The 123,704-nt window shown below is 37.5% G+C and overlaps 1 protein-coding gene and 1 long non-coding RNA gene across 2 annotated transcripts; one reads left to right on the top strand and one right to left on the bottom strand.

The window, feature by feature from the left end:
- Positions 1 to 42,703: 42,703 nt before the first annotated feature.
- On the bottom strand, positions 42,704 to 97,567 carry LOC752556 (lipoxygenase homology domain-containing protein 1). Its single transcript, XM_030993507.1, has 48 exons — positions 97,407 to 97,567; positions 95,744 to 95,890; positions 95,208 to 95,383; positions 94,235 to 94,360; positions 93,501 to 93,683; positions 93,163 to 93,337; positions 92,031 to 92,229; positions 89,877 to 90,064; positions 88,998 to 89,142; positions 88,132 to 88,234; positions 87,595 to 87,718; positions 86,632 to 86,882; positions 85,423 to 85,558; positions 83,269 to 83,516; positions 82,223 to 82,358; positions 81,017 to 81,171; positions 80,278 to 80,280; positions 75,556 to 75,713; positions 74,700 to 74,776; positions 73,710 to 73,903; positions 72,958 to 73,150; positions 72,217 to 72,380; positions 71,202 to 71,288; positions 70,375 to 70,663; positions 69,729 to 69,883; positions 69,000 to 69,133; positions 67,779 to 67,936; positions 66,685 to 66,898; positions 65,626 to 65,810; positions 64,580 to 64,758; positions 63,881 to 63,997; positions 63,312 to 63,474; positions 62,524 to 62,678; positions 60,127 to 60,333; positions 59,441 to 59,591; positions 58,794 to 58,898; positions 57,736 to 57,839; positions 56,156 to 56,339; positions 55,735 to 55,895; positions 51,050 to 51,136; positions 50,213 to 50,345; positions 49,274 to 49,501; positions 48,064 to 48,237; positions 47,415 to 47,553; positions 46,817 to 46,984; positions 46,168 to 46,274; positions 44,735 to 44,887; positions 42,704 to 44,476 (listed from the first exon to the last, which is right to left on the bottom strand). The coding sequence occupies exons 1-48, from the start codon at positions 97,528 to 97,530 to the stop codon at positions 44,253 to 44,255; spliced, it is 7,566 nt and encodes a 2,521-aa protein (XP_030849367.1). The 5' UTR covers positions 97,531 to 97,567; the 3' UTR covers positions 42,704 to 44,252.
- A 12,653-nt stretch (positions 97,568 to 110,220) lies between these two features.
- On the top strand, positions 110,221 to 112,911 carry LOC115927499. Its single transcript, XR_004065676.1, has 2 exons — positions 110,221 to 110,397; positions 112,396 to 112,911. It is a non-coding gene; the product is annotated as an uncharacterized LOC115927499 (long non-coding RNA).
- The last annotated feature ends 10,793 nt before the right edge of the window (positions 112,912 to 123,704 follow it).

Genomic DNA, 123,704 nt, shown 5'->3' on the forward strand with positions numbered 1-123,704 from the left:
CTAATCAAGAGCACTCGGGATGATTTTCCTGAAGTCTCTTGTCACTGCTATGCGGACAACACACAATAATTGTTATCCTTTATACCATCCACTAGTACCTAAGATGTTAGTGTTTCAATGTTGGAAAAATGTGTTAATTTTATTCATAGATGGATGCTTAATAATAATCTTCAGCTAAACGATAGTAAGAGTGAATATTTGGTTATAGGAACTCCACAACAGATCTCAACAATAAGCATTGACGGTGTAAGAGTTGGATCCTCCAATGTGATACCCTCTGTAACAGCAAAGAATTATTTAAAGGAGTATACTTTGAAACTAATTTGAACATGGAAACACATGTTAGAAATATATGCAAATCAACATACTATCTTCTGTACAATCTCAGACGTATCCGCAAATATTTTGATCAAGAAAGTATGAAATTGGTTGTACATGCTCTTATCACAAGTAAGCTTGATTATTGTAACGGGTTGCTGTTTGGAATGCCTGATTCTCTGATAGCTAAGTTACAAAGAGTTCAAAATGCATGCGCAAGACTTGTCTATCGTCGGTCGAAATTCACTTCAACCGCACCTCTTCTGAGAGAACTCCACTGGTTGCCAGTCCGTCAAAGAATCTCATTCAAAATATTGTTAATTGTCTATAAATCATTACATCACAGAATTACTTCAACTCAAAGTCCAGTCACACAGTCGTAGCCTGCGCAGTTCCACAGATAAATTATTGTTTCAGATTCCCCATGGCAAAACTAAAGTAACTCTTGGGGACCGTGCTTTTGCTATTGCTGCCCCAAACTATGGAATAGCTTGCCAATAGAAATACGAAACACTCCATCTCGCAATGTTTCAAATCCAATTTAAAAACGTATTTGTTCAACTGAGAGATCTTATTTTGTAGAATTTAGTAAAAAGGAGCTCTTAACCAGCGCAGCTGAATATATTTTGTATAAAAGCTGCGCTATATAAATTTATTATTATTATTATTATTGCATCTTTTATTTATTGGATGATTGCAGCTATGCAGTCGGAACGCATCCTTTGGTTTGCAGATACTTGAAAGGAGTGTTCCAACTCATGACACCCACGCCTAGATACAGCGGCATATGGGGTGTCAGCACCGTCTTAGACTATCTTCGCCGATTGACATTGGCTCATAAGATGCCTCTACGTGAATTACAATTAAACTCAGCATGTTGCTAGCATTAGTTTCAGCACAGAGAGTGCAAACACCTCACTACTTGAATATTGACAATGTGAACTTTAAGACTTATTCAGTGGAAATCTTTGTTGATAAACTGCTAAAGCAAAGCAGACCAGGGAATATTGGAATGACCCTTAATTTGAATGCGTATTCGCAAGACAAACGCATTTTTGTAGTGCACTACTTACGACAATACATCCGTAGAACCAAGAAGTTACCACGGATATTAGACAGAAATATCTTTTTGTCACCTATCGAAAGCCTCACAAGCGAGCAAGCACAGACACAATTGCTAGATGGATCAAAGCGGTCCTTAAAGCTTCTGGAATAGACACAACGAAGTTTAGAGCTCACTCTAACAGAGCAGCATCCACATCTTTGGCTAATAGACCAAAATATGTACCGATATCGGACATCCTTAAACAAGCCGGATGGGCAAATGGAAAGACATTTGACAAATTTTACAACAAGCCTGTTGAATCTACAGCTTCTTTTGCTACGGCTGTTGTATCACTGAAGGCAGGTACTTCACCTGCATAAACGTTCCATAATGGGTCAGGGAGCCACATCATTGTTACGGTGCCCACAGGCCACAGGTCAGTAACGACTTTTCAATGGTGCACACTGTTACTACAGCATCGTGACTACTGATCTTCAAAATCTCATATATTCTCGAACGAGAATTATGAAGTAAAATAGTAAGATTAAACGAGACTTACGTTCGAAGTTTGATAGTTATTTTATGAACAATTAGAGGGAAGAGTATATATGCCCACCTCTCCCTCCCTTTATCATAAAAGGTCAACTTAAGACAGCTCTCGTCAGCTTCTATTTTCTTCAGGACTATTTTCTAACAGTAGCCACGATTGCTTCAAAAACTGATCTGCGCATGCGCGGGCGGGTTTCCATATATACGCTTCCCTCCAATTATTCATAAAATAACGATCAAACTTTAAACGTAAGTTCTCGTTTAATCTTACTATTTGCAGTTATTCAATAACAATATTTACTCTGGTAATGCAGTATGAATCACTGTTTGTATACATGTAGGTCCAAACTGTCGTCCTTGAATATGTTAAATGTCAAACACCAGCTTCTTCACATCACCTAGCAGAAACTTTGTGTTCCATGCCAAACCTGACTGAACTGACATTAAGTGGAAAGGAGTTCCAGGAGGAGTTCTTTACTACACTGAATGCAAAGGCGTCAACCTTACATGTATGTATGCGTGTTTCTACTCTATATCCATGCCACGATGAATTCATGTACACGTGTAGCAGTGGAGATGAGTTTAAAGCCCAAGTCCACTCCAATTTTCCAAAACTAAAGCATGTTGTAAACAAATCAAAGGTTAAAACTGCCAAATATCACGGGCGTACTTCAATCAGGTGATTTTTAAGAACGAGTTTATGTTTCGGTTAATTCGAGCAAAACATTGAAATTGCCGCACGAATGTGATGTATGCTCCTCACAATGAAAGTGCCAGAAGTACCGTATTTGCCGGCGTTAACGCCGCAGTATTTTTGGAAGAGAAAATATCAAAAAGTCTGGGTGCGGCCAATGCGCCACAAGAGTAAAAAAAAAATCGCAAGTCAAAACTATGAAAACAGCACAAATTCGTACATATGGGACTACAATAAATGGTACTGGACATTTCTAGAATAACTGTCTAGAATAACACATGTCTTATCAACAATTTTGTGTTATATATTGTTGACATGAAGTTTTGTCAATCTCGTGAATAAACTGCATAACATATACCAACCAAAAGCTACGGTAGATCTAGATCTAAGTTCTAAATACATGGCCGGCCGCGTCTTTTTATCCGTAACCTAGCTATCATAGAATGCATATTAATATTTGAATATATGAATATTTGCGTTGGTACGGTGAGGTGGAGATCAAATTAAAAATTAAATCGGCCAGATTTTGGACTAAATTAACCAGTATGTCGCAATGATTATGGACAAGTTACGACCCGGTATTCATTCGTTTACGGTAAGCCTCCCGATTTTGTCGCAATGTCACTTATTTAAAGTAAACTTAGCTTTGCATTTGTAATATTTGTATGAAATCTCATATTTGATAAAATATCGCATCAGATTCTATGTGCGTGCGTATCATGAATATTGATGTCTAGCGAATGACGGTTAGGTCCCTATTGAGCTCCTTAAATGCATCGACAGGATAGCTAGGTTACGGAAAAATTAGACGCTGCCGGCCGGACAGAAAGCTGAAGTAAAACGGCATCTGCTTTGCTGCCTATGGTGTCCGCATAAAAAGCAAAACAATTTTTTTAAATATTTTTTTTTAATAATTATTATTTATAATTTTTTGTCTACGAAATGTCAAAATCGGGGATGCGGCCTATACGGCGCTGCGGCCTTGACGCTGGCAAATACGGGTATACATTCAGACCATAGGCTATTTCCGTAATGTAACCATATTTAATGCATACGTTTTTGTGAAGTGCCTGATAAGAATAATAGTATTTCAATACACAATAGAATCCGAACTGCAACATTAGTCGTTGCAAGGTAGGACAAACATTTTGGATCGCCCTACATAGCAACACTTGATATATGCAGTTTGCATTCTGACTGTTGAAATACTGTTATTCTTATGAGGTGAATGAAATAGCTTGTATCGAGGCACTTCACAAAGACGTATGTATTAAATTTGGTTAAATTACGAATCTGTGTTGTGAGGACCCTACGTCACAAAAAATGCATTGTGGGAGGAAACCGGCTCAATCGTTTACTAGTACTTGTTTTTTGCTCATTAAACAAAATTATTAAAAATAAATCTGAGCACCGTTTTTCAAAACCAAGTTATATTTGGGCTTTTTAGATTTTAGTCTACGGTATCTCATCATCTCAACTTTTTAGTGGAGTGGACTTGTACTTTAAGGAGTTATGATATTTTGGCAAAAGTCCATATAGCTTCAATGTATGTAATAATATAGTATTAATGACTGCTTTGAGAGAAATAGTTGTTTTTATACGCTCAAGGGAAGGTTACAATTGTGCTATTGCCCGAGGCGTGCCGAGGGCAATAGCCCAATTGTAACCTTCCCGAGAGCGTATAAAAACAACTATTTCTCGAATATTAAAGCAGTCATTAATACTTTTATATGCCGAAAAAAAAAGAGTCAACTTATGACACCATGCCCTTGGCCTTTCTCTAGTTTATCTGCACGGTTGTTTTTTATGAGTGTATCTTTGAGAGTAGACTAGATCTAGATTCTAGTCTAAGCAAGATATTTTTACAATTTTGGGGGTGGGCCGGCCCTGTGGGGAATATGGAGAAAAACCTGCGCTTTCATATGACACCTCACTTATTGAGTATCACCTTCAGGATCACGAGCAATATTAGTTTGAATCTCTGGTAATTAAAACATCGTCCAATTTAGCATGAGTGCGCAATGGCCAATGCATAGGGATGTGTGCAATCTCTACGGGAAGGATTTTAGCACTAGGCCTACTACTAGAATCTAGGCCTACTAGATCTATTTTGGAGAAAAAATTATGGAGAATTTCACGTACTCTTTTTGGTGTTCTTGCTGTCAGCAAGTCTTGCGTTTGATCATCATCAAGAAGTTGAAATCTTGAGAGAGTTTCTTCAGCCATTTTTGCCTTGTTTGGAATTCAGTACGATCGAGATTGCCGTATTAAGAATACCGACCAATTCTTCGCACACGTACGGTATCCTCGATCGCTCAAACCATTTGTTAACATGTGAACCTATGGGTATTTCACCAACACTGAACTATTTTCCCGGTAACTGGAATTTTACCAGGAATTTTACAGGAATAATTAAAACCATGACTGCAATTTCGACCAATCAAATGGCTGGATTTCTTAAGTGAGGTATAAAATTTCATTTAAAAATACATATTAGACTTAGCAGATAAAGGAACATTATTATAAAGAAGGTCTTTTCTGTGCAGTGCATAATACAGAATTCATATAGCTTGACTTGAAAATATGATGTTCTGCAAAAAAATTAACTTTTAAAGCACGGTGTTTTGGTTTTTAATGAAGACTAACTAGAGTGTGAGTGTGTAATTGGGTTTCTACAGACGTGTATCAATCGGATATGATTATTTACGTCTAGTGACGTCACCATCCGTTCTTGAAGGTGTTTAAGTAAGCTTTTATAGGGTGGCGGGGTGTTGTATTTTCTACTTTTACAGTACTATAATTCAGTATAAACAGATTACTGAAGTACTCTATTAAAACTAGTAGCTACAAATATTTTGATTGTCGCTTATATATTTTGATTGTCGCTTATATATTTTCAATTTCAGAGACATTCATAAGGTTGGAATTATGTCGTGGGTCTGATAGCAGTATCAAAGTATACTTCAGATTCAACATTCGCTAATCAAGGATGGAGATCGAGATGACAGTGTACTTATTTTAAGAACAGCTACATATACATTCTCGTATAGTGCATACTTCTATTTATTAATGTATTAGCATTTTAGGCAATGTCAAAAATGTGACTAAATATTCGACAAAGCGATAGTTCCTTCTTTGTGTATTTAATTGTCCACATACGAATACAGCTCTATTTATTAAAATCAATCATCGTTCGTTTGTGTCTCCTTAGATCAAGATTTAAGTACAGTTCCCGCATTAAATTAAATTAAATTAAGTTCTTCAATCGCCCGATGGCTGCAGTGGCCGTCTCATTTACACGGGCTATGTCTTCATCTGTGCAACTATATATCCATGCCAGTAATATTGGTCACACTTGGCATTGACATCTTGCGTAGTTGTGACAGCAGACCAATTGTGATGAGAGATCCAGTTGCCCGAACTGTTTAAAAAGAAAATGGTTTGAGTAGAATAGCACGGTGACCGCTGAGGCCAAAGGTGCAATCAGCTCAATGTTTACAATTTGTTATAATGTTGTCAAGAATGATGTTGTTTCATGTTTGCTTTTTAGACGAGTTGTTTCAAATTGTGGGCAGTAAGAAGGGGTGACATGTTAAGGCGATTCATTTTACCATTGATGAGTACCCCAGCCTTGTGATGACGAGATAAAATGTTATCTAGGGCCTCAGTGGGGTAGCTACCTTAGAAATATAGAACATATGAAAAGTTCAGAAGTTAGTAGAAAACATCTATTTAGCACTTTTTAAGATCACACAATTATGAACACAGTGCACCATTTCCACTCCTTTTGTATTCTGTTCTGTAAAGTGCAATTATGCCTGTGTTATGTGCTCTACAACAACATTTGTTTATTATTGTTATTATTAATGTTGTTTTGTAAGACATTAATCTACATTTATTACACTTGACCCAGTAAGTGGGTACCCTGCAGGATGTTCCTTGAATGCAGCACTATCGTTGCTTTTAAAAGCATTTTGGAAGCACAAAGAGATGTTGCATGTATATCATAATGTGAAATCTTCTATACAAGAATGGAATATTATCTTTATTATACCTATGAAATGTTATTATTATGAAACCTACATGTACTTTTATTATTCACCGTCTGTACAGCTCCAAGCTCTCTATCTTGAAGCTGTCTGCTTTCCTAATCTAACCGCAATAGAGAACCTAGCAGAGTCATGTTGTTACATGGCAAAACTGACTGACCTGGACTCAACCATAACAAAGCTTGAGCAGTCGAACCGGTTCTACTCTACATTGAAAGCAAAGGCATCATCTGTAAAGGTATAATATGCCAATCGAAATATAGTATCTTTGTCCAACAATATGTTAAAGGTCTAATAAGTTAATTCCGTTGTTGTAAAAAGCTTGTATAATGCCCGCGTCACACTGTCCCGAAATTGACATCAGATGGACACACGAATATGTAATTTTGAATTTCGCACGAAAATGGCTCCGAAGTTGGTCAACTGCCAATCAACAGCCAAAGGAATTATGATGCCTAAAGAAAGTCACACGATGGCATTCGAGCCACAGGGGAATGTAACACGAAGATGTGGATTTGTATTAAGTAGTTTACCCGCAGGCCACACGATGGCTACACGACGTCGTATTGAGAGCACGATGCGTTCGAGCTAGGTCACGAAGGCGTCACGTGACCTCCCGATGGTCGGTATAAAACCTTCGGCTGACGTTAGGCATTCAATGACTAATTGGAGATTAATGATGATCAGAGCAGGGGCGTCAGGGCAACTTCCAAAGTGGGGGACGGGACCAAAATAAAGGGCACTTTCTGGAAGAAAAAAAGAGCACCTACACAGGGAAATCTCAGAGCGAAAATATACAATTTATTAGAAATGTGTATATATCATACATTGTGATTACATTATCTGGGATGCTTTCAATATTTGTTTCTCTTTATACATTATACAAGTAATTGGTTTTTGCATCATACTTTGTAGTTGGGTGTGATGGCCTGAATATTCATTTGCGAGCGAGGAAAATGTGTAAGATTTGTGAAGTCGCAGTACAAAAAAATTCTTTTTATAAAGAGAACAAAACCCAATCCTGGTGGGATTATACTCGCATTCTCATAACGGAAGACTGAAAAGACCTTTGATAAGTAATATAATTATATCATCTATAAATGCGAGTTATTGTAGCGAGCGAGCTTTGGTGGAAATTGCCCTTATCCACTTTAAGTTAGGTGCAGTACGTTTAAAAGGTGAGGAAAGGGACTTATCGAAAGGGATAAGACACCTATTAGAAAAGAAAAGGAGCATGTTTCAAAGTACAAAGGGTAATCATCAGAGGTGAAAATGGGGCACTTCTTATACCTGAAAAAAGGTGCTCACTAGGGATGAAAAAGGGCACTTATGCGAATGGTAAATGGGCATTTGTTGACGGAAATGGGTGTACCCATCAGTTTTTTCGGGGACATTCATAAGAGTTAAAAATGGGCATTACTGAAAAGGCGATAGGTCTCTCATTGAAAGGAAAAGGGGCACATATCATTGTTAAAAGGGAAATTATCAGAGGTGGAAGGGGCACTTATCGCACCTGAAAAGAGGCACTGACCAGAACTGAAGAGGGGTACTTATAAGAATGAAAAGGGACACTTTTCGCAGGTGAAAAGGGGCTTTTGTGAGAAGGAGAAGGAGCTTGTTTTAATGGGGAAACTTATAACTAGAAAAGAGGGCACTTATAAGATTGGAAAAGGGCCACCTTTGAAAATAAAAGGTGTGCTTCTCGGAGTTAGAAATGGGTAGTTATTAAACGGAAACGAGGCACTTCCTACAAAGGAAAAGGGGCACTTGTCAAAGTAAAAGGGGCACCTCTCAAATTTGAATAGGGTAATTATTAGAGGTGAAGGGGGAACTTAGAAAAAAGTGGGACACTTCTCGCACCTGAAAAGGAGCACTTACTAGAGATTAAAAACGGCACTTATGAGAATTGAAAATAGTGGACATACATGTATATAGCAAAGGAAAATGGGGACTTATCGAAGGAAAAGGGGCATGTGTCAAAATAAAAAGGACACTTATTATAGGTGAAAAGTAATATGGTCACTTATCATAGGTGAAAAGTAATATAGATACTTTTCAAGGTAAAAATGGCCCCTTTTCAATGTAATTAGGGGTACTTCTTACTAATTTAAAGGGGCACTTTTTCTATGTAAGAAGGGACACTTTTGGGGTACTTGAAAAAGCGGTTGAAAAACACTTGAGCTACTTAGATTCGGCTGTCTTCGCCGACACCGTGGTCCCATCTCTACGTCATCGTACTATAATACAATTGCTACACGATGGCATCGCGAGGGCTTCTTGTAGTCGTGTTGCCTTCCGAAGACATTCGGGTAGCTTCTTGTTTCCTTCGTATTGTCTTCGTGAGGCGATAAATGCCCGATGGCACCGATGATCACACAAAGTATTTACAAAGATGACAAGATGCCCCCACGATGGCCTTACGAAGGGCAACATGGACACACGAATTCAACACAAAAATGAACCTTCGCAAGATTTCCCCATCGCTCACGAAGTTGCTGCCGGAGCCTGAAAAATCCACTGGCGGTTATACGATTGCTTAAAATGCCCTCACGAATGGTCCAATATGGCCCGGTGTCTTTACAATCAGAGGCAATTTTAAACATTTCCTTCATCGTGTGTCCATCTTATGTCAACTTCGGGACAGTGTGACGCGGGCATAAAGGAATATTAGACTTTGCCCTGCTTGAATAGGAAAAAAAAAGCATATTTCAACTCCTTCTATTGCCAATTTTCCCAAATACCTGGATGTTACTGTCATGCCCCCCCCCTATTTCAAATGCACTCTTCTGATAGCTTGATGACTTACCGGTATTCGCTTCAGGTCTATTTTGTGTCGCCGTACTGTGCCGTCTTGTCTCGGGCGGCGAGGCGCAGCCTAGTCTGACACCCAGTAGTCACCAAGCTAGCGGTCTATATATACGCATTGCAATAGGTGGATTGTGGCACCTTTCCCTTCGACTTCAGCCTTTTTGTTATAGTGTAGTAATTTGTTATTGTTAATTTTATCCCCTGGCAGTATGCCGGTGGCGAACTGTGGATTCGGCAGCGTTACGCCGCCGCGTCATATGTGCGCTCTCTTGTGTGCGCTCTATATAACTGCCATATTCCTGGACGGATTTCTTTCAAATTGTGTACGAAGGTGTATCTTGGTATAATCTACACACCTATAACCTTTGGTGATGCCGCCCCCAGTTTTTCGTCTTCTATAGGGTAAAAAGCCATATTTTTGCGGTTGATTTGTGTGGGCGCTCTACAAGCCACATTTCTCAAGGGCATCATTTCTTGCAGTTTTCTTTCAAATTGATTACAGAGATGTACACTGTCGCTCATAAAGTTGGAATATTTTTGTTTTACCCCAATTTATGGAATTATTTTTAAAATAATTTAAAAATGATAGATCTAGATAATAGTATACATTCTCAGATTTTATTGAATAATAATTGGACAATGTGTGTTTTGCGTGACTGTTAAAGCATGTGTATGCTACTATGCTTATCAACTAGGGGACCTACGCCCTTAAGTCATAAATGACAGTAATGAGGATTAATGCCCCACAAATTGGGCACTAATATATATAGCACATCGACACGGTTTTGATCCCGGGGCCTCACAGTTACGAGGCCATTGCTTTGTCACTGAACCATGACTGTACGCAGCGGGGGTTAGGGTAGGGGGCAGTTTCCATAAATTTAAAAAAAAAACAGAAAATGCAATAAATTTTCAATAATTTATTGCATTTTACCCCGGTCCCCAACATGAAAAAATCCTCTGGACGCCCATGCATTATGGCTCAAGGCATGGGCACACAGTACAGAGATGCATCATACTCTAATCTACACACATAGACCCGAATTTACAAAGGAGGTTTGTCGACAAAGCTAGGTTTATGTTCGTTATATGACGCGTTTCGATGTGTTACAGACCAAGGTTCAGACAAACCTTGGTCTGAAAACGCGTCAAAACGCATCATATGGCGCACATAAACCAAGGTTTGTCGACAAACCTCCTTTGTGGATTCCCGCCATATTGTTTTGGGGATGCTGCTCCTAGTCTTTACAATAGTCATCGTTTTGTTTCAGGGAGGGGAGAGGGGACCTTTGTCCCTTCTTCGAACATAAGGATGACACAAAATCGCTGCCACTGCCGGGGGATACATTCGCATTGCGCGGCAATACAGATTGCGATATTTCTAGTTGTCAGTTGGAAATTGGTGCGATACTAGTGAATCTGCCGAGTGCTGGTCGCACAGAAATATTTAAAAAACCTTTGGAGATATCCCTGAATGATATATGATACTTGGGTAAATTTCGCAACAAATCCTACACAGCGCGCAACCTGAAAAAGTTGGTTGGAAGGCATTTACGTGTACCACAGGCATGTCGCATGCATACACCGTGCGCCGCAAGTATGTAAGTCCCAGAAGTGGCTCGAAATTACTTCCAAAAGTTCGACGTCCCGGCATTTGGGGGTATTGGCGATAGCCAGATTTGTGATGTGTACTAAATAAATTTCAGAGATCATTATATATATAACATTGGATGGCTTTAGTGTGATCAGATACAAGGATACATGTATATTGCTCGAGCTATGACAATATTTGACGAGTCAAATATATTGCTCGAGCTGTGACAATATATTCTTGTATCACACAAAAACAAAGATATACTATATTATTATTATTATCTATATCAGGCTGACTAGCGAAATAACAAAATTTGACTTACCTTGGTAAATATTTTGTTTTGTAATATTCTTTATTGTATTCACTCAATAAATAATATTAATTCATACAAATTGTAATATATAACATATTGACACCAATTACAGAGTACAAAATACAGTAATCTCAATTATATTGAATGAATTAATATTGTTATAACCCCCCCTCTATATTTTGTTCTGCAGTACTATAGTATCCCTATTACATATTATAATTTATAACATATTGGAACAAAGTAAATATGGCTTTATTTTCATGTGATATCGATATGTGATATATCGATATGTGATATCGATATGATATCGTTATCGATAGTTGAAGTTCTTGGATGACTGAGCAATACCAAAACAATATTGATCATTCATCCGGGTACTATCCCTTTAAAGGGATAGTTGAGTTCTTGTTTCAGATCGCAAATGCCTTCAAAGTGCATGGTTATTACTCTTATTCTTATTTATGATATTTCTAGTGCCCTTTTAGGACCTAAACTTGCTAAGAAAGTAATTTTAGACCCCAAAATGTGTGAAATTTAGCCAATACGATATACCATTGAGCTCTACTTTGAAAAAAATACGGTGACGGTTAATTAATTAATTAATTAATAATAACAATACATGGGCCGGCTGGCTGTGCCTGTTATAACCAACACAAAGCCAATATCGGCATTGGCTGGAATAAAACGTATAAAGCGCTATTTTCTTTTTTTCAACGGCTGGTTCAAATTGTCTAATATTCGTGGTAGTACACAAATTTTAGAGATAGTTATATTTATGGGTTTTTCAGCCATCTCTGAACCGATTTTGATCAAACAAAGATAATTTTGTCATTTAAATTGTATGTTCTTTCAAATTTGACACTCAGTTTATCATTAACTCACAACAACAAAATATTTTGTGTAGCGCCCTATGCAACAGAACTCAACTATCACTTTAAGATATTAAATACACTAATTTATTGTACCACTTGGAAGCCTGATATAGATAATAATACCCAATATTATTCAACATAGCTGGTTTGTTTGTAGGGAGAGGGGAGCACTAGGGGGGATGTCAGCGTAAAGTTTTGTTGAAATATTGATCAGTTTAGCTGTTTTGTTTGTGTGCGTATGTTTATGTGTGCGGCGGGGGGGGGGGGGGGGCGGGGGAGGGTACATAAGCATAAAGTTTTGTTGAAATATTGACTAGTTCAACATAGCTGTTTTGCATGTCTGTTTTTTTGTGTGTGGAGGGGGGGGGAGGGGATGTCAGCATTAAGTTTTGCTGAAATAGTTCAACATATTTTGTAAGTGTTGTTGGTTTGTGTGTGTGCATGTGTGTGTGTGGTAGGGTGTGTGTGTGTGTGTTAGTGTGTGTAGGAAGGGGATGGGCTATAGGAGGTATTAAGCTACCAATAGGTCTTGTATGCAAGAGAGAGAGAGAGAGAGAGAGAGTACTGACCTAGCTATGCATGTATTATATATGGTACAGTGTGTCAGCCAGACTGGAATGGAGGAAAACGACACGAAGTGAATGACTATCAGTCTATATCACCAATCTTGCTCATATATCTATGATTTTTTTTTCAGGGTTCTTTTCCTCAAGTCAGAAAAGGAAATTTCAGGTTCAAAGATATACCTCAAACGAATTTTGATTCATTCCTGCAGTCGCTCACTGACTTGATAAGGTAAGTGAACTAAACATAATGAATTACAAATTAATTTTATTAACTCACTCCTAGATCCTGATCAAATGATTGATCAAACGCGGTCAGGTGTAAGACCACATTGAGTGAGTCAGAATTGCGAGTGTTGAAACCATGTCTATCACAGAGCATTTTAATTTTATTACATAGTCTTACTGGAGCATTGCCATGTATACATCGGAAAATAAGCATACTAATAAAATAATCTCTTCTAGTTTCCAAATTTTGCCATTTCAAATCTTTAAATAGTTTGCAGACGCTGATTTCGCGTGAACCATAATGTTTCGACACTATACGAGAAGCTCTTTTCTGTGTATGAGACGAATATAATCACGGTATATAAGTGAACAGTTTCTCCATACTGAACAGGCATAATCAATACATGGTTGAATGGTTACTTTATATAAAGTATTAAGCAGGGACGTGTTTAGCGTGTTACTTAATCTTCGTAATAAGAACAGTTTATATGCAAGGCTTTTACACACTTGTTCGACGGTTCTAGGACAATTTCCCCTTGGGCAATCACCCCCCGGAAATTTAACCCCGGAAAACTACCCCCGAAGGACAATTACCCCCCCCCCCCCCGGAAAATTACCCCCGGAGAATTCCCCCCGAGGAAAACTATCCCCGAGGACAACTAACCCCGAGGACAATTACCCCCTGGAAAATTACCCCCGAGGACAACTACCCGCCGAGGACAATGACCCCCCCCCCCCGAGGACAACTACCCTCCCACCCCCTCCCCCTCCCCCCTGTGGACAATCAGGATTCAATAGCAAAAGACGATCTGACACATTGACACATATTCGTTCAAATACTATAACACTTTGTATCACACATTACTAAAAAAAAAAAATCCCTTTAAAGCCCCACTGTACTACTTGTACCTACTTGCTCCCTCTATATAGAAAACTTCGGTGCCTGTTGGTCCCCCATGATCCTCCTTTTCTTATGTTAATTGAGAGAGCATTGAGAGAATCCCTTCTGGCCAAACTAGTGTAGACGGCCTTAATATATAATAAGTTATACAACGCCACTGCGGTTGCTGATTTCCACGAAGTATGTAAGTTTTAGGTAATTGTCCAGCGCTTCTCAAAATGCATAGAAATACATTTCTCTTGAGCAGCGTTATTTCACCTTTTTTAGTCATGTTACCTTCTTAAGAAATGAAAAGTTTCTCCCAATTCCCAAAGTCTTCACAGACTATCTATTTTGCATGACTCAGGCACTCGTCAAGTGATATGTACACACGTATGGGCACATTTAAGAATAATAAAAAAAAAAGAAGACATTTTCCAACTGGTAAAACTTTAGTTTTTAATCCTTTACAAGACTATCACAACAGCTTACATTGTTTAGAAATTCCTCAGACTCAAATTTTGTATATGCTCTGAAACGGGCCATTTTGTGACCAGAATTTTTTAATTTACAATTTACACACGTATATATCATGTAATGATCACTTAAAGAAATCTGACCAATTAAAGCCACTAATAATATGCGAATCTGGCATTGTAGTGAGAATCGAGTCACTACAAGTTGAAGAAGATGCAGTTACACATGTTGGTTTGTGGATAAGCTGATGCAAAGCAAAAAGACATTCTAAGGAGTGGATTGCTGTATCATTTTCACTGCTATAATCAACATTAAAATCACCAAGAATGATCAATTCCTTATTTTCCATTATGATACTCTCTATCATATTCGAAAAGGTGTCCAAGTATTCGGGACCCGAGTTAGGCGGGCGGTACAAGCAACAAGAGGAGGATATTTATTATCTCGCATTTCAATTCTATAAGAATCATTTCAATGTCATATTCAGTAATGGAATTTTCCCGATCAATCACATTTAATACGTTTTTCATATTAAGGCAACACTACCTCCCTTTTTGTTTATCCTATCTTTTCTTATAATATCATAGCCTTCCACTGAAACCATTTGATCTTTGACTTGATCGTGGAGCCAAGTTTCAGATATACATAAAATATCCAGATCAAGTGTTATGAGAATTAAATGTACTTCATCTATTTTAGGATAGAGACTACATGCATTAATATGAGCTAATTTCAGTCCAGTACAGCATTCAATTTGGGTTTTAATATCATGCAAAGATGATTGTAAATGTTCAGATCCTGAGCATAGATAAGGATGGGTGTACAGGGGAGGGAGGAAGCTCAATGACGGCAAAGTCTTCTTTGCCGTTTACTCAAAATTTTTGACGATTACTGCAAAATTTATCTTTATGTCCATATTGAAAACAGGAATTGCGCTTTAATTTAGTTTCATATCTACAACTTCTCTGTTTGTGATTTAGTTCACCGCAGTTGTAGCATCCGGTATAACTGCATTTTAAACCGGGGAAAAATGACCCAGCAGAAGTGGAGATAAATATGAAATCGTACGCTCAGCCGACGCTCAGATTGTCTCATAGACTTCCGGTTTTGAATACGACTTTTGTTCAATTCTACAACGAGGCATTACGTGTACGTTAACTCTCGCACAGCACGCACAAAGTCTCGTTAGAAAACTGTATGTCTAGGTGCACTGCGTGCGCTGGCATCAGAATCAAACTCAGAAAGGTTATGAGACAATTTCTGAGCTGAGTGCCGGAGCGATGTTTTTGTTATTGTTGTTGAGGCATGAGTCTAGTCTAGTTCCTAGACCTTCGCTGTGTTCTCCTCATTTTTCTAAAAGTAAACCAACCTGTGCAATAGGCGTGGAGTAGAGTTCTCTTTCTGTCTTAATTTCCTTATGTTATTGTTTTGTTTCTTCCTTCTATCACCTTCTGTCATGATATTGCTTGTTTTTATTATTCTATTATTTCCTATTCCTATCTTTCCTGCCGCTTTCCTTTGTTTCATCCTTCTATCACCTTCTCTTATGTTCTTTGTTTTTATCATTCTATCACTTTCTCTTTGTGCCTTTCCTTAAGTTATTCTTTGTTTCTTCCTTCCTTCTCGCGGAAGCTATGACGTTTCATTAGATTATTAGAGAAAGAAGACGATTCGTTGTACCATTCTCGCCTTTTTATCCTTGTTTGAATTTAGCTACCCCCCCCCCCTCCTGTGCAAGCTTTGACGTTTCATTAAATTATTAGAGAAAGAGGTCGATTGTTGTACCGTTCTCGACTCTTAATCCTTGTTTAAAATTTAGTTCCCCCCCCCCCACTCGCACGAAGCAGCCTAGAGGTTTCATTAATTTATTCGAGAATTTTAATTTAATTTTATTTGACGATTCGTTGTACTGTTTTCGACTCTTATTCTTTGTCTTAAATCAGTACACCCCCCCCCCCTCCTCCCTCTCAAAGCAAGGAAGCTTTGACGTTTCATCAATTATTACAGAAAGAAGACGATTTGTTGTACCGTTCTCGACTCTTAATAATTGTCTAAAATTCAGTAACCTCCCCCCCCCCCCCCTTCCTTGCGAGCGCGGAAGCATGGACGTTTCATTAAATCATTAGAAAAAGCAGACTATTTGTTGTACCGTTCTCGACTCTTAATTCATCCCCCCCCCCCCCCCTCCCTTCCGAAGCGTGGAAGCTTCGACGTTTCATTAAAGGAAATACAACGTTTTGGTATATGGGATCATGAATTTGGTTCAAATGAACATGTTGAAAGCATATATGCGATCCTAAAATATTTAGTGATCGTTGGCGCAGTTCAAATCGAGTCTAAAGTGGTGAAATTGTAATAATAGACTGTTTATGTTGTATAGCTCCCTCTCAAAGTCAATATATTAATTTAGCTATGAAACAATGTTTCTTGACTAAAATCAACTGATTGGCTGTTTTCGTTTATAATTATATATCACAATTAGATATTCTGAGATTTCCATGGTCGCAGCTACCATTGTATGGCCATAGGCGCTATTTGAAATTTAACAAAATTTAAGGGGGAGCACCGGTAAATTGTTATATTCAATTCATCTCAAAAGCAGAAGTATTTTCAGGTTTTAATTTTCTAGTGCTTACAAAACATCCCCAGGGGCATCCAAATATATAAAAATTGTAAAGAATCACTATCCAGCCAATTTTCAAAATTTCCCAAAACTTTATTTTACCTTTAAATCATTAGAGAAAGAAGACGATTCGTTGCAGCGTTCTAGACTCTTTTCCTTGTCTTAACCCTTACTGTACTGGGGGGGGGGGGCTGGGAGGCCCCCTCGACATTTTCGGAGATTGCGCCGCAACCGCTTTGAATTTTGAATTGACGTTTCAATACCTTTTCCCTCAAGTCTTACGCACATTTAGATACCATTTTCGTCGAAATCGGATATACCTGTAAGGTGTTACATAACAATTAGTATGCGCATGTCATCAAAAAAGTGCTATAATTGCATATATTCATGAACAAGCAGAAATGTGATATACAGGTTTAGATGTATGAATTATTAGAGAAAGAAGATGATTTGTTGTACAGGTTCTCGACTCTTAATCCTTGACTGAATTTTCAAAAATGTTTCTTTGTCTGCTCCTTTGTCCTCCCTATATCATTGAGGGGAAATGCGCAAATGGCGAAAATAAGCCATTTGTACTAAATGCTGTAGTTGTCGATATCGATGTTAATTTAGATTTCATGTCAAATCAGTGGCGTAATGAGCAAAAGCGTTGGGGGTGGCTAGCTGCATCACCACCACTCTTACATGTTACATGCAGGCCCCGCGGTAGTTTTTTCAAAGTTAGGGGGGGGGCTAAAGTTTTTACGATCAGGTAGAGCGAAGCGTAAATTGGGGTGGGATCTAGGGGCAAAGCCCCGTTGGGGTCAAGGAGCCCCCGGAAGCTCAGGGGGTTTAGGCATTTAATTACAGTCAGATGAGCATATTTTGATACCTTATTTGTGACACTGGTAGGATACTAATTGACATACTTTTGGTCCTAGGGGCGGAGCTCCCAAAAGCTCTGGGGTTTAGGGCATTGAATTACGTTCAGATAAGCATATTTTGATACCTCATTATTTTGTGACACTGGCAGGTCGATCACTATTCTTTATTTCTATTTCAAAGAAAATAGGGGAGCTGGAGCCCTGAAAAATCATGTAATTTCAGCAACACTTGGATATATCACTGGTGTCCAATTATAAATAAACCATGTTTGATTTGACAGGGGGTGGGCGGGCAGCTACGCGGGCGGGCATCAGTACGCCAATAAGGCTAATTATAGTTATTTAGCCGACTTCAAATGATAAAATACTTTATATAAATTAAATATTAAAAAAACGACTTTCAAATGTTTACCCCCCCCCCTACTCTTTCCCAGCCTACTGTATTGTTTCGTTCCTTTTTCTAAAAATGCATTTATTTACTTAATTAATTTCCTTCTTTCCGTTGGCTTAATTTGTGTAACAAAGCCGGTAACATCAGCAATCTTTAATTCTTTTCGCTTCTCTCTCTCCCACGATCTGTCTCTCTTCATATTTCTCAAGCGCTTAATTGTGATATTGGCATTCATTTTCTTCATTCATTTCTTTCTTTCCGTTGGCTTATTCTTTGTCACAACAGACGGTAACATCAGCTAAATTGAATTGTTTTCGCTTCTCTCTCTCCCGCGTTCCTCTCTATTTAAATTTCTCAAGCGCTTAATTGTGGTATTGGCATTCATTTTTTTTTATTCATTTCTTTCTCTCCGTTGGCTTACTTTTTTGTCATAAAAGCCGGTTACATCAGCGATATTTAATTGTTTACGCTTCTCTCTCTCCTGCGATCTGTATCTATTTATATTTCTCAAGCGCTTAATTGTGATATTGGCATTTATTTCCTTAATTCATTTCTTTCTTTCCATCGGCCGGAATGCAGCGTATTGTAAATATGCTATTTACACTTGTTGTTCGACATTGAGTTCCAACGTTGCCAGTTGCTGGTACCACATTTACTTTACAGGGCATGATGTTCATGAATGTGGAACCGATAATTGTCTGAATACCAGGCTAATTCAACTCTACAGGCTTTTTGAAATATTTTTTTTTAAATTCTTGTTTTTGTTTTATTCGGTCAAAAACTTCTCATACATAATACAAATTAAAATGAAACACATGTATTTCAAATATATGATTATCATAATACAAAATGATGGCAAATATAGAATGAGTAGAAACCGAAAATTATGGATAAAAAACAAAACAAAGACAAAAAGACAAAAACAACATAGACAGGTTACTATATCATCCTTATTCTAGCACATTCCATTTTTTGCGAAATCTATGCATGGATCTATCCTTATAACAAATATATTTTTCTGTAAGGTATGTTTGGTTTAATTTAATAAGAAATAAATTAAAAGAAGGGAGTATCTCAAGAGATCTACATAAATATAATGTTTTCTTTGCAATGATAATACAATGATTCAATAGAGCATATGCTGTTTGTCTTGTATTCCAAACAAGATCTTCTCGTCTGTCAATTGTAACCTTTCTTTATTAAATCTAGTATGCCAAAATCTTTCAAATTCGTTCAAGTAATCTAGTGTATATAACAATTCTACAAACAGGTGCTCAATCGTTTCTGGCTCTTGTTTACAAAAAGAACACATTTCATTGTCTATCACTTTCATTTTTTTTAAGGTTTGCATTTACCAGTAAGCATCGTGTGTTTATTTTATATTGAAATAATCTAGTTCTTGTATCAGGAATAATTCCAGAAGGTAATTCATATATAAATCAAAATGTTCTTCATTTATTTCATATTTTGATCTCCAGTAGGTTTCTGAAGTAGGCTTTTGATATTTGTTTTCTTTTAGTACGATATTGATCATCTTTGTTGTCAATTTTGATATATAAATTAGTCTGTTACGAAATACAGTGCGTCCCAAAAAAAAACGAAACCGAGAATTATCGATGTTTAATTATAACTTAATCACAATTATAATTGATAAATGACACATATTTGGAAAGCTTAGGTCCTCATCTTTCATTTGATGTAACTCATATAATGCATATGTTACGCATGAGTGATTAAAATGAATTTGAAGAGAGGAAACCAAAAAGTCATTTGGCGGACGGTATCTGAATTTCAAAGAGAAAATCACATTTCTAGAAGGTTGAGTTTCTGCCCTTTCACATGACACATCAATCAGGAAAAATGAGCAAGGAATGACAAAGTTTTGTTTGTTTAAAGTAGTGCTTGCATTTCCATAATTTTATCAAATGAATTCGTTTCCACTGGCTGCCTGCAGTAGCAACAAGCAGAATTGACAAAAGACTTAACTCCGTTTCGTTGACAATCAGCCATGCATGAAGTCTTTCGTCTAGATTATAGCTAAATTAATATCTTGACCTTGAGAGGGAGATATACAACATAAAGAGTTTATTATTTACAATTTCATCACTTTAGACTCGATTTCAACCGCGACAACGATCACTGAATATTGTAGGATCGTATATGCTTCCAATATGTTCATTTGAACCAAATTCATGACCCCATGCATACCAAAACTTTGTATTACCTTTAATAGCCTTGTATTGACAGAGGGATAAGTTCACCAGCTCATGGGTTTACTTAATGATGATGACTATATCAAAGAGCTGTAACCCTATTTTAACCAGGCTATTTCAGACCAGGTTTTTACCGGGGGGTCATTTTGACCCCCCCCCCCCCCCAAGATCTCGGGGACCGATTGCTCGATTCACGTGAAATTGTGCATGGAGGTAAGATTTAGCGACGCGTTCGTGTTTTCGTTTCAATGATCCAATGTTAAATATGCAAATCATGCGCATATTAATGACCGAAGTACGCTAATTTGTCTAAATTTGAAAGAAAAACAATACAAATTATATAGTATGTTGATAACGTGTCATCAACATATGCTGATGGAGTGTGCAGAAATTATTGCCTAAAATAACAGTTATCAGACTGAGTATTAAGTTGAAAACATTTCTATGAACTTGAGGACAATGTAGGAACGGTTTGATAACCATGTGTACACTGGGAAGTGAGAATTATTTATGACGAAAACTCGTCGTTTAAAATTGAAACCCCCATTTGACTTTCACCACTACTAGAGCTGAGATTGTGATAAGCCCTAAGTAAACACTAGCGCTGTAATCCACCCCACCGAGACCTTGATGAGGCGATAGAGAGAGAGAGAGAGATAAGCATGATAGAGGGTAGCCTATCCGATATGCGTCGGGCTTTGTTATGGCAAATATACTGATCGCGTTATGGAGACTGACATCGGCGCGGGCGTCAGCCCGAGCGCCTATCATCACTGGCTCATCACTGGCTCATCATTATTCATATTATCATAGTATCGTATTTGTGACGAGCGTATTCTCATGCATGATTCATAAGACTAGCCTTATTTGGTGATCGATCACTTTGATTCAACCAATCAAATATCACCTCCAGTTTCCTCATCGCTCATTGGCCTATTTCGGTCCGTGCTACATAATTATTCATGAAAGAGCTTTACAGGGGGTTCGTAGATTTTCTACGAATGAAACAATGGACATGAAAGAAAATAAAACTTTTCGCATGCACCAGTGATGATAGGCGCTCGGGCTGACGCCCGCGCCGATGTCTGTCTCCCTAACGCGATAAGTATACTTGTAGACCGCCGGGTGAGCCCCAAAATTCGTCAGTTTCGTGGATTCCATGACATTTGCTCCGGCGACAATTGCTCCGCTGTAAATCTCATACACTAATCGAATGGCTAACTTCAACCCTGGATTAAACACTATACCCTACCCTAAACCTAACCCTAAACCTAACATAAAACCCTATTGAAACCCTAACCCTAACCCTACATCTTAGACGAAATAAAGCCCGGAGCAATTGTCGCAGGAGCAAATGTCGTGTCACCGTTTCGTGACCTCGGCTCGGCATCTACTTTTTTAATAGTGGATATTATTAAAGAATATATTTTGATATTATAGTCACAACTCGTCAATCGAAAAAAATGCATATAAGCTCAAAAAATGGAAAAAAGGTGCCTTAAATCATTTTTTTTCACGGAGGTTGTCCAATCACTGTGCATGTATCAAGTAAAGGTTACAGCGCCTCAAGCTTTTTAGCCAATCACAGGCAGTGTTCTGCACGTACCACTGGCGCGCGCTATTTCGAGCTTCAGGTGTAGTAATCTGTCGTCAACAACTGAATGTTTCAGAGGAAAACACAGGTTTTTGCTGTATGCATACAATTTCGACTCACAGTAAGGTGATATCTTTCAGTGGGAAGAGTTACAGAAAATTCAAGGAGTGTGCAGATCTTTGGAAGGACGTCAGTTTTGGGTTTGAACTAGAAAACAAAATTGCTGCGATTGCGGTCAACTTCGACTTCGACTCGTTCGAGCTGCAGACAGAGCAGTACTCGCCCGGCGCCTAGGGCGGAGGATTGTACCAGGGAGGTGTTCGAACTGCAACAAGTTCAACAAAAAAGAGGTAGGCCTAGATCTATGTCATTCCATTCCGAAGAAATGATTGTATTAACTATTTCAGCATGTTCAGAATAACTCTGATCCTATTCTTCTTCTTCTTCTTCTTCGAGATAATCTGCCTCCTTCAAATAATACTGAAAATAGTGAAGTGAAGAATCTTGCACTTATTACACCGGGGTTCCCCCTACTCTTACTCTTATACGAATAGTGCAATGGGTTCTTAACGTGCCTCCATTTAACGTCCTATCGGAGGGACAGAGTGTTTTCCATTTGACATAACCTGCGTCTAACAAGGGAAGGGGTACGTTAACCATGTTAACAGTAACACACACCGCAGGCCTCGGTCATCCGCCTGGGTGGGAGTCGAACCCGGGATCTTTGTCTAGATGTCATATGTCTATTTCCCGGCCCTAAACGTTACAACTAGAATCAAGAAAAAAGAGAGTCTAGATTAGAATATCTACCGGGTAATTTCTACTTTAAAAAAAAATGCTATGCTCTCGAAATTGAGGCCTAGCTGAGCTTGATCAAAGTGGTTGATCAAGTCAAATTGGATACTGGTCAGGCTTGATTCTATACTACATTAGTACAGATCAGGTCTTCATAATTAATGTGGGTATTTATTGTCCACATATCGATTACGGTATCGTCTGAGAACAGCGTACTGGTGGTTTTTTTTCGGGGGGGGGGGGGGGCCACTGTCCCCCTAAATTTCCACAATCAAAGTGGTTTTTTTTTTTTTATTGTAAAGCCCGACGCATACGCTCCAAATCAGATGGCTTACATCGAAAGGGTGCGGTGCGGTGCGGCGCGGTGTGATGAGTTCAACGCACCCGTTCGATAAAAGGCCCCCCGCTTTTCTCGAAAGGGTGCGTTGAGAACGGAGGACCGTCTTAGCACACCCTTTCGAGAAAATAGGGGGGTCTTTTCTCGAAAGGGTGCGTCGACTAGTCTTTCACATCAGTCGTTTAAAATGTTTATAAATTGAAACTACTTTTTGCGTAGTCTTGCAGATCAGGCATTTATAAGAATTAAATCAGTAAATAAAAAGAAACACAATGAAATAATTAACTTAGATATTTAAAAAAATGTCAAATATAGGTGTTTAGCTAGTCTTGCATAACTGTCGTTAAGTTACAAATACAAATTAATTGCCATTTTACTTAATCAGACACACGTTTATGTATTCGTTAAGTCTTGCTGAAAAAATGTAGGGGTGCACATGCTTTTTAATGTGTGTTTTTTTAACATTTTGCCAAAACGAATTGAAATTATCTTTAATTGTCTATACCATCTGAAAAATGTATTCACCGGCATATATGCCATCTATAATGGTTGTTATCACATCCACACAAATTTAAATTTAAAGAAACTCACTTTCTTTCACATAACATGCCCTTCTTTAGTTCAAAATAAATGTGTCACCTTCATAATCAGTTATTATCCAATTAAGACAGCGACAAGATATACCCAATCAACATTCACTCACACAACTTTCACCCGGTTCAACTTTTCAACAAACTTCGTTATTGATGCTAATAAAAAAGACAAAACAAAATAAATAGTTTGATATAAAAGTCAACATATTTATTACTTTTCAATAAACATTACACTAGCAAACAATAATAGTAGTAACAATGAAGGTATTATGGTGAATTCAACAGAGATGGTTCCTTGCATGGGTCTGTGGCACTCTGTGCTGATCCTATAAAAGCTCCACACCCCGCCCCCACCCCCCTCTGTCTCTCAGGCGCGGATCCAAGGGGGTCGAGCAGGCCTTGCCCCCCCCCCCCCGCAAAAAAGAGAGAGAGAGAAAAGGAAAAGAAGGGAAAGGGAAAAAGGAGAGAAAGGGAAAGAAAGAAGAAAAGAAAAGGGGGAAGAAGGAGACCAGGGGCGAAAGGGTCGTGCGTCGCAGGCTGTTGCCTCCCCGCCCCCCGCCCCCCGCCCCCCCCCCCATAAAAAAAAATAAGAGAGAAGGAAGGAAAGGGAAAGAAAAGAGGCTCTGCTCTTTTCATTTTTTTCTTTTCCTTTCCTTCCTTCATTCTTATTTTTTTATGGCGGGGGGGGGGGGAGGCAACAGCCTGCAGCGCAAGGCCCTTTCTCCCCCGGTCTCCTTCTTCCCCTTTTCTTTTCTTCTTTCTTTCTCTTTCTCTCCTTTTTCCCTTTCCCTTCTTTTCCTTCTCTCTCTCTCTCTCTTTTGGCGGGGGGGGGGGGGCAAGGCCCGCTCGACCCCCCTGGATCCGCGCCTGAGAGACAGAGAGGGGGGGTGGAGCTTTTACAGGATCAGCACACTGAGTGTCACAGACCCATGCAAGGAATCATCTCTGTTGAATTCACCATAATACCTTCATCGTTACTACTATTATTGTTTGCTAGTGTAATGTTTATTGAAAAGTAATAAATATGTTGACTTTTATATCAAACTTTATTATTATATTTTGTCTTTTTAATTAGCATCAATAACTTTTAAGTTTTAGAAAAGTTGAACCGGGTGAAAGTTGTGGGAGTGAATGTTGATTGGGTATGTCTTGTTGCTGTCTTAATTGGATAATAACTGATTATGAAGGTGACACATTAATCTGAACTAAAGAAGGGCATATTATGTGAAAGAATGTTACTTTCCTTAAATCTAAATTTGTGTGGATGTGATAACAACCATTATAGATGGCATATATGCCGGTGAATACATTTTTCCAGACTGGTATAGACAATAAAAGATAATTTCAATTCGTTTTGGCAAAATATTAACAAAAAACACATGAAAAAGCATGTGCTCCCCTACATTTTTTCACCAAGATTCAACGAATACATAAACGTGTGTCTGATTAAGTAAAATATCAATTAATTTTTATGTGTAATTTAACGACAGTTAAAGACTAGTTAACATTTAAAAACTGAATTCCATACAAAAAAAGAAATGGATATTATTTTTTATTTCAATAAATAAACGACTGATATGCAAGACTAGCTAAACACCTATATTTGACATTTTTTTAAATATCTAAGTTAATTATTTCATTGTGTTTCTTTTTATTTACTGATTTAATTCTTATAAATGCCTGATCTGCAAGACTAGTCGACGCACCCTTTCGAGAAAAGACCCCCCTCTTTTTTCTCGAAAGGGTGTGCTAAGACGCTCCTCCGTTCTCAACGCACCCTTTCGAGAAAAGCGGGGCCTTTTATCGAATGGGTGCGTTGAACTCACCACACCGCGCCGCACCGCACCGCACCCTTTAGATGTAAGCAAAATCAGATACCATCAACATTCTTTAAGAACGGCAAAAAAGCAGCCTGGCCAGTATTGACAAGCTGAAGCAGGAGTCCAACGAAGCCGAGCAGTACTCCCGATGTACCTGTGTTCGTGTCTACGGCGTACCTGAGAACCCAGGAGAGGACACCGACAAGCTGGTTCTTGATCTGGCTCGCGAGAAGATGGACCTCAACTTGGAGCAACATGAGATAGACAGATCTCATCATGTTGGCGCGCCTGCAGCTGCAGGGGCACATAACACAACTGGGAGGAGCGCTGCAAAACCGAGGCCCATCATAGTGAAGTGCACCTCATACCGCACTAGAGAGAGGTTCTTGAAGAACCGCAGATAGCTGAAAGGTACCCACATAGGCATAGAAGAAGATCTGACTGTAAGAAATAGGACCATCCTGTACAAAGCGAAGAAAGAAGTAAAGAAAAATGACAAGATAGATGCAGCTTGGTCGACTGACGGCAGGATCATCCTGTTGCTGAAAGCAACGAACGGGAGATCAGTCAGGAAAAGAATTTGGTCTGTGAGTGATCTCTCAAAAATTTGAACTTCAAAGTACATTTTACTACTTTATAGAGACAATAATCATCAGTTCCCACGTGTATACAGCCATCGTGAACTATTTTTTGTATTCTTAGTATTTTGATGATAGTATTATTCGATATTGTATTGTATATTTCTTGTTTCTTGTTCTTTGATGTCTTCTGAATGTAGTTGTATTTTGTGTAACAGGCAACATAATTTAACATGCAGAAATTGTTTTTTTTATGTAAACTGGATGATAAATCTGATTCAGGACTTGACAATGATACTGGTGACCTTATTGAAAATCAATATTACACTCCTTTAGAATTTTGTAATATCTTAAAAAGTTATGAACAAAGTACACTCTCTCTTGCACAATTTAATTGTCGCAGCTTGAAACAAAATGTTGATACATTTACAAACTGTCTTGATGTTTTTTTTATGAACCTTTATCATTAATTGGAGTTTGTGAAACATGGTTGAAACAAGGTGAAGAACAAGAAATATGTATTCCTAATTATAAGTTTGTTGGAAATTGTCGACCGAATAAAAGAGGGGGTGGTGTAGGTTTATATGTTAGTGATAGCTTAAGAATTATTAGAAGATTGGATTTAGATATATTTAGTGAGGATATTGAAAGTGTATTTATTGAGGTACGTAATAAAGTGAAAATTTTTATTGTTGCTGTAGTATACCGGCCTCCAAGCCATAACCTATCATTTTTTATGTCACAAATACAAGAATCTTTGATTAAAATAGTGCAGGAAAAAAAAGAATGTAAAGTTAAGGGCGATGTTAATTTTGATTTCATGAAAAAAGATGAAAATACGAAAGTAATGGATTTTTTTGATAGTTTTGTTGCTTTGTCTTTTACCATATATTTATAAACCAACAAGAATTACAAATGCTACTGCATCAACATTAGATAATATTTTTTGTAATAATCCCGGAAAAGTTTTAAAATCTGGCATAGTGATAACAGATATCAGTGATCATTTAACACCGTTTATTGTCTTGAAGTCAAACAACTTTGATTATGAACCTGATATTGAAGTGCGAAAAATTGATTTTAGTGAAGAAAATATAAAGCACTTTTGTAGTGAGTTGAAGACAGTTAAATGGGAACGACTTAATTATATTCGTGATGCGAATGATAGATTCAATTATTTCTTTAAATTATATAAGGATACTTACGATGAATGTTTCCTTGTTAAATTAGTTAAAACTTAAAATAAAGTTGATAAGCCTTGGGTAACAAAAGAGGTAATCAAGCTGAGTAAACGTAAGCATATATTATATCGTAAATACCTTAGAAACTCGACCACTTTACGTGAAATGGCATATAAAGAGTGCAGGAATGTCTTAAATAATTTAATACGGTAAAATAAACGTGCATACTATGACTCTAAGTCTGGTAATGTTCGTAATAATGTGAAAGCAACATGGAAACTTACAAATGCAATTTTAAATAAGAAAACATTAAAGCATGGGATCCCCCCCCCCCCCCCCCCCCCCAACTCAGAGGTCGGAATGACCGCATGCGTGTTGCCAAAATGTCCGGTAAAGGGGTACTTTTCGTGCGACAAAGTCCGGCCCGAGAATTGTAAAAAAAAAGGGGTGTATTTGACTTTTCACCCGGAGATTTCTTTAAAAAGGGGGTGTTTTTTCTTTTTTTCTCTCATCTCTTTGGACTCCTGAGAAATTATTCCGAATTTAGGGGGGTACATAGAGCATTTTTCCTGATTTAGGGGGGTCTCCAAGGCAGGAAAAGCCCGTGAAAAGCCCGCGAAAGGGGGGTTCGAAAATGTTGGCAGTCCTCAGATAGGGGGTGCTTTCAAAAAGAGGGAACAAGCATATGCGTACCCTAAATAACACTGAGTGGGGGGGGGGTGCCGGGATGGGATCAATGATATTGAAGTTGATGGTGAAAAGATTATTGATAAGCAAAGAATTGTAAATATATTTAATTCTTATTTTTGTACAATCGGGCAAAAACTACAGCAAAGTATTGATAATTTGATTACTTGCAATATTGAATCAACAAATTATGACGAGTACTTGAAGGGTAACTTTTTGAATTCATTGTTTTACGGCCTGTTACGCAGATATTATAAATAATTATAGGCCGATATCCGTGTTATCTGTTTTTAGCAAAATATTTGAAAAGATTTAATGTGATCAATTGACTCGTTTTATTAGTAAAAATAATATTTTGTATGAAAATCACTTTGCTTTTAGAAAAGGATATAGTACTTGTCATGCTCTTCTTAATTTTATTGATAAAGTTGCAAATGCTTTTGAACTTAATGAATTTTTAATTGGTGTATGTCTAGACTTATCCAAAGCTTTTGATTGTATTGATCATAATATTTTAACACATAAGTTATGTTTCTATGGTATAAGAGGAATTCCTCTTCTTTTAATTAAATGTTATTTATGAAACCGAAAGCAATATGTTAGCTTAGGTAATTATTACTCTGATCACAGTACTATTTTAACTGGTGTGCCGCAAGGTTCTAATCTTGGCCCGCTCTTGTTTTTACTGTATATCAATGACTTGCCATCTGTAAGCAATATTTTTATCTTCTATTTTATTTCCTGATGACACCACTCTGTTTTTATCTGGTAAAGACCCTGTAGAAGTAAATATGCTATTGAATTCTGAAATTGTTAAAATACATAAGTGGTTCCTTGCCAATAAATTGTTGATTAATTTTGAAAAAACAAACTATGTAATTTTTAAAACGAGTAATAAATATGTAAATGAAGCTGCTATCAAGATTTGTATAAATAGTAAAGAAATTAAGCAAGTACACCAAGTTACTTTCTTAGGCGTCATTATTGATGAAAACTTAACTTGAAAGGACCACATTTATTATATTTCTAATAAGCTGTCAAGGTCATTGGTGTTTTAAATAGACTCAAAGATATTTTACCATTACGCATACTTATTTTAATTATTATATTATTGTATGGGGGAAAATTGCGCTTCATATCTGCTTCAAAAGCTATTTTTATTGCAAAAAAGAGCCGTCAGGGTTATAACAAACTCATATTATAGAGCACATACAGGTACATTATTGATATAAGTATCGGAGCTTTTATGTTCTCTTACATGTACAATATAACTACTTTACCTGATTGTTTTAATAATTATTTCATTTTTAATAGAGATATAAATCAATATAGTACTAGAAATTCAAACAAACTTTATGTTCCTTCATTTCGCTATAATTTGTCAAGAACAGTAATAAAATATAAAGGATCCATTATTTGGAACAACTTACCAGATTCTCTCAAAGCATGTCCGACATTGTCTAGTTTTAAGCGTAATTTTAAACACAAACAAATATCAAGTTACAATATACTTTTTTTAGCTTTTTATTAATTCTGCCTGTATGTGTGTATGTATGTCTTAGTTAATGTAAAGTCTATATTATTAATATTTTGCTTTTAATTACTGAAGATTCTACTTATCGGGTTGTAGAAAAAAGAGGACCAGCCTAGATAGGCCAATGGCCTTTTCTGGTCCCTCACATTCCTACTCCACCCATTAATCATTTTTAGTGTTACTGTTGTTGTTGTATTTGTTTTTATCATATATATATTGCATTTTATATAATTGTATTGGAATGTTATAATGCTGTAAGTTTTTTTATTGGATGTGAAATAAACTGAATTTGAACTTGAACTTGATATTGACTCAAAATGAGTCCCAAACATGGACAAGTTTGAGATTGAGGTATTTACATTGTTTATTATGGTACATATGGTAACATATTGACATGAGCATGCATAAATATTTCACAAATTTCATAACATGTCCATTCCATTACACACACATGTACTGGAAAAGTCACTGTTTTGGAATTCCATTTGACCTTGTAATGCTTGGTCCAATCTTCGCAAATTTAGGACCAAAAGTTGCGCAAGCCTTCAAAGAAAAAGTCATGAAAAGAAAACTTTATATCTAACGCGGTTCCGGAGTAGTCGCTAAATTAAGCCCAAACTATAGTCTATGAGAAAATTCACTGATTTTTCTCTAATGAAGAGTTTTCGTCATGTGCAATACATCCAGTATTATTTAACGATCTTTATAAAGTACACGATGTGCAGCAGTGCATATAGAGTTCGATATCATCATATATATTAATACACTTAATCACCGCGGGGGGGGGGGGGGGCATATGACGTCTCCGCGAACACATGTATTCTATTGTTTTTTAATAAGATCGGCAACCGCAGTTGCATGGTGCAGCTATCTCCTCCTGAACCCTCCCTTCTGAGTACCGGTGCAGGGTGCCATCGTCCGCGGGAGAGTCTAATCTATGGAATTGGCTATACTCCGACCAAGGTCCGCCTCTGTGTCGACGTCCAGGGTGAGAACAGACGCGCGGTATGCATAATGCATGATATGCGTGACAAAAGAGATGCAGCATGCATATTCAACGTCGTTGTGCAACATGCTACACAATCCGTACAGTTTCCCGCAGCACAAAGAGATACACGTACGGCAAATGACGATCGACTCTGGTAATTTGGTGTAGCAATTGCACGATCCAACGGGTAATTACCGAGTGTGAGGCATCTGACTATAGGATATGCTTTGTAGGCACTATACACAGGCAGGCCATAAAGATACACATTAGATGACGATCCACTCACGTAATGTGGTGTAGCAAATGCACGACGCAACGGGTTGGTCTTATCCTGTGTAGATATCTTGCAGCCAAACTGACGAGAACGTCAATTCAGCGAGCGTACAAAATTTCAACTGCACCGCACGGCCAATTTCCCGGTTTCACGGCGCTCACGCCGTTCAATGTACGCTGTGCGATAACTGCACCACAATACATCCTTCAATGTTTCATGTTTGAGCCGTGCAATTGTTGTTTTCTTTTATTTCTGGCAGTAGACTCATGATTTGAATTTCAAAAGTATTTCTAACATCTATATAAGTTGTAAAGATTGTATTTTACTGCTATTTAGGTTTCATCAATTGTCACTTAAGTACCGATTTTGAGTGAAATCAGTTGAGGTCGTCTGAACAGTTTTTAATTCACGACCAGGATAGTAATGCAGCTATGGTGTGATTACCGTCGGTATCTAAAGCCTCTTTCAAACCGGGCCATACGTAGAGTTCCATACCGACTACGCCGAGCGTACGCTGCCCTAAGCTGGCCTAGGTAACTATGCGCTGAGGGACGCACAGGGGTACGCGAGATGGACGCAAAAAATAAAAACATGTTTTATTTTGTTTGCGTACTTTCGGCGTAGACACTTGACGCAGAAAGAGCACATTTTTTACGAAACTCTTCGCAAGAAGTCAGACGAACCAGTAAAAGCTTGTGCACATGTAAGCAACCAATAAGCGAACCTGTACACCAAGCCTACGTAAAGGTACGTAACCCTATGCCTGTTATATGCAATCGCACGCATAGGTACGCCAATTGCATACCCGGTAGGTACGTGGTGCCCATATGCACAGGGTACGTAACCATACGCCATAAAAATAAAAAATAAAACATTCAAAACGATACATGCATGGAACAGCATACAAAAGGTTGATATTCTAACGAGCAGAATATTGATGAAAAGAAGAAGAAAGCTAGAAATGCAATCGTGTCAGATCGATGTGCGTGCAATCATGCAACGCCATGTTTCTATACGTGTCAAACGAAAGAGCCTCTCTCGGACTATCCAGAGCAATTCGTACGATGCTTCTGTGATAATATGGAGATAGGTAGGGCGAAAGAAAGGCCTTTTAAAAAAGCCCGAAACGAAGTGATTCGATCCGGAGAACGAAGATTACAGTCTATAAAGTCTTTTTATATCATATAACAGGAATCTTGGATATTTTTTGTATACTGATGGATATTTTCATTTGTTCATTATGGCCCGGTCCCACTGGCCGATGGACACAAAACGTATGCATAACGGACGGGTGTGGCTCCATCCGTTTTCATCCGCTCCAGAAATGGACAAAATTTGCGAAAATTTGCGAAAACAGAACGGAGAATAACGGACGTGGGTAGTATGTAGCGGAGATGTTGAACGGATGTTCATCGGAAGCCTAGCGGATGAAAGCGGATGGAAGTTGATGACAGCTTTGAATACTTTATATACGAGATGCATACGCTTACATCCTTTCTATTTCCGTGCTACTAGCGATGTATAGACGTTGCATGTACCTTATCTTTCCTCCCTCTTTCCGTTTTCAGCTGCAGCGGATGTGAGTTGCGAGGATGCCCAGAGGATGCAGAGAGGATACAGCGGACGTTTAATGGATGATAACGGACATAGAACGTTTGTTGCTCGTATTTGTCGCGGATTTACATCGTACACGGCGGAAGTTCATCCGTTCTAAAAGTTTTGTGCAGCTCAAAACTTTTTGCGCGGATGAAATCACAGTGGACGGATGCTCGATGGATAGAGCGTATGAAACACGTATGCAATGAGTACACAACGGATGCATAGCGTTTTCCAACGGATGGCAAGATTTTTTTACGTTTTACATCCTCTTTGCATCCGTAAGTGCAGTGGGACCGGGCCTTTACAAGGTCTATCCGCTCTAATTGTTAAAGCTAATACGGTCACAAAGGTTCGTACGAACATGGACCTATTACGGATGGACATTCGACGTGATTCTTTCTTTGATCCAATGAAAGTCAATGCCTTCTGATTATGTGCATCTTAATGAGACCATTCAGCTGTTTTAACAATAACGACTGCGTAAGCATTTCCGGTCATTGACAAAGGAGCAGTTTCCCTCTCTTGGGTTTTGTTTGGATGGTGTGCTCTGTAAGAGTGTGTCTTAAATAAAAACATCCCCAATTGCATGGGAGCAGCAAAGTTGAAAAGCAGACAATTTTGGTGATATGAAATGTATTATTACTGATTAGCACACTTTTGCACACACCCATGACGTTATAAAACAATTAGAAGGCCATGATCTTTATAAGCCCTATGCATGCGTTGTAACTTTGGAATATTATGAGGAAATTGGGGGAAACAGGATTTTAAATCACAACCAATTCAAATATAACCTCTATCTGGTAATATCAACATAATTTTCAAAATCAAATACAGTACACGGAACAACAGTTTCCGATTATAAGCCTGAACTGCACGATTTCCAATGATTTAAGCGATTTATTATCTTCTGCGCATGTAGATCAACATGTGTAAAATCACTATCTTGATTCTGTCCCGGTTTATTGGCGGTGACCCTCATGCAGGCGCGGATCCAGGATTTCTTAGGGGAGGGGGCCCAACTTTTTTTTTGTTTTTTGCTCCCGAAACTTTGAAAATCGCGCCGGCCGAAAAGTCGCTCAATGGGGGGGGGGGGGTATAGTGAGCACAATTTTTTTTTTTGGTCCTCGAAATTTTTTCAATTTGCACCCCCCCCCCAAAAGGTAAAAATCACGTGATTTTACATGATTTTTTTCTCAAGGGGGGGGGGGGCCGGGCCCCCCACCCCTGGATCTGCCACTGCCCTCATGAGATCGAAGTGAGGAAGTTGAACGGAATGTTATTGAGACGACATTGACGGAGATAATCACAATGAATTCGTTAACTAAACGATTAATGTCCATCCGTAATAGATTCATGGTACGAATCTCCCTGTTTTTCCATTGTCGACGTCTTTCCGAATTTCCATTGTCTGAAAATCGTTCGTACGGCGTTTGTAGCAGTTCGTTATGGCATTTGTGACCGGGTCTTTAGGCTGTTTATGCACCTATCATACGATAGATGCATACAGCCTTAAGATCAGATTTATCATAATTATAATTAATGAACTCATTCGCATGCTCATTTGTATATTATCACGCACAGATATCAGTATTTATGTACTTTTCCTTTTTATCAGGTACTTTTTCTTCATCTCCCCTCCACTTCTCATTTCTTACAAGTCTCTATGAAATGCAAGGCCACCCGAAGTTATGGTGAATCTAGCTCCCAACCTTTATTTTATCTTCTTTCCTCAACATCAATTCAGGTATAAGGCTGAGCCATTTAGACATTAGAATACCTTTGAGAGCCACACAATGGCAGTGTACAACCATCGAGATTGCATAGCTGGATTACGTGCTGCTCTATCGTATAGAACTATCTTCAAGACGTACGGTTGTACGACACTTGCTCCTGCTCCCGCGTCGGCGTCCTACACTAACCAACATTCTAACTTCAACCTCGGACCTTACACTATACTATAAAGGTAAAGTTATGTGATATAACAATAGTAATCAGACAGCACATTCGATTTTTTTTCAGAGATTTGCTGATCATACATTTATTAAGTGTATGCATCTGTGTATCACCACATAGCAGCGTTATCTTCATAGATATATCGTATTATAATATGTGTACATAACTGCAACCCTAAACATTATGACCTTATAAACTGAAAACAAAGTGCAACCCTAACCATATATACTTCATGAAGTAAAGCCTGGATCATAGGATCAAATGTTGACCCTCCATGACAACTTTTGTGACAAGCATTTTTTTTCCTTCCACAGGGTTCCTTGATTATACAATAGTAAATGTCCATGTAAAAACACACAACATATCTACAATCATGCAGAATTTCCTAGTGACATCACTTGGTCAAACTAAAATCCAAGAGAAGCTTAAACCTGAGCAAAAAACAATCATATCCTGTGATCTAATTGTTTAATAAATTGTTTTATATGACAGACGATGACTTAAACATAAACTCAATAAAAAAAAATCAAAAATGATAAATAGAACTAAGTTTTTTCATGAATTTATTTTCTCTTAGATTTGTTCTAACAATACACTTGTCCATTTTATTATAACATTTTATAGCTGACATATTAGGGACTTTTAGATTTGCACGACGAGAACGTGGACTGCCACGTGTGACATCCTTTTAAGGCGATGTGACGTCCTTTTAAGGCACTGCTAAACAACGGTAAACACTTTTGACCATTTGGCTGAAAAACAATATTTCTTACCACCGTGACAAACATCTGGTCAACCAGTTGTATTAATGACTAAGGTATCCCAAGGTGTAACGCCGGATCGTTGGCAATTGGAAAAACTCAATTGGAAAAATATAGCTGTGAAGGATGACCAACTGAAGGATTTTATTTTTGTCTTCACTCATAATAGTAACTTGTGAAATTGAAGACAAAGTCTAAATTAGAAATTTGGGATCTGGGCCCTGTTTCATAAAACTTGTTATCAATAACAAGTTGCAATAACTGTTGCAAGCTACTGAAACAATTAACCATAACTGTTGTATCCTGAAACAAATAACAATAACTGTTATAAGTTACTGAAACAAGTAACAATAACTGTTGCAAGCTACTGAAATCGTTGCATTTTATTTTGCTGAGAGCAAATTTATCATAGAAATGTGACACGTGTTATTGATAGCAAGTTTTATGAAACAAGGCCCATGCAGAGTTGATTTGAGCCAGTTTGTCCGGAAATGGGATTCCATTATGAGAGCCCTCTTGCTTTTTAAGTTGCAATGTTTTTCAAACACAACTCAAAACGTAAATGCAATTGGTTGAAAATATAATTTTAATTTCAACTTTTAATGGAAGAGTCCTCAGAATGCAATATGGACAATGAAGATGTTTTCTATTATTGTGAATGTTATTTTATGAAGTATTTACAGTACCATGTTATATTGTATGCATTCTGTTCGGGTTCACACAAGTTGAGTATACACAGTTGGGCCCCGAAAGTTTACATGCAACTGAAAGAAACTCATTTTATACTCCGATGTTATCAACTGCATTCATTCCTATAGGAGTCACCCATATCACAGTGATTAGTAATGTAAATACTGTATATATTAAACAAAAAAACATATTTGTCTATCTTCCTGAATTGAAAAGTTGACAAAAATGAGTGAAGTTGTGATAATGTTTATCGGGCCAAACTGTACATGAATGTACATCTACAATTCAGGGATTATTCCATTATACTTGATAATGTTTTTTTTTCTTTTCTTTCTTTGCCTTTGCAAGGTCATTGGAAAGGTTGCGGTTATCCGGATTCAGGGTTACCTGACATCACATGACCTGCTTCCTCAGACACAATCGGCATATAGATCTCACCACAGTGTAGTAACGGCCTTACTGCGCATCAACAACGACATCTTGATTGTGTTGGACAAGAATCTTGTCCAATTAGACTTCACAGCCGCTTTTGACACGATCGATCACCCTCTCCTCCTAGATCGATTGTTCCGTCGTTATGGACTCGCAGGTACTGTCCTCAGCTGGTTCAGATCGTACTTCTCACAACGGAGTCACGTCGTCAAAGTTGGGACCAGTACCTCACGAACTGTCGAGGATACTTGCGGGGTTGCTCAGGGTTCTATTATGGGGCCCACTTACGTTCACCCTATACACCGCACCGATCAACGACATCATTTCAGCTCACAAGCTCAGTAGCATGATCTACGCAGACGACACCCAGATTTATGCCATATTTCATCCTTCAGAACGTAATGCATTCACTGAAAAACTGAACGTGTGCATTAAGGACATTAGAAGTTGGGCTGTTCGAAATCAACTTGCCATAAACGATAAGAAAACAGAGGTTACTCATTTCTCATCAAGATTCCTTAATCGGACCAATCCCAGCGTTACCCTGATGGTAGGCGACACCAACATAGAGGCATCGGCAGAGGCAAGAAATTTGGGAGTTAGCATTGACCACCAACTTACGATGAAAACCCAAGTTAAGAACATCTGCAGATCTTCCATGGCTGCCATCCGCAAAATCGGACAGATCCGGATGTACCTTGACACTAAAACAACGAAGAGACTCGTCCATGCATTCGTCATTTCACGACTAGACTCATGCAACTCTCTACTCAGTCGCCTCCCAGACTCAGAATACAATAAACTACAACGCATTCAGAATACCGTAGCCAGAATGATAGAGCAATCCCGACGGTCAGACCACATATCACCCATCCTCCTTCGTCTCCACTGGTTACCTGTCAAAAAACGAATAGACTTCAAAGTTCTACTTCTCACATACAAAATACTCCACGGCAAAGCCCCTTCATATCTATGTGAGATAATCCATCCTTATGTCCCTGCCCGCACTCTCCGATCTCAGCAACAAAGTCTCCTACAAGTCCCACGCACCCATACTCAATTCTACGGCGAAAGATCCCTCAGCTACTATGGACCCACCCTATGGAACAACCTCGCCCTTAATATTCGTAACTCCCCAACGGTCGACTCATTCAAATCACTCCTGAAGACATTTATGTTCATCCAAAAGTCTGTAATTATATATATGCTAGTTTATGTCAAATAATGTTATTTCCTAACAATAAAAGATCGTAATTATTTTACTATTATAATTGTGTTCATAAGTTTATATCATTTATATTATATCTTATTTTGTCATCATTGTATACGATATGTATTTCTGTTAATTCATGCATAATTAAATCTTTAGATTAATCATGTAAAGTATTGTATAATTGATTGTTGTAAAGCGCATAGAGAATTTATTATTATGCGCTATATAAAAATTACTTTATTATTATTATTATTCTTCCATTTTAACTATCAGTAAATGTGTATCAAGTTTTGTATGCCTAATATGCTTTGTATATACTATAAACAGAGACAAAATTTGTCTATCTTCCTGAAGTGAAAAGGTGACAGAAATGAGTAAAGTTGTGATAACATATATCTGGCCCAACTCTACATGTACAATGTATACACATCTACAATTCATGGGTTATTCCAGTACTTAATACTGTTGTTGTTTTTTTCTTCTGTCATTTTTACTATCAGGCCTCTGAGTAGAAGTGTACCAAATAGTTTTGCTGAAGGCCTGCATATATGAACAAAGAGGTCATGTGATTTGATATTAGCCTTGATGCCGAGAGCTACTGGTATAAGAAGGATATATATATATACATATATATATATATATATATATATGCATTGAAATCCTGGAACCTGTGACATATTGAACATTTCAAAATCACCATTTTCTAATACAAACTGGCATACCAGTATGTGATTACTGTAAGATAAACTTTTTATCAGTGTATAAATCAATATTTTATGAATGTACATGATTTGTATAATAATAATAATAATAATAATTGTAACTCATGTAGTGCCAAATCTACTCTCTAGAGTGCTCAAGGCACATGTAGAAATAATTAAGAATTAAACAGAAGCATTTTTACATGATTTTTAAAGGAATCAGAGGGTATACACTTGTTGATGTCTTCAGGAAGGCTATTCCATAAAATAAGACATGCATGGACAAAGGTTCTTTCCCCTCAAGTTTTTGCAACTTTAGGAATCACAAGAGAACCGGAAGTAGATGAGCGTAAAGATCTCGCGACCGGGGTGTAATTTTGGATTAAAGAAATATTGTATTGGGGAGCAGAACCTTACATGCAGGGATAGGTGAGCAACAAAATCTTGAAATTAATGCGATCTTAAACAGGGAGCCAGTGCAGCGACTGCAAAACAGGGTTGATATGGATATGCTTGGGGGACAAAGTAACAATGAGAACCAGCGGCAGCGTTTAGAAGACAAAATGTAGCAATAAAAGAATGTTTCCAATTTCAAGAAGAAAGCCTTATCAATGTTATCTAAATCAAATGATCTTATATGTTGTAAGTTTACAGTCTTAAATGTGTATGATATGCAAGGAAACCAATTTAACTGACATGGAAATTTAATTATATCTGAAATATGTTCAGACATTCATGTTTGTGCTTACCATGTTTATATATACCAGGTATGTGCCAAAGATTAAAGTATTTCTTGTATTTCTTATTCCGAGTCTGAATTTATGATTTATTTGTAAGGTTTGAATCCAGGGAGATGGGGAAGGGAGGAGAGAAGAAAGGAAAGGAGGGGGCAGGGGCGTACGCAGGATTTTTTCAAGGGGGGGGGGGGGGGTAAAATCGGGCCCAAAATTTCGCAACGACTCAGCTTTATTATTTTGCTCCCGAAAATTTGAAAATCGCGCCGGCCGAAAAGTTATAATTCTTATAATTCCCTTTTCATTTTTGGTGAGTGCCCTTATTTAAATTTGAGAGATGCCCCTTTTAACTTTGTAATAAGTGCCCCTGTTATTTTGAAATGTGACCTTTATCCTTCCTAATTAGTACCTCCCCTGAAAATTACCCCCTGTTCATTGAAGGGGAAGCCCACCCTGAAAATAATTTGGTTTTAATGAAAGCACTTTTTTTTTCTTCACATCAGGAAGGGGGGGGCGGAGCGTGATTGTTCAGGGTGTAATTGTCCTAGAACCACAAAAAGAGATATAATTCCCATGTGCTTGCCCATTATCTCCACAGGCCTCGCTCTCTTATTATTTACATACAGTTCATTGTCCCCCTTAACCCTATTTAGCCCGGGGGGGGGAGGGCTTTAGAAGCCCCCCCCCCCTCGACATTTTTCGCGATAATTTTTTAGTTCGAAAATCGGACCTACCATTACAAAGACACGTGTCTAAATAGGGTTAAAACACTCTCCTCAAGTAAGCTCTCTCTCTCTCTCTCTCTCTCTCTTCCTTTCAACATGTGAAGCCTTATTGCATTCATTCCTTGTGCTAACTTAAAACACTGTTCACATATATATCCCTTCACCCAATCATGGTATAATGCAATGATACATGATATGTTGTTGAGTCATTCACTTTATTTACAAACCATTGCTACTCATATCCGCTATCAATACAATATAGAACTCTACACATTACAATACATTGTATAAAACTGAGGGATACAGGACATTATCAAACAAAGTACACTTCATTGACCAAAAATCTCCAAATTACTATAAACATTCACAAATTTTCCTAAAAAAGAAACCATTCTACAAATTTACGGGTTAATGCATGATTGTCATCGATTGTCATCGATTGTCAAGAAGAGCGTCATTATATCAAAGTGTGAGTAAATGCCCTAGCTTCAAGCTTTCAGCAGAATTTATTACCAATGTAAAGCCCCCTAATTTACAATTTACCCTATACATGATTTGCACATGTATTAAAAATTAAACATGAACAACACAAGATCTGTTAGTGTGTGTGTGTGTGGACACTATCAAGAATGAATTAACAGAGGGCGCTATTGTAAAACCTTCAATATATTATTAATTTCATATAAAATTCTCAACTAGCTGTCAGCTCACAGGCACAAATCCTGATCATTTATAAACAAATAAAGGTCCTGAACTACAATGCATATGTTTGGTGCCAAAAGGGTGTTAACTCTGTTTAAAATGATTCAACTTAATGCTATTCTGGCTCTACCATTACAACAACAAACTATGGGACTACCATGGTTCTCATGGTATTACCATGGTACTACCATGGTTATTGTTTTATAAGGATAAATAAGTGATAGGTTCTACACCAACAAAAGCCCTGCATAATCGTTCCCAACAGTTTCGATACAATATGAATAACCTTGAATAATGAAATTGCTACAATTTATGAAAAATGTTTCTAATTATAAAGGCCCAATGAGTGTCTTACAAAATGGCCACACATCATCAATAACAAAATATAACTCCTAATTCCTATGTATCATAATACATGTCTTTGTACGGTTCCTTCTTCAAAATGCTTCTTTAAAAAGATTAACTGCAAGTTAATTCAGATAAAACTGCTATTAGTTTATGAGGTACAGCTATTTCGGGTAGAAAATATTTGCATAACTAGAAATTCAGCCCTAAAGTAATTCAGTCATGATTGATGAAGTCATATCTCACTTATAAAGTTTGAATAATATTATATGAATGCATACAATGTTACACTATCTCTTACTTTAGTACACATGATCATCAACATTCCTCTTATATTTCTAGTTAAATACAATATAAAGTGAAAATTTCTTTACTTTTTAGGAAATCAATTTTAAGCTTTTAAGCTAGTCTACAAAATGCTGAAAGAACTTTCAGAGCTTTATAAATAAATGAAAATATGAACAAAAACATCATTATTTATTCACTATACCTGAGTTGCTTTTACATTACTTAATGTAAATGTTCTTAAAAGTATGTCCGAAGTAATGTCCAACAATTTATGTTACTTAATTTTTGGCTAGTCAATTGTCTATACTTATATCACACAAGATAAAATCATACAAAATTGTGTATCACATTATAAACTACAGTTAAATATGTCTATTAAAGGCATCGTTTAGCAATGTTATATCTGAGATGCACGGCCCTACATGTTATCAGTGTCTGTAATATGGTATAATATTGAAGCCCTAAACAAAATGCGCTTCAAAATGATCAAGTGCCTCAAAAAAGTAAAAATCTTTGAGTGACCGGTTTTACCATACTTGTTTTCCCCAATAGACTGTAGTGTTATGAAAAACGTTTGGCAAACGTAAAATTGCTTTCACTTTTCAATCATAAATATCTTGATAATCAGACAGGCGATCGGCTTGTAAAAGTCATGGGGTTCCAGACTGACCTAAAGGTTTATAATTATCATTGCAGCGTGAGGTAAATCCAGCATTTTGTTTCAGAATCTGAGATAAAGTTACCTGATCCCTTAAAGGCAATCCAAGGGAAACAGAAATCAAATTACCAGTGTAGACAGGTGGTCTTTCTAGTCAGGTTCTACAGTACACATTTCTCTCTCAAGCCGGGAGATAAAATACATGGCCACTATAGACAGCTGGCCTTTATAAAGAGGTGGCCACTGAGACAGGTTTGACTCCACAGTGTGCAGGCAGTCTATATGCATACATGTGATTATCTGTTGCCATATATTTCATACATAGACAACATGTGGGTTATTATACAAAGTTCATTACCAAAGTTAAGATGATCATTTGTACTGATAAACTATCAAAAAAGTTGATTTTAACAAATAGGAAAATATACACCGGGTCTTTGCTAATCAACAATATACATATATCTATATAAAACAGTTACAGAACAGTGGAGAAATGGGTGACAGAGATATGACCATTTCTTAGCTAATCAACTATACAAAATCGGAGTCAAAACTTGAAAACAAATTAAGGTGATTTGAAAGCATGTAACAATATTCATACGATTCCATTTGAAATTTTGGCAGACAAAATAGCTAGGCTAGTACATATATCTAAAGCTTGAAAGTTTATTTTCGACACATATAATACAAAGTTATCCATAAATATTTCAGTTGCTACTATATAAATCGAAACACATCTCACTATACAATATAATTTATGTCCCCTTTAATTAAAAAAAGTAAGAAGATTTAAAAGAAAAATATAAGGAAAGACAAAGAATGAAAATTTAAAGAGGAAATATACATCTTAAAAATGAAATTAACACATAAACATGACAGGGACAGAGTGGGAGAGAGAAAGTAAGTGGGAGAGGGAGAGAGAGAGAGAGAGAGGAAGAGAAAAAGTGAGAGAGACAGAGAGGGAGAGAGAGAGAGAGAGGAAGAGAAAAAGTGAGAGAGACAGAGAGGGAGAGAGAGAGAGAGAGAGGGGGGAGGAGAGAGAGGGACAAAGAAATATATAGCCCGAGTCATGAGATAAAATTTAAGTTGTTTATCTGTTACATGTTCATATCATTTATCTTACAATTTCTTACCAACTAGAAATCCCTTATACACATACAAAAAAATCTTCTTCTTTTGAAATATTTACAAATCAAATATATTATTCTCTGATTACAAAGTGTTCATTACAACTAACTGGAATGTCAATTCACAAGATCATATCAACATACAGCAATAAATGACTATCAATATCACAAATATAATCACATGAACACTACGACAAACTATCTTCGTTATTTTCCCCTGAATACATAGCACAAAAATTACTTTTTGTTTGCAATTATCAAGGTACAAGGTAGCAGTAAGCACAGTAAAACAACACTTGCAATGAGGGATACATAGACATAATTGCAAATAAACAATTTACGTTAAAAATAGATTTTATCTTCCAAACCAGTCCTTTATGCTCATTAAAAAAAAATGATAGCATTTATCCTGAGAAATGTCAGCATTAGAACAAGACTGCGCATGTATATTCATTCAGCCAATGTTGATAAAATAAACAATACAGCCATTTAGAAAGAATTGTTTGTGCATCATAACATATCGATGTGAAGTTGTGAACAGAAATGATATTTTAGTAAAAGACGTCAACCTTTGGCACAAAAAGCATAGAACTTGAAATGGGAAATGTGACTTATTTGATAAAACTTGAATCCTGAATTCATGATACATACATAAAATAAGGCAGAAATGATTAAGAAAAAAATGCACTTTTCGAATGATCTGAAAACCCATTTGGTAAGGATATTAAAATTGTATAAAAACGAGGAAAAATGCCGTTTTATAACAGTAATCAATTATTCCTTTAGCTCTAAGATATCTCCTAATTTACAATGCAATAATTGATAAATGGACTATAGATCTCCAGTTACTGTTCATTACTAGAATGAGGCAAACTCCTACATTCTCGCATATACGTTGTGTAAGACTAGTATGAATATATCCATGTAAAACAAACTGGTCTATTCACACTCTGATATAGTCTGGAGTGAATAATTGTCTAAACCGTTTTTCTTCTGCACATAACATATATTTATATATCATGCACTTGCGCAAGAATGTTGTTCTTTAGTATCTTGATCCACCATGGTTACAGTGAGGTAAGCAATGATTAAATCGAAATGGGAACACTTCCATTTGAATAATATGAGATTATTCACATTTAATCTAATCTCACTCTTTGGCAGGAAACAAGTCTTACTCTTTTTCAGTCTTTCAATCCAGAGGATAAAAATACGTGGATAAACAAGATGAGAAACGTTATAATTATCAAAATGTGAATATGGCCAGTCAAAACCAATGGGTACTTTCACATTCCCTCTTATTCTCAATCTGTCATGGGGACCTCCCCTTCCAAAGATCCCCACTGCCTTCTTTCAAACCAAGGTGATGCAAACAAGATTTAAAAAAAATTAGTTTAAACCGTCATAGTGTAAACACTTCCACTAAAGTACTATGGTCTCATTCACACTTGCATTTAATCCTATTCTTTAGCAGGGAACAGCTCCTTAAACAGTTCCCCATCTCCCTTCTTCTTGTCCAGCCACTTGTGACAAGGGAACATGGTCGTCAGCCCGGTTGCCAAATTGATGATCTCAACATGATCGCAGAGCCAGCCAGCCCCAAAGCCGGCGTTGTCGTGTTCGATTCGGATCTTTTCGAGGTCTCCCAGGTCGAGGACTTCCAGTTTGAACTTGTCTGTTTGGCCTGTAAGGTAGAAGCAGAAATGAAGATAAAATAAAATAAATAATAATAATAGTGAACATTTATAATGCGCCATGTCTGTCAAAAATGACACTCCCGGCGCAGTTGTGTGGAAATCGTATAATTGTGGGCATACGACCTTCAAGTAATTCAAACACTTATCGGGAGTTGCAAGAAAGTTGCGATGGATTTGAAGTTGCAATCAATTGCAAATTTGCAATTAATTGCAAGACTTACGCTTGATTTGGGGGACTTGCTTACCCTTTTCAAAGAGATCCCTGAATCTCTGTTTCAGCGGTTGTTTTCCAGAATCTCCATTCTTGCCATAGATGGTGAGGGTGACGTTCGCATCCGTCCCCGCTCCTTTCTCATCAGCCGTCAGAACGATCACCTCGTATTGAACTGGGGCTAGATCTGTGTAGTTCAAAATAAAAAAGCAATAAGTGAACTTTGTTCTGTATCTCATCTTTTGAAGAAAATGTGTAGTCCATGACTATTGGAGGAGCAGGCGCCTTTGAATGTTTGAAACAGATAAATGGCACCATACAAGTGCTGTGGATCATCATCATCGTCATCATCATCTAGAGAATGTAAGGCCTATGGATACAACAACAGTTAAGGATTCCACAACACAAGCAAATTTTCAAGACTATTAAAGCAAATTTCCACTACGATCACATCGTACTGCACTGGGGCTAGATCTGTGTATTTCAAACCAACAAACAATTAGTGAACTTTGTTCTTTATCTTATCACATATGTGGGCACCTTGGAAAGTTTGACACAGATAAATGGCGGCATACAAGTGCTGTAAATCATCGTCATCATCTTGAGAATGTAAGGCTTATGGTTACGCCTGTTAAAGGCTACCATAAGTCCACTCCGAAAAATTATTTGCCTTCAATAGATGTAAAAACACGAGAAACAGAGCCCCCCCAAAAATTGAGTAAAATCGAATAACTAATAAAGTTATGAATTTGTTTATAAGTATGAAAAAACTATGTCTTTACTGTTTGATGTATTTGTTTTTATATATGAGGAATAAGTAAATTAATGGAATTGAATTGAATACATGTATTTCTGCTTTGTGCATTACTACAGTCAAACCTGCTTTAAAGACCACCTTTATAGAAAGACCACCTGTCTACAGAGACCACGTTTTTTTTTAATTCCCTTGAAAATGGTTTCTCATTGAAACATGTACTAAAGGAACCTGTACATAAAGACCACCTGCCTGTAAAGACCACTTTGCTTGTCTCCCTTGGGTGGTCTTTATAGACAGGTTTCACTGTACCATAGTCCATGAACACAAATCAAACATTGTATCACAAAATGAAAGACAGATGAATAAGCCAGTTTACGGTTGCAGTCTGGGCATGAGCAGATAAAGGTCATTTGTACCAAAAAGGTAATACCCACAGAGATGAATACTGGATATGCGCTCATGAAAGGTATGTAACGTTATTCATTTATGCACCAACGGTATATTCTAAGATTCGCAGGTAGAAGTATTTTTTTCAAGAGGGCAAACAAAAGGTATTCATGAAGCACATCTAGGACTTTGGCAGTTATTATTCTAAGATGCTCAAAGTGCAACTTCTCCATGTGTAAAAGATCTGTGAATATTTGGGGTCATTTGTACCATGTCCTATCTATAAACTTCCTTATTATAACAAATCTTTGCAAGTGACTCACTTCTTATCGCCGCTACCTTGCCCTCTTCCATCTTCTTGCACTGTAGTCTTCTCGCTTCGTCTTTACGATTACTTAATGTGATCCAATTCTTGCATGGAAAGACGAATCTGCCAAAGTAAAGAAAATGCAAAATCAAGGTACATCGAAAAGCAAAGAAATAGAAACAAATTCTTACTTCTACAGACATAAAATAAGAGGTAAACACTCTCTTCCTTTATCGTAGATCTTGGTTCTGGTACAAAAATTGAAGGTGGAGTGAAACTTGTTGAATCTGTCCTTGTATTTTTCCACACGTATCGATAGATTCATGTACATGTTTCAGAAAGGTGATGTTTAGTAAATCGTGTCTGATGCTAGTTATGAATTAAGATCAAAATAAATCTGTTTTGGGGACCTTTACAATTGAAACATGATTTGCTGCTTAATAACGGTTTAAAAATCATGATCCAGCGTTGTGGCGTGCGCCTCTAATACAGCTAACAATGGAAGTTACAAACTGATTTAGCCGAGGACGGAGGTTCAAAACATCACATCTTTCGGATGGTGACATCAAAGGTCGGTCCCCAGACGTGAATAATCATATGTGATTGATACACGTCTGTAAAAACACAATTACACACACACTCACACACACATGGTTTAGACTTACTTTGATCCATCACTGCTATTTGTAATGACGACCTCATGGCAATGCCAATCTACATCACGACCTTGACCTTCGGGTCGTGACCCATCGCCTCTCTCCTTGTGACCCACAACGATACTGTCGATTTTACCCACAGTCCTCGTGGTGAACTTGAAATTGTCTGTCTCTCCTCTGAAAACAAAACCAACCAATAAGACAATGAATCATTAAGATCAGTTTCTTGTACATTTAAATCAATCCATCCATCATTTGTTTGTTCAATCAATCAATCAATCAACAAATAAATAAATCTATTGATCAATCAATTATTCAACCAATCTAGCAATAAATCAAGCAAGATATCAATCAATCTAGCAATCAATGAAGCAATCAATCAATCATTTAATCGATCAGTCAGTCATCAATCTCTGCCTCTTAAACAATCTCTCATTGATTCAATCAAAATATAAATATTTTGATCAGCTTTCATTCAATCAATTAATTTATCAATCAATCACTCAATCCATCCATCCATCAATCAATATGTCTCAGATTAAATTTTTCATCAACTTATCTATCTATGAATTAATCAATCAATCAATCCATTCCTCTTTTTACTGACCTCCTTAGAATCTTTCTCTTCGGTGAGTTTTCCATTAAGAATTCTCTTGATGTACGTCTATCGCCCTCTAGAATTACGAAAGCATTCTGAGTGGTGCTGGCATCTCGCTTGTCTGTTGTCGTAATAGTGATGTCATATGCTAAAAGAAAGAGGTGGACACAAATCTTTTTACAATATTTGAAATCATAATCTCGCCCATAAAATTACACTACCAAAGCGCTTTTTCATGTTTCTTAATGGATCTTATGATCCTGTCAAACAACCTGCTCCCTCTTCCCCCTGCCTGCTTACCTTCTTACCCATAACATATGGAATGTTCCATACGCCTTGCATAAAACATGTGTAGGTAAGACTTACCACTTTGTATAATAGGGGTGTACTTACTGGCTCTACCCTCAACATCCTTTCCCCCTGCCTTCACATCTTCTCACCTATATCATAATAGAATATCCCAGTCTTCATGTTCAACCAATCTGAAGTTGGACTGATCCACTTTATAGAGTAGGGGTGTACTTACTTGCTTTTCCCTCAAATGTCTTTCCCCCAGCCTTCACATCTTCTTACCCATAGCATAATAGAATATCCCAGTCTTCATGTTCAACCAATCTGAAGTTGGACCGATCCACTTCATAAATAGGGGTGTACTTACTGACTTTCTCCTTGTCATCCCTCGGTGTGAGTGCATTGGAGCAGAGCAGTTCTCTCATTATTTGCCCATCCTCCTCGTCCCTCGCTAGCCATCTTGAACATGGGAAAGAATAATCCTTTCCGGCTGTTTCGTCAAGGACCTTCACGTTGTCAAGATGCCATCCTGCCTTCAGACCTAACATAAATGTATAATTACAAACTCGTTATAGGTACAGTGTGTTAAATACTGAATGTGACTTACCGGTAACCCTTTCAGGACAGGATTTATATTTAGGGCTAAATTGCTCACATATTGTTTTTCAAATTGGCAACAATAATATTTTTCTCTTATTGCTAAATTGTTAACTCTTAAGCTGCCCCCATGCAATTCACCCAGTGCCACAGTGCTAATCCCTATTGTGCCCGCTACTAATCTCCTGTGTGCCAAGTTAATTTAGGGTTGGTTCAAGTGCGTGTAGTTTAAATTGTTACTATGTTTGATCCACTATAACATCTCATCTGTATATTGTATAAAAAAGAATTGTACGTTAAAGTTGTAGGAAATTTAACCCTCTTTCTGTTGATACCAATATCATTTCATGAATCTGTAATTTTGGTAAAGTAAAAAAGCACTATCAGCGAGTTGTCAAACCAATCCGTTGTCTCATTTCCCGCACACAATCTGAGGGGCCATGATCAAAACTGACAAATTTGATGATAAAATATCGCAATTTTCTCAGGAAAATCCAATGTAACGGTATATGTGAAGCACGCAAAATCAAAACAACAATAAACCCCCTCCACAAATACAGTAAGCATTCATGCGTGCACGCAATGCGCATCGCACAATAGGCATAAACAATTAGCTTGTGTACTTATGCACGAAAATGTGTCCGTGGCACGCGAGCGGATGAGAGTTTATGTGTGCATGGCAAGTCAACAGAAACCCGATTATGTGTGCGTGGCACGCCAGCGCATGCACAGAACAGTGTTCTTGGCACGATAAGAGTTAAGTGATGTCTCAGAAAAAAATATGTGGGTGGGAATGTTGTCAACAAAATTGTGAATATAAGGATTATAAGGCTTAGTTTCCTATTAAAATTGTTGGCATTACATGCAATATAGTCATGGCAAAATGGATGCAGTGAAAGATAGACGGCAAGGGAGAAGGAGAAAGAGAGATTAGAGAGGGAGAGAGAGAGAGAGAGGAAAAGAACAAAGTATCAGCTGACCTGCGTTGTCATGCCATATCCTCAGTTTGATCAAATCTCCCAGACTCAACATGGGGAAGATGAAAACATCTTCATGGCTGCTTTCAAACTTGTCTCGGTAGGTCTGCGACTCCTTCAGCTTCAGCTCGTCCGACGAGCCGTTCTGTCCGAACAGCACCATGGAAACGTTAGCGTCCGTCCCGCCGCCCCGCTTGTCGGAGGTCTTGACGATGATCTTGTAGTTGGAATCTGAAGCAGGAAGAGACGTTTTTATATACAGAATTCTTTTAAACCTACTTCAAGAAGGCTGCTCTACCCTCCATCACAATGATGCAGCCCCATGTAGGCTCTCACACAGTATAAGTTTACTCGCTTGGTTTTTACTTGCACTGGACATAGCATATTTTACTGTTAATCACCAAGTGCTTTGTCCACACACCATTACTGCACTTCATGGCACAGCCACTCGCCTCACCTACCATCCCAGTATAGCTTCCTGAGTGAGCTGCCAAAGGGATAAATCAATCAAGTACCGAAAGGATGACAACTGAGGAAGTTCTCATGGCTTGAGTTAATAATTTCATCAAATTCAATTTCTATGCGTTTGGTTCCTGATTATTGAGCCTTTTCCCCTTCTAATGAAAATAAACAACAATGATGTACTCTAAACAAGAAAGATATTTATAGGCAACACATAGAATATCAAGTCCTTTACAGGACTGTACATCGTCAAGAAAGATTAACAAGGGGCCCGTTTCACAAAGCATTTTTCCAATGACAAATGACAAAAACCAGTGACAAATCTGCTGATGACCAATCGGAAGCAAGGATTTCACTAGCTTATAACAAAAACTGTAATTTGTCACTGATGACAAGTTTTGTGAAACGGGGCCCAGAACGTGTAGAGAGATGAAAACAAAATTCAGGTAGACAATTTTTTTGGGGGGAGCATCAACTTACTTTTGACTTGAGCCTTTCCTTTGACGATAGCTGCAAGCTCTTTCACTGTCTTCTTGTCTCCCATGCTCTTTGAAAGCCATCCTTCGCATTTGAATGTTGTCAGATCTCCGGTCTCCATATTCCTCAGAGTCACCTATGGACAACATTTACGAAAATGAGAGACATTTAAAGATCCTATGTCCCTTTTGCAGCCAACATCAAATTCGGTAGAACTTTGCAGAAATAATGAATATGTCATATATGTCCTATCTGTGGAATTTAAATATAAGCAGTGTCCTAGTATTCAAATTATGCAAGGAAACCTGTTTACATTCTAGACTTCCCTGTCAGAGGCTACTGAGTGACTGACTAACGTCTTTTTTTCTTTGGTAACAACATACATAAAATGAGCTGTAACAGGTACATGAGCATTTGTCTACATCAATAACCCAATAATCAATAAACTCAAACTCAAACTCAAACTCAAACCCACTACTTGTAATGGCCATAATTAACTGATTGAATCTATGTGCAGCACAAAAAGTATGACCATTCAGGTGATTGCAATCACTTAAGTTGATTCAACAACTAATGGTCATTGTGACTTATAAGTAGCAACACCCCTATTCTATTAAATGGATTAATATCCCCTTAGTTTACTTGTGCATTGGACTGGTTTATTCCATTGTAAAGCAGGGGATATTTTCTTACTTTATTGAGATACTAGTCTGCCCTGCTACCTTTCCCCTTGTGACTCATACAACACCCCTATTCTATTAAATAGATTAATTTCCCCTAAGTTTACTTGTGCATTGGACTGGTTTATTCCATTGTAAAAAAAAGGTGATATTTTCTTACCTTATTGAGATACCAGTCTGTTCTGCTACCCTTGCCATTGTGACCTATTCTGATCTTCTTAAGGGGTGCAATGTCTTCAAGCTCAAGCTACAAGGGTGAAGATATGAGAATAACATGAAAGATGTATACACGAACTTGAACAAATGTTATAGTGCATGTCTTTACCAAAGAAATTATCATAGTGTCATCCCCTTACTTATCCTGCATCTTCTTCTTCTTCTTCTTCTTCTTCATCCTCTTCTCCTTCTCCTTCTTCTTTTCCTTCTTCTTCTCCTTCTTCTGTTTCTTCTCCTCCTTATCAATCACATGCATCATCAGCATCCCCATTCCCATCCTCGTCATCATCATCAATACCCTCTACTCATCACCTTAGGATATCTAATACTGGGTCTTATTTATGCCACATAAAGTCTTTACCAAAGAAATTATCATAGTGTCATCTTCCTCATCCTTATTTTACTTCTCCTTCTCCTCATTCTTCTTCAGCCTCACCCTCGCCATCATCAATATCAATACCCTCTACTCGTCACCTTAGGATATGATACGGACGCACATACAGGGCCTTTACAAGGTCTTATTCATGCCACATAAGGTCTTATTTATGGCATATAAGGTCATATTCATGCCATATAAGGTGTATTTATGGCATATAAGGTCGTATTCATGCCATATAAGGTGTATTTATGGCATATAAGGTCATATTCATGCCATATAAGGTGTATTTATGGCATATAAGGTCATATTTATGCCACATAAGGTCTTTGTAATGCCACATAAGGTCCTATGTATGCCATATAATGTCTTATTTATGCCATATAAGGTGCATTTGTGGAATATAAGGTCCTATGGATGCCTCATAAGGTCTTTTTTATGCCACATAAGGTCCTATGTATTTTCAATTCAATTCAATTTATTTATTCATCATCCATAAAAATTATAACAGATATTGACGATGCATAACAATAATAACAATAGATGAAAGGATACCTTAAAAAAAAAGCACGGGGCTTGTACAATAGAAGGCACCTGAACAAAGTTAAATAATACATTTATAATTGCAAAATAATTCACCCAGCCACAAAACACAATAGTCACACACAAAAATGCGCCGACACACAAACACACACACACACACACACACACCCTCACTCACAAACTAACTAACTACTAACCAAAATGTAACGTAAACAATCTTTTGAAAATCATTGTTGGAGTACATCAAGTATTGTAACTGTTAACGAAATGCTGGTTAAGTTTACGTTTGAATACATTGAGTGTGGTTGCATCGGAAATACAATTTTCAATTTCGTTTAAAATTTTGGGACCAGTATACCGAATGGATCTTATATCTAACGAATTTTGAGGTTTTGGCAGTCGAAATTTCATTGAATTGCGGGTAAAATGTGAATGAATATCTGAATTTAGCTGAAACATATCATGAAACGAAAGTGGAAGAGTATTGTTTATATATCGATACATGAAAATACCAACAAGATATTTATATATGTCAAAAATGTTTAAAAGATTTAACGAATGAAAAATAGGACTAGAATGGGCAAGATAATGCGAAAGAGTACAAATTCGAATAGCTTGTTTCTGTTTCTTAAAAATACTTACTAATCTGGTTTTACACGCTGAACCCCATACAATATTACCATACATGAGATACGGCAAGATAAGAGCATTGTATAATAGAATTAATATATGTGGGGGTACTGTATATTTCAATTTATATAAATTCCAATGGTTTTACTTATTTTATTACAGACATGTCTGACATGAAAATCCCATTTTAGATAACAATCAACATGTATACCAAGGAAATTATGACAGTCGACGAAATCAATCAACTCTCCGTCCAATTGTACTTTGGGTAAAGCGATACTCCGTGAATTGTTCAAACAAAAATATATACATTTAGTTTTTTTAACATTGAGACATAGCTTGTTTGTTCTTAACCATTCAACAACCTTGATAAGTTCTGTATTTGTTTGACATATTAAGTCATTCTGATTATAATTTGAGGCAATCAAACAAGTATCATCTGCGTATTGAATAAAGTGAAACAATTTTGAAACACAATATAAATCATTAACATATAATAGGAACAATAGAGGACCTAGAATTGATCCTTGAGGAATACCTGTTTTGATCAAAAGTTTTTTAGAAATATGAGTTTTATACATTGTACATTGATTTCTGTTTGTTAAATAATCTTTAAACCATAAATAGGGTATACCACGAATACCATATCTAGATAACTTAGAAAGTAATATGTCGTGATCCATTACATCGAAAGCTTTCGACAGGTCTAAAAATATACCGATAACAAACTTATTTGAGTGCAATGCGTTACATACTGTATCATTAAAATCAATAAGAGCATGATCAGTTGAATGGTTTGGCCGAAAGCCATATTGATGCATGTATAAAATATTGTTATGTTCAAGAAATTTATATAGACGAACGTAAACTAATTTTTCTAGTAACTTTGAAAAACAAGGAAGTAAAGAAATTGGACGATGGTTGCATATATCATAAGGATCCCCTGTTTTTGGTACAGGAACAATTTTTGCAGTTTTAAGCCGGTTTGGAAATTTTCCAGTCGAAATTGATAAATTCATAATGTGCATCAACGGACGGGCTATAGCGTGAATAGATTTCTTTGCTATATTTTGACTAACATCATCAACTCCAGTGCTATTTGTATTCTTTAAATTCCTAAAAATATTTATAATTTCGTTTTCAGATGTAGGGCACAAAAATAACGAATTTGGATTTGATGCGTTCATGTAATCCAAATGGTGTTTATAAGAGCGAGGAATCTGGGCAGCTGTTTTGGTTCCAACGTCATTAAACATTCTATTGAACAGTTCGGATATTTCGCACTCATTGTCTACTATCACACCGTTGACTTTGAAATGATTCGGCAGGACTTTAGCTTTTCTATTTAAAATACCATTGATAATGCCCCAGGTTTTCTTCAGGTTATTAGAGTTGTATTTAAGCATATCACCATAGTATTTTGTTCGTGCTTGTCTTAGAAGAAAAGTAACTTTATTTCGATAAGATTTATACTTCCTACACAAATCTGAAGAAAATTTCAACTTCAATTGCTTATATAACTTATTTCTCCGATTGATACAAGAGAAAAGAAAATTATTTATCCACGGTTTTCGAATTGATTTTTTCTTCCTACTTTTCTCCTTGAGGGTAAAGTGTTTATCATACAATTCAGAATAGATATCTATAAATATATTATATGCCTGTTCGACATTTGTGGATCTATAAACACACGTCCAATCATATAAATGTAGACCAATGCAAAATTGTGCAATGTTTGCCTCCGTAAAATGCCGTGTACGAACATTTAAGATAGGAATAGAAACCTTTAATTTGTCGTTAATTTGAAAAATTGGAAAATGGTCTGTAATATCACAATATAGAACTCCAGAATGAATATCATTGATAACGTTTGTGAATATGTTGTCGATCAATGACATTGATTTCGATGTTATTCTGGTGGGTTTGTCTATCAAAGGATATAAACTATTAGAGTGGAGAATACTCAAGAAGTCAGAAACATGAATATTTTGTGAATTATGTAAGTTTATATTAAAATCACCCATTAAATATATGCTTTTATTTTCTTTACTAATCTTAATGAGAAGTGCCTCGATTTCTTCAAGGAAGCAGGGAATATTGGAAGCAGGTGGACGATATATGGTTCCAACTATAATATTTTTTCTTTCAGATATATTTATCTCAATAAAAATGGATTCGATGTTATCATTGCACATTTTTAAGTCATCTCTGGTCTTGAACTCGAAGCAATCTCTTACTAACATAGCAACACCCCCACCCTTCTTTTGTATTCTGTTGGAGTAAACAAAATTATATCCAGAGAAATCGAAACAATGTGGTGTATGTTCTTGAAGCCATGTTTCCGTGAAAGCAATAATGGAAAAAGGATAGTTAATTGCTGATAAAAAATCTGAAATATCATTGAAATTTTTGGACAAACTTCTTGCGTTAAAATGTATAGTACTAAAGAAATATTCTTCTCTTGTGACATATTTAAAAACAAATTCCTGAGGTATGTAATAATTGCATTCACTGTTCTTAAAAATATCGCAATGTAAATCAGGGTCAATGTCATCAAGTGCATTCAAATTATCTTTTAACAACGCAAGTCTGATGGTATTGAAATTTTGTAACGAAATTGTAGAATCGGCAGTAAACATATTAGATTTGAAATCTTCGTCGCTAATCAGACTAAAAGGAAATATGCATATTATACAATCTTTGCACATCCAATCAGAAACATTTTGAATAACATGACATGATTCATCGTGAAAACAGTCACAGTTTATACAGCAAACGGAAGAGTTTGTTTTGACGGTGCACCCACAACAATTAGTATTTGCTCTGTATCCAATCATACAATAACGAATCAAACACTCATACAGACACACATACACTCACTCCAAGATAGCAAGTTCAGTATTTTGTATTCTCTATACAGATAGGTTTCACAGTCCAAAAATGAAGGAAAACCCCCCACCCCCAATCCGCCCAATGTATGCCCTATAATGTCCTATTTATTCCATATAAGGTCTATTTATGCCATATAAGGTCTTATCTATGCCATATAAGGTATTATTGATGCCATATATGAGTCTCACCTTTACAAGGTCTTCTCTGCCCCTCTCAAATCTATCTCCGTTCTTATCCAGGACAATCTCCTTGCTGCAACCATTCGTTCCAAACACAGTCAGTGAAACCTGGGCATCCGTGCCAGCGTTCTGAACATCTCCCGTGAAAACCACCAACTCATAAGTGATTTCTGCAGCAAATAGAACATAAGAGCCACATTATAGGTCTATTCATTGGCAGCAAACACATAAGAAAACACCCTTCCAAGTTTTGGGCATCTTTTGGCACGACATTAATGAAAATCCGAAAATACTACAGATTTATGTCTTTTAATGTTGTACAGCAAACTGAATGTGTGTTTTGTACAGGAAGCAATGTTAAACAAAATATATCCAGTTGCCCTTTTTGTCACATTCGATTAAATGCAAAGTCATAAAGAAATAAACTTACTTGGTTTATATTCAACTTTCTGGCCATCCTCCACGATCAGCATACGGAAGGTCTGTCCGTCATCCTCGTCACGTGACAACCAGCGTCGGCATGGCAACAGGTAGTGTTTGCCGAGGGTGGGCGTGTCTATCTCCATCTGCTCTAGGAACCAGCCCTCTTGGGATGTGACGCCGTCGTGGCCAATCTGAAGAAGACGGATAGAAATAGTGATTTAATAATGACAAACTTGGATGCCTTGACCAACTAGGTATAAAACTAAACATGTCTATAAACAAGACGAGAAACCATCAAAAGAAAATAGTTATACATGTAGTTTAGCAAACACCTGTTAGAGACAGAAGAACTTTTCTTTCCTTCATTTTAACCCTATTTAGCCCGGGGGGGGGGGCTTGAGAAGCCCCCCCCTCGACATTTTTCGCGATAATTTTTTAACGCAAGAAAATCTTGCACTGACATTTTGTGACTTTTTTCTTTCGAGTCTTGCGCAACTTTTGAAAGAAATTTTTGGAAAATCGGACCTACCATTACAAAGTCACGTGTCCTTTTGTCTTCGCATGTCAGCCCGAAAATCGCTCATTTTTGTGATTTGTGTACAAAACATATGGAAATCTCATTTTTCAAATAAAGAGGTAAAACATTGGTTATTTGGTCTTGTTTAGAATTTAGGTGTTTATTTTGGGGTCAAAATAGTTGAATTATAGTTGGAAATGAAATAAAACAACAAAAACAATAAAATACATAAGTTAAAAAAACAAAGAAATACATAAGAAATTATCAAAACAATAGATAACATAAGGAACAACCCTGGTTTTTCAAATTTTTGTGTTGTATTATTATTCCAAATGGTCTAACAAATATATGTAGTGAGAAAGAATGCTTAAATATGAATAATGTCTGATTTATGGGCAAAAATGTGAATTTAATGACCTTATTTGCATAAATTACCATAAATATGCAAATGAGTGAATTTTTCAAAAAAAATTGAAATTACCATAGTATTCTATACACTTCACTTGACATGTATGCAAATTTTCGCGGCGATCGGGCGTTTCACGGCCGAGATCATAGGGGGGGGCCTTAGAAGCCCCCCCCCCCCCCCCCCCCCCCCCCCCCCCCCCCCCCCCCCGGGCTATGCAGTTTCAAAATAGCCCGGGCTAAATAGGGTTAAGTTTAACATTGAATGTTCAAGGCGCTGTAGTGAAGATAATTTTTGGGGTTTGTAGTTGCCAATTTTAGTTGGTGATATGTCATCTGGGGGTTGTTTCACAAAGATCCCAAGTCAAACTTAACTTTAAGTTGGCCTTAAATATTATGGAGAGCCATTTGTAGCCTTAAAATAAAATATATTCAAAAGCGAAGATTTAAGATTTTTAGACTTTTTATAAATTCCACATCAAGAACATGAAATCTCCTTGATAATAGAAAATATGAATGATTTTAATCAACATTTTATGCCTTTTAAAATAACTTTTACAAAATATTTTCATAGATGCTAACGGCTTTCCATAATTTTTACCTCCAACTTAGAGATAAGTTCAACTTAGGATCTTTGTGAAACATCCCCTGGTCACAATACGTACCTCCACTTTGTGGACTTCTCCTACGTCAGGGGCTTCAAGTGAGAAGGTCTCGATCGAAGAGGGTTTCAAAGACTTCTTGCCAACCAACTGTAGAGGGAGCTTGCCTGAATGAAGAAAAAGAAAATCGTCCATGTTAAAAAATGTTCATCATACATCTTGTTTTGATGCCTGCAGCCATCCCTCTCAACATCAAAGACATAAGAAGTCTGCAATTATAATAATCTTATTGAATGGTTATAAGCAATTACAGGAGGGGCCCTAGCTCACATCCTGTTGACACATTTTCAAACAGGGTCCTGTTTCTTAAAACTTCTTATCAATAACAACTGCCACAGATCTGTGACAAATCTGCTCACAGCCAATCAAATGCAAGGATTTCAGTAGCTTATAACAACTATCGTAATTTTTTATTGATAACAAGTTTTATGAAACAGGGCCCAGTACTACTTCACATATTTTCTTTTTATGTATGCCTAACAAACTATTTAATAGTTATACCTGCAATGCAGTGCCCTATCAAAATCCTAACTAAAATGTCTGAGTACATACATGCACAATGATGGAATATTCAATTCAATTTAATTTGATTCATTAAATTAATTTAATTTCCATTTCTCTTAAAAAATACATTCAACAATACATTATACATATAAGCAAATATATAAATAATACAAAGGAAGGCCATTGGCCTTTTAAAGGCTGGGCTCCAATGTCCGCAGATAATTATACAAAGTAAAGAGAAAAGAAACAAGGGGAAGTAAATAAATAAACAAATGAGTACAGGCTAATTAAACATATTGCCTCAAATGCTTCAATACTTTACATTTAGAATCATTTGAGCATTTAGAAGAGATGAGCTTTAGAGCCCCTCTGTTCTAGTTTGGCATGGGGGAATTAGACCTCCCTGCAAGGTCACTGGCAGGTGGTCATCTCATCAAATCAGCTGTCAAAGAACATAAGATAAAGGGCATAATGGGGGATCGACGGGTACCGCTTAGGCATTGTTGGCTGTATAGAGGGCGCAAGTAGCTATAAGTAGTGCAGAGGGGCTTTAATACCTGTAGTTTTCTTCTTCTTAGAGCCGATGATGGTGATGAAGATGTTCGCCTCCGTTCCCATATCTTCCTCTGAACCTGTTGTCAGCTTGATCGTGTATGGTATAGCTGATGGATAGACAGAAGGTATGATTACAGATATGGAACATTAGAATCATTCTATAATCAGTTTTTACATTTATTTCTATATCTTGCCTAATAAATAAAATTGAAATATATATATATATATATATATGTTTCCACACAGAGATATCCCTTTACAAGGAAGAATTTGGAATGCCCAGGAAATATGTCAACTTACATGTACATTTGTTACTCGTTGTGATACTTTTCAGATAATTTGTAGAGGGCCTCTCAGGAAAACAGTTTCAATACTGAGAGAGTTACCCTGTTTAAATAAAAACAAATAAATAAATAAACTAGGGTTCGAGGGGATCCCTAGAGGTGGTCACTTCAGACATAGGCCATATTAGGTCTTGTTTAAGCATTATCAGGCCCTATTTATGCCATATAAGGTCTTATTTATGCCACATAAGGTCATATTCCTGCCATATAAGGTATTATTCATGTCTTATAAGGTCTTATTTATGCCACGTAAGGTCATATATATGCCATATATATCACTCCAAGACACATCCAATACAACTTACTTGGCCCATTAAACTCAGGCATCTCGAGCATTGACTTTTTTCTGGTGAGCTGCCGAGGGCTGTCTGATGATGTAGATTTCAGGGAACTAGACGACTTGCTTCTATGTAGGGTGTTGAGAGTACTGGTACTAGACATGTCACCATCATAACCCTAGATAATCACACAAAAAATGATGATAAACATTCAAGTTGATATTTCATAGAACTCCTGAATCCAGTGTTCATCAATTTTTTAGCAAACAATAACAATTTTATGAAAACATTGATATTGGCTTCTTTTTTTTTATTGAAAGCATAAAAAAGGTTTACATGTATAACTACCAAACATGTCATTGCACATTAAGTAGATTTAAAGGGACTAGATATCATGTTGACTAAGCTGACAACCCTTTAATATGTAAATAATGATGATGACAACAGCGACAACGATGATGATAATAATAAGAATAGAATGTTTACATTCCTGCACAGCACAATTATTTATTTCTAACTGTTACTAAAGTATAGGCATTGTGAATATCATTTCTATGCATATACCTGTATGGGTCGGGAAAAATCTACAAAGGTCGTGAAATATTTGAAAAATGACTCACAAAGCTTTACATACCAGGATTACCAACCAACATAAACAACAATGGTTCACACTGTAAAGATTTTAGGAAGCAACATGACCTTTGACCTCTCACCTTGACATACAATGACCTCTCCAGTTTCCCGTCGTCTTTCTTCTTGCTGAGCCAGCGTTCGCAGTGGAAGTGGTACGTGTCGTTATCGTCGTCGACCACCTCCACGCGGTCCAGGAACCAGGCCGCGTTAAACCCGGAGTTGTCATGACGAACCTTGACCTTGAAGGGTTTGCCGAGGTCAACGGCTTCAATGGTGAATTTATCACACTGTAGATACAACAATAGGTAGAATAATTATAGAAATATGTACTGTACACTAGCTGAAGCATATTGAGTCAATACATCAATGTTGTCCCCACTCAAGGAGCCCGTCTTAGGGACATGTAGCCCAGCAAAATCAAGAGGCACATGAAAAACAAAAAAGAGTTGCTATTGAGATCAAGCTGCGATTGGTTCAATGCGATCCCCAAAAAGGATATTCCTATCACGATTTGCACTACAACAAATGTGCTCAAATGGGCAAATGTTCGTTTTTTTCTCGAAAATACTGCAAAGGATCAGAATCTTCCTAACAAACATCACTCGTAGAAACCTGCATGTGATATCAATTTTATTCCTGAAAGTGAACCACAACCAGAAAATCAACTTCTCAAACCCATTAATTAATAATGTAGACAAAAATACACATCATACTGAGGGTTCTTATTTTCATTTCTGCAATGGAAAGGCTAACCACAACCAGAGAACCATCAACTCAACAAATTTGTTAATTATTACAGACCTAGGACCTGTTTCACAAAGCCTTTTTTCAATGACAAATGACAAAAATTAGTGACAAATCTGCTGATAACCAATCAGAAGCAAGGATTTCAGTAGCTTATAACAAAGACTGTCATTTGTCACTGATGATAAATTTTGTGAAACGGGACCCTGGTCATGCAACGTACTCCAATCCAAACAACATTGAAGGCATCAGATAAAACATGAGTATAAACTCAAAATGAGACAACTGAAACAGATGTTATCACCAGACCACAACCTAAAAGATACTTGGTCATTGTTCATATATATGCAGAAAATATTAATTTTGGGGCTATTTTCTTTCTGTTTTCATGGTAATCCCTAGAAACTAGACTATTTTTCTTCAATTTCTGATGGGAAAAAATGGAAAATAGATCAAATAAATATTTTTAGGCTAAGGATTTGGAACAAAAGATATATGAAAAATGTATTGTTAGTTTAAATAAGTAAAAAACAAATTTTCTGAGCTTTTTTTTTCTCACTATTTTTCCCAACTAGTTTTTAAGGGAGTTACATGAATGAACTAGGTGTTTGACCTGCACCTGTAATCCAGCTAACAACGGAAGTTACAAAGTGATTCAGTCTAGGACGCATGTTCGAAACTGAGTCACGCCTTTTGGATAGTGACGTTTAAAGGTCTGTCCCCAGATGTAAATAATCATATCTGATTGATATAAATACATCTGTAAAAACCCAATACAAACACACACACACACTGTGTATTAAATTGAGCAGGTTGTTTACCTTAAACTATACCAATTCACAGTAAAAAAAAAATATGGTGTGTGGGACCATAACACAAGACCACTTGGCATACAAAACAAACCCTATTTGTAGTAAAACTCCACCTCAGATTACAAAATATTCACGTTAAAAAATTACCTCTTCATTCTATAAGATAATTAATAAATGGAAAATAGCAAAATGAAAAAAAGAGAAGAATGGTTAAAAAGGGAAGTAGAGCTGCAGAAAATGCTTTCAATAATGTTAATGTTTCTCTAAAATGATAAGTTTTGATTCAATGGATTAAATATCTTTATAAAAATGGATTACTATAATAAGAAATAAGATCTACTACTGGGCAAAACAGTTAAATCCCGCCATCCACAAAATATTCATCAACATCATGCAATAGATAATATCTATCTTCACAGTTTTATCATTAAATTCTTGCACGTTTTAATGAAAGAATTAACAATATAAAAGTTGCCAAACTGTAAAGGAAAAGCTGATTTTAGTTGACCTTTGAAAAGCTTTTTTATTGAACTGGTGTACATCTACAACATGTTTGTCTCAAGAATAATCCCCCTTTTTTGCTTGAGACAGACATTTGCAAGCATTAAATAATTATTAAAGATTTCAAGATCACTTTTATATAGCGCTTCATACATTGACAATGTCTCTAAGGGCTTTCCAAATATATTATAACCCGTCGGATTCAGGCTTGTGCACACACAATGTATGCACATTTTCCACTCCCTGGGGTGCATTCCAGCCAGACGCCACTTTATAGACGCTCACAATTCTGAACAAACTACATTAACGTTCGCATCCTATCGGATACCCATTTAACACCCATCAAACTTCATTTATTACAGTTTTGATGTTGAAAGCTAACAACACACCTTAAAAATTGCAAACAAAATAACAACTTACATGTCCTCTTTCAAATTTATCGCTGTAACTCTCTGAGTTCCTGAGTTGTCTTTCTCCACTGTCCCCGTTCTCTCCATAGACCGTCAGGTAGACGTTTGCGTCGGTTCCAGCGCGGAAGGTGTCCCCCGTGTAAACCAGCAACTTGTACTGACGCTCTGCAATAGATAATATAAAAATGAGTAAACATCAAATCGTCGCCTGGCTGGCAGAAGGGCGTAAGCTCGAATTTCAGGTAAAAATTGAAGCATTAAGCAGAAGGGCGTCAGCACTAAATCACCTCAAACTTTTATAAAACTGATTATTTTCGAGAAAAAAGTTGTGGGCATGTTCTACTATAACATTTGTATTAGTCTTTTAAGTTTTAAACCAATTTTCGGGACGGAAAGCAGTTTAAATTTAAAACAAATATCAAAATGTGAATAATTTGAAAAGTAGTTTTCGAGTCGCTCACGCGCTAACGACCTTCTGCCAGCCGGCCGACGAAAGAGTTAAGTTCGACTTAGGATCTTTGTAAAACACCCCCCTGATGTGTCACAGTAAACCTCCGCAAAAAAGCTGCAGCTTTTTTAAAAATGTGCAAAAAACGAATGGTAACAGCACGCAACAAAGGACGTATTCAGAATCCGGAAATTCAGAATAAGATACAGAAGTGTGAAGCGGATAACACTTTACGTCATCATAAAAAATGCCATGGTTCTGCCGCGTCATATCTGAACTAGCCTCTTTAGGGTTTGAAACCAGCCTATGATGAAACCCTACCACACATCTTTGAAAGAGCATAGACTTACTTGTGAGTGTATTCTGCTTGATCTCTTTAGTTTTGGTCGTTCCATCTTTCTTGGTCTTCTCCTCTGTGACCTGGTCTGGGACCAGCTCCCTGATGATCTCACCATCGTCTTCCTTCCTTGAGAACCAGCGGTTGCACGGGAACACGTAGGTCCTGGAACCCTGCTGGGGACAAAGACAGACCAAGAACATTACATAGGGTTATAGAATTGTGTTTGGTGCTGGTTCCTTATGTGCTTGACATCAATTTTTTAACCAACACTGTAAGAACTTGCAGAGACCCACAGAAAACAACTTTTGTTTCCCTTGAGAAAAAAATGGTTTCTCACTAAAACCTGTACTAAAGGAACCTGTACATAAAGACCACTTTCCTTGTACCCCTTGAATGGTCTTTATAGACAGACTTCACTGTTTAGTCAAGCCATTACGATAATAACAAAATTGGATAGGCTGAATTGATAATACTTTGCATTAAGACCGAGTAGAGGTTAGGTGTCATAAAGTTATATAAAAAACGATAGTTTATTATTACAGTTGCTTAAGAAAAGTGACTAGTTTACAGCGATCTTACCCTTTTGCCATCCAGGAGCTTACGGATCTCCACTTTATTAAGATGCCAAGCAGCACCGAAGCCAGCATTATCGTGGCCGATCCTTATCTTCTCTATAGTATCCCCAACATCTTCGAGCTGGAGTGAAAAAAGAAGAGCAAACAGGGGAAAAGATCAAATTAATGCGATTAAAAAACTGGCAATATCAACTGATACGTACAACACATTTCCATTGTACCGGAACCAAAAATCATCTTTCAATCTTACAGAGCTAACCAAATGATTAAGAAAGAAAACATTTATAGATAGATGATGTTGTCATCTAATGAATGTTAATGACCCACAACTAAATGCATTTCAATTTTCAAGTTAAGTGATATATAATTTTTCGTATTAATATTTCAATTTTCGCGATGTACATGTACCTCGCTCCAGCTATGTTAAACTTATCTACAATTTCTATAGTATAGTGTATTTCACTTTGCATTTGCCAACGTGTAAATCTAACTTTCAAGTATGTGTTTCTTAATCTCTGAATAAATTTAACCATCCTCCAAGTCCCAAGAAAAAAAAATTAAACAATATCTAGTACCCTTTTTTTTTCTTTTTCAAGATTTGTTTATTGCTCAACTCTATAAAAAATACATTCAAAACACTCTAAAAAAACACTTTATAAAACACATGTATATCAATTTCCTTATATCCAATATCTACCCTTACCTCGACAACAAACTTATCCTCACTACTCTTCTCAAAGCACTCCTTTCGCTTCTTCTTGTTATCACAGAGACTCTTCTGAGTGGTAACCACCTCTCTGCCATAGAGGACGATGAAAACATCGGCGTCTGTCCCGGCGCCGTTCACGTCACTGGTGTAGACCGTCACCTCATAAGGGACATCTGAACAAATATCAATAATGGTAATTACCAGTTTACAAATACTTTTTAAAAAACTTTTAAAAAAGGGTTTTGGGTGCAAAATATCCATTCAATATTGTTTCAAATATGCCCAAATGTTCATTCGCTATATCTATCAAGGCCGGATTGATATGATAATTTACCAAATATATCAACTAGTAGGCAGTTTTAGGCAAAATTTGTATCATCACGTATTAGTCAAAACATATTCTCTCACATGATTGGTAATAAGAGCTTCAATTTCATTTTATGAGAGGGGGGCGTTTCCAAAACTGGTCTATACCTTTAATGTTCATAAAAGTTTAGAAAATTTCATCAGTGGTCCTGATTTGCAAATTTTCAGAAATAAATGAGAAATGACTGAAAAACAATAGCAATTCTTTAGCATTTCAGGATAGTTTCTTGCTGACTTTATGATTCATAAGATTTCTGGCTTCACAATACACTAAGACCACTTGTATAGTTTCGTACTGTGTTCTTTCAGACTAGGGGGTGTTTCACAAAGACTGAGATTGACTTTAAGTTGGACTTAACTATGGCAAGCCATTTATGCCACTGTTTTCTCTCACCACTATGATCTTTAGATAACATATTTTCCTTCAATAATCAATTATCAAAAAATGTAAATTCTGTAGATTTGTGACCATGATTTGTAAGTCCCTCGAGAGACCAATGCCAGTATAAAATGGTGAGAGAAAACAGTGGCATTAATGGCTTGTCAAAGTTAGGTCGAACTTAAAGTTGATCTTAGTCTTTGTGAAACATCCCCCTGGTCTGTGACTGTGTTACATTCATAACAGGTGTTTAATATCTTTGAAACATGTGCAACACCACAGAGAGGAAACTTACGTTTTTCATATTCCTCCATCCTAGACTCAACAGGCAACAGCTCCCTCTCGATCTGACCATCGTCCGAGGACTTGTCAAGCCAACGACCGCAGGGGAAACACCAACGCTTGCCAAGAGAGGGCGCGTCAATTTCTACCTTTTCCAACTTCCAACCAGCAAATCCTCCCTTATTATCATGGCCAATCCTGTAATGGTTACAAATAGAAGCATGAATGTGTATTAAAATGCAATAAATGATGGGTATACTTCAACATTTCATACTTGCACAGTACTATAAGCAAAATATTATTCTTGACAGGTCTTGAAAGTAAACAATTCTGGATACTTGAAAAACTGTAGTTCTTAGGATAATAGCTAAAAATAGCATTCCTGCATAAATACTGGTGTGTTGGCTCAGTCAGTAGAGCGTCCGCCTCACAAACGGGAGGTCGTGGGTTCGAACCCCGGCCGCGTCATACCAAAAGACGTTAAAAGACGGGAGTTGCTGCTACCTTGTTTGGCGTTCAACAATACGGGATAGAGCAACGTCGATCTGGCGCTGCTTAGTGGCTGCCGGGATTACGATCAATTGGCAAAAAGAATTTCCATTTTCGGTTTAACTTAATAAAATTTGGAGTGGACTTTAAAAAAAAAAAAGATTATTAATATATCTGTCAGAATGGAAGCAAAATATTCCATTTACTTCTTCTTCAGCTGAATATGCTGATGTATATCTACAGGTAATGAGTGGTATTCTCGAAAGCGGACAAACTTTAGTCCATGGTTTAATCCACCAAATAAGTATGGAATGCCAAGTGTCCATATGAATACATTTTTGAATACTTTGATATGTCCCTAAATTACCATAATAATAAAATTATATCATAGTTATATTGTGTATTAATTATGTTATTTCATTTTGTTTTAATTCAGTGACAGATTGAATTATTCAAAAACATATTCATATGGACACTTTGCATTCCATGCTTAGTCGGTGGATAAAACCATGGACTAAAGTTAGTCCGCTTTCGAGAATACCACCCAATATGTTTAACAATAAACTTTCACCGCTTTGTTTACCTTATTTTCTCCAGCTCCCCGATATCCACCGCCTCCACGACAAACTCATCCGAATGGCCCTGCTCAAACTTGTCTCGGTACGTCTTGGAAGACTTGAGGAAGTTTCTTCCGGTATCTCCGTTCTCTCCGTAGAGGATGATGTAGACGTTGGCGTCGGTCCCGGCGCCGCGCTCGTCACAGGTCGTCACAGAGATGTTGAAGGTTTGCATGGCAGCTGAGGGAAAAGAGAGAGAAAGGATAGTCATATTAGGAAGGATGATAAATTACCAGGGGGGGGGGGGGGGTGTTTCACAAAGACTAAGATCGACTTTATGTAGGACTTAAATATGGCAGGCCATTCATGGCACTAGCTACTCTTACCATTATGATTTTTAGATAATATTTTTTCCTTTGATAATGAAATATCAAAAGATGTAAATTCTGTAAATTTGTGACTGTGATTTGTACGTCACTTGAGAGACCAATGCCAGTAAATGGTTGACTTAAAGTTGATCATAGTCTTTGTGAAACACACCCCTGAAAGTGGTAGTGATACATGTGATTAAGATTGCAATGGAGAAAGCCAGGGGAGTGTTTACAAAGACTAAGATCAACTTCAAATTGGACTTTAAGTTCGCAATATGACAATTTTTTTCTAATAATACACTGAATACTCATGAAAGTGACTTTTTAAAATAAATACATGATGTTGAAATTATGAAAAATATATTTGAAAGAAGCAGAAGCTAATGCATTATTTTTTGCACAAATTTCCTTATTCCATTGTGTTTTAAATTCTCCCCTCTAAATTACATCTTACTCTACTGCTACGGTTTTTTCATCTATAATACTTATTTTTCCAGGAACCTATAACATACACGCACTGCTTTTTAATAGTTTCCTCACATTCTACTTATCTATCATATGAATTGAGAATCATAGAGATGGCTCATATATACTACATGTATTGTATAATTTTTTATTTTTTATAAAAAGCTGCGCTATATAAATTTATTATTATTATTATTATTATTATTATATGCCTATATTTTTTGTAAAATGTGGAACAATAAAAGCTTGATAAGATCAATTTAAAAAAAAAGTGTATTCCTTACATTTGAGTTCCAGACCGAATTGGTCCTTTATCGATGTCGATGATTTCTTCCTCTGGAGAGCTCTGTTGATTAAGTCCTTGTCCACAGGGATCAACTCACGAGCGATCTGACCATCATCACGATTCGTTGCAAGCCACCTCTGACAGGGGAAGTAGTACCTGTATTAGGATTAAAATCAAGTATGAAGAGAAGCATGAACAATCATTGGGTGTGTTCAAGCCTACATTTAACCTGACCCACAGAAATATTTGCTGCAAGCCATCAAGTTAACAAGTAAATGAAACAGCTTATCACTATTCTCTATAGAAAGAAGCATCAATAAATTAAATTACATTTGTGATCCGGTCAATCAAAATTCATCCAAATTCACTTTACTTTATCATGACCAAGCATTGTCTCCACGGATTGTTTCACAAAGACTAAGATCGACTTTAAGTTGGACGTAACTATGGCAGACCTGTCATGCCACTAGTTCCTCTGACCATTCCTAGTATTCGTTTCTCAAGGTACGTACAAATCGTGGTCGCAAATCTACAGCTTTTACCTGATTTGAAAGTTCATTATTGAAGGCAAAATAATATCTAAAGATCATAATTGAGAGACCAATGGTGTCAGCAACCAGTGGCATGAATGTCCTGCCATATTTAAGTCCAACTTAAAGTCGTTCTTAGTCTTTGTGAAACACCCCCCTGGCTTATTTTATCAAAGATATAGGTATAGTGTTATGGTCAGGTTCAACGTATATCGCTTTGTCCAGGGTCAAAGCTCAGTTCAGTTTGTGTAGTAACGGAGCAGGGAGCAATTGTCACTGAAGCACGTATTGCAAAACCTGATTCATCCAAGTCATATTGAGTCATATTCAATCAAAACTGGGGGTGGTTTCACAAAGATCCTAAGTTGATCTTATCTCTTAGTTGGACTTCACAATGATGGAAAGCCGTTAGCATCCTTCAAAATATATATATATATTTTTTTTTTTAAAGCAAGCCTACTGTATAAAGCATAAAATGTTGAATCAAATCATTCATATTTTCTATTATCATGAGAGATTTCATGTTCTTGATGTGGAATTAATGAAAAGTTAAAATACTTGAATTTTTGCTTTTGAATATATTTCATTATAAGGCTACAAATGCCTCTCCGTAATATTTAAGTCCAACTTAGAGTTGAGTTTGACTTAGAATCTTTGTGAAACACCCCCCTGATCCATGTCTCTCTTACCTTGCATTCTTCTTGGGATCCTCCACCTCTACTCTATCAAGGAACCAATCAGAGCCGACGTTAGCGTTGTCATGACGAATCTTCATCTTCTTCAGCGCTCCAAGATCTGCTGCTTCTATGGAGAAAACATCTTCCTAAATAGCAGAAGAAATTGACAGAATATGATGATTTTTCATTCCATGATACGGTCCTATCAGGCAAACATTCTAAAAATTGTAGGCAAATCATTCATATAGATCAAAAAAGAATTGGCCCTAATACTGATCCTTGTGGAACACCACATCTTATATTCTTACTTTCAGATAACGTTTGACCACACTGTACATCTATAAATCTTTCTATTGATCAATCAATCAACCGATGAAGTTACCATTCTATCAAATCAATCAACCAGCCAACCAATCAATTGGTCATTAAAATTACTCACTTAACCAATCAGATACCAAGAACAGAATCAACTGAAAATAATCTTTTGATCAATCAAATATCGATGAATAAATTTAACATCATCAATTTATCAATTATTTAAAGCCTGTCTGTACTAGTTTGGCTAGGAGGGATTGGACCACCCAGCAAGGTCATTGACAGTTGACTATCTCATCAACTCAGCTCTCAATTAACATAAGAAAAAGAGGATCATGGGGGATCTACGGACACCCCTTTGGCATTGTTTTCTTTTTAGAGGGAGCAAGAAGCTACAAGTAGTACAGTGGGGCTTTAATATCTTACCTGCCCACGTTCAAATTTGTTCATATTTGTCTCTGAGTCTTTCATGCTCCTCTCCCCGGTATCCCCCTTCTCTCCGTAGATGTTGATGAAGACGTTTGCATCGGTGCCGGCCTGGAAGATATCCCCACTGAAGATATGAACCTTGTAAGTACTCACTGCAAGGGAAGCACAAAAAGTGGTCTTTGTAGACAGGTTCCTTTAGTACATGTTTCAATGAGAAACCATTTTGAAGGGAAACAAAAAATGTGGTCTTTGTAGACAGTTGGTCACTAAAGCAGGTTTGACTGTATTATATATACTACAAATTTTGTTGGTAATGGTTACAATTTAGCCTTTGTATGACATATAATCATCCCTTATCGATCTTCTCTGTACATCACATACATTAGGCCTAACAAAAAAAATATTGTATTGCCATTTAGGTGCCAAAACATGGGTTGATCAGTCAGAAATCTTTTTCTTTTTTTTAACTTTCTTTTCCTTTTTTTTTTTCCCTCTTTGGGCTGATATTTCTCAGTTTTGAATGCTTTAATATTTTTATATTGTATATAAGCCGACCGTAGATTTCAAGATTTTTGGGTCGGTCGTAAAGGGCAATACAACATCTTTTTGTTTTAGGCCTTACGGCAGTCGTATTTGTACTTACATGCAAGAGAGTTTCTCCTGAGTAACTTCCCATGCTCATCCGTTGGAACCAACTCTCTAACAATCTGACCGTCGTCCTCACTCCTCGCCAACCATCTATTACAGAGGAAGATGCACTTGTCCGTGTCCGGAGGATCGTTTGACCCGTCATCGGACAATGAGTTCTTGTCGTAGCTGTCATCGTCCTCCTCTTCGTCGCTCAATCGCTCTCTTCGTTTTGATTTTGACTTTGGTTTGGATTTGGAGTGCTTTTTCTTCTTCTTTTTGGGTGGAAACCTTTCAATGATCACCTTTTGATTGAGATGAAATGTGAGATGAGATAAGCAAACATCAATGATTCGTTTTTACAGAGAGATTGACAGCAAAAGAAGAGAGCAAAATCTAATTATTTCAACTACAAATGTACCTTTAAAGCTTAACTTGAGCTCTAGTATGGGAATCATATTTTGAGATAACATATGGCTATAATTTGTTTATCGTGCGGTAGATTGATTGTTTGACCCAGTAAAAAAATTATTAAAAAAAAAAAAAATAGCTGGAAATCGTCTTCAATAGAAACCACAACTCTCATTTGCACATATTGACCTGTGTTAAGCACATAGTGTCGAGCCTTCTTACCTTGATTCTTATATTCATGCAGGTATGATCCTTCCATTATTCATAACAGGGGTGTCTGGCAATAAACACTCACCCTATCTATAAACAATACAGCAAAGCATACAGCGCACCCCTTTAATCACAAAATGGTATATCCCATACATCATTACATTCATGCAGGTATGATTATTCTATTATTCATAACAAGGGTGTCTGGCTGTAAGTACTCACCCTCCCTAGAAACCATCCAGCAAAGCGTCCAGCGCCATCATGACCTATTCTGATCTTGGAGAGGGGTCCAACATCTTCTGCTTCAATCTAAAAGAAGTGGGTTAATAAATTAACAACAATATTTGAACCTGGATTCTGGTATAAATAAAATAATATTTGAAGACTGCTGATAAGTCTATAAACTTGAACTTGGCGTTGTGGCGTGCGCCTGTAATCCAGCTACATACTGATTTAGCCCGGGATGCAGGTTCGAAACTGAGGCACGTATTTCGGATGGTGACGTTGAAAGATCGGTCCCCAGACGTTAATAATCATATCTGATTGATAAACGTCTATAAAAACCCAATATACACAAACACACGCCAACCTTGACAAGCTTTTACTATGTGTTGGCTCCATTTACCATGTCCACACGAATAGTTATTGTCATCTTCAAATACAAGGTAAGCTTTGAAATGTTGTTAATATATGAAATGAAAGAATGAATGAAAGATACAAGAAGGTGTGTCTAAACTCAGGTACACATTATCACTCTATTGGGGGGGGGGGGTGTTTCACAAAGACTAAGACCGACTTTAAGTTGGACTCAAATATGGCAGGCCATTCATGCCAGTATTAGCTCTCACCATTATGATCTTTCCTTCAATAATGATTTATCAACAACAACAAAATTCTGTAGATTGTTGACTGTGATTTGTACCTCTCTTGACAAACCAATGCCTGTTAATGGTGATACCAAACAGTGGCATGAATGGCCTGCCATAGTTAAGTCCAACTTAAAGTCGATCTTGGTCTTTGTGAAACACCCTCTAGGACAGTCAATAGCACACTGGGAAAGAAAGTTACACCTTTTACAACCCAAGTGTTAGAAGTTGGATTTTAGGCAGAAAACTTTGGAGATATGTAAGATTACAAGATACAAAATTATCCAACAATAATCTAACATCCAAGTCTGTAAATATTACACAATATCCAATTTCACAACGGACAGGTGACAAGTTTTGATGATAGATACCTTGAATTTGTCTGTCATGTTCTTTTCAAAGTTATCAGTCCTGTTTCTGAGCGAGAATTCTTCAGTCTTGGCCCCATCGTCTCCATACATGGTCAGGAAGACGTTCGCATCGGTGCCGGCTCCCGACTTGTCTCCGGTTATGACAGTGATCTCATAAGGAATACCTTCATTAGGAAACAAAAAGGCAGAGCAGTTAAGATGTAGTCCAATTTTGGATTTAAAGATAATGATAATATGCAATCATGTATATCATTCATGCCTGGTCGTTTATTTTTGAGGATCTACCATAATTTATGATGAATTTTACAGTAAAATGTAGGGCCAACTAACCCCATACACTTTGGAAAATTTGTGTCTGATCAGAAAGTGAGCTAATCTTAGCACAGGACTAAAGGTGGGGGTAAGATCCCGCTTTAGCCCCACCTATATGGTCCGGAGCTAAGCAAAATTTTAAGAGTGAAAAGCATATTGTTGACTTTGAACTTTCAGATTTAACAGTAACAATTAATACAAAATTTAGAGTAGGCGCATCAGTATTACTACTGCTCTACCTGTGTGCCATGCAAAGATATTAAACATAGAATCTAAATACAGTGAAACCTGTCTATAAAGACCACAGTACAGTACAGTAAGTACAGTTTCAATGAGAAACCATTTTTAAGGAAACAAAAAAATTGGTCTTTGTAGACAGGTGGTCTTTCTGTACAGGTGGTCACTAAACCAAGTTTGACTTTAACTTACGGGGCTTTGACTGCTTGAAGTTGGAAGGCTGGAGTTCGATCTCCAGCTCTCCATCCTCTTCATCCTCCGCTAACCAGCGGTGCGCTGCAAACATGTAGTTCTCACCGCGGGATGGGATGTCTATCTCTATGTGGTCCAGGAACCAACCGGCACCAGGTCCAGACCCATCATGTCCAACTCGCATGTATTTAATCTAAAGTGATATATTATTGGATATAACGAGCGATGAATGATTGAATCAACTCCAAAGATGAAAAATCTTTAAATTTGGAAGGAAAAAAAAGGATGTATATCGTTGTGTGCCCTAGAGAAGTGCAAGAACATGACTTTAAAAAATATGAAATTAAACTGTTTAATTTTGATTGCTAAAGTAATAATAATTTGGACAGTGTACATTCAAATGATAGTCCAAACTTAGAATGCAGTTTTAATTCAAGATTCATACATTAACTTTTCCAAAATGGTGTAATAACATGTAAATATACCGTGTAGAGCAAAAAATCATAAAAATTACCCTAATCTACCCCCAAAATTGTTACATGTATAATATGTAAATGAAGATTAATAAATAGACCTGTTTACACTACAAAGATTGTTCCTACCTCCAAAATTGTCACATGTATATGTAAATGAAGATTAATAAATAGACCTGTTCACACTTCAAAGATTGTTCCTACCTCCAAAATTGTCACATGCATATGTAAATAAAGATTAATAAATAGACCTGTTTACACTACAAAGATTATTCCTACCTTTCCAATATCCACAGCCTCTAGTGTGAACTTGTCCACCCTGCCTTGCTCAAACTTGTTCTTTGTATTTTCTGACTGCTTGAGCGGTATCAGACCGGTGTCCCCATCTACACCGAACAGCTTCACATAGACATTGGCGTCGGTAGCTGCTCCACGTTCGTCACCAGTCTTCACCGAGACATGGTAGGAGGTAGCTGGGTGGATGAGAAAGAGAGAGAGAAAATTATAAATTTAAAAACAAATAAATAAATAAAACATTTTTTTTTTAAAGAGAATATGTCCACAAATGAGTCACTGCCATGTAAAGATCTGAATACTTTTTGCCTATATTCTGACCCCGCCCCCCCCCCCCCACTCAGTGTTATTTAGGGTATGCGTATGCATGTTCCCTCCTTTTGAAAACACCCCCCTAAGTCCGGTGTGTAAAGTCAATACGGGCCAGATTTTTGTGTACTACGAGTCGGACTTTGGTGCATGAAAAGTATCCCTTTACCGGACATTTTGGGAACACGCATGCGGTCTCTTCGACCCCAGAGTGGGGGGGGGCCGGGATTCTGACACAAATGGACCTCAGACATGGTAGGAGGTAGCTGGGCGGAAAATGAAACAGAAAGAGAATTATCAATGAAAAAAATATTTTAAAAAAACATATAACAAAGAAATAAAGGTCACCTATCATAAAGGTCACCTATCACAAAGGTCTGAATAATGTTTGCCTACAGTCTGACACTAATGGATAATAGGTCAATCCTAAGACTGTCTGATAATGACACCAGGGCCCCATTTCACAAAACTTGTCATCATCAGTGACAAATGACAGTTTTTGTTATCAGCTCGTGAAATCCTTGCTTCTGATTGGTTATCAGCAGATTTGTCACTGATTTTGTCATTGACAAAAGGCTTTGTGAAACGGGTCTCTAATTATCCACATGACACTGGGATTAAATATATAAACCACACATGCTGCATTATATTCTAATGTTGACTTACTACTTAGTAACTGAGATGTTCCTTCAGGGACCAGTTCTCTGACGATAAAGCCATCATCTTCATCTCTGTCCAGCCATCTAAAATTAGAAACAAGAACAAAACAAAGCAGTCCGTAAATATATGTCAACCTCTCACAACATTATAACATGTTTATCATCAAACAAACAAATAAATAAACAAACTAATAAACAAACAAACCAATAAATAAACCCAAAAACAGAAATAGTCAAATAAACAAAGTAACAAATTCATACACAAATAAGAAGAAAGAAACAAGTAAACAAACAAACAAATAAATAAACAATAAAAAAGCAATGTTTAACTTCTCCACTCAGAAAGGGGCGATAATGATATAAAATTTAAGTTTACAATGTAAATTAGATTTGACACTCAGAAAAGACTATTTATTGGTTTCTATGCATTTCCCTACAATAGTTCAAACCCTGTGTGACAACTCATGTTCTTTTATGAGAGACATGTTTAGGTTCGCTTTCATAAGAGCGATTCCTCTATAAAAGTTTGGGTATTATACAGTCAAACCTGCTTTAGTGATCACATGTATAGGAAGACCACCTGTCTAAAGAGACCAAATTTTTGTTTCCTTTGAAAATGGTTTCTCATTAAAACTGTACTAAATGAACCTGTACATAAAGACCACCTGCCTATACAGACCACTTTTCTTGGCTCCCTTGGGTGGTCGTTACAGACAGGTTTTACTGTAACAACATTTATACAAGAATATTTTTTTGGTAAAAAGTTTTCCAGAGACCCTCTGGAGCTATCTATATCTGCTTCTCCGCATTTGTTAAAAACCTATCGAACCAAGCAGCAACAAAATTCAGAGTATTTGACTTACCTATGGCAAGGGAAGACCATTTCTGACTTGCTCTTTCCCTCCTCCGTGATGACGACCTTGTCTAGGAACCATCCTGCACCAGCCCCAGAGCCGTCGTGACCGATCCTGATACGCTTCACCTGCCTCAGAGTCACCGCTTCCAATGTGAACACATCCACCTATAGAGGCAACGTGGAATGAAATGAGAATGGTTACCCAACGGACTATGGGTGTGTACAAGTGACACTTTTTCACCCTAGAAACACAGTTTTCAAAGACGTTTAGTTTAAAACACAGTTGAGTTCAAGCGGTTTTTGACGGTCGTAGCTAGAGATAAGCGTGTTTAAAAACACAAATATGAAACGCTGAAAAAGGTGCGTTTTGTTTCGCTAAAAATCGCTTGAACAAACAGAGATCTCAATCATGATTCTATAACGTTATTATCATGGCCTGCTTCCGGTTTGGCCGACAGTCGACTGTAAAAAAATTCAGAAAGCATGCGGCGAAATTGACCGATACTTCCTGAATCAAAGTGCACAGTGTGATGAGCAGTGGCTGGGCTTGAAATGAGCGAGAATCAGCATTGATGAAAATCGCTTGAACGCTCTCCCCCCGTAACCATGTTTTTTTTAAAGGCGTTTTGATTTATAATTCATGTTTGTGATTCTAGCTTCAAAAAATTGATTGAACGCACCCTATGTATTTAATATATGAGGGGATGAGTTTAATAAACTCATCCCCTCTTAATATTGGCAAAACATTGTGTCCTACTCGTATCAACCGATGAACGTAGAATAAAATGAATATGGTGATATTGGGAAAACCATAATCGTCTTCTTCCCATCAAATTGGCAACAGTTCCTACCAAATAAAAATTAACCTAAATACACAAACATGTAATAGGGAAAGAAACAAGGAAATAGAAGATAAAACAGTGATTAATTTTAAAAGTTTAACACATTACATTTATAAAGAATCTTTTTCTTTGCAAAAATAGCATAGGATTTTATTAATCATAAAACTTGACATATTGTACAATCATAAACAAATATTTACAATCATAAATAAAAAGGAATAATTCAGGTTTATTTATTTTCAAATTGGTGACTAAATGAATTACATAAGCAGGGAACTGGACATGAATCATTCAAGCAAAATTGAAATATACACTTTAAATATTGCACATGCATGTGAATGCGATTTTCAAATGCTTTTTTACAAATCGGTGTACAAATCAGTGTAATACATATAGATGGTCAATTAAGCATGGGATCAAACAACTAAAAAGTGATCAATCAAGCAATGGATACATCAATGAATTTATCTTTTCACAGAAAACAGTGATCACTTGAATTAAGCTTATATATCACTTGCACCTTGAGTATGAGCATCTACATGCACATCTGGGGGTGTTTCACAAAGATCCTAAGTTAAACTTATCTCTAAACAATTATGGAAAGCTGTTAGCATCTATGTTCATTCAAAGCATTCATAGTTTCTATTATCTAAAAGATTTCATGTTCTTGATGTGGAATTAATGAAAATTCTAAAATACTTGAATAATTGCTTTTGAATATACTTTATTTTAAGACTACAAATGGCTCTCCATAATTTTTAAGTCCAACTTAGAGTTAAGTTTGACTTAGGATTGTTGTGCAACACCCCTGAAGTATAAGCGCAATTACTGTCAAAGGTATTTTGTCAAATACATCCCCAAAACCACCATCAGTTTTGATACCTGACGATTCTTTGAATTGATAGCCCTACCGGAGATTTAATCCGAACAAAGAAACAAGGAAAACGCTACTTTTGTTTTCAATTTTTGTTTACTTTTCAGTATTCGTGGATCCCTATGGGACAGTAATGTCCAAATACCTTTGGTTTGCCCGAATGTGTCAAGCATGTATAAATGGGTGGGCGATTGTTTGGAAGCGATCAGTGATGATGCCATTGAAAAGTATGGGTGGTATTCTCGAAAGCGGACTAACTTTAGTCCATGGTTTAATCCACCGACTAAGTATGGAATGCGAAATGTCCATATGAATATGTTTTTTAATAATTTAATCTGTCACTAAATTAAAATAAAATGTAATAACATAATCAATAAACAACAATATAACTATGATTTAACTATATTATCATGGTAATTTAGGGACATATCAAATTATTCAAAAATATATTCATATGGACACTTGGCATTCCGTACTTAATAAGGGGATTAAACCATGGACTAAAGTTAGTCCGCTTTCAAGAATACCACCCTATATTTGTAGTGGTGGCAGCGGTGGGATTTTGAAGCAATATTGTCTACGTGTGGAGCTGGTGTAGTATAGTGGTTCATTCATGTGACTCTCAATCCAAGGGTTGAGGGTTCGAATCCCAGCCCGGCCCTAATGTCCTTTGGCAAGACATTAATCTACGTTTGCCACTCTTCATCCAGGTGTTAAACGGGTACCCGGAAGGATGCGAAAGCTAAAGTGCTTAGATTAGCAAGCGTGGGCTTGTAAAAATGACGCCTGGCTGGAATGCTCCCCAGGGAGTGGGGAATGTGCATACATTGTGTGCGGGTAAGCCTGAATCTGATGACCGGGGTAATGATATATATATCTGTAAAGCGCTTTGAGAGGGCCTTCGGTCCTGAAAAGCGCTATATAAGAACTAGCCATTATTATTATTATTAATCCAAGGGTTGAGGGTTCGAATCCCAGCCCAGCCCTAAAGTCTTTTGGCAAGGCATTAACGAAAAATTGACAATAACCAATAAGAATCCAGCATGCAGTTGAATTATACCCAGTGCACAGTGCAGGATATGTTTTAAGTATAATATTAAAACTGGGCTACAGTATAAGATACGTCTTTATGTCATTATTAGTATAATTATCATGTTACATACAGCTTTAATGGAAATGGGAAAATGCAATTGGGTGAATGTGTGTTTGCATGTGTGCTGATTAATAGCCTGTCATCAAGACAGAGGATTTATTTCTCCATCACAAAAATAATCAGTTGAATAGAGTCTGAAGTAAGCTGATATAGACTATCCCCTTTCACTCCCATCCTTGTTACAGTGAAGAGTTGGAAAAGTTAGTTCTACCAAATACAGACTCAATTCAACTCATTTTCCTTGTCCTTAAATGAAGAAAATAATTCCGCCTCACAGCCAGACTGGCCAATGGGTGAGTGCGATAACTTGTTTAATAATCAGTTTAGATTTTGATGTAAATGGATGAAGATGATGAATTGAAGATGGAACAATTTCTGTTTTTTTATTTATTTCACCTTCATCCTTTCGTCCTGTTTCGGTTGTAAATCTACATCTATTTCCAAAGGAGCATCTATATCCTACAAAGCAAAGACTGAATTAGTCTACACATAAATGGATAAAAAGGGCTTTTGTATGTATATCAACCAATAATAAAGGCATCGTTTAACAATGTTAAATCTGAGATGCATGGCCCTACGTGTTATCAGTGTCTGTAATATGGTGTAATATTGAAGCCCTAAAAAATTGCGCTTCAAAATGATCACGAAGTGCCTCAAAAAAGTAAAACTCTTTGAGTGACAAGTTTTACCATACTCATTTTCTCCAATAGACTGTAGTGTTATTACAGCATTCATCTCATTCAGTAGTAGATTTAAAGCTAGAAAAAATAATACTTTGGCAATTTATAGGTGTTGAATTTTTAGGTTGCTGAAAACACTGGTACTGTATAATTCTTGTCTAAATGCTACATACAACGTACACTACTAAACTTTGTGAATCTTTTTGAATTTCACGAGTTGCCCAGATTAGTGAAAATTACTTGGATAACAAAAAACAGCACACAATATTTTTTTTCAATTAAAAAAACTTTCAGTCAGGAAAAAACAAACCCTTTTTTTTAAGTCCTTGAAAAATTAAGGTTGTTAAAATTTTAGGCTTTGATAACTGCTAGCACATTGCTATAGTGTACAATCATTGTCATCACAAAATTCACTGTTACCAGTTTAACAGCTTGTTCAGATATGACAAAGTAATAGCCACCAAAACACAACAAAACCCCAAACATTTTATTTAAAAAACCTGTAAATAAATGGCAACTGCGCACAGAACCGTTTACTGAGCTCTGTGCTACATGTATAAGAAACGTATTGTGAAAATCTGAATGCGGCTTCACCAGTTAAAAACAAAGAGGTACCAAATGATACAAGGAGGTTGTTTCACAAAGACTAAGATCAACTTTAAGTTGGACTTAACTATGGCTGCCATTCACGCCACTGTTTGCTCTCACCGTTTACTGGCATTGCTCTCTCAAGGAACGTACAAATCATGGTCACAAATCTACAGAATATATATTTTTGATAATTCATTATTAATAAAGAAAACAATATTACCGTATCTAAAGATCATAATGGTGAGAGTAACCAGTGGCATGAATGGCCTGCCATAGTTAAGTTCAACTTAAAGTCAATCTTAGTCTTTGTTAACCCCCCCCCCCCTCCCCCCAGATCCAGTAACTGCCTTTTAGAATCTGTAGAAAGCACAAAATGGCCTCCCCCCCCCCCCCCCCCCCCCCCCCAGATCATAAAAATGCCCTCTGCTATAATATCAAGTTATGAGTTCACCCTTTCAGGACAAGATTTCTTCAAATTAAAAAAAAAAAAAAAAAAAAAAAAAAAAAAAAAATCTTCAAATTGGCACCCCCAGGGCATACATGTAGATTAGAATTAGCACTCTTGAAGCAATATACATGTACTACTTACCGCCTGTAGAGTATAGTGAATGATTATGAAAGCATTTAAGAAATGAGATGAAGAGAGGAGATCATTTTCAGAAAACAATTCATCAAAATATACAGAAGAGACATATAATCCTTGATTACATCAATTCTTTCTTTTATTTTTCTTTCAGTTAACAAAAAAAAAGAATAATACATGTAGGGACCGCAAGAGTGGTTAGAATACACATGGCATTATATATTTTTAGTTTTTCTTTTTTAGAATACATTGCAGATTGAAAGATTTGAGGCATATATTTTGGGTACAGAAAATGTTTGGGTAATGTTATAACATAGTCTGCTCTCGCTGAGATGAATGAATTTACATACAAACATAATTTGAACCATTTAATCCAGTCCTTGAATGATGGGAAAGAAAGTGAAAAAGAAAGAGAGAATCTGATATGAAAACAAAATATGGAAAGGAATGCTTCATATACAGTTAACAACTATATTATTCATACCCCTTGTAAATTTGATGTGTTTTGTGTGTAACTCAAGACTGGTTTAATTAGGGATCTTGCTGAATAATATTATATGTATTTAAAGTTTTAATATGTTTCATTCTGAAGAAATATAAATCGGGACAAATAAATTTGTTTACATACTTAAAAAATTACAACAATTTTGGTAAGGGCATGAATAATTTAGTTGTTAATTGTATGACTATGAAGACAACACACAGAAAGAAAATACAAGTATGCGAAATAGACAGAAATACTTACAGCTCTCCTCTCAAACTTGTTTCGATTTGTTGAAGACTTCATGAGGGGCCGTTCACCTGTGTCCCCGAGTTCGCCAAAGAGCATACAAAAGACGTTCGCATCGGTTCCAGCACCAAACTTATCTCCTGTGTGTACACTGACTTGATATTTCACAACTGAAATGAAAAAAAATATATATAATATATTGAAAGAGTGATCCAACATATCGTCGCTGTTTTCACAAAGTGACGGTAGTGAAAAAAAATTGCATTCACTTTGCGTTACGATTTTCCTCACTACCGTCACTTCGTGAAAATGGGGACGATATGCTCCAAATGATTCTTTGTCAAAGATAGAAGGTTAGGGCTTCAGTTGTGATAAAGTTCAGAGTTATTAGCATGTTGGGGCCAGAAAGTTCATGCTGGAATATTTGTTGTGCAAGCATTTGAAAGCTTTGAAAAGAAACAATGTCTACTCTAACTGAAATGCAATCATTTTCTATAGAGAACTATTTGAGAATTGTAATGAATTGCCATAAATCACCATCACCCCCACCACTAACATCGACATCCTCTTCATATCTTCTTCATCATCATCATCATCATCATCACCATCATCATCATCATCATCATCATCATCACCATCATCATCATCATCATCATCATCATCATCACCATCATCATCATCATCACCATCATCATCATCATCATCATCATCATCACCATCATCATCATCATCATCATCATCATCACCATCATCATCATCATCATCATCATCATCATCATCATTATCATCACCATCATCATCACCATCATCTTCATCATCATCATCATCATCACCATCATCATCATCATCATCATCATCACCATCATCATCATCATCATCATCATCATTATCATCACCATCATCATCACCATCATCATCATCATCATCATCATCATCACCATCATCATCATCATCATCATTATCATCACCATCATCATCACCATCATCTTCATCATCGTCAACAACATCATTATCATCATCATCACTGTCACCATCATCATCACCATCATCACCATCACCATCATCATCATCATCATCACCATCATCATCATCATCATCATCACCATCATCATCATCATCATCATCATCATCATCATCATCATCATCATCATCACCATCATCATCATCATCATCATCATCATCATCATCATCATCATCATCATTCTATCAAGTCTCACTCACCTGGTAAAGGTTTCTTGATGTTGTCTGCCATCGCTGGTAACTCCCTGATGATCTCACCATCATCCTCATCCCGAGCTAACCATCGTTGGCATGGAAACATGTACGTCTTCCCTGTCGCCACGTTCTCCATCACAATCTGAAAGATAAAGGATAGTAAAGTTATCTTACCTACGATTACAATTATAAATAACACTGAAAAAGAAACTGGGTTAAAAGAAAATACAAACAGAAATTTTAAAGTATAGGCAGGAAACAAGACAGAAGGACGAGACCCCCCCAAAAAAAAAAAAAAAAAACTAAAGAGAAATCAGAACAAATTAGAAAGATAAAGACAAACATAAAATTGAATGGTAAGAAAAAGTTAGAGATATATCTAAAAATTAAAGAAAATTTGAGAGATTAACACGAAAGAGAAATATACAAACACAACAACGTAAAGTGCAAAAAAGCAAGGATGAGGCACAGAGAGCACAATCAGAAGAATAGAGAAAAATAGAGACGAAGAGAGACAAAGAGGAACAGAGAGAGACAAGGAGATTCAGACAGAGACAAAGAGAGACAGACAGAGACAAAGAGAGACAGACAGAGACAGAGAGAGACAAATAGAGACAAAGAGAGACAAAGATAGACAGAGAGAGACAAAGAGGGACAGAGAGACAGACAGAGCAAGAGAGAGAAAAGGAGACAAAGAGAGACAGCGAGAGACAAAGAGAGACAGAAAGAGACAGAGAAAGACAAAGAGAGACAGAGAGAGAAAAGGAGACAAAGAGAGACAGAGAGAGACAAAGAGAGACAGAAAGAGACAGAGAAAGACAAAGAGAGACAGAGAGAGACAGAGAGAGAAAAGGAGACAAAGAGAGACAGAGAGAGACAAAGAGAGACAGAAAGAGGCAGAGAAAGACAAAGAGAGACAGACAGAGACAAGGAGAGACAGACAGAGACAAAGAGAGACAGACAGAGACAAGGAGAGACAGAGAGACACACAGAGAGAGGAAGAGAGACAAAGCGAGACAGAGAGAGACATATAGAGACGAAATCTAACGAACCTTCTCTAGATGCCAGCCGGGCCCTCTACCACCGTTATCATGCCACACCCGCAGCTTATAGGGTTTGCCGACGGGCGCTAACTCCATCTTGAAGGTGTCGCTCTCCCCCTGCTCGAAGGTATCACTCTGGCTCTCAAGCTCCACCTCGTCCGATTTGCCCTTGTCGCCATAGAGACAGATGGAGACCTTGGCGTCGGTGCCGGCGTTTGACACGTCGCTGGTGTGAACGGTGACGTTCCAAACAGCACCTAGAAATGAGATACAGAACAGGGGGACATTAAAAACTTGTCATCAGTGACAAATGACAGTTTTTGTTATAAACTACTGAAATCCTTGCTTCTGATTGGCTATCAGCAGATTTGTCACTGATATTTGTCATTTATCATTGTAAAAAGGCTTTGTGAAATGGGCCTCAGGAAATGTCGAGAATGGATCAAATCGCAGCTCGACGAGCCAAAAACAAAAACCTAATTTTCAACTGTCCTATCTATCTATGTCATTTTGCTTGACCAGGGTGAACTTACATTTGGGGATGTGAGGTTCATGACAACAACAACAAATTATAGTATGATAAATGTTTGACCTGCCGCTGGTGTGAATGGTTACATTCCAAACAGCACCTAGAAAAGCGATCAAATCGCATTATTCTCTAACTCGATGAGCTAAACCAAAACCCTTTTCAACTGTCCTAGTCTAGTGGTTTAAGCGCTTGCCTTGAAATTCAAAGGTCTTGGTTCGATCCCTGACACGGCGCTGTCTTTTGGCAAGGCATTAATCTACATTTTCCACACTTCACCCAGATGAGGTAAATGAGTACCTGGCAGGAATCAATTCCTTGAAATGCTCGAGCGCTGTAATGGCAGCTAGGCTAAAGCCGGGTAATAATAAATGCACCTCGGAATAGAATTTCTAGATAGACATCGCTATAGAAATGCCTATTATTATTATGTACTTTTTGTTGACTAGGGTGAACTTAGAATTTGGGGATGCGAAGTCTTACTTGATATAATGCATTAAACCTCAACAAATATTATCCTGTGTGTATATATATACTTATTGAATCTTCCAAAGATGGAATTGTAAGTCTAACACATGCAGTAAACAATGCCGGCAAGAAACTCAACTTACATCTAAATGTTAAAAAGACCAAACTCCTAGTTGCTGGTAAAACCTCAGATACCGATCGCAGCATCCAGATTGACGGGGAAACAGTCAAAGAAGTGGAAAACTTCAAATATCTTGGATCTACAAAGAACAGCGATGCCAGCTGTACCACTGATATAAAGATCAGAATAGCTATAGCGAAGAAGAGAATGGTTGACCTGCATGTACTTTGGAATGACAGGAACATCTCAACCGGCCTGAAAATAAAACTGGTCAAAACCCTGGTTTGGAGTGCTTTACTTTATGGTGCTGAAAGCTGGACACTGCTCAAAGCCGATGAAAATCGCATCATGGCAGCAGAAATGTGGTTCTGGAGGAGAATGCTCAAGATCAGCTGGAAGGACAAAAGAACCAATCTCAGTGTCCTACAAGAACTAAACACAGAAAGAGATCTCCTTGGAAAAGTGGCCCGCCTCAAGATGGGGTACTTCGGACACATTCTGCGTGGCAGTGGGAGCCCCTTAGCAACACAAATAATAGAAAGCCAAGTAGAAGGAAATAGAAAGAGAGGCAGACAGAGAAAGCAGTGGTTTGATAACATCAAAGAATGGACAGGTCTCACATACTCAGAAGCTAAAAGATTAGCACAGGATAGAAACAAATGGAGAAAGACAACAAGAAGATGTGCAGATGTGGTCGCCAATCGCCAGCAACTGACGGCGGCAACCAGGTAACCAGGTATATATATCCATTCACTCAATGCTGGACTATTTTATCAATTTCCCTATCCTTTTCAATAATTGAACTGATTATGAATTTTGGTGGTTTCAGAGTTAAATGCGAGGAAAAGTATGCTGTATGTTAAACATATTATCACTGTGAAACAACATACTATGTGGATTGTGAAGCCATTCTTGTGGCTGAAAACTTACTGAATTGCAGAATTCAGCTGTGTATCTAATACATTTTAGCATCACATTTTCATTAATCTTGATCACGAATTTGACAAAATTGTATGTATGCAAAAATGTGTTATTTGATATAACTTACGTTTGCCTTTTGTTTTTCTCATTGATTTGGTTTCCTGGAGCGTCCTCTCTATCCTCCGATCTCCTTCACCATCAGCTAACCATTGATTACAGATAAAGGTTTGCTCTACACCGGCTGCAGGGCAGTCTATTGCAACCTAGAAATTAGATTTAACAAATAAATGACATACTTGGAAGTTTCTCTCGTAATCATCGGATTCAGACAAATGTGCGTTCATGTACATATACAGTAAAACTTCTTTCTTAAAATATTTGACTATATTACAAAAAGGTCAAAATCACTAATTCAAGTCAGAATTAGTCCTGCATCATCAGTGTTATCTACAAATGAACTATTTGTCTCAGAGGAGGGGGGTTAGTTGTCAAAGAGAGAGACATACACCTGTAAATAAACGATTAAAGCTCTACCCGATTATCTCTATCGACTATCTCTCTACTCTTCGGTCTCCTTCATCATCAGCTAACCATTGGTTACAGATACATTATGTTTTTTAAACCTACAGAGTCAAACTTATTATTTAAATACCTGACTGGATTATAAAAGACAGACAAATCCCAATATTTCAAGCCAAAGTTAGTCTTGTAACTGATGGGAGATCCCAGGTTAAAAGCCAAATTGATGCACCTGTGTCCTTGGGTAAGACATTAATCTTCATTACCAAGTCCCTCAGAGAGGACTTAAAGCTGTCGGTCCCCTGGTTGCTTACTCACAAGCATAGAAATGCTTTCTTAGCAGTCAGGTAACAACTAGGCGTTGTGGCGAGCGCCTGTAATCCAGCTAACAATGGAAGTTACAAACTGATTCAGCCAAACACACAGGTGCGAAACTGTGTCACGTCTTTTGGATGGTTATGTTTAAAGGTCGGTCGATCCCCAAACATAAATAATTATATATTGTTTGTTTGTTTTTATTTCTGCATTTTCAAAATAGAACATAATCATATACATAAAGTAACAAATATTTTTTCATTTTACATAATTATACATTTTTAAGTGCATTAAATAAGATGCATACAAACACAAATATAATTTCAATGAAAAAAGATAAATAACAGAAAACGTAGGAGACCGCCATCATGAGCAGGAAGCTTGAAATCGATGGCGGCCTCGAGAGAATATATGATTGATACACGTCTGTAAAAGCCCAATACACACACACAGGTAAAAAAAAAAAAAAAATTTAAACCGACCAAGCAAGCATCACACTTACCCTGTCTAAATGCCAGCCAGCCCCAGGGCCTGAGTTATCATGACCGACATCGATCCTTGAGAGGGGGCTCAGCATCGATCCGATCTCCGCCGAACAGACAGCAGTGCGCCCTCTATCGAAGTTTCCATCAAGCCAGACCTTACCGCTCGTCTCTTCTCCATCCTTACCGCCGTACATGACGACGTAGACGCGGGCGTCGGTACCGGCCTGCCGCTTGTCGCTAGTGGTTACGCGTATCTCATACGGAATACCTGTGAAAAAGAGGCAGTCAAGGAGTAGTGGTGGTTATTTTACCTGACTGCTATTAGAGAAAGCATAAATGCTTGAGAGTAAGCAACCAGAGGACCGACGACTTAAGGTCCTCTTTGAGAGACCTGGTAATGAGGATTAATGCCTTACCAAAGGGCACTAGCGCATCCCCTTGGGTTTTGAACCTGGGTCACCAGATTACAAGCTTAGACCACTGCTCTACCAACTAAGCTATAGCGCCTCGAGTCTTCGGATTGAATCTATATTATTTGTATGGGTATGAAATAGCATGTAAATATATTCGCAATTTTGTGCATTGCTTTGGTGAAAAGGGTGGAAAACTGACACATATTCAATACTTCTTTCAGAAAAGTACATAAACCATGATTTTTTTTTTCTCTAGACTTTTGATATAATTGTAAATACTAAACAAGCATATGAATAAGTATACTAAACAATCATAATGTATAATTCTTTAAAACCTTTTAGACGATTCCCCAAAAGAATTGAAAGATGGTAGATATCACGCTTATTGAATCACAGTATACTTTCAAACATTTCTTTTAAACTGTTAATATACATATATATAAAGCTTTTCAAAAACCACCAATTCAAATCATTCCAAAACTTTTACCAGTCTTATAACCTTTACAAAAACTGAGTATTTCTCAAAAGTTGGTCACTGATGCTCCTCAAAACAGCAACTGGATTTACCTTTTGACCCCTGACCTCCGAAGTAGAGCTCCCTCGTGATGAGTCCATCATCTTCATCTCTAGCTAGCCATCGTCCGCAAGGGAACTCATACGTTGCATTCAGCTCTAGGTCATCTATGATGATCTGTAGAATAGATAGAGGGGGGTGTTTCACAAAGATCATAAGTTGAACTTTTTTGATTTTGATTTTATTTTATTTTATTTATTTTCCACTCAAATATCCACAAATCAAATGACATATATAAACCATACAGTAATACAATATATAATAGAAGAAATGAATACAAGTATACAAGGAACGAAACACTGACAAGTGTGTTCGTAATCATATAAGTTTACAGAATACATTTAAGTTTGAGAATAAGACAAAATATTTTATAATTATGGAAAGCTGTAAGCATCTCTGAAAATATTTTTTAAAAGTTATTTTAAAAGGCATAAAATTCTATTATCAAGGAGATTTCATGTTCTTGATGTTGAATTTATGAGAAATCTACAATACTTTAATCTGGAATTGAATGGGGACCAGGTCCTTACCTTGTCGAGGAACCAAGCAGGACCAGGTCCTGTATTGTCATGGCCTATCCTGACTTTTTGCAATGGTCCAAGAGCGATGGAGTCGATTACAAACTCATCCTCCCTACAAACCAAGGAATCAAACACTCATTACAATGGAAGTTGCTTTACATGGAAGAGATAAACACAAAAATTATGTACATATTATATAATAATTGTACTTTTTTGGGGGGCATTGTATTTTACATTTTTTGTATTTTATTTTACTTAATTTGTGTTAGGCTCACTCAGTCTGTTTGTAATTTGTATATGTCTTTTGAATATTTAAATTCAGTAACAATTCAACCGTAAGGGTTGCGAGTATTGAATAAAATAAATCTTGAATCTTATATACAAAGACGTATTTGAGCAAGGAGATAATGAATGAGAAAATGGAAGGGAATAGGAAAGTGAAAATACACCAAGTCAACCAGAGCGTAGCATCCCCTCGCTGAGTACAAATGGCCTATACTTAGCAATCTTTGTATATTTAATTAGCTGTGACCTTTGAATATAACATTACTTACGTTATTGAATGAAAACCACATTTTTGAATATATAATTAGGTATTTTTGCATATTTAATGACCTATGACCTTTGACCTACATACTCCGAAATCGAACTTTGGCTACATTTTGAAACCATGTACCTTCTATCAAATTTCATTAAAATCTGTAAACCTTTACTAAAGTTATCGAGCGGAAACCAAATTTTCGGACAATAATAATAGTAATTTGAACGAAGGAGAAAAAAGGGAGATGGATCGAAAGAGGAGGGGGGAGGGGTAAAAATGTCATGAGATACAACGAGACAGAAAGAATGTTTCCACTTCTTGACATCTTCCTTACTTTCCCTTCTCAAAGTTGTTCTTTGAGTTGTCTAGTTTGTGCTCCCCGGAATCCCCACCCTCTCCAAACACGGTGATGAAAACGTTTGCGTCTGTTCCTGCGTTGCGCTTGCTGGCTGTGAACACATGGACCTTATACTTGTGAGCTGAAGAAAAAAAAAACAATTTAGTAAAAAAAGCATTGATAGTTCAAGTGTTAGAAATACATGAAAGATATTTTTTGTTGAATTTATCTATATGTCGTGGTACAGTGGTCACATCAAGAACATGAGATCTCCTTGATAATAGAAAATATGAATGATTTGAATCAACATTTTATGCCTTTTACAAAATATTTTCTAAGATGCTCATGGCTTTCCATAATTGTTAAGTCCAACTTATAGATAAGTTAATAATAATAATAATAGCTAGTTCTTATATAGCGCTTTTCAAGACCGAAGGCCCTCTCAAAGCGCTTTACAGATATATATATTATTCGCATCCTACCGGGTACCCATTTAACACCTGGGTGGAGAGTGGCAAATATAGATAAATGTCTTGCCAAAGTCTGTGTTGCTTTCCTATTCTAACTTTAATATCTTAAAGCCCCACTGCACTACTGATAGCTACTTGCGCCCTCTATATAGCAAACAATACCTAAGCGGTACCCGTTGATCCCCCATGATTCTCTTTTTCTTATGTTAATTGAGAGCTGATTTGATGAGATAACCACCTGTCCAGTGACCTTGCAGGGAGGTTTAATCCCTCCATACCAAACCAGTGCAGAGGGGCATTAGTGCCGCAAGGGACTTGAACCGCGGACCTTGTGATCCACAGTCCGGTGACTTATCCACTCGTCCACGACACCTCTACTTAGGATCTTTGTGAAACACCCCCTTACCTTTTCTGACAGCTAGTGGGTCCCTGCTTCCGATGAGGTCTCTGCAGATCTTCCCATCTGCTTCATCCTTGGCGAGCCACTGGCTGCAGGGGAAGTAGAACTTTCCCCTCTTAGGGTTGTTGGTGTCAGTCACAACCACCCTGTCCAGGAACCAGCCGGGACCAAACCCAGTATTGTCATGCTCAATTCTAAGTAGGAAATAAATTGTAATATAAGGAATCGTGATGAATAAAAAGTGTTTCTTGGCGAGCCACTGGCTGCACGGGAAGTAGAACTTTTCTCTCTTAGAGTTGTTGGTGTCAGTCACCACCACCCTGTCAAGGAACCAGCCGGGACCGAACACAGTGTTGTCATGCTCAATTCTAAGTGGAAAATAAATTGTAATACAGTCAAACCTGTCTATAGCGACCGTCCAAGGGTAGACAGGTCTTTGTAGACAGGTGGTCTTTGAAGACAGTCTTTTAGTACATGCTTTGATGAGAATCCATTTTCAAGGGAAAAAAAATGTGGTCTTTGTAGGCAGGTGGTCATTAAAGCAGGTTTGACTGTATAAGAAATTGTTATGAATAAAAAGTGATTCAAGTTATTATATCAAAATGGTGAAAATGATTATAGAGGAGCAGGAGAGCATTTCACAAAGCCTTTTTTCAATGACAAATAGCCAATCAGATGCAAGGATTTCAGTAGCCTGTAACAAAAAAACTGTCATTTGTCACTGATGACAAGTTTTGTGAAACACCCCCCAGATAGGTCTCTATGCAAAATGTGAAGTACCCATTTTTGGATTAGCTACAGCGGTGTTGTAAGGTTCATATGCCTTTAGGGTTCTCTAGATCCGCCTCCTCTCGGAGTCGTAGGGAAAGGGTTAGCATTAAGGTGAATTCTCCCCTTTCCGTCAGAATCTACATTATTTTTATTGTTGCTAAAAGCCAAATTGATCTGAGAGTATGGAAAATCCACATGAATTCTTCACATACAATGCATTTGGAGACATGTACATATTTATGGCCTTAAAAAAGAAGAACAAATAAATAATGTACATACAAGTAAAAAGTAATGTTCAATTAAAGAATCATTATATTCACAAGGATACATACATGTAATAACATGTTTTGAATACTGGATACAGAAGCCATTATCATAACTGGTATTAAAGATAACCAAGAGTTATTTAATTAAAGTATCAGATATTTTGTCCAAGCAATAAACTAACATAGACAGACATGTCAAACATTATAAATCAATATTCTTCTCAAACACGGCCTAGATTCGGGGCTATACTGTACATGTGAGAAAGATATTGATTAGAGGATCTCCTCCCCATCCTAATAAAAACATGTTTGACTGAGTATGTAACAATCAAGGATAGACAAAGGGCATGTTTGTGTATGTGAGAAAATGGTAAGTGAGAGGGCTAGTTTTGACTAAGAGTGGCAGTCTCGATAGTTCCAGACTTTCTCAGACTGGGTAGAAAGCTGCATCTTTCAACTCATGGAATAGTTTTTATTATATCCCTTATCATAAGATTGTTGCATGAGTACAGACAACAAGAAAAATAATAGTTTTACTAGAAAAGACGTTTCCTGCCGAATAGTTCATTTCTTATTGCTGACGGCACGAATTGTTAACCTTTTCCCAGGAAAAAGTGAACTATTCGTTCCCCCCCCCCTCCCACCAAACCTCCAGTGGGCAAACTCCTGCGGCAATTAACGTTGTGCAGTAACTGCACCACACTACTGTAGTACCTGTATAGCGCCAGCTTAACATATTTACATCCTTCAATATTTCATTTGAGTCGTGTAATTTTCTTTTATATCTTTTTTTAAATGTGATGTGAATGTGAGTATGGTACATGTTATTACAGAAGTGTCCAAGGAATGATACAGGCGGAAGGGATATACAACAAACATACAATGACTCATTCTCGGCACAAGCTAAAACTATTCGCATTCAGGAACATCAATAGTATATTATTTGATGTTCCTTCGATGGGAATAGTTTTGGCTAGATCCTAGGGCATCATTGTATATTTGGATACTATTACCTTATCTCTCCCTCTCTCAAACGGGTTATTCCCTGGCTTGGCTGACAGCCGTATCATTTTTGTAATGAAAAAGATCTCCCTAATAACCGGTAAATATCATAAACTTTTACCTTATTCTCTTGAGAGGACCCACATTGTTGCATTTTAGTTGGAAAATATCGCTGGTCCCTCTCTCAAACGGGTTAGTCCCTGACTTGGTAGGTAGCTGCATCTTCTTACTCGTACCTCGGATACCGTACAGAGTGATGTACGCGTTGGAGTCCGTCCCCGCCCCTTTCCTGTCTCCCGTCACCGTGACGACCTCATACACTGAAATATAAGTAATAAATTTGTTTTAGCACATTTATTAATGTTTAGCATGTTTTTCAGTAATAAATGTGTTAAATCATGATATTTATTCATGTATAATACATATTTTTTAGTAATGAATGGTAATGATGTACTGTAAACGCTGTTATTTTAGCGTGATTTAATTTTTGCGCTGAGCGACCCCAAAACATATTCGCAGGTTCTTAAATTCGCGTTGCACGCATTTCAGCCTGTTCATAACACTCATAAGAAGTCATGCATAAATTTTCGCTGGCTCTCAAATTTGCACTTGTCGATCTTAGCGCGAAATCCACGTAAATTAATGTACCGCAAATATTTCTACTTTTACAGTAAATCAATTCAATTGATGATTCTAATTCTGATGGGTTATTGTTCAAGATTTGGAAAGTGGCTATGTCTACAGAATTATGTAAAACTTTATTTATTGCAATAACTACGGACAAAGCTAATCTTCTCAAGGAATGTTTGCATATTAAAGGGGCCGTCACATATCCAAAACGCAGCCCGCATGACTTCTCTGCAAACTCAAAAGGGCATTTTCGCCTGCTCTGTTCGATCACTGCAGGCTCCGCCGCGTTTTTTAGGGGTCGGCCGACGTTCACAGGGCACCGAAACCTGCTCCCAATTCAGAGATTTTCCAATGGCGATTCTGAGGTCACAGAGTAACAGGTCGCCTGTAGGTTGCTCAGGCATCGGTAAACAATCAATTGTTATTCGGGCAGCAATCCAACAATTTTAGACCATTTTTGGCTTATAAATTCAAATGGAGGTCGCCACACGAACGACCCCCTCCTGTATCCCGCCCAACTTGTACTAAATCGGGCGTGCTTTGAGCCCGCCCCGTGCAGATGTCGGGCCGCCTCTATCCCGGCCAGGCTCCTCCAATCAAATTGATTGGGATTGAATACTCACCAGTCCTCCCGTATTTCTTAGCATCCAGTGCCTTCAGTTCTCTGCTGAGCTGACAATCACTCTCAAACAATGACAGCCACTGACTGCATGGAAAGATCCAAGTCTTCTTGCTTGTTAGCTGAGTGACTTCAATAGACTCTAACAACCAGCCCTGCTTCTTCTCTAGACCATCATGCTAAAAGAAATAATATGAGACATACACGAATGGTAAATTATTTCTGGGAAAGAACTGGGAGTGGTGCTAATAGAGAAGGCTAGGAACCGAGGGTTGTGGAACAGCATGATCGCCAGAGTCAATCGATATGGCACTTAGAGAGAGAGAGAGCTACATCACTTACCTCAATGGTCAGAGACTTCAATTCACCTAGGTCCTGGCTCTTTATCTTGAAGGTCTTGGTCGAGTTGCGGCTGAATTTGACCGACGGCAGTCCGGAGTTTGTCTTAGACTGTTTGTTCTTTGATGTGTTGGTTAGTTTCCTCTTTGGCATTTTACCCTTGCTGCCTTTAAGCTGTATGGTGACCTGTGAAGGACAATGACAATGACAACCACAATGACAACTTCAGAAACAAATGATTATCTCAATGATGACAATGCTCTGTGATGACAAAGACCATATATAACAATTATCCTTCTTGGGCATCTTCCCCCTTGCTGGCTAAGATAAATATGTTAATTGGCTACAGTTCGGGTAGAGGTGTTGTGGTCTAGTGGATAAGTCACCCAACTGCAGATCACAAGGTACGGGGTTCAAGTCCCGCTGCAGCACTTGTGTCTTTTGACAAGGCATTAATCTACATTTGCAACTCCATACCCAGGAGAGAAATTGGGACCTGGTAGGATGACAATAGCCTTTGTGTTTGTTATTTCCATATGCCCTCACGGTGACCATATGGTAGGAATACTCCCCAGGGAGTGGAGATGGTGCACATTGTGCGTGAATGAATCCTGTGACTGGAATAATGATATCTGTAAAGCGCTTAGAGACTGTATTTCATATTAAGCACTGTACATGTATATATCCAGATTATTAATATTTTCATTACTAATTTCTTAAGTGAAAATAATACTTACAGTTGCTGTTGTGCCGCAATTCTTCTTGTCGCCGGTTTGAACTTTGACCTGATAGGTCACTTCAGGTCCCGACCCCTTGGGTCTGCCGTTGCCAAGACGACTGCTTGCACTTTGTGGTCTCTTTTTCTGGAGATATGAAAGTGATAAAAGCATTAGCACATACAGTCAAACCTGCTTTAGTAACCATCTGTCTGTTTATATTGACCATCTATCTGTATAGACCACATTTTTTCGTTTCCCTTGAATATAGTTTCTCGTTGGATCTTGTACTATAGGAATCTGTACATACAGACCACCTGCCTATTAATACCACTGTTGATGTTTAAGGATAAAAGAAGAAATGAATTAATGCCCAAATGAATAAATCAATTAATCAATTAATAAACAAACATTTATCCATCCGTCCATATACACACATTAAACAAATGAATAAACAAATTGATTATTTAATAATTATGCATAAGATAGACAACTACAAACATTCATCCATCTGTCCATAATATACACACATTAAATAAATGAATAAATGAATTAATTAATCAATAATTATGCATTTAATATAGATAGCTACCAACATTCATCCATCCGTCCATATATACACACACATAAATTCCTTGAAATGCTAGAGCGCCCTAATGGCAGCGGTGCTAAAGCCAGGGTAAAAAATCGGGAGCGCCAGGAGTGTCAAAGTCTGACAGACATGAGCGCTATACAAGAACCCACTATTATTATTATTATTATTATTAAAGACCGTCAATACTACTGGGCCAGAAGGGATTAGACCACACAGCGAGGTCACTGACAGGTGGCTATCTCATTAACTCAGCTCTCAACTAACATAAGAAAAAGAGGATCATGGGGGACCAACAGGCACCGATTGGGGAAGTTTTCTAAATAGAGGGAGCAAGTAGCTACAAGTAGGACAGTGGGACTTTAAATGAATGAATAAATATATAAATTAATATTTACTTACCATTCCTGGAGGTGGTTTGGGCAGCTGCACACCAAACTTCTTGGCATAGTACTCAGTAAGATGTGGATCGCTAAAGGAGTTGTATTCAGGCAGTGCTATCTTACGGCCGTTCTCTACCCGGGGGTAGACGACGGCTCGCATTCGTGCATCGGAACTCAGTGTGTCTAATCTTCTTGCTGTAATATAATAATAATATGAATAATAATAATAATCTTTTTGAAGTCCACTCCAAATTTTATTAAGTTAAACCGAAAATGGAAATTCTTTTTGCCCAATTGATTGTAATCCCGGCAGCCACTGAGCCACTGTCACTATTACTGATTTCAAGTAAAGCAATATGTCACTGTTACTGATTTCAAGTAAAGCTGTTACACTGTCACTGTTTTGAATTAAAGCTGTAATACACTGTCACTGTTGATGATTTCAAGTAAAGCTGATACACTGTCACTGTTACTTTTACACTGTTACTGATTTCAAGTGGAGCTATTACACTGTCACTGTTACTGTAACTGCAAGGATTTCAACCAGTTTCTTACCAGCATAGGGCGCTATTCTGCTCATCTGACTATCGTTGCTTGTGTGACGTAACGACAGGTTGAACTTTCGTTGCTGCTTGGTGAAATCGTTGGATCGGGCATCGCGCCAGTTTGGCTTGCCTCCCACGGTGGGCCTCTTCATGGGTGCTGAAATGAACAAATCATATTAAAAAAGTGAGTTTCGATACACCATGACCTCAGAAAGAAGATATGTACTGTATTTGCTGGCGTAAAGGCCACAGTAATTTTGGAAGAGAAAATATAAAAAAGTCTGGGTGCGGCCTATGCTCCACAAGAGTAAAAAATCACAAGTGAAAACCATGAAATCAGCACAAACTAGAATAACATGTGTCTTACCGATGTAATACTGATGACATTACGATGGGTAAATAAGACAATCATTACTGGTAATCATAACCATCATCATCATTAAAAATGCCAGCATCATCATTATCATCAGCATTGAAATTGAACTGAACTTAGGCTGTGTTTTAATACCATGTACAGTAGTTGTACCTTCATATCAAATTTCATTAAAATTTGTCCAACATATACTCAAGTTATAGAATGGAAACCAAATTTGCATATTTAATGAGCTATGACCTTTGACCCACATATTCCGAAATTTAACTTAGGCTGTGATTTGATACCATGTATCTACATATCAAATTTCATTAAAATTTGTCAAATATTACTCAAGTTATCGAATCGAAACCAGATTCGCATATTTAAAGGGGAAGTCCACCCTGAAATTAAGTTAGTTTTAATAGCAGTAGAAAAATGAGAGAAACAAGTCAGTGAAAGTTTGAGCAAATTCCGATTAAAAATAAGGAAGGTAGGATTTTTGAAGTTGTGATCAATCAAACACAAATTGGCAACTCTATGACGTAAAATGCGAGCTCAACTTCCATTTGCTCAGTACTAAAAAAATCTAAAATTTTCATTTTCCCTCAAGAAAAATTTCAACCATACATGCACCCTAAATATAATAATTGCAAATATGTTTCTATACTCCCCCTGCAAGGAACAAATATATATTCCGTCATCAATAACGAAGAAAACATGATTTTATGGAATATTATGCACAAAGCAAATGAAGGAGAGCTCGTATAATAAGTCACAGAGTTGCCAATTTGTATTTGATTGATCACAACTTCAATAATTCATAACTTTCTTATTTTCATTCAGAATTTGCTCAAACTTTCACTCACCTGATTTTCTTATTATTCTGCCTCTATCGAAACAAACTTATTTTGGGGGTGGACTTTCCCTTTAATGAGCTATGACCTTTGACCTACATACTCCAAAATCAAACTTCGGCTGTGTTTTGATACCATGAACCTTCATATCAAATTTCATTAATATTCGTCAAACATCACTAAAGTTATCGATCGGAAACCAAATTTGTTATGGACGCACGCACGCACGCACGCACGCACGGAAGGAAGGACGGCTGGCAGCATTTCTACATCCCCTCCGACTTCGTCGGCGAGGGGATAAAAATAATGTCATCATCACCATCATGATCGCCATCATGATCATCATCATCATGATCGTCACCACCATCATGATCATCATCATCATTATCATCACCGTCATCATCATCATCATCTCCATGATCGTAGAATCAAAAGAAACTACAGTGTACACAACAGTTGATTACCTGAATGTGGTCTTGGTCTTGGTCTATCCACAGCAAATGGAGGGTGTGGCTCTCTCGTAGGAACAGGTCTAGCCCAGGTAGGGTTCTGGACCATGCTGGACCTGACTGCTTCTGAGTTATGCATCCTGGTCCCGGCCCTGTCCAACCCTGTCACTGCAAGGAGAATTACAAGGAGGGAAAGAGAAACAAAGAGTTCAAGGACTGACATACAAAATGGTCTGATTAAAGGTAATACAAAGTTTGGGGAAATTTTGAAAATTGGGTGGATGGTGATTCTTAACAATTTTGATATATTTGGAGGCCCCTGTAGATGTATTATAAGCACTAGAAAATGTAGCCCCTAAAACACTTCTGTTTTCGAGAAAAATTGAATGCAACAATTTACTGGTGCTCCCGGTAAATTTTGATAGATTTCAAATAGTGCCTCCTGCCGTACAATGGTAGCTGCGACCATGAAATTCTCAGAATAATAAAATAATAATAATAACAATATTTATAAAGCGCAACATATCCATCTCTAGAGATGCTCAAGGCGCATAGCTGTGATATATAATTTCCAAACAGGAATAGCTAATCGGTCGATTTTAGTCGAGCAACATTGTTTTATAGCATAATTAATATCTTGACCTTGAGAGGGAGCTATACAGTTTATTATACAGCTAGAGTTTATTATCTACAATTTAATAACTTTAGACTCGACAACGATCATTGAATATTGTAGGATCGCACATGCTTCCACTATGTTCATTTGAACCAATTTCATGACCCCAAACCAAAACTTTGTATTACCTTTAATATTTTTACTACACTGTATTATTGTCAATATTATCATCAAGCAATGTTATCATTATTATAATTATACTTATTCTCATCATTATCATTTTCATGACTATCATCTAGTGCTGTAGTCAAACGTTTAACCGTCCGGTATCCGACCGCCCATGGCGGATTCCGTTTTCAATTGGACGGTTTCGTTTTCCCGATTTTTTTTTTTTTTTTTTTTTTTTTTATATATTTTTTTTTTTTTTTTTTTTTTAAGTTTCGATTTATGCCCCTCCACCTGGCACTATGCCTGGCAATGTCTCCCAGCTCAGTAATCTGTGTGTTGACTCACCACTCCAAAACTAGAACAACACTCCAATTTGTCTGTCATCTTAGTTTGAAAGTAATCTTTGTAATAGATCTCATCATCTCAATATGTAGTTTATAATAATAATTCATCCAACTTTTACACAAGGTTCTGTCCTAGGTCCTCTACTGTTTTTAATTTACATTAATGATCTTACACATTCTTCTAAAAACAACATTGTTACTATTATTTGTGACAAGTTCACAAGCACAAATCGGCCCCTTTAAATGCACCTCGCAGTTAAATGAAAGTTGCCGACAGAGTCGGTAAAAAAAAAATAAAAAAAAAATATATATATATATTTTTTTTTTTATTTATTTTTTTTTAATTTTTTAAAATCGTTTAACCGAAAACCGTCCGGTTTTGACTGGCGGTTAAACGGAATTGGAGATATCCGTGATGTTACAGCACTACTATCATCGTTATTATTATTATCATCAATTCATCATAATGTTACTATTATCATCAATTTGAGAGCTGGCTATACAGGTGAACATGTCCCCTCCTTCGGCCCCAGTCTCTCTCAACCCATCTAATGTTCTTTTAATATCCAGGTAACACACCTATCCAAACTAATGTACATGTAACTCCAAAGACAAAAAGTTAAACAGCATGCTTCATCATTCTCCACTCATACTTTCTCCTCCTCCTCCCCATCCCGCTTCTCTCACATCTTCCTCAGTGTTAGTTATTCCCCATCTCCTCCCCCTCTCATCTGGCTTTTACATGAACATCTCTTTCACCCCATCCCTCTCTCTCTCTCTCCCCCCCCCCCCCCCCTCTCTCTCTCTCTCTCTCTCTCTCTCCCTGTTTGTCTCTTTGTTTTTCTCTCTCTCCCTGTTTGTCTCTTTGTTTCTCTCTCTCTCTCTGTCTTTCTCCCTCTCTCTCTCTCTCTCTCCCTCCCTCCCTCCTCCCCCCCCCCCCCTCTGTCTCTCTCTTTCTCTCTTTCTCTCCCTCTGTCTCTCTCGCTCAACCAGCTGATTTAAGCAGATACCCATCTCATCTCTCTACATGCACACATCATCTTCCCTTTTCTCCCCAAATACTACTCTTTCTTTCCCCTCTTCTCCGGCCTCTCTCCTTCACAACCACCACCCCCCCCCCCCCCCACACCCACCTTACCCTTCATACTGTGTTAAATAACACCAACCAATAACACGCCTGTCCAAACACAAAAGTAGCGCGCATCCCATGCACTCAAAGACCATCAAAACACAGGCCTCTTCCATTACGCACGCCAATAAGCCTCTCATGCTCCGTCGTCATGGCGATAAAAGAGAAGGCCGATTCCCAAACCGGATTGCTATGAATGAGATGACGCAGGAATGATGAGATAAGACTTCATTCAACATTATTGTATCCTATTTTAGTCAAAGAACACCATAATGCCTGATTTATTTTGAATCGTGCTAAATTGATACCATTATCGATCGATGCTCTTAAGGTTTGATGAGAGTGTGGGAGCTATTAAGTAGAATTTATAAGTCCCTGATATAGAGCTCACATGTAGATTATGTGGGGTATTAGTTAGTCCTCTAAATGTTAACTTTAAAAACGTTTTGTGTCATTAAAGGCATTGTTTAACAATGCCAAATCTGAGATGCATGGCCCTACGTGTTATCAGCGTCTGTGATATAGTGTAATATTGAAACCCTAAAAAGAATTATTTCATTCACCTGCGCTTTGCACAGACCTTTCCTGCCTTGGACTTGGAGACACCCTAAATAAAATCCCCTTTTCAAATTTCTTAGGAGTCCAAAGAGAGGGAGAGAAAAACAAAACACTTTCTTCAACCGAGCTCTTCAAGAGGAATTCTTGACCACTTCTGGGTATATGTTCATTTACAGTGTAAATTGTGTACTGTACCTGCCAGTCAATAAAGCAAGGCTATTCTAATGGTGTAACCTACATACATTGTAGTCATTATCCATGTGTATTGCATCATAATTCGCTGACACTAGATTTGGTTTTATATATGTGTACATACACTGTATGTGTGTGCAAAAGTTTCTGAAGCAGCAAACCCATAGTCCCTGGCCCGTGCCCCCCCCCCCCCACTCCGAAGTCAGAGGGACCGCATTCGTGTTTCCAAAATGTCCGGTAAAGGGGTACTTTTAGCATGACAAAGTCAGGCCCGCTAAACTGTAAAAAAAAGGGTTTATTTGACTTCTCACTCAAAAAAAAAAATCTCTCTCTCTCTCTCTCTTTGGATGCTTGAGAAATTAAAAGAGGGTGGTATAAAATAATAAAAAGGGGTGCATTTTTTTCTCTCCCTCTCTTTGGACTCCTGAGAAATTTTTTAAAAGGGGATTTAGGATGGTCTTCAAGGCAGGAAAAGCCTTTGAAAAGCGTAGGTGAATAAAATAATTGGTACTAAGGCACTTCACATAAATGAATGTATTGACTTTGGTTACATTACCGTAGGTATAATTACACGTAGATTATTAATGTACAAAGCCAATTATTAGAGCATGTGTAATCCCCTCTATTTCTCTGACCTGGCGAACGCAACAAGAACACCAACCCACCATCCCTTCAATCCACTAATCAATCGTCATGACAACAGTGGAACACACCGGTGAATGCCATTGGCAATTAATCAATGAGGTACGCATCACGCTCTGTTCAAGCAATCAGGCTCAAGGTACGACAATCATCATTGAATATTGCATGTATACTACATGTACAATGCAGTCCTAAAATAGCTTCTTCTCGCCTGCAGATGATTGCAACATTTGTCCACGCATCTTGTAATATTAAAGATTCACCTGTAGTTCTATTAGTACATATTGCATAGGGTACAGAGTATACAATGTCTGTCTAACTAAAAAGTGGGCTGAAAATATAGACAGCCTATATGTTCTTCTCTCTCTCTCTCTATCACTCGCTCTCTCTCTCTCTCACTATCACTCTTTCTCTCTTTCTCTCGATATCACTTTCTCCCTCGCTATATACAGGTGTATATCTCTGTCTCTCTCTATCACTCTCTCTCACTATCTGTCTCTCTCTCTCTCTCTCTCTCTCTCTCGCTCTCACTCTCTCTTTCTTTCTCACTATATCTCTCCATCTCATTCTGTCTCTCTGTCTCTCCCTGTCTCTGTCCCTCTTTGGAGCATAAGAACTTACCGGTAGTCATCAATTTTAATTCAACTAACTGCATCCGACTTAATTCTAAATGCGCAGTAGAATAACCCATCTAACTCTAAGTGATATTTGTTTTTCTGACCATGAAACGGTCAAATGAAAAATCTGGGTAAGGGCTCAAGTTTTATAATAATATTGTAATACATGTACATGTAGCATGACAATTCTCAAGTACAGGGGGTTAGGAGTTCCAGGTTGTTGGGATACCAAATCTGCATGCAATACAATACTAGCTTAAAAATCGATGAAGCTAAATTACGATCATTTCGAGGTAAACTTCTTGGAAATTTATAAGAATATTGATGAATTTGGTATCAGCTTGTAGAAAAAATAGTGTTCTAGGGCAGGTCCAAGCTATTTGCTTTGTGACGTACATGTACGGGACATTCAGAGACTTTAAACAAGAAATAACAATGGATTACATTATTTACATGTATATGGCTATCTTTTGGTATGAGTCTGTGGCTATTATGGGCTAGTTCATTTGTGGAAAGTTTTAGTTCTGACCAATTCATAAATTAATTTTTAATGTAATTAATGTGCTGCGTGACGTACAGGACCAGAGAATATCTGACTTTTTCAAAAATAAGTTCATCATAAAAGTTCTCTGAATTTATTAAGTTATGAGATTTATGGTAATGATATCTTAATTCGTTATGGAATCAAGCATTGATCACAACTATTACCATATTTTTCTGACCTTTCGTTGTTATGTATATACCAAAACATAAATGTTTGTACATGTATGTGACATACGGGACAACTTTTCCCTATGGGAAAATGCATTGAAATGAAGAATTTTTGTCAAAATTTGTTAAATGTGAATAATTTTAACTTAAATCAGTGACAATTAGAGTGTTTTAGAACCCAATTAGATCTTCTGACCATCACTTAATATCCTCTGTGTTAATTTATGGGGTAAATCAATACAAATTGAATTAATATATTCATACACACTATATTACCATTTTAATTCCATTTACCCATCTACAATGTATCATGTGCAGTCATGCTTCTTTTATCCATTCCATTCAACATTGCAAACAAAAATTAAATAATAATTAATGAAGAAGATGAACTTGAACTTGAAAACTTTTATTTAAACTTGTTTGGAACACGGGCACACTCGGCACATCATATTTTGTCAACGAACATTTCAAATTTCTTATGCTCTAAATGTTTGTGAACAAAGATACATTAAAAATATGAAGTCTTTTCTTCATAGCTTGTTTGAATTACTTGATAGTAATATCATAGAATTTTGAAGGAATCCAAAGATAATGCTGAACATATTGTCTTTTTTAAATCCTTTTATCACAGATTAGAACATGTACTGTATATGTTGCTGTCATATATTCAAGAATTTTGACGTACATTAATGTAGCCTACATGTTTGTGAAAGATGGATACAAAAATATAAATCTTGAATGTATTTTGTATTGATTAAAGACATCTTATTAACACCACCAGATACATGTACAAGAAATTAAAACCCTAAAGGTTTGTGTGACCTTTTCCACAATTCTATAGATTAAAGCAAAATCAACAAAAATGCATGGGTGTAAAAGTGATAAAAATCTTAAGTGGGTGAGAGTGTGAAATACTCAAAAAGGCTATCCTTCCTTAAAAGTTATGATTTAGTTTTTAGGAGATCAAAGTTCCCAAGCTGGCTCCATTACGTGTACAGTGTATGCTGTAATCCTTTACCATCATATATGTATAAAATTGTATATGACATTTAAATAGAATTTTAAAAAAAACTCTCATGAAATGGAGATCGAGCTTGATACCATGTGCTAAGATTCTTACCTGAAGCATCTATGAGTTGTAAAAGCCAGCTTCCGGTGCATCTACTACCAATTTCATTAGACTCATTCCAGGAACTAGTTCACTATTATGATTTACATATTTAGCATCCTGCCAATGTTGGGGACATCAACTGGCAAAATTGAAGTTGATAATACCAGGGGTCTGGCTTGAAGACTAATTACATCAAATTCAGTACAAACAAGTAAATTCCTAGAAGGGACCCGGTTGGAATGTTCATATATCCCTGTATACAACAAGTTTCCTAACACAGTATATATTCTCCTTTTGGTCATTTCCTTTTTCACATCTTGCATTGGTTTTATATGGGGTCGTCCCGTACGTCACACACTTGTCCCGTACGTAACATTTCTTAATTTGATTATGTAATAAACACAGAATTTTTGTAATTTTGGTTAAACCTATTTTTGTTAGGTATTCATCTAAATTAGAACTTCCTAGAATATCTTTTTTTTTTAAATTATTTTCATAATTAAAATTAAACAAATTATGATCAAATTGTGACGTACAGGACATCACACTTTGGAACCTACCTCATTTGCATAATTAATTACTTTTGAAAATTTTTATATTTTTTCCCTATTTTCTAGCATGATGGTATTTTAAACAAATAATTCAAACGAGATACAAAAATAAAAATGTATTGTCCCGTACAGTATGAGTCAAAATAAACTATACGATTTAACGCGTTTAACGCTAACGTTATAAATAACGCGTTACTAACGGGTCGGTTCTGTAGTTGCCGTTAAATGTCCCCTTGCCGTTAAATGTCCCCTTGCCGTTAAATGTCTCCTTGCCGTTAAATGTCCCCTTGCCGTTAAATGTCCCCTTGCCGTTAAATGTCCCCTTGCCGTTAAATGTCCCATACCCGTTAGGAAGTTCATTAACGGGTATGGAATTTTTCGAGTGCGCCAGGAATGTCCCAAACATTACAGTTGAAAGCAAACAGGGTCTGGTAAATTTCGCAGAGACGTACGTCTCTTTACAAGAAGCTACAACAAGTCGGCAATATCAAAGAATATTTAGAGAGCAGTAAACTTGCTCACAACGTGGTCGAATACAATCACGAAGAACGATCTTTTTAACTTAGCGATTTTCCTGTGAATTCACTATTTTTATTCACAAAAATTCAGAAATGTCCATCCAAATGATATATGTCAATTTTCATGACTTACAATTGCTTCATTCCCGAGATATATCCCTCAAAACCTGGTTAATTTTTCAGCGGAAATGCCTCCAATATCTGTCTTTTTATGTCACACTTTTTTTTACCAGCACGTCGCACAGTAGCTAGCGGAACGCTACTTCCGCATAGCGACTGCTTTAGAGAAGGGGAGGAGCTAGCCGAGCGTAATAGGCAAATTGACGTGGGCGGAACGGGAGATCTATGGCGGTGTAGACCGTCAGCGCTACGGCCTCGCTGTTGTTGGTGTTGTTATAATTGTTGTTGCAGTTATAGTTTGACATGTTTTTATTTTGTTGCCCTGCATGCTTTTCAGACGCATTTCGAGCATTGCTCGTGTTTTCAGTTTAGCTTGCTGGTGTTCATTTTATCTTGTTTCTTTGTCACTTGATTATTATGATGATATTCAGTCTCAAAAATAATTAATGCTATTTCGAGTTCTTTCCTTGTTTTTCACAACGGATTTTCTGAAAAATGACTGGTGTTTGTAGGCTCTACTACTTTTTTATGCATGCTTTGTTCTGATTTAAAATCCCGTTTTGTTTTTAACTAATAAAACTATGCATAAATTAGGTATGAAGTGAGGAATACTAGTACCGGTAGTCTACTTCCACAATGATCTATGGCCCTTTATAACCCACATGTTTGTTTTTCGTTTTTAATTTCTCTTATCTGTAAAATATGTATATATATATATATATACGAGGGTGTTTATGGCTTTATTGTCTTGCAATCAATAAAGTAAGTAAGTTTTTTTCACAAGCTACCGGTAGCATATAATTGATCATTATCCTGAGACACTACTGCTACCCCAATCCCCCCGCCCGCCCAATCATACGTAAGTGTTTCCACAAGTTACCTCTTGCAGACAATTAATCATTATCCTCCCCCTGCACCAAGACACTACCTGCCACTCCAACCAAGAAACGTCAATCCACGAACCGCCCGTGATTCCTAGGGGTGTGATAACCAAGGCTAAGATCCCTCACTGCCTCAATCAAGCCAATATTTACGACTACGATTAGTAGTGAATGTATTTTTATGATGAATACTTCGAGAACAATATCAATTACATGTACCTACCTGTTTCCACCAAGTTCTGTATAAATTTTACAGTCTATGCCCTCTTCTCCTTTGGTTCCTCACCAGAATCGCACACCATCCTTGTCATCCTTTAGTCTTCATTTGGATGTACAGTTTGTACATTATATCCCATATACAATACCAATATAATGATATGCATGCAATTATGAATAGTTTGCTATCAATGTAGCAATATCCAATACAAACTATTAGTCCTGAAAAGCAGTTGTATGTTACGGAGATAAATATTTTTTTTTAGCTCATGAATATGTGACAGTTGGCATATTCGCCGCGATGATGATAAAGAAAAGCGATGGTGATGATAATAGAGCTGGGCCAAGTAGCACAAATAGTTGCAATCGATTGTAAGTAAAGACGCTTTATTTTAATATCTTTTTTGTAAGCGTTTCATTCAACAAATCAGATTTGCGCATTTAAAAATAATGATGATGTTGATACTAACATGATGATGGTGATGATGATGTGATGGGCTGATGATGAAGTGACGCAGTATACATTTATTCAGGTAGGTGAATCATTTCTTCAAAGACAATGTGGATTCAAGCGACATCATTAGAAGGAACATAACAATTCAACCACTTCCTTGCCCTGGTCAGGGCATGGGTCAGGTAGGTGGGCAGTAATTTGGGTACTACACCTTTAATCTCTCTCTCTCTTGATAATCTATCTCGAATCACCAATGTCTCCTTTCTTATCTTCCTCTCTCTCTCTATGGATGTTTGTCCCCCCCCCCCCCCCCCAATTTTTGTTTTGTTATCTCTCTCTCTCTCTAATCGTGGACCTACACTGATCTACAAATATGTTTCATTTATTAATGTTAATTGTGATTAAGTTATGATAAAACATTGGCAATTCTCGGTTTCGTGTTTTCTGGGACGCACTGTATAGGCTGATTGTCTATCTAAAATGAGGCGTCATGTCAATCAACACCAAAGTTCCAAAACACCGCGTATATTCATGTATTTAACTTTGTTACGCGCCTTTGTTCTGAGAGCGCCACTCGGGACATACTTGGGGGGGGGGGGGGGGGGGGGGGGGGGAATGTCATAATAAATCTGTGATTATTTAATGTCGTTGTTAAAGAGCTATGCCATGTGTATTGGAACATACGGACCATTTAAAAAGGATTTAAGAAATATTTTAACTTCTCATATATATTTACAAAAAGATAAAATTATAATTTCAACACCTCATCTTTCAACATCCATCATTTTCTTGCATCCTTTTTCTCTCCAATTCCTCTCTCACTCAGTTTTTCTCCCTCCCACTCTCTAATGATCTATGACCTTCTCTCTTTTGTTTTAGATGCACACCCACCCCAATTTCAATGAAATTCCGAAAAATAGATATTATAACAGTTAGGTTTTATTATTTATAAATTATTGAGAATTTTTTAATAAAACATTTTTTTTTTTAAATCATCATTTATAAGAGATGGAATAACAAAATTAGTGGGTGCAGATGAAGTAGGTGATGGAAAAGAGAGGGGAAAAAAAAAATCGATTTCAAGAAAAAAAGAAATCGGGAGACGTAAAGATAGAAGGTAATTTATAGGAAATGGGAAAAAAATAATTACAATGATGTATTGAATAAAAATAAATCAACAAAAGGGAAAAGTAAAAATAAAAAAACACTAGGTATACAAACTTACATCCCTATCTTCACTTTAAGGTACATGCAATGTAAATTCCAATTTTAATTTCTATATTAATTTTGTCACAACACCGATTTTTCTGCTGTAAATTTACAGACTACGATCGTCATCCCAGCTGACCGTAAACCAAGGACCTTTCGTAAACCTAGCTAGATGTATATATATATGTATCTAATTGGCCCCGAGCCCTGCCAAAAAAAAAAAAAAAATAAAAATAAAGAGGTAACCACAAATGTTGCCTATTTTCTTTTTTTGCTTCCCCCCCCCCCCCCCCCCCCTATCCCGGCGGCGTTATTTTTTTTATGCGGCACAGATTGGGGTATGGCGCGTGTTAAACCTATGGGAAGTACGTTCTTTCCCTTCTGAATAGTGTCTGTACTTAGGTGAGACTAGTCATGTTAGCTAGCATTATATTAGCGCTGCGAAGAAGTTTGTATATCCATCGCGAACTATGTGTTTAGATAACACTCCTCTTCGTTTAAGTTAGTTTTATTGACTCATTATTGTGATGTTCTCCTTATTGACGTGCTGCCTCCTCTTCAGTTTTCCAATTTGATTTTAATTGTTGATGTAATGATTTTCCATGCGGTAGTGGATTAAATGTAACAGTATTAAAAACAGACCTCTACTACCTTTACTGTTTAGTACGCACACGACCAGTATTAGTCTGTAAATCAAGACCCCTTTTTAAAAAAAAGCCCCAATCTGTGCCGCATAAAAAAATAACGCATCCCGGCGACACTGCTTTCCTCTATTTTCATCATCTCTCGTACTGTATATCCTCTCTCCCTTTCTATCTAAATGTATCATTTCATCAGTCCCCTCTATTTTCCCTATGAAATGAAAATGTAAAGACAAGCAGTTGTACGCATATACAATTTCAAATTATGTTCCTGTATGTATATTCGTATCAATAGCCGTCGGAATATATTCCAACACTATAGTAATGCTTGTATGGAGAGCTACGGTCAAGGCTTAATAGCAAACTTCCTGTCACATACAAAAAAAGCTTACTCTGAATGTGGCCTGCTATTGACACTCGGCGGGGGCAAAGAGCGTTGTCCTAGCTACAAGGCCTAATGTCTATTGTTCAGGGGGATCCTATGTTCAAGGGGATCCCCCTTGAACAATAGGTATTACGTAAGGATCTAAGCCACTGGCTATAGGGAGCAGTAGCAGGCCGGAAATGAATAGAATAAGTGAATGGCCAACTGTATTTGTGTTACTTTTAGTTAGCGGTACAGTGCCCCCCCCCCACATTTTCAAGTACCTCAAAAGGGCCCCTTTTCCATAGAAAAGTGCCCCTTCCCCTTTAATAACTACCCCTTTTTAACTCGGATAAGCGCTCCTGGTATTTTCACAAATGCTCCTTTTTCTGTTGATAACTATACCTCCATTAAAAAAAGAGAAAGAGTAGCAAGCTGAGAATGAATAGAATGAATGGCAAACTGTTTTTGTGTTACGTTTAGCTAGCGGTACAGTGCCCCCCCCCCCCCGTTTTTCAAGTACCCACAAAGTGCCCCTTTTACTTTGACAAGTGCCCTCTTTCCTTTGTTGTAGAAGTGACCCTTCCCCTTTTAATAACTACCCCCTTTTAACTCGGACAAGCGCACCTTATAATTTCATAAATGCCCCTTATAATAATAGCTACCTCAATTTATAAAAAAAGCACTTCCCTTCTCGTAAATGCCCCTTTTCAGGTACGAGAAGTTAATCATTTTTACTTCAGATAAGGGCCCCCTTCACCTCCGGAAAATGCCCCTATCAAAATATGATTGGTGCCCCTTTTCTTTCAACTAATGCCCATTTCCCATTATCGTAAGTGCTTTTTCATTCCTGATGAGTGCCGCCTTTTGTAGTTTTAAGAAGAGCCCAATTTTCACCTCTTCAATTATAACCTTTATCGCATAACTTCATAAAAAGATGATTTCAAAGTTGTTTGGGTTATGAACTTGTATTAATATGGACAAATATGGCTGTTGTGTCAGAGAAAATGACGCGCATGCTGTGAGATTTTAAGGAAAGGAATGAATATGAGAAAAGTTGAAAGGACGGGAGAGAGAGGGAGAGGAAGAGATGAGGGGAGACGGGGTATATAGAGAGAAAGAAGAGAGAGAGAGAGATGGGGAGGGAGAGTGAAAGAAGGAGGGAAGATAGTGAAGAGATAAAGGGGGCGGAGTAGAGAGAGACTGGAAGAAAAACAAAAGATCGCTACTATATTCACCCCTAAACTTGATTTACTAGTATGTGCTCGCGCTCGCGTGGCCCTATAGCTGTCACATTCCACCAGCCTTCAACCACCAAGTCCCCAGAGAAACAAATTTATCTCTTATCTTGCTGACATAAGTATATCAGTCAACGACTGGATTCTAATCTCAATTTCTTGCTGAGAGACTTGATGCATGGACCTACTACAAACCATGCTTGATGACAGAGAAAGTGCATTTTACGCAATGTAAGAGTACACAGGCAGGGAGGAAGTTTCCATTGATTTAGGTTTCCACCCTAGGACCAGGGACTTGGAACTTGAAGACTGCTAGGACCTACTTCTTGGTAACTTTTATGTACTTTAATATACCATGTAGGGACTTCCATGCTAAAAATAGCTATGCTAAGCTGAAAGCATGTTTTTTTTAATCACCGTATTTAAATAAATAAACAAACAAAACTGGCTCACTGCTATGCAATATCAAGAGCACGTTCGAAGCTCCCGGTAATTCAGATTGTATTGCACAGAGATGGTTCTCCAGCCACGTAATGATCTAAATAGAAGATAAAAAGGCATTCTCCTCGTGGCCATCTTTTTCCCTTTATTATTTCATATATCATGTCTTCCTCTTTCCAACATTTACTACCTAGTCTCACGGATCAATCTACGATACAGGTTGGTAGAAAGTGATGAGGCACTTTATACACAAAATGATGTGCCTGATGTTGGCAAGTGCATAAAGTAAGTACTTGGTCATCCTACTAAACAATTTTATCAATCAAGTAATTCAAGTATGTCAATTGTCAGATCGCGTTATTACCAAATGACAAATTGAAGAATCGGAAGGAATTAAATTGAATTCCAAGAACCAAAAATACGTCTCTTCTGAGGACTCGATGAGGTCAGGTGCATTTACTGTAAGGGGTGGGGGGGGGGGTGTAATACAAAGTAGTCATTTTTTTAGGAAATCAATAGTGAAAAACAAAATATCTTAAATATTAAAATAATGTTGGAAAGACTGAATTAGTAACGAGTTGCAAAGAAAAACTAGACACCAAGTCCTGAGAATAGTCCAAATCCTTCCCCATACACCCCAAAACTGAACTACCGCTTTAAGATATGTTAATGGGGAACGAAACATGATTTTATAAGAATGAAAATGTAGAAAGCGAGTAATACAAATTAGTTATTTCTTAAGAAAGTCAATAATGAAAAACAACAAAAGATTTTAAAATAAAGTCGGAAAGACTAGATAGTAAAGAGTTTCAAAGAAAACAAGTCATAGTGAAACATAAGTGATGTTCAACATATTACTCTAATGCAGGGCAAGAAGAAAAAAAACGATGTCAAAATAAAACGTTGAATGTTTGAAAACTGTTAAATTAGTATTATAAACGACGTTGTTAGTACCAAAAATAGCAACCAATAACAAAATAATGAACATAAATCAACAACATGCATATTTCTGTAAAAATAAATTCATGCAACCGTTCCTGAAGGCATGTTTTCTGTGCCATGTCCTGGATGCAAAAGATAAAAAAAGACACACTACAAATTAAATATTTAAAGGCATGGAGAAAATAGAGGTGTTTCTCGTCATTGGCAGCAGGGGGCTACTAATTATTATGTACTGCAAAATGGAACAAAAGAGCTAGGCCACTGTTCATGATTGACATGCGATGGTAGCAGTAGAGACGCTGCTCAGATACATGCATTGCATTGTTCTCCTATATGGGATTATAAATGTGTGGCAGGTTAATCAAAAGCAGGGGGAACAAATTTATAAAGCAGTAGCTATCCGGATAAATTGGATCCCTATCTTTTATACTATTCATCGCGTTTTTCTTCCTCTTTGTCCTGCTATGAAATTGGCAGAAAATGAGATTTTGCTTCTGATGTTCACCTTGCGAGACCGTAGCCCTGTAAAAACTCAACAATTTTGAGCTAACAATGGGCATAATTGGCATCGAATAAAATGGCTTTGATTTAGGGCGAGCAACCGTTCAATGATAAATCGGGATGACTACAATGCTTTTTCACGTGTCTTACGTTTGCAAAATCTCGCGCTCATGATGACATAATTGCTTCATTATTTTGACCTTATTGATGGAATAGTACCTGGATTTGAAGTCAGTTATCGTCCGTCTGCATAAGTTATCATATCAGCTTAATTTAAGATAAGTTTGACATTATTTTGTCGATTTTTTTTTTAAAATTCCATGCTCGTATTTTGAGTTGATAAGTATTTCAGATACTATAGGCATCATTTTCTTGAAGCGCATATCCAGACTTCGGTAAATTTTAGAAGATAATTACAATGTTTCAGAAATTCAGATTGATATGGCATTGTTCTATCGTAAATCACTTTGAATATAATTTTATGCGTGCTTGTTTTTTTAGATGATAATTACGATGCATGACTCAAACATCCCCTTAAAAAGTAGGGACATCACATTTACAGGGTTGTTCGTAATCCCTTAAAAGGGATTACCTGCTAATCGCCTTAATCCTATCATAGCCCCTATTCAGGATCTGACAGTTATATTCATGAGCCAAGGGCCAGGGAGTGATCTTCACAGTGTAGTGCACGTGTAGTTCTGTGATATTGGTATTCATTTTTTTCAATCATTTTTGTCACTGCGTAGGCTTACTCTTTGCCATAAAAGCCTGTATACATCGGCGATATATAATTGATTCGCTTCTCTCCCCTTCGATCTATCTCTCTTTTATTTTCTCAAGCGCCTGGTGATAACCGTGATATTGGTATTCATTTTCTTCAATCAATTTTTTTATTTTCCGTCGACTTACTTTTTGTCGTAAAAGCCTGTAACATCAGTGATATATAATTGATTTCGCTTCTCTCTTCTCTGCGATCTATTTTGTCAAGCGCCTGGTGATATTGGCATTCATTTTCTTCAATCATTGTTTTCGTTCCGTCGACTTACTTTTTGTCGTAAAAGCCTGTAACATCAGCGATGTATAATTGATTTAGCTTCTCCCTCCCCTTCGAGCTATCTCTCTTGTATTTTGTCAATGTCCTGGTGATATTGGAATTATTTTTTTCATTCATTTCTTTCGTTCCGTCGACTTACTTTTTGTCATAAAAGCCAGTAACATCAGCGATATTTAGTATAATTGAATTCACTTCTCTCTTCCCTGCGATCTATCTCTCTTTTATTTTGCCAAGCGCCTGGTGATATTGGAATTCATTTTCTTCATTCATTTCTTTCATTCCGTAGGCTTACTCTTTGTCATGCAAGCCTGTAAGATCAGCGATATTTATTTGTTTTCGCTTATTTCTCTCCCGCGATCTATATCTTTTTTTTTTTCCTTCTCAAGCGCCGATGATATTGGCATTCATTTTCTTCATACATTTCTTTCGTTCCGTCGACTTACTCTTTGCCATGAAAGCCTGTAACATCGGCGATATATAATTGATTCGCTTCTCTCCCCTTCGATCTACATGTATCTCTCTTTTATTTTCTCAAGCGCCTGGTGATAACCGTGATATTGGTATTCATTTTCTTCAATCATTTTTTTTTCGTTCCGTCGACTTACTTTTTGTCGTAAAATCCTGTAACATCAGTGATATATAATTGATTTCGCTTCTCTCTTCTCTGCGATCTATTTTGTCAAGCGCCTGGTGATATTGGCATTCATTTTCTTCAATCATTTTGGTCGTTCCGTCGAAAGCCTGTAACATCAGCGATGTATAATTGATTTAGCTTCTCCCTCCCCTGCGATCTATCTCTCTTTTACTTTGTCAAGCGCCGGGGTGATATTGGCATTCATTTGCTTCAATAATTTGTTTCGTTCCGTTTACTAACTTGTCATAAAAGCCTATAACATCAGCGATATTTAATTGAATTCGCTTCTGTCTCTCTCCCGCAACTCATTAATTGTTTTATTTTCTCAAGCGCCGATGATATTGGCATTCATTTTCTTCAATCATTTCTGTCGTTGCGTAGGCTTACTTTTTGCCATGAAAGCCTGTAACATCATCAATATTTGATTGTTTTCGCTTCTTTCTCTCCCGCGATTTAATGTCTCTTTCATTTTTTCAAGTGCCAGTGATATTGGTTTTCATTTTCTTCATTCATTTCTTTCGGTCTGTCGGCTTACTTTTTGTTATAAAAGCCTGTAACATCAGCGATATTCTATTGTTTCCGCTTCTCTCTCTCCCGCGATCTATATCCTTTTCAATTTATAGTACAAGTTCTAGTACACACACACACTGAGACAAACGCAGTTAATCTGGCACACTCGTGATTAAAGGTATTGTAGTCAAGGTGATTACGTAATAGATAATTGTCCCTCGCTAGTTAAGAGGATTAGAGATAATTAGATTTACTTGGAGGAGAGGTAAAGGAATGACCTGTGAAAGTGATGTCCTGAAGCCCGAGTAAGCAGGGACTTAATAGGATAAAGGGTAGACTCGACGTTTGGGGCATGGTTTCAGACATTTTAGGCATCAATTTCTCGAAGCGCATATCGTTAATTCGTTCGCTACTAAATTTTGAGAAGATTATTAGGATGTTCAGATTAGTTTGGCTTTGTTTTATCGTAAATACTTTTGAATATACTCGTATCTTCAGATGATAATTACGATGTTTCAGATATTTTAGGCATCATTTTCTTGAAGTGCATATTGTTCCTTCGTTCAGTCAATTTTAGAAGATAATTACGATGTTACAGATATTTTAGGCATCATTTTCTCGAAGCACATATCGTAACTTCGTTCGCTAATTTTGAGAAGATAATTAGGATGTTTCAGATTAGTTTGGCATTGTTTTATCGTAAATAATTTTGAATATACTCGTGCTCGTATTTTGAGATGATAAGTACGATGTTTCAGATATTTTAGGCATCATTTTCTTGAAGTGCATATTGTTCCTTCGTTCAGTCAATTTTAGAAGATAATTACGATGTTACAGATATTTTAGGCATCATTTTCTCGAAGCACATATCGTAACTTCGTTCGCTAATTTTGAGAAGATAATTAGGATGTTTCAGATTAGTTTGGCATTGTTTTATCGTAAATAATTTTGAATATACTCGTGCTCGTATTTTGAGATGATAAGTACGATGTTTCAGATATTTTAGGCATCGTTTTATTGAAGCGCATATATCGTTCCTCCTTTCGGTCAATTTTAGAAGATAATTACGATGTTTCAGATATTTTAGGCATCATTATCTCGAAGCACATATCGTAACTTCATTCCCTAATTTTGAGACGATAATAAGGATGTTTCAAATTAGTTTGGCATTGTTTCATCGTATTTAATTTTGAACATACTCGTGCTCGTATTTTGAGATGATAATTACGATGTTTCAGATATTTTAGGCATCATTTTCTTGAAGCGCATATATCGTTCCTTCGTTCGGTCAATTTTAGAACATCATCTAACAAAACTAACAAAACTAACAAAACTAACAAAACTAACGGGTAACGCTAACGTCTAACGGGTAACGCCTACAAACGTTAAATATATAATTAACGTATTGCAAACGTTACACGCGTTAGGGGGGTTAGTTTATTTTGACTCATACTGTACGTCACGCTAATTAATAAAAATCAAAGTTCGTGACCTTGGCACTCTTCGTATTTTGATTAATTTTTTAATTATTTATCAGATTCATAAAATTCATAGTTTCAGCTTTAAAATAAGGTGTAGTTTGTTAAATATATATAAAGATGAAATTTGACCCCCAGAGAGGACAATAGCTTGGACCTGCCCTCTACGAGAAAATTACGATTATTTTGTTTAGTCCGTTTTTTTTTTTTTTTTTCCTCTACAAAATGTCAAAGTTGGGGGTGCAGCCTATGCGGCGCTGGGGCCTTTTCGCCGGCAAATGCGGTATCTGTTTACTGGTTCGAGGGACGGTCCAAGTGTTTTACTATTGGCTGATCGTGTATTATACATGTGCATGGATGTGTGCAACTTTACAATGTAAGAGAGTCTACTGCCGTTACAGTGAGAAATGTAGGCCTACAGGCTATATCTACCCTAGAATAATTTCCATCAATAGAAAAATAAGACTCATTGATTATTGCTATGAATACTGATACCAATGTACACATTGTGCAGCTTGTATGCATGCAATGTTATACAAACAAAAAGCATGTTTAATTGTATTAATTTTATTAAAAACAAATACCGGTACCCATGAAATTGTTTTGTAATTATACAGAGCCTATCATTTGGGATTTTTTTTTTTATCCATTTACGGTTGAAAATGAAGCAGGTCTGTACATGTGCATGTACATATAGAAAGAAAGAAAAAGAGAAAGAAAGAGAAAGAGAAAGGAAAAGAGAAAAAGAAAGAGAAAAAGAAAGAGAAAGAGAAAAATGGGAAAGAGAAAAATGGGAAAGAGAAAGAGAAAGAGAAAGAGAAATAGAAAGAGAAATAGAAAGAGAAATAGAAAGAGAAAGAGAAAGAGAAAGGGAAAGAGAAAGAGAAATAGAAAGAGAAAGAGAAAGAGAAAGAGAAATAGAAATAGAGAGAGAAATAGAAAGAGAAATAGAAAGAGAAAGAGAAGAGAAAAGGGAAAGAGAAAGAGAAAAAAGAGGAGAGAGAGAAAGAGAAAGAGAAAGAGAATGAGAAAGAGAAATAAAAAGAGAAAGAGAAATTAAAGAGAAATATAAAAGAAAGAGAAGAAGAAATGGAAGAAGGAGAAAGATGACTTTTAAAAGAGCAAAAGAAAGAGAAATAGAAACACAAACATTGTACTACTAAAGGAGCCTGTACATAAAGACAGCCTGCCTATAAAGACCATTTTTCTTGTCTCCCTTTTTGACAGGTTTCACTGTCTTAAGAGAATGATAAAATACCTTCTCTTTCCTTGTTTTATTTCTTTATCTGTAACTAAGGAGAGTGAAATTGGATGCCAGGCACAATCTACCTCATCAATTTCCCAAATTTACGCCTGGGGAGAAAACAAGTTGAAAGATACGAGACACCCCTTTCTACATGTACACACAAGGCTCGTCTTCATCAGCTCGAGATTGCCAAATATCCCGCTAATTTCAGACTCTGGATATTATCCTAATGCTAGAAATCGCGTCTTTACCAGACCGATACGCTCATCACAAACTAGCTCGAAAAATAATCTCGAGATTGACGCATGCTTACTTCAGAGACTGCATGACTGTACGACCAGCGTGCGGATTCAAGATTTTACCTGCGCTGTACAACGTAAACAGGAAATCGTAGTGCATGATGGGATCGGGATATTTGACTCCGAACTTCGGTCTGATGAAGACGGGCGCAAACTATCCAGCTATTTGGGAACAAGCTGGATATTTTGCAAACTAGACCAAGATTTTTTGTGAAATTATCCCGACCAAATATCCCACTAATTTGTACTGCGGGCTGATGAGGACGCAAATTAGCTGGATAATTTGCGATCGGGATAGGTGAAATAGCGGGATATTTGGCAATCTCGAGTTGATGAAGACAGGCCTACAGTGTACTCATGAATTACAGGCCGCTGCAATCATCCTGAAACCCTAAGATGATTTGACGACAGTGAGCTAGGGCCGGGGAAGACACACTATAAACATGTCATTGTCAACCTTTCCTTGAGCTAATAAGCCAGTTCACGGTTGCAGTATGAGCATGAGCAGATAAAGGTCATTGCAGAACAAATTGTGAATTACACAGAGACGAAATACTGGATACGTGCTCATGAAAGTTATGTAATCATTATTCATTCATGCACGAGCAGTGCACTCCATGATACACAGGATGAAGTACAGTATTCTTTGAAAAGGGGGAACAAAGGCTATTTATGTAGCACCTCCATCGCTATAGCAGTGATTATTTCAAATGTACAAAGTGGGACCTCTCACTATGAACAGGAATGACAAAGAAAGCGGACAAAATATACAGTTCCTCAGGTAGACAAAGGTACATCCCTTCACTGCTCTTATGTAAAAATGTGTAGAACAGGTGTCACATGCATGTTCACCTTTTTACATAATAGCAGTGAAGGGATGTTCCTTTGTCTACCTGAGGAACTGTATAGTTTGTCTGCTACCTTTGTCCGTCATATTCATAGTGATCACTATAGCAGTGATTATTTCAAAATGTACAAAGTTGGACCTCTTCATGTTATGAAGATCTGTGGATATTTGGGGTCATTGAAGCCACTTAATTACTAACCGTGAACTGGTATATTGGCACACGTACCTTTACATATAACCTAGAATCTGTCTTTCGTCCTTTACATTGTGCATACATTTCTCATCTCAGAAGTTCTTTTCTTCAATCTTAAAGCCCCACTGCACTACTTGTAGCTACTTGCTCCCTCTATGTAGAAAATAATGCCTAAGCGGTGCCTGTTGGTCCCCCATGATCCTCTTTTTCTTATGTTAATTGAGAGCTGAGTTGATGAGATAACCACTTGTCAGTGACCACACTGGGACTCTGTGGGAGGTTAATCCCCCTGGCCAAACTAGTGCAGACTGGCTTTAATTGATTCCTTTTGATTCCCCAGCCGTCAACTTGGGAAATAGACAAGGTAGATATTGGGCTTCCTTTTTCTAGTGACATTGTTGTTAAAATTTAAAATGTACACGTAGAGGCAGTGGCTTACATATATATCTACAGGGGGGGGGGGGGGGGGGAGTAGGGGATTTACACCCTCCCCCCCCCCCCCCCTTAGGCTGCCAACTGAAAATGTGATGTACATAGAAAAACGCCATCATGTGTCCAGACCCACATAGTATTAGTAGATGTTAGTACATGTAGATGCCAGGAAAACATCAATTACGGGGGTTCAAAATACCACCAAAAAAATCTGATTTGCCATGGATCGATTACCGGTACAGATAACTTTCATGAATTAAAACACTCATTGTACAGTGTACATTTAAATACAGATTTGGTTTGGACAGGAGTGTGCCGCTCAAACCTCGAAACCCCTACCCTTTTTTAAGGGTCATTTTCTTGGAATAAGGCCCAATTTTTTCACAATTTGGGGTGTTTTGAAAAACGGACCCATTTTTGAATGGTATTTTTGTTAAAAATGGGACCCATGTTTAGGGGTTTTGGGCGACAAAATGACCCATTAGAGCGGCACACCCGTTTGTTTTAATATGTAATAAGGCTGTGCACAACAGTGTAATGAGGTACCCAAGTACACTCCCATGCTTACAAGCGAATACTCGAGTATTCGGACGCCATGTTTTTTATAATTTTTTTGATTTTTCTTTAATTTTTTGATTTTTTGATTTTTTTGATTTTTTTTGATTTTTTGCCACTACCATACCACTCGGCAGTTTCCCAGGTCCCTCGCCAAAAACGCATGCAATTTTACTTTGAGTTGCAGTTGAAGGCGCCGTTTTAATAAGAATAATAACAGTAAACAATGCTGTTTTAAAAACCAAAGATGGCAGAATAATCCATTTTCCTCCAAGTCCAAACAGAAATCTGGACATTTGGTCCCAGTTTCTGAAAGGTGAGTTTGACAGTGCTTGAGTTGGGAAACATTTTTATCGACGGTACCATGCCAGCGGTCGCCGCTCTCCATGGCACGGGTAAGCGTGGGCCTGGACATTTTTTTTTTTTTTTTTAATTTTTTTTTTTTTTTTGCGGCCGAATATTCGGGTACGAGATATCGTACCCGAGTAGTTGTCAACCGTGCGGGTACTCAAGCATTCGACTACCCGTCGCAGCCTTAATATGTAACCGCCCCCCCCCCCCCCCAGAGTTACTCCAAGCCAGGCTTAGTTAGAGTTATAGACAGTTTTGAGTTATCCAGACCCCTGAATGAAGCTCTCACGCACGATGCACGCGCTAGATTTCGAATAAACGCTATACCTTATATACGTGACGTGTTATACCCTTGCTCGCGCGCCGAGTCATGAAAATGTCACGCATTGCTGATCTTTGAACTTGGCTTCTCTGATGAAGCCGTATTGTAATTTTCAGTAACTGAAGAATTAGTAATTTATTATTGATCATAAACAAATGACAAACCTATTGACCTATTCATAAATTACAGTGTATGTACAAACATATGTACTTGACAGAAATATCCATCTGGTATATAGTATTGTAATAACTGACATTTGTCAACCTTCCCCAGGCCCATACACGTCATGAGAATTTGACTTGGTGGTTGTTGGGTCTAGAAATCAACATGAAAACAAAAAGGAAGGAGAGAGAAAGACTAAACGTATTAAATAATACATTCTAGATCTACAGTGACAATTTTTTTAATTATTGCTAAATCATAAACGCCTGTCACTTAATGCCTGAACCTGGCAAGGCCTGGTTAAAAAAGGATGAGCGGCATAAAGACCAGCCAGGAATTCAATTCAAAACTCTTCCAACACCAACAACAAAAAACACCATCTTCATTTTGAATCTGCATTCAAATTTGCAATGTCCTCACTCCTCAGCTTGGAAAGGGGGCCAATAGGGACCTTCTGAGATCAGCTGCTTTGCACCGATCAATACCCTCAATTTCCCCGAGAACTCTGCGGTAGCAATTCGAATGCATGACCTCCATCTCCGCATGAATCTCACTCGATGTCAGTCACACACTAACCGCACTCAGCTCAGTGCAGTGTACGAGCATCATCACCGACATCAGCGCAAAGTTCGAACTTAAACATCGCATTATAGTCCATTTTCACGCTCATAATTTCAGTCTACTTACCGAAAAAGGGCTTCTAATTCTCTTCAAAGTATATGCTACTAAGATATCTTGATAACGATCCCAGAAATTAATCCAAAATGTGACTTTCCGAAGGTGTAGTCAGTGGTTTTAGTCAAAAGGCGTTGATCGCCGATTTTCACGTGTGAAAAAACGCTATTCACAATAACAACCATCGTTTGGGCAGGTTGCTAAGGAAGTGCGCATGCGCAGATCAATTAGCAGCACCTGCATTATTTATACAAGTGATCTTATGAAATTATCGGCAGGTGGTTTTAAAGTGAAATCGGGTGGGTGGAAAGGGAGGGGAAATAAAAGAAGAATAAAACAAGAAGAGATAGATCAGGTACGGAATTTCTGTGTTTCGGGATTTTTTTTAAAGGAAATAAATCTGATGTTGATGATCTTGATGTGGATAGCGAAGCCCTATAGCTAGGCCTCCTTCTCTCGAAGTTTTACGCTGGAGCTCGGAATCAAAACGGTGAATACTACAGCAAGAAAACGATGCAGGCTTTGCGATTAATTTAGCCTCCAAAGGCACATTTCCTGGCGACAGAAATGTGGACATTACCAAAGAGGATTCGTTTTCGACAAGTGGGAAACGTTTAAAGCTGTTGTGAAAAAAAAATCTCAAAGCAACAGGAAGAGCTGCTGTGAAACACCACCCTGCCACCATTCCGAAGGATAAGTTTTCCTGACACCATGCTGTATTTTGCTAACAGGTATGGGGTTTTAAGTAGCATGAGGCCAGGAGATTTTGTCCTCCATGAAGCAGACAGAAATGACAGTGAGTACTTTACACTCTGTGATATATTTACCAAAAAACATGCAGATGATGATGATGATGACTGATGAGAGCCAGACAGGACAGATGTGTTAATTCCTTGCCGGGAAATCCACTTTGCCCTGTGACCAGCCTCAAAATGTAGCTGTTCGTACTGAATAATGCCTGTAAATGGATGTGGCAGCTAGCAGAGGCCGAAATCAAAAGCAAAAGTAACTGATGCTTCGTGATGTGCAAATGCACCGCTTGGAACGAATACATTGGGCTATTCAAATGTTGAAGGAAATCTGCCAAGAAGCAGGCTGCAAAATATCTGGACGAGGCAGGATATCCATCCCGAGACATAGCTGAAACTACGCACGCACAAGTGAAGCCAAGAAAAAGATGATGTCAGAAACATTGTAAGAAATGTACTCCACAAACCCGAAGATCAGTGGCAGTGCAAATGTTGAGGAAAAACCATCTATACATCCAGTGGCGGATCCAGGGGGGGGGGGGGGCGAAACGGCCGAGGCTCCCCCCCCCCCCCTATTGGCGGCGCAAAAAAAAAGGAAAAAAAAAAGAGGACGAACAGAAGAGAAAAAAGAAAGGAGAAGAGGAGAAAAAAAAGGAGAAGAGAAAAGAAAAGAGAAGAGAAGAGAAAGAAAAAAAAAGAAGAGAAAAGAAAAGAGAATTAGAGAAAAGATAAAGAAGAAAGCCCCCCCCCCCCCCCCTCCCTCCCACTTCGGAGGGACCGAATTTGTGTTCCCCAAATTTCCGATAAAGAGTTACTTTTCACGCAACAAAGTCCGGCCCGTAATACACAAAAATCCGGACCGTACTGACTTTACACACCGGAGATAGAGGGGTGCTTTCAAAGAGAGGGAACATACATGTGCGTACCCTAGATAACACTGAGTGGGTGTGGGGCAGTGGCGTACGCAGGATTTTTTCAAGGGGGGGGGGGGGTTTAAAATCGGGGGTAAGAGGACACTTTTTTGGGGGGTCTCGAAATTTGAAAATTTGACATTTTGCTCCGTTGGGGGGGGGGGGTTAGGTCAACTTTCTTAGGACAGCCATGGGGGTATTTTTATTTTTATTTTTTTTATAATTAAAAAAAAAAAAAAAAGATTCAAAGGGGGGGGGGGGGGTTTTAGGTTTTTTTTAGGGGGTTTACACACATAAAAATACCAAAGGGGGGGTTACCCCCCCACCCCCCCCCACCCCCCTGCGTACGCGCCTGGTGTGGGGGGTGTGGGAAAGAAAAGTCGGGTGAGAAAGGGGAAAGACAAGGAAATGGCGCTAAGTGACAGTAACGACGAATAAGGGAAAACTGTAATAGGGAGATTTGGGGTCATTCCCGAAGGCTTGGCAAACTTTATTGAATAGAGGGGGGCCGGGCCGGCCGCATAAAATCTCGAGCCGCGGATTCAAAGTTAAACGTTAAGAACAGCCCCTGCGGTCATCACTCTTTAGTGAAAAATTTGAAAAGGGCACAATATTTTTGATGTTTTTTAAATAGAAGTTATATACTCAAAAGTCAAATTTTAAATTAACGGTAGGGGCGGTAGGGCCGCTTCACAACTTTTATTTTGCCCTTCATTTGGATTCAGCTCATACCAACTCGCTTGTGCTTGTATTTGAACTCATGTTGGTAGTAATCATGGACAGGGCGGCAATCCTGGGCCCGATATGCGGACACGTCCCCCCAGGAAATTTAGAAATATAGCTAGAAAGAATATAGCGGAAAGAACGTACATATTGGGCTTAGGGATTTTCTAGAATGCATAATTTCAGCATTCAACATTGCAAAATCTCGCTTGGTCGCTACGCCCCGGCCCTCGCCCGATAACACAAACTATGACGCTCCCGGCCGTGATTTATCCATGGTTGGTGTAATAGATCTTTTTCCCCTTTCATTTCTACTAACCTAATTGTGTGCTATCACAATCATGATTGTTTCATTTTCCCTTTAAAGCAGGCGCGTAGCCAGGGGCGGTAGGGGCAGTAGGGGCAGAGGACATAGGACGCAAAAGGAGCAGACAAAGAAACATGTTTGAAAATTCTGACAAGGCGAGAACGGTACAACGAATCGTCTTCTTTCTCTAATAATTTAATGAAATGTCAAAGCTTCCGCGCATCGCTCGGGAGGGGGGCAACTGAATTCAGACAAGGATTGGGAGTCGAGAATGGTAAAACGAATCATCTTCTTTCTTTTCCGCGCTTCGCGCAGGAGGGGAAAAACTGAATTCAAACAAGGATTAAGAGACGAGAATGGTAAAACGATTCGTCTTCTCCTCTAATAATTTAATGAACCGTCAAAGCTTAATTACGTGCAACGCGCGGGCAGGGGAAAACTAAATTCAGACAGGGATTAAGAGTCGAGAATGTTACATAGAATCGTCTCCTTTCCCTTATAATTTAATGAAACATCAAAGCTTCCGCGCTTCGCGCGAGAGGGGGGGGGGGACTCAATTCAGACAAGGATAAAGAGTCGATGACGGTACAACGAATCATCGTCTTTCTCTTATAATTTAATGAAACGTTAAGCTTCCGCGCAAAGCGCAGGAGAGGGGAACTGAATTCAGACAAGGATTAAGAGTCGAGAATGGTACAACA

Source organism: Strongylocentrotus purpuratus, unplaced genomic scaffold, assembly GCF_000002235.5.
Source record: "Strongylocentrotus purpuratus isolate Spur 01 unplaced genomic scaffold, Spur_5.0 spur5_scaffold_20, whole genome shotgun sequence".
Classification (NCBI taxonomy): domain Eukaryota; kingdom Metazoa; phylum Echinodermata; class Echinoidea; order Camarodonta; family Strongylocentrotidae; genus Strongylocentrotus; species Strongylocentrotus purpuratus.

What these genes read in the sequence shown, in the direction of transcription:
- LOC752556 (XM_030993507.1), bottom strand. Translation starts at nt 97,530, where the DNA reads ATGCATAACTCAGAAGCAGTCAGGTCCAGCATGGTCCAGAACCCTACC. An exon ending in CTTCAAGCAGTCAAAGCCCC is followed by an intron (nt 72,381 to 72,957) that starts GTAAGTTAAAGT and finishes TTCCTAATGAAG; the next exon opens with GTATTCCTTATGAGATCACT. An exon ending in GAAAGTTGAATATAAACCAA is followed by an intron (nt 55,896 to 56,155) that starts GTAAGTTTATTT and finishes TATTTGCTGCAG; the next exon opens with AAATCACTTATGAGTTGGTG.